The sequence below is a fragment of the Pezoporus wallicus genome, unplaced genomic scaffold (genome assembly GCF_028554395.1).
Source record: "Pezoporus wallicus isolate ANWC-B61680 ecotype Strahan unplaced genomic scaffold, APGP_CSIRO_Pwel_v1 contig_227, whole genome shotgun sequence".
In the NCBI taxonomy this organism is placed as follows: Eukaryota; Metazoa; Chordata; class Aves; order Psittaciformes; family Psittacidae; genus Pezoporus; species Pezoporus wallicus.
Window position 1 is genome coordinate 8,656,851 of NW_026635704.1, and position 144,179 is coordinate 8,801,029.

The 144,179-nt window shown below is 41.4% G+C and overlaps 1 protein-coding gene and 1 long non-coding RNA gene across 4 annotated transcripts; one reads left to right on the forward strand and one right to left on the reverse strand.

Moving 5' to 3' along the window:
* The first annotated feature begins 1,153 nt into the window (after positions 1 to 1,153).
* MIB1 (MIB E3 ubiquitin protein ligase 1) lies at positions 1,154 to 66,947 on the forward strand. Of its 3 annotated transcripts, none has more exons than XM_057397604.1 (21): positions 1,154 to 1,610; positions 12,817 to 12,988; positions 15,583 to 15,712; positions 17,511 to 17,615; positions 25,270 to 25,336; positions 27,633 to 27,837; positions 28,837 to 29,020; positions 29,320 to 29,464; positions 30,615 to 30,748; positions 31,746 to 31,853; positions 33,875 to 34,072; positions 36,529 to 36,680; positions 54,711 to 54,843; positions 55,215 to 55,301; positions 58,087 to 58,248; positions 61,670 to 61,851; positions 63,134 to 63,326; positions 63,696 to 63,774; positions 64,481 to 64,567; positions 65,677 to 65,777; positions 66,531 to 66,947. In XM_057397604.1, the coding sequence occupies exons 1-21, from the start codon at positions 1,382 to 1,384 to the stop codon at positions 66,669 to 66,671; spliced, it is 2,994 nt and encodes a 997-aa protein (XP_057253587.1). In that variant the 5' UTR covers positions 1,154 to 1,381; the 3' UTR covers positions 66,672 to 66,947. The 3 variants fall into 3 exon arrangements, with proteins under 3 accessions (XP_057253587.1, XP_057253586.1, XP_057253588.1); XM_057397603.1 differs by having other exon boundaries at positions 1,155 to 1,610; positions 64,481 to 64,594; XM_057397605.1 differs by having other exon boundaries at positions 1,155 to 1,610; positions 58,087 to 58,215; positions 64,481 to 64,594.
* LOC130592903 (uncharacterized) lies at positions 44,523 to 46,301 on the reverse strand. The gene is made up of 3 exons (XR_008970691.1): positions 46,259 to 46,301; positions 45,953 to 46,147; positions 44,523 to 44,649 (listed from the first exon to the last, which is right to left on the reverse strand). It is a non-coding gene; the product is annotated as an uncharacterized LOC130592903 (long non-coding RNA).
* Positions 66,948 to 144,179: the final 77,232 nt, after the last annotated feature.

Consider the following 144,179-nt stretch of genomic DNA (forward strand, 5'->3'; position numbering starts at 1 on the left):
CCCTTTTGCTGACTGGAGCACCTGAATACCAGCTAAAAAAGCTCCTGGGCTACAGAAGTACAGCCCCACTAGGCTCACCTCAACAGCATGCAAGAGTCACGTCCACAGTTTGAAAAGAAAATAGGATTTCAGGGCACAGAAGGAACTTAGAAACAAGGGAAATGCAATACAGATTTACCTAAGCTAGATCGTGCAAGAATTATTTGATAGAATTTATAATCATAGAATGGTCTGGGTTCGAAGGGACCTTAAAGCTCATCTAGTTTCAACCCCCTGCCATGGGCACGGAAACCTTCCAGTAGACCAAGTTTCTCAAGGCCCCGTCCAGCCTGGCCTTGAACACTCACAGGGATGGGGCAGACATAGCTTCTTTGGACAACCTGTGCTAGTGCCTCAACATCCTCACAGGTAAGAACTTCTTCCTTATATCTAATCCCCCTGTCACTAACATAAAGGCGATACTAGCAGCTTCTCCTGGATGGAGAGGGCGATTCGGAAGCCTAGCCCCCACCGCCCAAATCACCTCAGCGCTGGGCGGGGCGAGGCCGCACCCCGCCGAGGGCACTCAACGTCGCTAGGAAGGACCGTCAGACTGGTGACTCGGAGGAGCTCTGGGCAGCTCAGCTCGGGGCTGGAGTAAATAAACCCCTGTTCCCTCCTCTGCTTCCTCCCATTTCCACCGGCACAGGCCTGCGATCCGCCCGGGGAAGGGGGCAGCGGGGGCAGCGGGGGCAGCGGGGGCAGCGGGGGCAGCGGGGGCAGCGGGGGCAGCGGCGGCAGCAGCAGCAGCGGCGGCGGCGGCAGATGAGCTTGGACAGCCGGGCAGTGCATACCGCGGCTCTGCAGGGGGCCCCCGACCGCTGCACCGCCTCGCCCAGGCCCCGCGGCTGCGCAGAGGCGGCGGGTCGGGCACATACGCATGCGCGCTGCGCGGAGGCGGACGCTGGTGGCGGCTGCCGGTCTCCCTGGTGCTGCCGCCGTCGCGGCCGCAGTTCCCGGATGTAGCGGTGGGCGAGCGGGGGTTTGTCGCTGTGGGGTGCGGGCGGGCCGGCCCCGTGGGGACGGTGTTGCGGCGCTGGGGATAGGTAGGTAGACAGGGAGGAAAGAAGCGAGAAGAAGAGCCAGCCGGAGCCTCCCACCGTCCCGGTCGCGTCCCACGGCCCCTTGGGCCCCTTTCCCTCCTCCCCCTGCTCACCGTCGCGTCAGGATTGCCTCCTTCCCCGCCGCCCCTCCACCTCCCTCTCCGCACCGGCATCCGCGGCCTGTGCCAGCCCTCGCCGCGACCGAAGCAGCCGTCCCCATCGGGGTCCCCCTCCGCCGCCTGCGGGCTGCGCGCCCCCTCCAGCCGCCCCGGGGCCCGGCCCCGTGGGGCGTCGCCGGGATGAGCAGCTCGCGGAACAACCGGGTAATGGTGGAGGGAGTTGGGGCCCGGGTGGTCCGGGGCCCGGACTGGAAGTGGGGGAAGCAGGATGGCGGCGAAGGCCATGTGGGCACCGTCCGCAGCTTCGAGAGCCCCGAGGAGGTGGTCGTAGTGTGGGACAACGGCACCGCCGCCAACTACCGCTGCTCCGGGGCCTACGACCTCCGCATCCTCGACAGCGCGCCCACCGGTGAGCCGGGGCCAGGGCCAGGAAGGGGTGAGGTGTGGTGGGCAGCACCCGAGGGCTGGGTTGCCTCGCTTCTTGCCTTTGTAGGGATGCGCCTGTCTGTGGGGGAGTCCGCTATCCTTCTCCCTTCGCATGCCCTGCTCGTGGGTGTCTATAGGTGTGGGTGCATGTGTGTATGTATACGGGAACTTTGAATAAATACATGGTGTGTGGCAGTAGGGAGAGGGGAAGTTGCCCTCGGTTTTAGCTGGCGAAAGCAAAGCAAAAAGTGATCTTCCATAGAGAGCAGTTTGCCGGTATGCTGTGGGGAGTGAAGGGTGGGGACCGAGAGAATCATACCTCAAGGTTTGGTTTTGTTTTTATCCCCCCTCACCCCTTCATGTATACAAATTTATATTTCATAATGTTTTGTAAAATTGTGACAGTCATTCTGTGTCGAGTGTAGGGAGGGTTGCAGAAAAAGCTTGTAACACCTTTTGCTGAAGATTACATTAAGTGGCTGAAATGCTGTTTTGTCTTGTAATCTGCGCGTTGTTTCTTATCTGTGTTGCCAGACCTGCTGTAAAATAGTGAAGGCACTGGGGGGGGGGGGGGGGGGGGGGGGGGGGGGGAACAAAAATGCATTTATTTATTCTTTTAATTATTTGGCCACTTGATACTTAATGTTTTAAATTCAGTCAGTTTGGACAATGGATTTAGATCTGCACTGACATTATGCGGCAGTGTTAGTGTTGCAGACACTGCAGGGAAATGTTCATTTTAGCATCTGTTTTCACAGTGAAAACTTATAAAGAAAATTATGTTGTTCAAGTTTCATCAGAAATACAGTGAGGTGATTTGAGGCCGGGCAGGATTGCCTCAGTAATGAAGCGATTGGGCCAGTTTATTGGGGTGCATGGATGCTGCTTTTGTAGCATATCTTTCATTTAGAATATGATGGAGAGACCATTTTTGAGCTAGTTAGGTGTAGTGTTACAGAAAGGAAGTGAAAACACTTTTGAAGAGACAGAATCATGGAATTCATTGTAATTAATTATAAACATATCGCTGATGGTTAAAGCCCAACACATTGCATGGTGAGCCTTTGAGATGGATTTAATTTTTCTGAGTCTGGGTAGCTTCCTCTTTCATGGCTTCATGGTTGGGGTGTTTTTTTGATTGCTGTTTGGAAGGTAGCTGCTGTTAAAATGAGCTGAAAATCTTTTTGAAATGGACTTTCGAAAAAGTATTGAAGTGTAGTCTTTTGATTCGTCAGTTCTTGTCTTGCAGATATTAATGCTTTAAAACTTTACCTGCATTTGATATCATGAAGAAACCAGTGGGACTGCTTCTGCTTAAAACTGAAGTGTGTGCATATATGTTGAATACGAGCCTTGAATGCTCATTATTCTAGTTCTGCTTGACATGTTTGCAAGCTGACAGTATCCTCTTAACTGCATCTGGAAGCCTAGACTTAGTGCTCAGTCTGTGGTTTTGTTGCTTTTGTTTGCTTTGCTGCTTTATTCCTTCTGATTTTCGGTTAGGTTTATATTTTTTGTATGATAATTTCTGCTTCAAGTAGTATTATATATATTGCTGTGGGAAAAACTCATAAATACTGCCTGTTTCAGGCTTTGCAAGATGGTTTTTATCATCCTGAGGTTTTTGGCCAGTGTGTGCATCATCCTGATGGAACTGTTGCGTGGAACTACCCAGGGTTGTCCTTTGCTAGACAGTTACTTTTTAGGTCATGATTCCCTGGAGACAGGGAGAGAAAGAGGAAAAAATAAAATCTGTAAAGTAGTACCAGCAAAAGGGAAAAGTTAACGGAATTGGAATTAGGATGCTGTGATTTTGGACTGAAATCCTGGTTTTACTAATGATTCACTTTATAGTCTTTGGCAAAGCACTTCCCTTCTTCAGTTTTCCACCTTTTTGTAATTGCTTCTTTTTCTCCATGGTGATTACTATCCATTGCTTAGAATAAGGCGTTTTTGTCTTTGGGTGATACTTTGACACTTTCTCTAGGAGCATTTAGAAAACTTTGCAATAAATAATTATGGGAAAAGTGGGATTAGGTGACAGGAATTTCTAATGGAAGTAGATTATGCTGTTGAGCAAAGAAGTTTTATAAAATATGGGGTGAGATTTGGTTTGATGGTACATAATACGGTGTTAAATCATGGCTTTTATAGTTTAAAATGAGAACGTATTTCTCTGGTTCATAAATTTACCGGCACAACATTATTGTAAGTCTGTAGTGAGAATAAATATAAAAACACAACAGTAGAAAGCAGAATTAAATTATTTGTTGATGGGAGTTCTTCTCATTAGGTATTCAAAACCGGACTTGGTTAGAAGTTCTTAAAAAGTGGTGATTACAGCCAGAGTTGCTGCTTTGATGAGTTCAAGGCCTGTGCAGCCAGAAATGGCAGTGATGCATCAGGAACCTGTTGTGTTTCAGAGTAATGTTTGAAGCTTGTTCTAGTAAAAATAACCAACCAACCCAAAACAAACATAAACCTGAGTTTGATACATATATGTGCATGTATATGTATATGCCTTTCCTTTGATGCCAGAACAAAGCTTCATAGTCTTAATGAGGTACTTACTGGCCTTGTATTTAATGGTTGTGTGCTATTACCAGCATAGGAAGACTGTTAACTTTTATAAAATTAGGATGGTCTTCTTTAAAGTAAAAATTTGTTGGTGATTGTTGGTATCTCTTGTAAGCCATATGATGTCATCTGGGTAATGAAGGACTTGTGTAAGAAGCTTTGTTTTGTTTTTAGGTGATGTCTACCAAGCTAACTGTGGTAGACAGCCCCTTGGTGATCATGTTTATATGGCCAACATTTCTTTAGCAAGACAGAGTGATCTAGAGAGATTAGTAAACCTAGGTTAAGTCCTGTGTAATGGGCTCCTAAATGGAATAAGTAGTTGTCCTGGGTTCAGCAGTAGCAGTCATGTTTCTCCTTCTTGGTAGCTGGTGCAGTGCAGTGTTTTGACTTTCGGCCTGGGAACAGAACTGATAGCGATGTTTTGGTTTGGCCAAGGACTTTGTGAGCCTCATGCTCTGCCAGGGGGGAGGGGAAGCCAGGAGGAAGCAGAGACAGGACACCTGACCCAAACTGACCAAAGAGGTATTCCATACCACAGCACATCATGCCCAGGATGTAACTGGGAGTTAGCCGGAAGGGCTGGGAGACTGCAGGGTTGGAGGAGGTATCGGTCGGAGCTTGGTCGGGGCTGGGGGGGCGAGTTATCGGTCAGCTGGTGCTGAGGTGTTGTATTCTCTTCCCTTGTTATTTCCTTTATCATTATTATCACTGGTGGTAGCAGTAGTGATCTGTGTTATACCTTAGTTACTAAACTGTTCTTATCTCAACCCGTGGGAGTTGCATTCTTTTTGATTCTCCTCTCCGTCCCTCCGGGAGCAGGGGGAGGGCAAGAAAGGGGGGGAAGTGAGCGAACGAGTTGCCTGACTGGGTTTAAACCACAACAGTAGTGGGACGTGATAATTAGCAGTGTGGTGTGGTGGCCCATTTACTTGCAAATAAATCCTGCTCTTTCTGTAAAGTAGCCTTTTGCCAGGATATAGAGTCTTTGACAGTCTTCTTTTTCTGGTAGTGTTGTGGAAAAAAGGCAGAAAGGGGTAGTTTTCTGAGTTGCTGAATAGAAGCTAAAAGTTTATAAACCCAAGCTTTATATTTAGAAGGGAAGGCAGTCTTTTGCCAGAGGAAAAGGCTGTACAGTAGTGTGTTTGCAGAGAGCACTTTTGACTATATTTACATAATACTTGTGATCATTACAGAAACTTGCTGGTTTTATTCTCTTTGTAGAAAGCAAAAGAAGATTTGCTTTCTACAAAGCTCAGGCAATAATGCATTTGTCATCCATTTCCTCTTCTATATGGTTGGTTCAAAGTAACAATGTTATTTTCCTTCTTAAAATATTTACCCAGTGGTGTTTGATTAAGGGTAGGTGACAGAGGGGCTGGGCTCAGGAAACAGAATCTTGACATGGAATTATCCTGCAGCTAGAGTAAGCGTCTGAGCAGCATAGAAAGTTGTATGTGCTGTGTTCTGTTACTATTGTAAATATAGGTGTTCTCTGTTGGAGATAAAGCACAGGCTTTCTGTACTTGTATTAATAGTTTTTTGTAACCTGAAGAGTTGCATAAATCACCATGAAGTCCCACATGTCAGAACATTTTAAAAGGTAGACTACATCAGGTGATTTATCCTACGTATTTTTGTTCTTGCTTTTGCTTTTGTTCTTGCTTTTTAGTGTAATTCAAGGCAAATTGTCTTAGTCATGGGTTTTTTTTTTTTTAGTGGCTATTTCTACATACTTACAGAACCCCTCGTAAGTGAAAGAAGTCCAATAGCTTCATGAGTAGTAGTATTGGGAAGCCTGCTTTTTTAATAAACGTGTCCTTTGTTCTTCCTGCCCTTCCCCCATGTCTCCTACACAATAATCCTCTCCCTCCTCATGTATCTTGTGATACTCTTTCCAGACCGGACACATGCTTTGGCAAGTCTGGCATCTCTTGTATACAATAATCTGTCAGCTGGTTGCTGCCAGGAAGTGTATTTGGTAGATAAGTTATGTTTGTGGGGACACTGATTTGAGTTTTTACACAATTTGTCAGAATCTGGTTATCTCTAAGAATTTTTTTATTTCAATTTGCCTGGAGTCTGACCATAGTGTAAAAATTACCTGGAGTGGGAGAATGGGAAGACCAAAGCATTGTTGTTGCTCTTTAAATTAGTGTGTAAACATACTGGTTTTCTAAGTACTTTGCAGTATCCCTTGCTTGATGGTATTATGTAATTATGATATGAAAGGATTTGGGCATATGAGAGTTCTGTTAGAGAATAATGAGTCCATTGGAAACCAGATTTTGTTGGTTCTGAGACATAACTGAAATCACTATTGGCTTCTGCTGTGCTTAACAGTGAGTGATATGGATCCCCCTTGTACATTTTATTTTGCTGTATTGGACAGCTGTATCTTGCCACCTAATTAGTACAAAAAATATTTGTTACAAATTCAAATAGCAATTTGAGCAACATTGCTTCTGTTTCCTTCCACAGCTTTAAGATTGAGCATGGCTTTTAAAAATTTGTAGGCAAAGGCTGTAAAATTGATGTATAAATTAATGTTGATGGAGGAATGGTGGCCCAGGTAATCTAGGAAAGATTTGAGAATATATGACAAAACTGAAAATAATTGTGGCAGGGACATAATGGTAGAAAACTAATAGGAAATGCAACTAGTAAAAACATTAATGACAAGTAGAGATCAGGAATACTGGATTTTATGATGTATTAAGGTTGGAGGGACATTAGGAAATGCCAGCTATTTAAAATTAATTAGGCATGTTGAAAGTACCCTTCTTGTTACCTGGTTTCTTTTGTGGTTTTTTTTTTCAGTGCAGTATGGAGTATGACACAAAACCCAGCTCATTTTGAAATAGTCTGCTCACAGCAAATTTTCAAGGCTATATAGAGGTTTAGTTCTTGCATTATCTCGTTTTGGAGCTAAAGTGCTCTTCTGATTCACAGCTGGCCAGCTGCAGGGCTGATGTTTGACTTTTGAAGTTTTTATGGCACTTTAGTATATTCCAGTAGTTTAATTAAGTTGTTCTTTCCTAATATAAATTTTGTACAGGTTGTGTTTCTTGACCTTTCTTAAACAGCCTTCCTTTTGAAGACCGAAAGTGGTTTGTGACAGATACACGTTGTATTTTGGTGAGGATTTCAGTTTATCTTCAGAGCCTACACTTGAGCCAGTGTCATAGAATCATAGAATAGTTAGGGTTGGAAAGGACCTTAAGATCATCTGGTTCCAACCCCCCTGCCATGGGCAGGGAAACCTCACACTAAACCATGTCACCCAAGGCTTTGTCCAGCCTGGCCTTGAACACTGCCAGGGATGGAGCATTCACAGCCTCCCTGGGCAACCCATTCCAGTGCCTCACCACCCTAACAGGAAAGAATTTCTTCCGTATATCCAATCTAAACTTCCCCTGTTTAAGTTTGAACCCATTACCCCTTGTCCTGTCACTACAGTCCCTAATGAAGAGTCCCTCCCCAGCATCCCTATAGGACCCCTTCAGGTACTGAAAGGCTGCTATAAGGTCTCCATGCTGCCTTCTCTTCTCCAGGTTGAACAGCCCCAACTTTCTCAGCCTGTCTTCATACGGGAGGTGCTCCAGTCCCCTGATCATCCTCGTGGCTCTTCTCTGGACTTGTTCCAACAGTTCCATGTCCTTTTTATGCTGAGGACACCAGAACTGCACACAATGCTCCAGGTGAGGTCTCATGAGAGCAGAGTAGAGGGGCAAGATGACGTCCTTTGACCTGCTGGTCACGCTCCTTTTGATGCAGCCCAGGATACGGTTGGCTTTCTGGGCTGCGAGCGCAGCAGCCCAGCTGAAGCTGGCTCATGTTCATTTTCTCATTGACCAGCACCCCCAAGTCCTCCTCTGCAGTCCTGCTCTGAATCTCTTCTTTGCCCAACCTGTAGCTGTGCCTGGGATTGCTCTGACCCAGGTGTGGGACCTTGCACTTGTCATGGTTAAACTTCATGAGGTTGGCATTATTCCACCTCACAAGTGTGTTGAGGTCCCTCTGGATGACATTCCTTCCCTCCAGCGTATCAACCGAACCACACAGCTTGGTGTCATCGGCAAACTTGCTGAGGGCGCGCTCAATCCCACTGTCCATGTCAGCGATGAAGATGTTGAGCAAGACCGGTCCCAACACCGATCCCTGAGGGACACCACTCATTACTGGTCTCCAGCCGGATATTGAGCCATTGAGTGTCCTAGTTGTTCCTGTTCAATGTACAGCATGGAATGGGTTTGGAGGACACAAACTCGTTTCCTTTTCTGGTAAATTGAAAGATACAATCTCAGTGTTACTGAGCATTCAGTTCACTGGACTAGAGCAGAGCGACTCTGAAACATTAGAAATAATGTCTTCTTCCCTCCCTAAACGTAAGTAGTGCCAACATCAGGTCCTCAGTACTGAATTTTGGTGAGTAGATGGAGATTATGCTGAAGCAGGTTGTCCCCTTTTAGCCCATGGAGGGCCACAGCGGAGCAGGTATCCACACTGCAGCCTGTGGGGGGCTGTAGCAGGTAGACATGCCCTGAAGGAAGCTGCAGCCCGTGGAGTGCCTGTGCTTGGGCAGTGTTTACCTAAAGGATCGTAGCCCATGAAGAGGACCTATGGTGGGGCAAGGAAGAAGTGTGAGATGCTATTATGGACTGACCATAACCTGCCATTCCCCATCTTCACCAGAAGTTCATCACCAGCAGAGTTGCCAGGCACTGGAACAGGCTGCTCTGAAAAGTAGCTGAGTCATCATCCCTGCAGCTGTTTCAAAGACATGTAGACACATGGTACTTAGGGAGATGGTTTAGGGGTGGGCTTGGAAGTGTCAGGTTAATGGTTAGACTCAATGATCTTAATGTACCTTTCCACGCCAAATTATTCTATGATGCTGTCTCCGCTTGGGGAGAAGCAGGGAGGTGGAGGAGTTCGGAATAAAGGAGTGAAGTTGTGTGTGGGAAGAAAGGGGAGCATAGGGAGAAGGTGGTTTGGTTCTTGTCTTTCTCACCTTTTTTTCTTCTTTTTTTTATGTTTTCCTTTAAATTGGCTGTAAGTTTAATTTCCCCAGCTCAAGTCTGTTTTACTTGTAGTGGCAGTTGGTCATCTCGCTTCTGTCTTGACCTACGAGCTCTTTCATTTTACTTTCACTCTCCATCCTATTGAAAAATGAGAATGAGAGAGTGGCTAGGTGGGTGGGTGTCTGGCAGCTAGCCAGCCAAGGCCAGCCCACCATACTGTGTGCCTAAAATACGTATTTCAACTTAAAGAAGGTTGAAAGAATTTTTATTATTTTTTTAAACATCAAGTAGTTAATTTTTTTTTTATATTAGGAACATGGGTAAGAATTTAGCTATCGCATTTTGTGAGCCAGTAGTAGCGCCTTGTTTAGCAGATGAAATTAAAACGCTTTTAGTCCACTCTCACTAGAGGCATACAAATCTGCTTCTCCCTTCAGATCTCTAATGTGGTGGCTGAGTGTTCTGTAACAGGATTATTTGCCTGCTAGTGCCTTGCAATGCTTTGTCACGCCAGCAGTGTTGAGCAGTACCATGAAGAGCAGGACTGGGAAACTGATCCAGATGAGTATTCTTCCTCCTGGTTGTTTTCCAGCTGAGTATCTTTCTTGATCCAGTTTACATCTCAACTCTGCAAAAACCTTTTGCTGGCATAATGGAAAGGATGGAGCAGCATGGGCAGGTGAGGCATGGACTGAAGTGGGTGTTGCTGCTGGAATTGGGTCAGGGAATGGATGAAGAAAGGCTCTATGTTTAGATGGTGTTTAGAGGTCTGTGAGGTAGAGATGTGACTCTTCCAATCAGAGACTCCAAATAGAGACATATACTTGTTCTCTTTTTAAATTCCAGATGCTATGGGCTGTGAAATGACTTTTGAGTCAAATACTTCCCCCCCCCCCCCTTGATCTTTCCTAATGATTTTTTTTAATGAGTTTTTCTACAGCAACTTTTGCTTCCCTGAATAGAAATGTTTAGTTTTTATTTAAATTTACATAACAGGAAAGATAGCTTTCTCCTTGATATTAACCCTCCACGTTGAGAAGGTGGTCATTGATGGAGTTGTGTGTGGGAGAAGATGTATGGCTGATTTCCAAGTTCTTGTTTTGTAGAAAAAAACGTTTTTAGTTGTTACCAGGCAACAAATACTCTTTAAATGTAGGAGATCAGTTAGAAAGAACAGTTATGCTGCAAGAGGTGTGTTGCCTGGCACTCGAAGTTGCAAATAACAGTACAAGTTATAGGACTTGCTTGTGCCAGACCTTCAGAATTTCAGCGCAGACTTTGTGGTCAAGGTATGGATGCCACCTTATTCATGAACTGCTCCAGGAATTAGAGTGTCATCTAGTACAATGTCAGCAGTTTCAGGCTTTTTGTTGCCACTAAAGGCTATATTTGATGCCTTGAAGGGCTGCTCAGGTCCCTGCAGTACTATGTGCAGTCTTTGCTCCAAACATGTTGCTTTTTCCAGCCATACCTAAGTATTTATTTCAGTGCTCATGCATCAGGATTTTTTTTTTTAATCATGTGGCCAGAAATCTTCCTAAATACATTTATAATCAAGGCTGGAAGAGGGTGTGTAATGGGAAGCCTTCTTGGTTAGGAGAGATGAACACAAAGTTATTTTGTTGGCATTCAGAGAGACCTTGACAAGCTGGAGAAATGGGCCAACAGTAATCTCCTGTAATTCAACAGAGAGAAAGGCAGAGTCCTGCACAAGTGCAAGCTGGGGACAGCTGCCTGGAAAGCAGCTTTGCCAGAAAGGACCTGGGGGTTCCAATGGACAGCCAAGTAACCATGAGCCAGCAATGTGCCCTTGTGGCAGCGAAGGCCAGTGGTATCTTGGGCTGCGCTGGAAGTGTTGGCAGTTGGTTGAGGGAAATAATCCTTCTATTTAGCACTGGTGAGACCACACCTAGAATACTGGATCCAGTTCTGCGCTCTTCAGTGAGAGAGAGACATGGACATACTAAGTATGTCAAGTGAAGGGCTGCAAATGTATTTTAATATATCTTAAGGCATCTGGTATGAAGAGAGGCTGAGGGATCTGGTGATGTTTAGCCTGGAGAAAAGAAGGCTTGGGGCAAGGGAATCTTAAGGGTGCATATGAATACCGGATGGAGGTGATAAAGAGGACAGAGCCAGGTGCTTTTCAGTGGTGTCAGGTGATAGGACAAGAGGCAATAGGTGCAAATAGAAAAATACAGTAACTTCCACTTAAGCATAAGAAGAAAGATTTTTTGCTATAGGGATGATTGAACACTGGAACTGTGTTGTGGAATCTGTGTTCTTGGAGGTGCTCAGAACCTGTCTGGTTATGGTCCTGAGCAGCTGACTCTGCTGACTCAGTTTACCCAGCTCTGAGCAGTGGTGGTTGGAGTAGATAATTTTCAGAGGTTACTTCCAACCTCAGCTATCATGTGATTCTGTGAAATGATCAGACAAGAAGGCTTTTCCTTCAGTTTTACCTCTCCAGCTGTTGATTATTCTTCACTGCAGGTGACTCAGCTGTTGGACACAAGTGACTAATAGGTTTATAGTGAATTTAGCAGTCATTTCCAAAAGCATCCCTTCTGGAGAGGGCAAAACCTGTTCTTTTTCCTCAGTAATTTCAGTGTGATCTGGGTTTTTTGGGCTGTATTTCTGTTGTGGGTTTTGTTTGTTTTTTTTTTGTAAGGGTGAGTGACTGGGAAAAATCTGTTGTTATTCTAACCTTCCAGTGCTCATTTTTGTCTTGTGCTGCAGACTCATTGCCAGTGCTTCTCTCTTTTATTGCTCTTTTTTTTATCTTTTTCCCCAAACAGCAGCAGATTTTGATATTTTAGTTTATTTTTTAATAAACTTGTGGCTATTCACTATGTTCAGAATGCATGGTTGGAAACAGTGACTGATCACTTTCACTGCTGTAGCTTGGCAAAGCTGCAGGAGTAAGTATTGAGAACTCGGTTTTTGTGGAAGACTGTGTAGAGCACATGGTGGTGGGTTACATCTGTCTGTGGCACGTTCTTTTTGGAAAAGTCAATATATGAAGCAGTATAATAATCAAAAATGGTAACATTTTCAGGAAGCTGATGGCATCTATCCTGGAGAGCTAAATTCTTTCCTATATAAAAAAGAACAGAGATAAGTGCTTATCTTTTGCATTGTACAAAGTGTGTAAGTCAAACCGGTGATTTTCAAACTGCACACAGTTAAGCACAACAGACTTTGTGGTAAAAGGTGTGTTGACAGTCTTAATCCAGAGTGAAAATTTCAGATCGCCTGTGTATTTTGGTATGTGTTTCTGACTCTTTAGCTTGTTAAAAGATTTCTCATTTTCTTTCTCTGATTTGTATAGATGGAAGAAAACAAACACAGTCTCCTTGGCTTTTGTTGCTGAGAAAAGAGAACATTTCAGGAACAGACTGAACCAGAGATAGGATGCAGAGTTCATTGTCATTTCCCCTCTGTTGTGTAGGCTGATGGGGTATCGCTAGCAGCCTTTCTCTCTTAACTTTTTAGTATATGATTACAAATTACAAAGGTGCACAAGAGAAATCTGTGTATTGCTATAGCAGAGTTGTTAATCTCTTGTTTCTCTTTTCCTCCCCACAGGAATCAAGCATGATGGGACTATGTGTGATACTTGTCGACAACAACCCATCATTGGCATCCGATGGAAATGTGCTGAATGCACAAATTATGATTTGTGTACGGTTTGCTATCACGGGGACAAACATCACTTGAGGCATCGTTTTTACAGAATTACCACACCAGGAAGTGAAAGGTAAAAGATAATTTTTCCCCCCATGAAATTAAATAAGAACACTTAATTGTGGTTAGTATTAAACTGCAGATTTTGTTACTGAAATTTGGTTTAGGTAAGATAGTGGCTTGAGGTGTAGATTCTGTTACTGGCTCTGCCTCTTTGTGAGGGAGGGTAGCTAGGACAGATCTTCGTAGCTTGGAAAACACGGAAATTTTCAGAAGAATGGAGTAAAGAAAAAAGGATATGATTATTCAGTTTCTTTGATCTCATTGCAGTCATCCTAGTTCTTGTGTTATCGCATAGCAGCTTTAAAACAAAGGTAGTTATCTGTACACAATGTATAATCACAAAATGATTTGTCAATGAATTCCTGAATGTGAAAGCTTAATTAGGCTCAAAAAATGATGTAGACAGATTGAGGGAAAATAACCTGTGGGCTATGAAAAACAGAATGATCTGGAGGCAAAACCTTTGACTTGAATTGCTTAAACTGCACACTGCAGAAAGCAGAGAAAAGATGCTATGCAGGTTGTTCTACCCTTGCCTGGGTTTTCATGTTCTTTGTAAGCATCTGTGCTTGTCTCCCAGCAAAGAACTGAACAGAATGGTCTTTTAGTTTGCCCTTGCGTAGCTGTTCTTGTGTTCTTGGCTTTAAATAACTTGTCTAAATCCGTAGCCCTTTTCTGTCAAGGTTTATCAACCAATTAAGTGAGAACAGTAATACTTGCCTGTTGCTGAATGCTTGGAGAACTGCGATAAAACGTTGTGTAAAGGTATATGCTGTGCTGTCACCTCTGTGATGACTCTCCAGAAAGTTCTTTCATAAAATTATTGGAAGCTTTTTTATTAGATATGATAGTCAGTTAAATGTGTGTAGGACATTTATTTCCTCTTCTTGGAGAAGTAAGGTTTACAAATATGTTGTAATTCAGTGATGTGCTTTATCAGTGCTTTTACAGTAAAGGGAAGTGGTTGGAACACACAGACTGTTCTCATATGGTGTTTTGTAGGGGCTGTGTTTATTTTCTCAAATGTTTATCTTGAAGTTTAACTATGGCTCAAATGCCCAGGTCAGTGGCTTTATCAAAATTTAGCTTCTGTTTTTTTTTTGAGATTGATACCAGCAGATCTAGGTACCAAATAGATGTAATAAGCTTAGAGACTCAATTATAATGTTTAGTGCAGGACAAGACTTAGAAGTTGGATCCAAGAGTAGAAAGTGCTGGCTTAGTGTAATTAAGTTGTCTGTTACGGTATAGAAAGATAAGCTTTATTTTTGGAGATAGACTGTACAGAAGGTATAGAATTGCAGGAAATCTTTTGTGTCTTGTCACTTTCTCCCATGAGCTCCGTTTTGCAACTCTTTATTGGGATGGCAGCTTCATCTGCCAAGGAACTGTTTCTACTGGAGCGAGCTTAGCTGAGAAAAGTTGGTTGAAGTTAACTGAGGTAGGAGAAAAGGGCAAAGCAATGCTATCGAAGTTGAGGAATATTTCAAAATAGGAAAAATGGCAAGAGGCATCTAAGGACATTTCGATGAAGGAAAGTGTAAGCTCTGTGTACTTTATTCTTGAGCCTGGGATATCATACAGGTAGCATGTGAAAGTAATGCATGCTGGTTTTTTTCTCAGTTTTGTAGGTGTTGAGGACTTTCTAAAATACTTATATAAACAGAGTATCTTTCTGTTTCCTATCACGCTTTCATATTACTTGGATAAAAACGGCAAATATTTTCATGTGCTCTTTGCATTGATTGTAGTAGTTAATTTTTTTCCTTGTCTGCCATCTGCTGGATGCTAAAAGCTTAGCAGGAGGGCGATACACTTCTGGAAGAGGTCGGGAATCTTTCAGAATTTCAGATGGAAAAATACTTTTGTCAGGCAGCATTTTCCTGGCATGAAGTAGGAAATCTAGTTGCATGCAAACTGGTAGCTTTTGAGATGGCTGAAAAGGCAGGAAAATGTCTCTTTGTTGCTATTTGTAAGTTAAATACTCATGAATTATTTCGTTTGGGATTATCTGCTTAAATTCTGTGGAAATCAGAGGGAAAGAGGTTTGCTTTAGAAAAATGACATATTATGACTGAAAAAAGAGGCTCCAAGATACTGAATAAAATTTGCCAAGATATGCTATGAGTATATAGAAAATAGATTGAGACATGGAGGGGAAACGGGTGTAAAAGTGTCAGTGCAATTGCAGGAGGGTAATACTGGCCTAGGGTGCATGTAAGAGAAACAGAAGTGTGTTGCTTATATGACTCTCTAGGTTTCTTTAATGATTTTAATAATGAGTATAGATCTATATGTAAGTGGTTACAAGACTATTACTGGTAGTAAGAAGTTTGGAGAAAAAAAATCATTAGAATTAAAAACTAATTATAAACATACAGTAAATGAGATTTAGGAAGATTGTGACTTTATCTTGTGGGCTGCTGTTCAAGTTGAGAATCGAATGAATGTGATTCACTGATTGAAGTCTGTGTTTGTGGGTTTGTTTGTTGTTTTTTTTTTGTTTCAAGATGCTCTCCTTTCTTCCTGTCCCCAAAGATTCGTTTTGGACATTTTTTTTTTTGTTATCTTGACACTTGTGGGTTCTTCTTTTAATAACTTCAGGGTATTGTTGGAGTCTCGCCGTAAATCAAAGAAAATTACAGCAAGAGGAATCTTTGCAGGTGCCAGAGTGGTGCGAGGAGTTGACTGGCAATGGGAAGATCAAGATGGTGGCAACGGGCGTAGAGGAAAGGTAAAATTAAAACTGGTTTAAATAAGAAGATGCATTTCTGCATGCTCATGTAATGGTCTCAGTGGCCTTTCTAATTGTAGAGTAAAAATATGAGCATTAAAGTTAATATTTTAATTTGCTGGGCATTTTTTAATCATCTTCTGTAATGCTCAAGTCTTTAGAAAGAAGAGGGGAAGTATACTGTGACTGGGTCTTTTAAATTTCAATGTACCTTTTTTACAATGCCAGCACAAAATTTTTCAGACTACTAAATTTTCATCTTGGTGGTTTTGCTAAGGGTGGTTTGTAATAACATTAAGATCTTTGGCATATTTCAGCATTAATAGAGAGCTAGTATAGAAATATAACTGTCAAGAATATCCCTTTCTGGTCATCACTGCATTCTGTAGTCTTGTTGCTCGTGGGTCAAGACATTTGTATAACTCTTGCTCTTGGTTTTCAATGCTTGCACCATAGATTTTGGAGGTTTTTTTTAATATAATAATCATATGGACTTTTCCAGTTTAAATCAAAAGTTCTGCGCGTGTTGGATATGGGTATTAGATTACTGGCTTATGACATTATATGACTGGTTTTAATGTAGTTGTATAATAAAGTGTTTGGATTTATTGAATATTGCATGGAATGATAGGTTGCTAATCATGATCTTTGCAAATTTTCCATTTACAACTTACACGGAGAACTAATGAAGGTTTATTACAAGTATGAACATACAGCAGGAAGTGTAAAATATACTATGACTTTTATTACCAAATATGAGATGTTCTAGGTGAATTGGATGCACTTGTATCTTGGTGAACTAGTGGGTTTTGTTGCATTTTGTTTTAGAACACTTAAGCAGCATTTAAAAGGTCAGAAGTTCCTGGATAAGATACTTAGCCTATTTTATAGCCTAGATATTTACAGAAGCTTTAGGACTTTTGGGGATTTCATTTTGGATTTTATTAAGAGGAAATACTAAATTTAGATTTCTTAGAGCAAAGGCCCTTTACAGGCAGCTTTTGTTCCATCTTAATTATTTACCCCTTGCTTGTGCCCTTGAATTGGGCAAGATATTTTGAGATCTGTGAAACTTTGCAGAATGAGTCTTATACTTCATTGTCTGATTTTTGTACTGAACTTGAATTGGTGGGATTGTTTGCAAGCTGAAAATATATATAAAGGTATATAAATGTTTGCAAAGAGGAGAAGCAGATAGTAAATAACTGGAAAAGATTTAAAATAAATACGGATAAGAATGAAGGCAAATTCTGGAAATGCATTTTCTTTTTAATAATGGAAATTTTTTTGTGATTTGGTGCATGGCTTTAGGATATCAGAAATGTCAGGGAAAGTCCTTTTCACTCTGCTTTTGTACTGTTGAACAGGTTGGCTCTGGAAATAAAACATTGTCTTCTAATATAGCGCACCACCATCAGGCTAATGCAGGTTAAACTAGGTAAATTGAAGCAATTAAAATAGTTTTTGTCCTGGTTTTTGTAGTTAAATGCTGCTTCTAATAAGAAGCATCATAAAATAAATTTTTACAGTTCATATTTTGTTTTCTATTTATGGAGTTAGATGGCCTACCAAATATACAAGAGAGAAATAGGCCTATAAAGTACCTATACAGGCTGCCATCTTCTTAAGATGGGAACGCTTGTATCAAACAGAAACCGGCTTCAGAATAAATTGTATTAAACTCACTGGAACTGCTGTATCCTGAAGTATTCTGGAGAGATGAATGAGGTTTTAAGTCCAAATTGTGTTTCTAAGTCTTTGTTCTACAAGCAATTTTCTTATTTTTAAAACTGAATAGGTAACTGAAATCCAAGATTGGAGTGCGTCAAGCCCGCATAGCGCAGCATATGTTCTTTGGGACAATGGAGCTAAAAACCTTTACAGAGTTGGCTTTGAGGGCATGGTAAGTATAAAAGAACACAAAGGGTAAAATGCATGGTGGGGGAAGGGAAGTAAGGATAACTCATTGTGCTTTATTATCCTGCTTTTGTAATATCCTTTGTCAGTTTGCGTGCTATTAGTCAGGTCATTGTGAATACAGCTGTATGGATCATGCATATGTATTAGTAAGAAAGTCTGATCTGGGAATTTATAAGACCTGTGAGTAACTTCAAGTTAAGGGCTGCTTTTTGCCAGTGTGGTAAATGTTTATGTTGCATGCATGATTATCTCACTGTGCTACTGTTGCGCTTAAAACTCAGAAAAGAAGGTTAGTTATGAAGTCCTTAAAGACCCTATTTGTTTAACTCCTGAACTCTTCATTTCAGGTCAAAATTTGGTGTGATTACTGCAGTATTTTAAATTACTTGCAACACTCAGAACCCCCTTGAGAGCATTTTTGTTTCGTCAGTGGAAGGGTGTTGAATTAAGTTACAATCTTGATTTGTTTTAGCACTATATTTTTCACTTCCTAGCTTCTACAGCTTCTTCTGCAGCTTTAGAGAGAAAATGGGTGAGACTGCAGCTTAAGTGCCTTCTGTTGCTGGGTTTTCTTATCCTAATGTGGGTCAGGGAAGGGTTACTTTGATTATCAACTGCTTTACAACATCTTAATTAGCATTTCTTTGCATGATTTTTGTTTGATTTTGCAGAGGAAAATCATGTTAACATTGAAGTGTCATCTTGTCTGATGTGTATAGTAAAAAAAAGTTAAACAATGGCTAGTCAGCTTACTGTGCCTTGTAGCCTTACTTGAAATAGAGTTTATTTTTATAGTAAAAATAAATACTAAATATCACTTTTGCAGTAAATACATATTTTAGCATCAGGTTTAAAAAAAACAGACATCTTTAGTGCAGGTCAGCTTTTCTGATGAGTGAAGATGCTAATGATAAGATATAAGTCAATATTGAATTACGTGCTTCATGGCCTCCTTCTCCCCTCTGAGTTCTGAAGAAAATTCTCTAAATACTGGCAAAAGGGAAAGAAAGTTACATATAGTATTTTGTAGTGTAATATTATTAAACCAGTTGTTGGTATCTTCTGCCTTGTATTTGACTGTGAGGCATGGTAAAGGAACACGATTACAAAATGTAGATAGAATAAGATACAGATTGTCTTTTTGTTGCTGTAATTTCAGTTACTGTGTTAAAATCTGTGGGCTGCATAAGTAGGAGTGCTGTGGAATCATTAAAGGTTCCTTCTGGCCTCAGGAAAAAATATGTTTAAGATAAGTTAAATTCTGTTCAGATTATATATTCCCATAGTAAGAAAAAATATATTTATTATTTGTAAATCCAACAATATTCTGTTGCCAAACTTGCCACACAAGGAAGTGTTAAACATTTCTAGACTGCTTGATTTATTTCTGAAGCTGTAAATTTCAATAGATAAGTGTGGTTCTTCCCACAAGACTCGGACGAATAGAAATATTAGGTCAATCATTTAGTTAACAACAAAAAAATCTCTAAAATGTGTGTGAAACTACATATATGTTATATATATGGTAATATATAAATAATATGCATACATATATATAAAAGAGTAACTTGAGGCTTTATATGTAGTGTTTACCTAATTGTAATCCATTCCTACAATAATTTTATCTTTGTCAGAGACTTCTCTCAAACGCAGTTTTCACTCCAGACAAAATGGGTTGTTGGATATCTGTGACAATCATTTAAATGTAATACTGAATTTTGTAACTGATTAATTGCTGGCTATGTGTACAACTCATTATGGTTATTTACTACTATTTATGTGCTGTTATGTAAAACTGAGTAATAGTCACAAAATTCACATGAAGTTGGGGCAAACTTCTTTTGAGACTTACAAATTGGTTAAGAATGTCAGGAGAATGTGGAATCAACAATACTGAGAGTGTGTACCCATGTAAATACAGCTGGGAAGAGACCCCTTACTTGCAAATGAATAACACTTGACTCATGCAAATAGAGTTGATTAAAGAAACACAACTCATTATTGTAAGTTGCGGTTGCTTGTTTGATAGCTGACAGGCTGCATCTGGTCCTCAAAATTAATCTATCTGGCCTGCCAGCTTTTCTTTTGGAGTGATGAGAATTGGCTGGTGGGCAGCAGGTGCTGGCTGAAAACTTGCATCTATTTGTGGTCTGATGTTTAGAGTTTTTATCTGAGTTTGTTCTTGCTGTGTTTACGTATAAAGTGGTTGACAGAGGTGCATCTTGTCTTTCTTTGTGAAGCCTGGCGTTTAAATCTGGGACTTTCTTCTGCCACAAGGCCACAATTTCCCAAATTAAAATCTGTGTTTATGATGCTCATAGGTTGAATAGCATGTTTGCTACATCTGTAGTGGGAATAAATTGTTGACTAATATGGTTACTGATGCTGTTTGCCTTTCATCTCTATATGTATTCAGATTCTAGAGCCAGACTGAGCTGTTAGCCACCTTGGCTGCTTTAGAAGCATGTGAACATGGCCTTTTGCAATGAAAAGATAACACTATGTTGGAATTGGGGGGTCCATGAGAAGGCTATGATTTAGCTTTTTGGACTTGTTTCTAGTTTTTATTTTTTTGTATCGCACAATAGAGGATGTACAGCTGGTAACTTCCGTTGGTTTTCAATAAATGTTATAGTCTGCTACGTAGGATGATTTTGCTATGAAAACTTCAAGTAACAGTTCCATCAGCAGATGTGCTCTAAATCAGTTTAATTATTTAGGAATTGTCTTTTTGCTACCAATTTTTTTTTGCCCTGTACTACTTGCCTTTTTTTTTTTTTCTGTGATTAACCTCCTCATCTTGTTTTTCATTATGAAGGACCTTGCTTTCTCTGTGAAGTCTCTGAAAGAAGTAGCTGTACTTATAATCCATCATTGTCTCAGTAATCTGTAAGCCATCTGTGTTTGTGTACTTCTTTTCCACGAATTTTGAATGGTTGAGTGCATAAGGGAAATCAAGAAGATTCCTTCCCCTTGTGTTTTTGATGTTGCTTTAAACTGTCTTTTCCTGTTTGACACCTAATGTCTGTTCATCAGTATTTATTTGGGTTACCCTAACAGATAATCCTTGAAATTGCTCAAGAGGATTTTAAGAATGATTTACTCAAACTCTTTTTTAAATAAAACCGAGGTAAATGTCTTGGCATACCAGGCGTTGCAGGTGTTATGAAACATATAGAAAGATGCTTTCTGCTGCAGTTACAACTGTCAGATCTGAAATGTAAGTTAAACCTTCAGCACTCTAGTCTTTTAGTTTGTCCCCTGTATACTCAAAATGAGGGGTTTAGGAAAGAGCAACAGGAATTTTCATTATCTTGTTAGTTTAGTGTCCTGTTGCTTCTAGGAGCTAATCAAAACTGGTTTAAAACACAGATGTGAATTTTGGCCGCTTTTTAGACATGCAGCGGGTGTTTTTTATTACATTACTTGCAGTGTGGCCAGATTTAGGTGGTTAGTTGTTTGGAAATCCAGTGCAGAATTAGTTATTTATGTGTACTATATGCATTTATTTGCACTTGTCAGCAGACCTTGCTTTTTTTGTCTTGTTTGCATAGTCTTATTTTTTTACGTTTCTCCTATAGTTGCAACCAAGCCAAGTTTTTCATCTCTCTATAACCGAGTTGCTTAGAAGCATATTTCTGTTAACCAGAAACATACTTAGTGATCCTTTCCAATGTTGTTATTTACAGTATTAACCCACAAGGAAGACTTCACAATGGTCCTCCTTAAAAAAAAGTTACACATGGAAAAGCTTTATAAGTAACTATCATCAGTAGACCATAAGATTATAAGTAGTTCACTCAGGATTTGCCTGAGGTCTGATTTCTTCCGTGGGAGGCTGTTGCTTAGTTTTTATACCTCACACCTCTCTGTCATTTCAGTCACTTTCTACACCATCTTCTACTTTCTCCTTTTATTGCTTTCACTTTTCTCAATTTCTTGAAATTGAAAGTGGTTTGAGTTCACTAAATTTGAAATACAGCATTTCTTATAAACTTTTTAGCTAAGCTTACAAATTTATCCAGTTCTTGTTGTCTTAGCCAGGTGAGAAAGCAGCATGCACTAGGCTTATTTCCTTGCCAAAAGCTGTTGAGAGTTTGAAAGACTTAAAATGACCTTTAAAGTGTGTATTTGTTGCTACCTCAAACACCTGCAGCTGTGGCACAGTTCCTGCCGGTATATCTAAGATCTGTATTAATTTCTGTCCTGGTATTTGCTGCTAGTGTCAGATGCTGTTTCAGTGTGTCTGGATCAAACATTCTTCTTTTCTCAGCAGAACACCTAGTTTTCTTACCAAGCATGTAGGCTCCCTGGTTTTAATGAATGGCATTCCATATTGATTTGAATAACATAGTAGGCAGCTGCTCCTTCAGCACTGTTTTCCTCTTCGAGGTCAGGGATGATAGCACTTGTACATCATCTGCCAACACTGCTGACATTGCTGTAATATACTTTGTTTTCTTCTCTGAAGTTTTTATGGTAATGAAATTTTTGCTGATTTGTAATGGTGTAGTTGGATGGCAAGTCAGAGCAAACTGTTACATTTCTCATTTGACTGAGCAGATTATGATCTTTATGTAATCCAGTCACATACAGCTGGAATGCAGAGTTTTCCAAGCAAGTCAGAAGGTAGATGCTAGAAGAACAAAGTTCTCCACGTGGGCAGAATGCATTATTACCCACTGCTCATGTGCATCAGCTGTTAGTACTGGTCTGAAGGTCCTGCTGTGTGATGTTTTATGCTCATGCTGTTCCTTGAGTTTTCATTATAGTGATTCCCTCCTTAACTGGGGGCTTCAATCTCTTCTCTAACTATGCACAGATTCCTCAAAATCCACAACTTGTTTTTCTGTTTCTTGAAAGAATCCTGTTCAGGATTCATTGAATGATTTTTCCATCAACTTACTGTATGTTTTGCTTTCACTTTGCACGTTTGTTTCCACCGTGTATTTACACCCAGCCTAACAGTTCTTTTTCCACACAGTGTCACCTTGAGTTTAAAACTCGCACTTTTAACGTCTTTTGTGCTTCTTTACATTCCCTTTTGCACTTGTATGTCTCGTCTCCAAACAGTCTGCTGTTTCAATCCATTTAGAAGACTCATGGAAACAAATATACCTTGTAAAAATCCTGGTGGGTTTCTCTAAAGCATGGTACAGCAGAGGCTGCCGAGTGAGCAGGAAAGCTGGCAGCAATAGGTATGTTTGTGTTGCATCTCACTCCTGCCGCACAGTCCTCAGGGGAGGATGACCAGTAGCTTACCACCACCCAATATTTAGCTTAAACTGCTTGGGCAAAAAGAAAACTTGTTTTCTGATTAAACAGAGTAGCGGAGTGCCAGAAGTAGAATTACAGTTGCTTACCCAGCTTTCCTGGTACTGAAGAACAGCTAAATACAGTTTCCTATCTTAAACCCCCAGTGTTTGGTTATGTTTCTTTAAGACATCTGCAGACCTTTGTCATGTTGATGTTACTTAGTAGCGCTGTTTGCAGGGTTGCTGAAAGAACTCTGCTGTATATACAGGTTTATACTGCTTTATCTGTGTCAGTGCTTCGTCCTTCTGTGTGTTTTCTGTCCTCAGTAAGCATGTTGCACTGCTTTTCTGTGGCACTCCAGATCAGACTCTTGTTTTACTCCTTAGCAATCTAACATTCACTGCATTATGTAAGTGAAGGAAAGGCAGATGTGAACCTGAGGTTGAACATCAAGCTACCACTTAGTTCTACAATGACGTATATCATCATGCTCCAGAAATAAACTCTGCAGGGCACAGTACAGGCAGGGTAAGAAGGGAGTGCAGGTTTGTTGGTTTCTGTTTGTTGGTTGTTTGGGGTTTTCTTGGTTGTTTTTTGGTGTTTTGGTTTTGTGTTTTTTTGGGGGGGTTCTTTTTGGTATTGTTTGTGGGGTTCCCCCCCTGTACAATTTAAGGCATTTTAACATGTTTCCTAATAATATCTGCTGCAAGATAGTAATTAGCCTTTTTAGTTAGTATTTTATTTCTTCTGCTAGCTTTTAGCCAACAGCCTGCTTTGTACATTAGCACTTGCTGTAGTGCAGGTGTTTGGTTTTTTTTACCCCCGTTTTGCTGGGCTGGGAGACTCATTTAGGACCCTCCCATGCTCTAGCTTAATGCTTTGAAGAATGTGAAAATGGTTCTTGCCTGTATACCCGTTTTTGACTCCTGCACAGACAGCTGGTTGTTGCATGACACGAAGAGTTTGTATTCAGCGGGTAAGACCAAGTGCTCCCGGCCACATTAAATCTCTGTTGGTTTGGAGGAATGAATGAGGTTGCCATCTGGGACGATCAGCGCAGCCCCTTTGTGTTGGCCGAGTTAAAGCCGGCACCTGCCCACCGGGTGGCAGCATTTTGTTGCAGGCCTGCTGCTGCTGCTGAACTGAGCAGACTTTCTCTCATGGCTCAGGGTTTGAAGGGCAGCTAAATCTCGTTATTGTCGTCTGACTGTTTTCATCACTTTTTCAGACGGTGGGGGTACATTCTGTGTAGATGAGGGTGTAGATCAGGATGAACACCGAGTTTTGTATTGTTTCTGGCTGCTTGGCAGTTAGAGGTCACTGAGGTCATAATTGTGTTCAGCAGTGCCTTGATGATTTGTAGCACTCGAGAGTTTTAATTTTAATCCTTTTGCAGGAACACAGTCTGATGATAAGTCTTGGGTGTGGGGAAAAATGATTGTTAAAGTATTTGTTTGGTTCTGGTTGATCATATCATAACCACCACCTGTCCTCCGTTTCCTCCCCCATCCCATAGACTACTCTGACACATTTTGCAAACGGTTTCCCATCTCCTTCCCAAGTCATTGTACACATGAAATGCCCTTAGTTTAGTGAGAATTGTTCCATAAGGAGCAATAGCAGATGGCAGCCATTTGGCTTTAAGGATTACACAGGAAAAAAAAAGAGGAAAAGAGAATTATAGTAACTCTGCTGACTTTTTGAGTAGTTGGTTATCACACTTGAAATGTCTGTTTCTCTGATAAAGTGAAAGGGTGAGCTTTAGAACCCTTGTCTTTAAAGAGATCATGTTTAGCTCAGCATATTGTTTGAGCTTTTTTTAAATGTAATATCCTTATGGTTTGTGTATTCTTATTTGGAAATTCTTCCTTTTGTAGAATCTGGGTGCCAGGTTTTCTTCTCCAAGTTAAATATGTATCTGTCAAAAAGGGTTGGGAAGAAGGGGCAGCACTGGCAGGCATTAAATAAGTACAGGAAAGGCTGTGGCCTCGGGTGCTGACTGCAGATAGTTGTTTGTGGGGATTTTTTTGTTATTGCTTTTTTGATTCCTTGCTTGAGTTCTCAGACATTTTAGAACTTCATAGCACAATACGAAGGAGCGTTGTGTTGTTTTAATACCTGCCTTTGAGTTAAAAATGTCTCATCCTTTCTAGCCTTTTATATTGGTAAAGGTTATTAAAATCTTGAGAGTATTAAAGCTGATAGATTGGAAAGTATTTGAGATTATATGCATCACTAATGAATTCACGGGACATAGTTTTTTGTACACATAATTTTAAGCTTTTCTTAATTGAGTACGTTTAAATTCTAATTTCATTGACTTATGTTAATCTGGAGACTGATTCAGTGAGGACTAAAGTTGTCTCAATCTCTCTCCGTAGTCTGACCTGAAATGTGTCCAAGATGCAAAAGGAGGCTCTTTCTACAGGGACCATTGTCCTGTGTTAGGTGAGTGGAAGATAAAGCCAACTTATCTTGCTGTGTGTTAATTATATTTAGTCTGGATTTCTTTCTTTTTTAAATGTCACCTGAAAGTGACATGTGAATGTCACTTACTAGTGAAACGTAAATGATAGCATTTCTCTGCATTAATGATAAATAGTAATGCTTTTCTAAAAGTATTTGGTATCGGTGCCAAGTGGATGGCAAGGGAGTAATATATTTTGTTACGTTTTCACCATATTTCTGGAGAGGCACAGCTGTGCATTCTTAGAAGACTCTCAGGTATTCAGAGGTACTTTATTTGTTTTGGTTCTTGCTTTAAAAATACAGGTCTGTGTTTTCTGCACGTAGCTTACTTTTAGGGTGGTACCATATTTGAATGCATGAATATTAATCAGTAAAGGTAGCAGGAGACTATTCTTTGTTAAATTCTTCCCCTTCCACTAGTTAAGTTGCTCTTAATGGATGATGATGAGCTCAGTTCATCATTCTTGCCACGTTACTCACCATCTTCTCAGTCTTACTCTTTGTTTGAACATCTGTCCCTTTTATTAGCCTTCTGAACGTAGTTCAGAGATATGTTCATGCTGTGAATTTAAATGTATGCTTGCATTAATAACCTAGAAGGTTATTTTTGAAGCTTTGTGATATTTGAAGTAGAGTGCAAATAATAGTCCAACAGGAGCCTTACTAATACAGAATAGGATGTAGTGGGATCTTCTGTAGTTCTCTGCCGGTTTATATCTCTTACTTTCTTAGACTTCCATGTCTCATCAAAGCTGTGTCTGGGATGTTTGCTGTCTAAGTTTTATATCTAGTTAGTTCCATATCAACAGCTTTTCTGAATAATTAATCTCTGACATTGTCCTCTGCAGAAGTGGCTGTTTGCATGTTCTGTCTGTGTTACTGTGAAGGTCAAGGGTGCAAACTGAAAACACCGTTCCGTCTACAGGTCCTCTAAACAAAGACCAGAACAGGAAGAAGTCATTGGGTGGTCATAGAAGTCAAAGTCTAATGAACATGAGTATTTATGTATTCATGGCCATGTTTTATTTCTCAGCAGTTTCTTTTTTCAGTAGTATCAGATTCTCTTTTTTTGCCATTCTGCAACCTGGAGATTTTTAGCACTGCAACTAGTGCTGCCAACATCTGGTATAACTTTCAGGCTCTGGAATTAGTTGCCTTCCGAATAATGTTGTTGGGGTTTTTTTCCTCTGTGTCAGGCTATTTGTACTTCCTCATTATTACGTTGCAAGGGCTCTTTTTCATTATTATGTTTTGCTTGGAATAGGAAAACAAATTCTTTACTGGGAGGTTGGTGAGGTGCTGGCATAGATTGCCCAGAGAAGCTGTGGCTGTGCCATCCCTGGCAGTGTTCAAGGCTGGGTTAGATGTGGCTTGGAGCAACCTGTTCTAGTGGAAGGTGTCCCTGACCATGGTAAGGGGTTGGAACTGGAAGACCTTTAAGGTGCCTTCCAACCCAAACCATTTTATGAAACACCCCACCCCTCTCCTACTTAGAGACGGCAGTATTACTGACAGAACTCTGCTCTCCCTGTCATTTGCCACCAATGCTGCCATTGAACTGAAGCTATGTGATTTCAGAAGTTGTCATACTCTTCACTGTTCTGTGGATGGCATCAGATACCATCCTGTGTTTATGGCAGTGAGGAAGTCCACAGGTGTGTTCTCTCATCAGTTAACACAGTTTAGTATGTCAGTGTATGCAGTTTCTCTCCAACTAATGACTTTTTGCTATGGCACATCTTTTGAATGCAGGCATTGTCCAAGAGTATTTTAATTGCAAATTGGGTGGGGGGGGGTAGGGATTGTTCTTAGTCATTGTTGGTAATTTTGGAGGTGTTCTTTTGCCAGTGCTTTTTCCAAATTCAAGGATTGGACCAATTCAAAACCACTTTCTGTGGGCCTTCTGCTTATCTTTCAGCCTCTGAGTGGCCGATAGATGGCACTTTGTATGTGATGCTCTCAAAGTTATCAGAGCTTTTGTGTATCTAGATGTCTAATGCTATGTGATTACTACCATACAAGTAAGAGCCCAAAGCGGAGCCTGTCACGAGCATTTAGCATCTGCCAGTGTCACTGCTGTTTGCCTTGAAAATTTGACAAGAAAGGCATATTTCCACAGCCAGAGGTTCAGAGTTATTTTTTTACCTGTTCGCTTCCTTTTACGTGTTGGCTGCTACAGTTGCAGACATTGAGTCTCAGAAATTAACTTCTGTTCTTTTAATTGCATGAAAAGTTCATGTGGTCTTGTAAACGTTTTCTACTTACTCTGTTTCAGGTGAGCAAAATGGTAACAGAAACCCTGGTGGGTTGCAAATAGGTGACCTTGTAAACATTGACCTGGACTTGGAAATTGTACAGTCCTTGCAGCATGGCCATGGAGGATGGACTGATGGCATGTTTGAAACTTTAACGACAACTGGAACAGTTTGTGGCATTGATGAGGATCATGACATTGTAGTACAATATCCAAGTGGCAACAGGTTTGTTATATAGCCTTCATCACTGATTCTCGCAAACTTTCTTTGCCTCCAGCACTTATGAGTGATCACTTGAGGCCAGAAACATTCTGTTCTCCTTTTGTGTCTGTTAAGACTTCCTTGAGAATTTTTATATTCCTGTGTAAGGAGGACTTACCTTTAGTAGGAAAAAGAAGCTTGTTGCCTCTCTCACGTAGTGAAAATTTTGCAAAGTAATGCAAACTAAAGCCGTTTTCTCAGCTAACACAAGCTGAAAGTGGCTTTGCTTCTGAATGTCATAACTGCAGAGCCAGTGAGAGGAGCTGCTCTGCCTTGTGGCTTCCTCCCTGACTTTGTCCTTCATGGAGGTTATCTGGTGCTTCTCAACTAGATCAGATAACTGAATGAAAGTCAACCCCAAACCAAATGGCACATAAAGGAGACATCACTGTATGCTATATATTAGAATATGACTTGGCATAAAACCAGCTAAATTCCTCTAAACCAGTAAAATTTATAGTACAAATTAGGGTAGCTTGGTTAAAAATTGAAGTGTATCTAGACCATTTAATTAAAGAGTATTTTTATAACTAAATGTTGCAGCTTCTGACCTAGGTGGGAGAAGGCAAAATGCCGTGTTGTTTCCTGACAGTCCAATTCTTTGTGAGGCAACTTGGATCTTTACCCTTTCAATCAGAGTTATCTCCTTCTCTCCCTGGAAAAAATAAACAAATTGTGTAGCTGCTTTCAGGACTATTACATTGCTGTTTGTTTGCTTCCCCTTCGGCAGGATGTTTCTGTGTTGCTTTTACAACTGTAGATCTCTGAAGATTACCCTGGAAATATTCAATTAATGAGCCACAAACAATTTTCTGGACAAAAATAGTTAATGACAACTGTGCCATAGTATCCAGTTCTAGAAAGTTTGAAAGCATAAAAGCAGAATCTTGTCCAACAGATGGTTTTTAAACACATATTTAACTTTGTTTGTTTCAAATGTATTTTAAATGATTCATCGTCTAGGTGGACGTTTAATCCAGCTGTTCTCACCAAAGCCAATGTTGTCCGAAGTGGAGATGCTGCTCAGGGCGCAGAAGGAGGCACCTCTCAGTTTCAAGTGGGTGATCTTGTTCAAGTATGCTATGATTTAGAGCGAATCAAGCTTCTTCAAAGAGGTCATGGGGAGTGGGCTGAAGCAATGCTTCCGGTAAGTAGTTGTATGTTTTGACTCGTGAAATGGTAGAACTTGTATAATATTTCTAATTATGATTTTTAATAATACCTGAAAGTTATAAAAGTCAAGTTGATTTTTCTCTAAGTTAGAGAAGGTGTATTTTATCAAACATGGTGGTTACTACATGCTTGGTCAGATGCAGTAATCTGCTTTGCTTGATGAAACTTAGCTAAAGGTATTAGTGACTTCATAAAACTTGTCACTTATTATAAAACATTCAGATTTCTAAATATTTTTAATATTATTTGCATTTGATGTTTTCTGTCATGCAGACTTTAGGTAAAGTTGGTCGTGTTCAGCAGATTTATTCAGACAGTGACTTAAAGGTAGAGGTCTGTGGGACATCTTGGACTTACAATCCAGCAGCTGTCTCAAAGGTGGCATCAGCAGGATCTGCTATAAGTAATGCATCTGGTGGTAAGTTTGAAGAATAATCAAGTATTTTTGTTAAAAAATAGTTAAGTGTCAGCATATAGTTTGTATGCAAGGTTAATAATACTCGAACTTGGAGTTCGGCTAATTGATGTTATGGCTTTGAGAAAGATAAAAGAAAAAGCTTGCAGTTGCTATGGAGATGGTGGTTGTTACTGTGCTAAGATGCAAACATTCCAAACTGAAGCTGGGTTTCTGTTTAGCCACAGTGCAGATATGTCTTTGGAGGTCTCCAAGAGCTTTAAAATTGAAGTGATTGGCTTCATGAGACCAGAATAGAGACTAAGGCATGAGGAGAGTGTTGCTGGCTGTAGCAAGCAGACCCTTTGTTTAATAGGTAGCGTGGGATAGCAAGCATAAGCAAGGGATCTGTTGCAAGCAGTTACTCAGGATAATAATATTTCCTTTAAATTTTTGTCTTAAAATTTAGTCAGACATCCTTTGACTAATTGCAGTGGGACTTTTTTGTTTGTGTTTATGTAACCACACTTTAATTCTGTTTAACCTGCTCTCATTCATCTAATAGCAAGGCAGAAAGACTATGTAATGTGCTTTATATTTTGTTGGCTGTTTCACAGGTCAATTAAATTAGAATGCTTTTCCTCTTTTAAATTTTAGAATGCTTTTCCTCAACATACCTAGTTGTTTTTTTCCTTTTCACATATTTGCTTTAATGCCAAGAAACCTTTCTACATAGTTTTCTAGACTTTTTCTTAGGGAGGCATATATATGGAGTTTTCTGCAATAAAGACAAAGTCATAGTGACCATAAAACTAGCCAGAAGAGTAATATGACGTAGTGCTTCAAATTAGAGGGCAGGATATACCGTAGAAGACTAAAAAGCCTCATATCAATATGTAAATACAAGTTTTTTTACCTGGTCCCCACCCTTATCTATTTTGTGGTAGACAAGCTATTTGTGCTTCAGTCAACTTCAAAGTGTCTAGCGTGACAGTTTTTGCTGTCTAAAGGGTATTGGAATGCAGCACTTAGAGCTGAATAATAACTTACAGCTGCCATTTTGTGGTGGTTTATGTATTAGTATGTACATGCCTTTAGACACATGACAGGTTTAGCCATTATTTTTCTGTTACTTTGTGATTAGAATTGTTATTTTTTTGTTTAATAATTACAGAGAGATTGTCCCAGTTATTGAAGAAATTATTTGAAACCCAAGAATCTGGTGATCTCAATGAAGAATTGGTTAAAGCTGCTGCCAATGGAGATGTTGCTAAAGTGGAAGACTTGCTGAAGAGACCAGATGTAGACGTGAGTGTTGTGTTTTGGGAGGACCTGTTCTGGGGACCTGTAATACTACAGGAAGTGAAGCTGTCAGCCAGTAGTGTATCTGTATAGAAGTACTACAGCTGTTTCCAGTGCCTCTTCTCCCAATTATTGTCCTGTGAAGTGTCTTGGGAGTGCGTGAAAGTAGTGTTTTACACCCTTTTTCGACAGATTTTGTGTTCTATTGTCTGCTATTAATTAAAATACCTTCCAACCTCTGCCTGCCAGAGTTGGAGCGGGCAACCAAACACTCGCAATTAGTGAAGGGTCTTCAACTTCTTTTGTTTCCAGGGGTTTGGAAGGGGAAAAGGGTAGCTTTGGGGGGATTTTTTGGCTGTTGTGGTGGGATTTGTTTTGTTTTTAACTCACAAGGTATATCAACTAATCTGTTCTGTCAGATTTCTTTTACCAACTTGTCTAGTCACCTAGTACTGACAAGTCAAAAAGAAAATGCTTAAGAATTACAGGTTCAGGGAGAATCACAATCAGATGTTTTCTCACTAGAGCAGCAGTAATTCTTGCAGATAAGAGACTAAACTCCCTTCAGTTCTGAGGATTGATTTGTAGCTCAAGATTATGCAAAACTCAGGCTGACTCCTGTTGTTGCCATAAATTAGAAAATTAAAGTGACTACTGTTGACCAGAGGACTAGTATCATCCTGAGACTTGTTCTCAAAATCTTGCCTTTACAGTAGCCCAAAGACAAAGTTTCTAATCCAACTTTTGTTAAGGTCTTAATGTTTGAAATAAATCAATTTCTTTGTCCGTTCCTTCAATGTAGCTAATGCTATAGAAATAGAGAAGATGTAGGAGATCATGTATATGTGCTAGAAAGGCAGCTGTCTAAAAATTGTTTATTTGATACTTTCATATGTATGCAGTTGCCCTTTAAGTTTTCTAATACACTTGCATGTATACTTCCAAAGTGTCTCATAGGTGTGTGTATCTTGCAACTTACCTCAAGATATTGATATGCTTCCAGGTGAATGGCCAATGTGCTGGACACACAGCTATGCAAGCTGCTAGTCAAAATGGCCATGTTGACATTTTGAAGTTGCTTCTGAAACAGAATGTGGATGTAGAAGCAGAGGTAACCTAAATTTTTCAAAATACAGTTTGTGTGGTGTTAAGTTTTAAACTTTGCTACATACAGAAATAACAATTCTATTGCAGTTCCCTTAAGTCAGAGTGAATGAAAAACTACTTTTCGTACTGTGGTTATGTTCTCAAATGAGCCTTCTGTTAACAGTATTACACAGGGTCAATATTTAATTCTTTAGCACCTCTAAGTGAAATATATATAATGCTAATATAAAAGAGCTATGTAAGCTAGTATGTGACTGTAGTAGGTGAGCACCCTTCTTGCCTTTTTTTCAACAGTGAAATGCAATAGGCTAGCACACTGCCTGTGCATTCAGAGAGAAAGATGTCAGATGCTGTATCTCCAACTTCAGTTACTTGCCATTCTTGGTTTGTACACTTTTCAATTAAGAGAAAGTTTTCCATTCTTAACTAAAGCAAGTTTGAGTAAAAAGTAACAACAGTATCTTTGGGTAGGAATTGCCAAGTCTGCTTCCATTTTTTCAGGTTGTGTTCTGTTTTGGGTTGTTTTTTTTTAACTTTTCTGAAAATGAAAGGATTTTTTTTTGTTGAGGTGTTTTAGAGCTATTGTTTGTGAGACAATCAGTATACTGTGCTATTTGCATTTTTGATTTTGTCTTCACTTACACAGAATGCACTGATATTGCAGCCTGTGCTTGTTCTGTGAAGCACAAGAAAGATCTGTCAAATTTCTTGTATTAAGAATGTAAGTTAAAGCCTAACAGGATGCTTAGAAGTTAACAGTGAACCCAGTCATTGTTTGCAGAATAGAAAAATAACTGCATACTTGGGCATTTAGTGTTCTATTGTATTTGATATACTTAAGTTATAGTATGTTTAAACATTAATGAAACAATTCAGTTTCAAATTCTTGGAAATAAAATTATTTTCATATTGACAGATGTGCCATTACTTTGTAAAGGTTTTCTGCAAAATTGCATCAAACATAAGCCATCTTTACAGTGTGTGTTTGCTGTGGTCTTATATCTGTAATGTAGCTTTGTTTTAGAAGTAATGATTTTGCTGCAGTACATAGCATATACTGTTATAAACAAGACTAAGATGCTTTTTGTCTGTACTATGGGATCAAAGATGCCATGTTAATAAAGTGGTGGACTGATGCTTTCTCCTCTGGCATAAAGAAGGGTTAGAAGCATTAAGAGAAGGAATTAGAAGCGCTGCTTAAATAGCTTCAATATAAAACATCTAATAATCTGCTAGCAGTAGAATTGTTAACGATTTTTCATGTTTGTTCATGTATGCTCAGGCTTCAGAAGTATAACGTTAGTATTAAAAAAAATTCAGGGATCTTATTTGAGTTTTCAAGCCTTTTCGTGTAACTTTGAGTTAAGAAAAGGTGGTATTCCTACTTAATTATGTAACTGTGTTAATCGCTATCCTATTAATCATATATAATATTAGATTAATGATTATGTGTTTCATACTTTAAAAAATGTCAGCTGTTTATAAATCAGTGATACTAAGACCCAGCAGAGTCATTCCATTAGCAGAGAGCAGAACTTTAGTTTACTTCACTGTTGTGGTCTGTGGTGTGGAAGCAGTGGATAAAAATCCTTACTTTTCCTGCTTTATAGCTAAGTTCCATATATTTACACTTACAGTCCGTGCTGCAGAGTATATACATTCATGATGCCATTTCCTGGGGATGCCTGTATATTATTCTCTGTGCTTATGTGTCTGACAGTTTAATGTAGTGTACAAGTGGCCTCTGTTTAGTCAGGAAAGAGTGTTACTGACAGAGCTCAAAAAGCCTGGTGTAGATACTGCATAGTAAAAATATTAAGCCTTCTAGTCTGCAGACGTTAATGGGTATCAGTTATTATGTTGACAGTACTGCCAATATTATTTTATTGGCATGTATAGAAATACAGTGCTTTTAATATTTAGATTTATATCTAAATGTAAGTCTTAAGACACATAATTAGTCTTCTTGTTTAAACGCAAAGGAGATGTGGAATATACTGAGTAAAATTAATGTTTCTGCTTTAGGACAAAGATGGAGACAGGGCTGTCCATCATGCAGCCTTTGGTGATGAGGGTGCTGTGATAGAGGTTTTGCACCGAGGCAGTGCAGATTTGAATGCTCGCAACAAACGCAGGCAGACCCCGCTTCATATTGCAGTCAACAAAGGTCATCTGCAAGTTGTGAAGACTTTACTGGACTTTGGCTGCCATCCTAGTCTCCAGGTAAAGCAAATATTAATGTAGATTAACTTTTTAGCTGTAGAATTTTATGATTTGCTGTGCGTAGGTGACAGGGAGAATTCTGGAAAATGGGATTGAAAGGAATGGACCTTGCGAAGTTAATCTGTCCAAAACTCCATCCCAACATGTGATCAGCTGTAATAAAAATGCTGTTAAATCTGTTTTTTTTTTTTTTCTTGACAGCTACATAGGCACCTGATATATTCTAGCCAGTTGATGGTAATTGGTATTTTTACAGACTGTAGTTAGCTATAACTGTTAACTTTCTCTCCAGATTAATTCTTCCTCTATTGAATTCACAGCTATTTGCTCCTTCTGCAAGCTACAGCTTTAAATTTTTTGGCTGTTCATACTTGATATGAATAAAAGAAATCTTTTTTTTCTTTTTTTTTCTCCCACAATTGACCTATCATTAATATTAACTATTTAGCTAGATTCTCTTTTACATGTTCAGCCTTTTATCTAAAAAGCCCTCATGCATAGGGCCTCAAGCACAGTAATTCACAGGGAATTTCATCTGTAATGAATGTGGCAGAAGCTGTAACATCTGAGTGCAATGTCCTGTTGAGAAGGTGGAGTAGAAGCCTGCCATCACATAAGCAGGCATCCACATTCTGCATGAGCAGAGTGCAGCCACATGCAGTGCATTACTAAAATCAGAATGATTAAGTTTGAAGAGGTTTGCAACAGAAGGAAAAATCTGTATCGTCTGGGTAAATCAAGATACACAGTAATAACATATTTACCTCCTTGCTTTGCCATGTCAATAATCAATCAGTGATTTTTTTTTTTTTTTTTTAAGCTGTATATCCAAATAAAAAACATGAGCAAATTTACTTGACATTAGTAAATATAGCAGTTGGATTTTTTATCTGCTTCCACCTGGCTTTCTAGGTACTGTCTTGGTCTTGCTGAGGTTGAGTTGTTAGTCAGCTAGTGTCCATTCAAACCCTATTTAGTATTTGTTGGACAGTAGATACAACGAGTCTCATGTGTTGGGCCCAGTGAAGGGTGACTATGTATCATGTGACGATGTACGAGTAGCCAAAGTGGATGTGCCTGACTTGAAATTACAGAAGTCATTTTTAATTGAAAAATTCAGTAGACTGTTACTGTGGAATTCCATCTGGAAAATACAATTGTCATTGAAAATTAAGTTCCAGATCCAGTGTGTGTACTGAGGAACTTTGTGCAGATGTGAGTAGGTGATTGATTTGGTGGATGAGAGTACAAGGGAGTTGGACTGAGGCATGACTGGAATTTTGCTGGCCAGCAGTCTACTACTCAAGCCAATTCACTGTGTAAACAGGAACATACGTTAGCCTGTAAACAGTAAATTCAGGAAATAGGATCAGTTAAACCAAATAAAAGTTATGTAATTTAGTTTTGGCAAACTGGTTCACACAGGTTTGAGTGCTTCCATATTCTGGCAGTTTTTCATTCTCCCTGTAAAAGCTGTTTTCATATTAGCATATTGCTAAAATGTTCAGTTTCTGTGCTATTCAGTTTGCAGTTGAGTCAGTGTCGGTGACAAAAGACTTCCTGACTTATATGGTGTTAACATTTTACTGGAAGCATAAATCTAGAGAGTTTGCCTATATAGCAGCAAATAAGCTTAAATGGATGTGTTTTCTCACTGTTAGTCTAGAGCATTCCTTTTCAGTCCAACCATTTGGGTCCTTGAATAAGTAATGTACAAAATCCTTTTAGGAGTAAGAAGCATTTTTCCTTTATTTGAAAAATAAAATGTCAAGTTAAAAATACAGATTCATTGCCTATTCAATTATGCACTGAAATATTTTCATGTACCTTGTGTAATATGGTATTAGCCATAACAAGTAAGATTGCTTATGACACTAGCCTTTGCTTCATAGAAAATTATTTGCTTCAGATAAAACAACAGATGTGCCTAAGTTTGTTACTTGGACTGCATTTTTATTTTGATTTGCTTATGCTTTTATTTCGCACTGTATTTTTTGGTGTTGTCTTTTATACAGTTAATTGCTGGCTCGGTGTTCATTACTCAAAATTCCCAGCCTCTTTCTACCAGACTAGTTTCTTCTCTGGTGTGTTAGCTTTTGTTACTGTCCTGTAACTCATAAATGGTACCGTGGGCATCAACTCCATCTAGATATGAAGCACAGAGAAGTTGATATTTGCACCAGTGTCTTCAGTACTATAAGATGCAAGGCATACTTGAGCTCTGAGTGAGTTCTGGTAGTAGTATAATCATAGAATGCTGGAACCGTGAGTAGGATTACACACTGAAACACTAGCAGAATTAGACTAAGTTTGCTCTGAACCCTGCAATAGCTACACTTTTAGGTCTGAAGAGCTGTTTTGTGTTTGTGTAGACAGTTTTCCTAGTGACATTTAAGTATCTTTTTTCTTCAGTGTGGATGCATGCAAAAACTGATGTAAACTGTTTCTGGTTTTAGGATTCTGAAGGCGACACTCCACTTCATGACGCTATAAGTAAGAAGCGTGATGACATCCTTGCGGTATTGTTGGAAGCTGGAGCAGATGTTACTATCACCAACAACAATGGGTTTAATGCTCTTCACCACGCTGCACTAAGAGGAAACCCTAGGTAAAGATATGTTTTTAAAGATCATTTTATCATTTGTAAGGGAAAACAAGTGCATGGGAGGGTAGAATTGGGGTATTCTTTCAAAAGATCCTTAAACTTGCATGTAATTATATTTGTTAAATTTTGAAGCTGTTTAGATATGTATTTTTTCTGATACTTGGGAAGCCATTATTAGAATTAAGTGACTAGTTCAGTTTAATTCTGTATTTAGGTAACTCCAAATTGGGAATTTCTTGTGGTAGCTGTAAATGTTAACATTCTGATAAGTAGGTTATTAAGTAAGATCTGAAGATGAGATCTTAACACATGATTTGTAAAAAATGTTTCCCTTCTTGAATGCTAGAATTGGAAAAGGGGTTTGAGTTTTTAAGGAATACTTACTTTGAATAATTATTCAAGATAACATGTAGTTATAAAGTGATCTTAGGATTGTTAAGTTATATTTTTTAGTATAAGAAACATTTAATTTTGTTTTCTTAGAAGTGTGAATAGAAGGCATTTCTTATTTCAGCTTTTATACAGCAGCTCATATGAAAAAAGTTAGTTTTAAGGCATAATTCGGTTTATGCTAGCTGCACACTAATATACCTGCATTGAATCTGCAGTTAGGATAGCTTTTTAAGCTATGTGGCATGGATAGAACTTAATGGAAAATTTAATGTATTGCTAGTTGCTTATTGTGGATAAATGGTGTTCTTCAGAGCTGTCATTCTATCGAGAGTTCAATAATAGTTTATCATATGGTGGTGGAGAATTCAGTATAGCTTACACAAAATAAGAAATGTATGTGTTTACTTGCATAACTTTACAAAATTCTACTTTTCAGTTGAGTGAAGTTGGGCACAGAAGGCTATACACTAATACATGGGAATAAAATCTGGGCTAGTCTGTTAGAATATAGCTGTCAAGACTGATAGTTAAACAGTAAACTTAAGTATATATGGATATGGAATGGAATCATACTTCACAAAGTCAAAGTAGTAGTTGAAAGTGTTGATAGAAGCAATAAATGTGTTTACCGTTTTCTACAGTGTTCATAAAAGGTCTGTAGGAGAACATGTCAAGGACCTAGTGAAGGGAACTTATTTTTGGCATTCAGAATACGATTCTTTCAAGTGTGACTTTATAACTTCATATGAACTCTCCGTATTTGTATATTAGCATTACCCATGAGTACCATTTTCCTATGCATTTCTGTGGGCTGGTGTTTTAGGAGCGGCAGACTTTTTTTTTGGAGAGATCCAAATTGTCATTCAGACTGGATCAGTTTGACTGTACAATTTTGTAAACCAGTCAACTGGTTGGTAGAACGTGAAGCATAGTGGAGTTTTTCCCAGAATCCTCTCTCCTTTACAAAAGTTTTTATTGGAAGCAAAGGAAAATATTTCCAATATTGGTAATTGGAACCCTGTGTAGGTTCCCTCCGTATATGGGGTTTCACTTTTCTCTAAAGCAGTTAGATATCTAAAGTTTAGATATATACTTTTTTGGATGCAGTTATATCAGAGCACTTCTGAAGCATGTAAAAAGAGAGAATGTTGTCTCCATTACAGAAGTAGTAGTAGTTTCATTTGTTTACAACATCAGATATTTTTCACACTTGCCTGGGAGGAAAGTAATGAAAATGAAACCAAAAGAAATCTATTTTGAAAAACTTTTATTCCCTCCCCACCCAGATCATTACTATAATTTATTTCATTGTTAATTCTGTAGTTCTACTACTGCCATATTTCTGAATGAAACCAAAGGTACAATGTTTGCCACTTTGCTTTTTATAATCTTGTATAGAACAATGGATATTACTTAATCTGTTAAATGCACTAAGCACAAGCTATTTAAAACACTGTTAAAAATAACCCCGAACTTTAGCTTGTAGCTGGTATGGGTCACGAGCAGTACATAATATGTTCTGCTTGAAACCTTACTTAATCCTAATCTAAGACTTCCTCTTCCACCTAAGCTGGAGTTTTTGTGGCTTCAGGTTGTGATGCCTTGTGTGGAATACAGTGCACTGAATTCCCCTTAAGGTCAAATGTATAAATATATTATTTCATAGATGTTATTTTATAATGCATTTTATAAAAGTTAAAAACTTATGTTAACATATATAAGTGTATATGCATGTCTTTATAACTACTTAAAAAATTAAAATATTTACTATTCTGCAAGTATTGATGAAGTCCGCATCCATCTTCCTTGTTAATGATAATAAAATAAATGCATGTGTTAAATGTTTAGATACTGCAAAGTGCACTAGATTTCTATCGATTTTCAGTTAATACCAAATAGGTATTTGGAACTCACTTCATTTTTGGTGCAAAACCTGTTCTGCTGCTTGCTTGAGTTCTGACCTTTACTACAGTAGAAAGGTAGATCTCCAAGAAAAAAACTCTCACAAACTGTGCTGAGAAAAACATTTGAAAGTTTTTCATTTTTCATATTAAAATAAATATTCTATTTTAAACATGTGAATACTAGATAAATATTATAAGAAAGTTAGCAATTTATGTCAAATAGCTTAGATTTTTTTCTGCACTTAATCTTCCATGACATTTTAGCAGTGTTTTCCAGAAGTCAAGGTATAGTGTGTTTTGGAAAGCATCCTATAGTAGTGGAATATTTCTCCTTTTAATAATTTGCTTTTCTTCATGCCTTGTCGGTTGGCACAGAAACAGAACTTCTGTTTTTCATGTTAAGGTATGATGTTGAAATGTAGGATGGATGTTTTTCAGTTTATGCTATAGATAGGTTTAAACTTATGCATGGAAAGTAGAACAAAAAATAAATTTTGAATGAAGTGTGGGGAAGTTAAAATTTTATTTAATACGTGGCTTTTTGTTCATGATTTTTTGAGTCAGCCATACTAACAGTGCATTTATTTTGGACTTCTTTCAAAGTACTGTGAACCTCAAAGCTTGGCAGACTTTGCCTCTTCAGTATTAATGAGATTTTTCAGACAGAAAAAAATGAGAGTAAAATTTGAAAGTACTGTACAGATTGGTTATTTTTGCCATGGCATCAACACTTGGTTATGTTTGATCTCTTTGCATACCTGTGACTTCAGAGTTTTGAGCTGAAGACATGACTGTGAAGTGTAGGCGTATTTTATATCCGTTGCCCCAGTTAGTTTTAGATTTGCATTGTATCTCGTGAAGAGAGCTTTATTCACACTGCAGCTAGCATCTTAAATAGAGGCTGCTTTTAGAGCTGACCTGACATCGCACATGTGTACGATTAATTCTTCAGAGCAGTAAGTTCTGCTGTACTTTAAATCAAAAAAATAAAATCTCAGGATAAGGTGCAGTTTTCATGTATTGCTGTCCAATACCAAGAAATGCGTCATCTTTACGTTCATAAACTAGGAAGTAGGAGATTGTGGTTTAAAATAGAATTGTAATTTTTCCTCATGGTTGTCTTATTTAGTAGATGTCTCCTTGCTTTTGAATTAGCAGATGGTTTGAAGTGGTTGGCAGTGGAATTTTTAACTAAGGATTTGAGAGGTGGGGTTTCTCACCTCTAAGTGTTAATGAGTGTCTCAGGGGTTTATGTGCTGTGTTGTCATGGAGGTCCACAAAGAGACAAGTTGTGAGGTAATTGAAGAGTTTTACAATTTTGTAAACCAGTAAAAGTGATTTTTGCTTTCGTATTTGCAGTTCTGACAGTAAGTGTAGGTTGAAGTTTAGTTCAAGCTAAGTGCAAAAAAAGCATGTTCCTAAAACCTCTTATTAAAGTATTAAGTCAGAAAATGCTTTAAAAGAATACTTTTGTTCAGATTGGTTTAGAGAAAGACTATAATCTCCATGAGCAGACCTATAACTAGATCTCAGATTAGCCTGTAGCTGTTGAGGTCAGTGACACATATATTATCTTTAAATGGTAAATTATATGCCCACCGTGTACAAGGTGGCAAATACAGTTCCTTCCCTGTGGAGTTTCCTCCCTTGTACAATTAAAAGAGGGAGGAGGAGGTGGGGAAGAGGGATAGACCGGCCTTACATTATCAGTACTGTTCTTTTGATCAGTGGTTTTTGTTAGGTTTGCTACAAAAGGCAACAGATGTGAGGAAAAATGCAAGAGACAATAACTCATTGGAAAATGTGTTTATTTCACTGTTGACCTATCTTCTTTATGGATGTTGTAAGAATCAGTTTTCACTGAATATGGACAGAATATTAAACCACCAGTAGCTGTTTATATACAAACACAACCTTGAAATTTTGGAATACAGAATGTGCTGCACTCCCTGTTACCTCCCATCTTCAAGCTGCCTAGAATAACTGAACTCGGCTGCAGAGAGGACTGCATAATCACTGAGCAGACTTAAGTGTCTGTTTTTAAAATACGAGAAATCTTGTAGTGATCAATGCATAGCTACAGCTGGTTGAAGGGGACCAAATCCATTGAAGAGGTGATTTGGTTCCATTTTACCAGCTTTAGCAAAGCATTGGAGTGCAGGAAGGTTATAATGCAGTAACATATTTTTAAGTACATGAACAATTCACAATGAATGTGTGGCTTGCTTCTGTGTTACACACCTTGTTTCTAGTCAACACAAATTCTGTCACTAATTTGGAGGCAACAGAATGGAAAGCTGTATACTAGAATGGCCTGTACAGTATCCAGGTTTGTTCCTTCCTCAATTATTTCCTTGAGGATCTGTGGATGAATCTCAAATCAAATTATAGTTATAACTGGTTTTTTTTTGTCTGCAAAAATGAAATTCTAGAGTAGCAACCAGACACAGTAGTATTAGAATTTCTACTCACATAGAGCTCCTTTCCCTCTTTATGTTAAACTTTACTGGGGAAGAAGGTTTTGGATCCCCCCCCCGTCCTCCCTCCACATTCATTTGCTGCCAGGTTCCCTTTTGCAGCTGCTTTCATGTTGTAGTTGGTTAGCACAAGTATAAATGTTAAGTGTTTTCAATTCTGTATCTCTGCTTAGTATTAACACTGTAGGAATGATTGTATAAAATAGCAGGATAGATTTTTTTTTAACCCTGATTTTATATGTAAACGTGTTTAATGCCAGAAAAATAAGTCTTTTAATGAATTATCTGGGGTTGCATCTGATTTCTTCTAAGTTAAGGTCCTTAATACATTTGTGCATGCTCACATAGCTTTTTTTGTTGTATGCTGAATTCTTTTTGAGCTTTAACTGCAGTGGGAAGTAGGGGGCAACCTTAGTTCAAGCCATTCACTAGTATGTCAAGTATAGTCTGCATCTGTTTGTTGCATAGTCTGATGCTGGTGAGATTTATGTAAATATATTCCCAACACCATGTATCCTAATAGAAACATAGCAGGTGTGTCACTTGGACTTAAGCATTAAGATGGCTTTAAAATTGGTTTCTATTTTTACCAGTTATACAGGAACTGTTTTACAGATACAGCTGCTCAAGTGCGCTTTTGGATGGCAATACAGTTTCATGTACTGGCCATATCGGGACAAAAAACAGCCATGGAAAAAAAAGCCGTGTAGCATTTGATAATGTCAGCATCTGTTATCCCTGTCAGTCACACAGTTGAAATGTTTGAGTTACAACTGTGTCAGCAGATGCCCAAAGTTCAACGTGTGCTCGGTTAAAATTGAACAGCTGATCTAAGTGATGGATGTGACATTTTAGAGTGACTGGATATGTATTCTTAGAGATATGCTAACGTGAACTAGCAGGAAGCAATGTCAACATATAATTTTAACTTTTGTATCACACTGAACTGTCATTTTGTTTCGGAATAGCATTGCAATCTTATACAAAGAAGACAAGAAAGAACACAACATAATGAATTGTTACCAAAACCCTTTCAAAATAATTTTAAACTGTTAAAAGTTGGCCTTATTATATAGGGGAAGCCAGATCAGTTAGTCATGAGGACAGCAGCCCTTCAGGAAAAGGAATAAGCATGTAACAATCAACCCCTCTGTAAAGCTGTTGCTAATGCAAAATTGCTTCTGTGAGCGTGATCAAGCTCAGTAGCATTGTTCCATTTAGAAAAGCTACTACCTACAATTTGATTTGTTTTCCACTGTCAACCAGGTTTTAATTTGCATGTTAAGACACTGTACTCCTCATGCCAAAATATCTGCTCATAAGAGAAATAGCCTTAAAACAAATACTATTTTACTTAAAATGGTTCTGATAAGATAATGTTTATTCTTGTATATATGTTATTCTGTAGTTTCAGGTAATAAAAATAGCAGGCTATGTATAGTATCAGTTTTCTGAGAGTATTTAAAAATAAGACTCTGCATCTGAAAGTCATGCCTTGCCTTTTCTTATTTTTCCTGTTGTGTGTTTTTTTTTCTCTCACATATTTTAGTAAGCACAGGGGTACAGTTAGAATCTTTTAATCTGGGCCAAATGTGCCCACTTATCCTGGACATATCCTATTTAATAACTGCTTTTAGAAGGCTGCTGTCATGAATAGGAATAGTTGGATTGACGAGCCAGGGGGTCTTTCCTCTTATTTTTCCTTGTTCCTGAATTTGATATTGAGTGTCTTTATTTAGGGATGATACATGCTGGTATATTTTAATTACTACCACTTCTAGAACTTGAAACTGTTGCAGGACTATTTCTCATTTAGTTCTTACAATATTCTGGATGCTACAAAGTCATATTTTCATGGCCAAGTTTCTTAAATTTGGATTGAAAATAAATTTAGCTTATTTGGAAATAGTTTTTAACATAACTTACCTTTTAGGTAGTAGTTGTCATTTGTGTTTTCATTTAGGAATCTGTCAATAGCTTTAATCTGCTGACTAGCAACTGGGGCCTAGAAATCTCTGTATTGTCACTTTCTGTGCATAAACCTGACGCTGCACTTTGTAGTGAAGAGCTCAGTGAGCATAGTAAGTGCTGATTTGGAGAAAATTCTAAGTTAAGTCTCATATTAAATTGCAGAAGTTACCCTACTCAATTATTTTGGCTATCCTTTTCTTTAAATCACAGTCTTAATTTCTTAGCTGTTTCTACTTGCGTTAGCTGCCACCTGTAAATTATTCTATAGTATATGTAAATTTAACTACTACCATCTTAAGTATGCAAAACTGGCTATGATTAATAGAACAATGGCTTGTGTTTTAATGAGATATATTTTGATAATCAGGCTTTTAAGATTAGTTTAGGATCTATTAAATGAGGGGTACTAGTAATAATAAATTTTGCAGCTATGCTGCAGTCTTAATCAGTGTATTTCAAGGGTTCATTTCCAGCCTTGTTTTTGAATTCTTTATTTACAAGTAATGTTCTGCTTATCAGCTGTTAACAATTCTTCCTACCCACTTTTATAGTCACTTAATTTGATGTTTTGTGATTTGTTACTAACAAGTATGAGTTATTTTGGCAATAGCAGCTGACCCTTAGCAAGCTAATTTGTCACATGAATGTCATTCAAACAAGAGGGAAACCTGTTTCTTCCAACAGCTGTTTAGTTTCCTCTTACTGGTCGTTCCGTGCCTGCCAAAAATACATACTTCTTTACATTCCATAGCATTGTATGTTCATATGGGTACATAAAGAAGTATGTACTCTGAGCAGGTACACACAGAGTTGCTCGACTACCTGTCAGATGAACCTGAGAAGTATTTTGCTGCTTTCTGTTGGGTGTCATTAGGTAAAACCCAGCCTGGTAATTCTTTGGTAGAACAATATTATGACTAGCTTTTGTTAAAAAATAAACTTAGTATTCTGACTGAACTTTACAATGCAATTTACCTGCACAGTGGCTTAAAGCCAGTTTGAGTTCATTGTTCAGGGATGGCATGGACATGAGAAGTGCTTTTCCAGATTTTTGCAGCCTCTTGCTGTTCATTCTGAGTGACCAAGTCTGAGTGGAGAGTTGAATTGCTGGTAGCTCTGCAACATGTTTTCTTGGGATTCATAGTTGTATTCCACTGTGAAAACTTGAGCTTCCTCCCAGGTCTTCTAGCAGATTTCCATGCTGGTGTATGGTTTGCTTCTAGTGTCCTGAAGGGAAGTACAGACTTGTCTAATCTGTCAGTTATAAACTTTATTTTCCTACCCTCTCCAGTCCCATTTCCAAGCTTTTTGCATCCTATCCAGTATTCTGCAAACTCTTCTCAGGTTTATACTTATTTCTGCTGTAGCTCAGAGTGATTTAAAATAGAAAACAGCACATGCCACCAGTGATCCTGCTTATCATAAAGATGATGACATTGAATTAAGAAAACAACCTCTAACTGCTGTGACAGGATTTTGGTTTTTAGGCTGAAGGTTACATAGAAAGCTAATAATTATTCAATACTTCTGCAAACAGCTTTTCTCACTTTTTAAAATTGGCACTCACCTGCTTCAGTCAAAATTTTGTCCACACTTGAAATAGTTACGATAACTAAAAAAAAAAACAAAAAACAAAAACCCACCACAAACCCTCAAAGAAACAAACCCCTAGCTTAACCCTGTTTCATAAGATTCTGTGTGTCTTAGTTTGGAATGGTAGTTAAATTATTTGATGTGCAGTATGGGTTTGACTTCTAAGGGCTGTTAGATGCAGCTTGTGGTTCCTTAATTTGTATTTCAGAAGTTGATTTGGGTTACAGTAAAAAGTAAGCTTTGTGTTTACAGTGTTAGAAGGTAAATTTGAAATAAGCTTAACAATTAGTATATGTAATTGTCGTAAGGCAAGCTGAGAGCAGAGGAAGTAAGAATTTCTGCAGCTCATGACAAAACCCTAGTGCAGCTGATAAAGAGCAAATCAGAGTGTAGCAGTAGCTAGCACAGTACTACAAGGAGAAACAGCAATGCAGCATTAGAATCACAGCAGTCACATTCTAGTTTTTAAGTAGGCTGTTTTCATGTACATCTGAGATAAAGCACCTTGAAAATTTTGCTTAGACCTACTTGAGAACTCAGCACTGCAGTACCACATTGTGTATTAGATTTTCTAAGTTGGTCTTTTTTTTTTTTTTTTTTTTAGTTTTGCTTAGGAAGATAAGACTGAATTTCCCTGAAATGAGCAACCACTTCATGGCAATGCAATTTTTGAGTTTATCTTCCTTTAAAAGAATTCTGCCTACCAAGCAAGTTGGGTTTTTTGCTATGAAATTTGGACTAATGTTGTTTTCTTTCAACCTGCTCTTTACACTACAAATGCTTGATACTTTAACACACTCAAAATTAAGCTGTTCCCAGAGTAGAGGGATTAATATAACAATAAAAAATACATTCTAGTAAATAAGATATACATGCAGAAAGTCATAGGCATCCCTTAAACGTGCAGAATAATGCAGGTCTCCTGATGTTCTATTACCTGTAAGCTTAGTATCATGCAGCATTTGCAGTTGGAAGAGAGGTAATGACCTAGAGACACATCAGCAGCAGCCATCTCATCCTGAGTGCTCTCTCATTCTATTCGCTGTATCAGCTCTTCATTACATGGGAGGGGGAAGCAAGGGGGGGGTGAATGTCGGTGCATACAATACCTCACCACCTTGAATAGATAAAACTTAAAAGAAAAAAAAAACCAACAACAGAGGCATGAAGGCGGGTGCCTAATTGGCACCTGCTGCCTTTCTTGGAATGCTGAAATATGGATGGTGTTGTATAGAAATTATACCTTATGTCTGCTGGACTGAGAGTTAAGACTCCAAAGGAAGGTGAACTTAGCCCACTGCCAGATGAAAATAATCACAGGCAAAAAGAAAAATGAAAACCCAACAAAAAAAAAACAAAACAACAAAACCAAGCCCCCAAAAGTTGGAGTTGCTTCCAAAAAAAAAAAAGGCACACGGAAAAAAAGCGATCGTCTCCCCCCTCCCCCGGCAAATATTGGTTTCTTCTAGTTCCTTAGATATTGCACTGCATCGTTTCTTGCTTGAGGTTATGTTTCCAGGCTTAACTGTAGGCAGGTCTGTGTTGAAGCTACTTTCCATCTTCAGAGGTCAAGTCTGCTAGCGAGGTCAGGGCTCCTGCATGCACACTACAGAAGGCACTAACCGTATTTCCCACTTAGAGGGCACGAGCAAAACTGTTACGGCTTTATAGGCAGCTAAGCATTTGAAACATGCACTCCCAGGCAAACAGGCTCTCTTGTGCCTCTCTCTTCCCTGACCATATTTAGTCAACCATTGCAAAAAATAGTCTCTCAGCTGTCGATTGTCGATCCAGCAGCAAAGGGAGCCTCTATCCAGCTCTCTGCCTATTGATTGTGCAGCCTGCACTTCCACCGCCGCTTAGCCATTTGTCCCCAGGTTTTTTTAGCACTGCCAAATAAAGCGCTCTCTCGTGTTTCCAGTTAGATTTCCCAGGTTTTCACTGAGCTTGCGCTGCTACTAGTAAACCCTGGTGAGGTTGTCACTATACTTAGAAATGTTGAGGGGGGAGAGGAGAGAGAGAGAGAAAGAGAGAGGAGGAGAAAAAAAAAAAGGAAGGCAGCCCTGCTAGTAGCAAGGCGAGGACTTCATGCAGATAGAGAACAATAAATATCCTGCTCTGCCACGGCAGGTTGTGTAACCTGGTTTCTTGATCAGTGAAGAATGCCATGAGAAACAACGTACCGATCAGCCTGAGGTCTAAGTGACCTTGTTCTACATCTAGTTTTAAGTTTTCAACTTAAAAATACTCTTATTTTATAAATAAGAAGTCAGTGCTGATTTGTCGTTTTATAAAGAAGAAATTGGTGCTGATCTGTGGCCCCACATTTACATATTCAAATTAAGTTAGAAATCATTTGGAAAACCTTTAATTAGTAAATCCATGTATTTGCATAATATTATGTTTAATACTTGCAGTGTTTTGTTTATAATGCTTAGCCATGAAGTTACTTGTTAAAAATGGAATACACCTGTTAAATAGGTGCTACTGTTCCTTGAAAGAAGTCAGATGTTTTAGAAGAAAAGAGTAAAAATCAAATCAACAGCTCGGTCCATTCATCTTTCATGTGTACAGAATTGGCCTATAACACATTTGAAATATGAAAAGAAGGATGTTCATATTCAGTGTTTCCTTCAGAAAAGAATACTGAAATTGAGCCACAGAAATACAATAGCCAGGAACCCAAATACTTCAAGACTTTCCTTGTATTTTTCCAGACAAAATTCTTTATATTGGTCAGGAGCAAGAGGAATGAAAAAGATTAAAGTATCTCAGTCTAATCATGTCATCCCAATAAATATTGATGTAGTTAGTAGTTACTAATACACTAAATATACTACTCTGCTTCAGTATTGTAGGGTAGAGAGGGTGTACCACTGTCTTGGATTTATACTTTCCTTCCTTCCTCTTTTTGTGTTGACTTTGTCTTGTGTGTAGTTGATTACCCCAACTTCTGTTGCAGTATAGCTTTCTGGTAGAAGTCATGATTTTTTTACTTTCTTCATAATCATGCATAGAAGGCAAAATTGTTGTGTAAGATCTAGGCTAATACAGAATATATTTCTGTGGATTCCATGTAAATGTATATGCCTCATTATTTCTTTAGCTTCATGTATATTGAAATTGACTTTTCAAATGCCAAGAGATACTTGAAAATCTGAGAGTCAAAAAGAAATAAATGGCCTGCCTACTTAAACTTGTTCTGAGCCATCCGTCACATATATTAAAGTCTAATTTCAAGATACAGTGTGCTCTGCAACGCTAGCCTACAGTATTAATCTGTTCTTTGTTACTTGTTCTTGAGGGATATACTTCCTTCTTCATTCTTAGAGTGTTAACTCCCTGTACTGCACAGCAAGTGTGGAGTGATCCAGATCAGGGAACTGATTTGGCTTGAAGTTGTGTGCTGACGTGCACTTCAGATCGTATCGTTGCCAAAAATAGCACTGTCCTGCTCCTGTGTTACTTCTTGCACTATGTTGGTACAAATATTTCTCTGGCTTCACTGTGAGCAGGCTCAGAGTACTGTTCTCTGGGGCTGCTGTGAAAATAATCCAACACTAAGGGGTGACACTTTAGATGCTGTGTCGGGATCACTTTTCTTTTGGGGAAGAGGGGAGAGGATAGGAGAGGGATTGGTTGAGCATTGGTGATAGTAGTCTTGATTCTATGGTGCTGTAAAATACATGTCAGGCTATGTAGCCTTAACAGAAAACTTTGCAATGGAAGCTGTTGCTAAATCTAATCTGTTCCTTCAACTGCTTGAGGATGTAACAGGAAACAGGTGAACAGATTTAGCTGAGCCAGGGGTGGGAATAAGCATGTGGTGGTGGGGTTATTGCAGAATGGGGAATACTTCAAGCCAGGACTGCTGTTAAATATCTTATATTTAGAAACCATGTCCCGCTGAGACAGTGGAAAGCTGACCTGAGGGAGGAGAAGGAGTAGGGAGTCAGGGAAGTAGAGAAACTTGTAGTAGGAAGTGTACTGAATCATTACAATCCCTGGAGATACGATTCCTGGTACGTTTGTGCTGATCTAAGACTTTGTGTCTGGAAAGGGCAGTCTGCCCTCCCTGCAACTCTAGCTCCGTCATTTCTTTATAACTATCACTTCTAGTGATCATAAAGTCTCAGGGTAAATTGGATTATCTCAGTGATCTGGCTGAAAGCAAACTTGCCAAATCAAGAATCTGGCAGGTTGCTTCACTCAGTAGACAATGATGTGTCTGTAGAGGCAACATAATGCAGGAACTGGAGTGCAGGGACAATGTAATGCAGGAATTGGAGTGCAGGGAAAAGTGGGATTGTGTCTTTTGGGAGCAATTGAAGTTAAATGTGCTCATGCCGATCATGAAGTAGATCCTCTATGTTATTTTTTTTTTATGCTTAAGTAGCTGTTCTTAAAAACAAAAAAAACACCAAACACCACAAAACCAAGTAAACACCACCCCCCCACCTCCCCCCCCCCAAAATAACCAAACCAACCACACAAAAGTCCAAACAAAAATCAGCAAAACCCCAAAAACCAACCAAAAGTCCATAGAAACAAAACCACCCCACCATCATCCCACAAACCCTCAGCTTTCCATGTTTAAGTAACTCTGTAGTCAAATTGCAGTTAGTAGCAGAGAAGGATGGAGCAGGTAATGCTCAGTGTTGAATCTTTTTTATACAACGAGGTGCTAGTTTCATCTTACTTGCAAGTACTTTTATCTTTAAGATTTTTCTAGTAACTACATTATTGTATGTGGCGTTCTCAGATAATGCTGATGAGAGTCTGTAAAAATCCTGTGAGTAAAATACAGCATGAGTAAAGAGACTGTATGTAGGTTGATAATGAATAATATACCATATTAAAACTTTTGGTCATAACATTTGGTATGTCTGATGTTAACTGGTGTTGAAACAACTGCTCTGTGTGGCTAAAAATGGATTAGTCATTGTTCAGATCTGTGATGCGTTTTATTTCATGTTGCAAACATAAAATTCATGCTATTGAATTCTCATTCTCCTATGATTTATATTTAAAATATATTATTTATATATGTTAAGGTGTGGTTCCAGACACTCTGAAAATGTGGTTTTTTTTATTATTTTTTAAAGAAAAATATTTATGTGGCAAGGTCAAATTAAAGGTGCATGCAGCAGCAGCAGCATTTGTTGTCATTCTACATCTCAAATTAAATGTAACATAGTATAAGTGGGTATTCCTTCTACCAAATCATTTATAACTACTAGAGCCTGGACTGTCATTTTATGGGAATGAATTATATAAGTTCTGGTGGACTTCATAAGTTAGTGGTACCACCAGCAGCTGGGTCTGGGAATGCAATGGATATCTTGATCTCAGCACCCTATACCCACAGGGCTTTCACTAAGCAAGTATTTAGCTCCTGTGAAAGAAGAACTAGCTTCCTCACCTGCTTCAAAACCTTACAGGCAATTTCCTCAGAAAATTGCACTGGAGTTTTTCTTGTTGTAACATCTAGAAAATGTCAGAACTTGCAAAAGATCATCCAACTCAAAAACCAGCTTCCTGCTAACTTGAAAATACTGCAGGCCAACAAACGCCAAAGCTTGCTGGTTACAATTTTTATTTTTTTTTCATTAGTAGTGCTTTAGTAATAACCTTTAAATTAGCATAATGGTGATGTTAATTTATCAATAATCTTTGCATCCTCTCAGCCATGTAATCTGTAACACTTGATACATGAGAGATGATAGTCTGAAGAGTGTTCTTCAGCTGATTGCATGGTCAGGGCTACCGTCAGACCTCCTGATTTCTTGATCTTTTTCAGTACAGTTTACAATGAAAGTCTGTGGTCTGGTTTAATGTATACAAGATGAAACCAAGTTTTTATGACCACATCTGTGTTGCGGTCCTGAAAATGGAGTGGTACAACATGGCGGCTTCTTTAATACATTGTGTGGAAAAGTGAATCAGGAATTACCATGTAATTGGCATGCAACATTAATTCACTAATATCACTTCTTATGATACAGTGTATTCCTGTTCCAGTGAGCACTGTTCTGAATGGTAGCCACTTAGCTGTCAAAATTTTGGCAGCAGCTCTAGAAAATCCTTCAAAATAGAATAGCTACGAAGGAAGGCTGCAGTGTGAGGGATCAGGATTTTGTGCATTGAAAGAAACTACTTCTCAGCTGATGAGGAGGAAGATGCAGCATGGAGCATCATAGAAGTATTTGTTGTTTGTAGCATATTAATATCTTGCAGAATTTTAAGGTGTTATGTCTGTGGAACCATCCTTCATCCTGCTCTCCAGTAAATTAGTGCAGTGTGGAAGAGAGAGATATGTAGTCTCTACTTGGATAGGCAGAAGGAACTGAGGGGTAGCTACTGGCCGTCTGGTGCTTCACTGTGACAAGGTAAAAATCTATTACACATAGCAGCTGTTTGTTTCTTTTCTTTGTCCTTCCGTTGTTTTGTTTTTTTTCAATATGGCCAATGCGTTCTAAAAGCATCCAAAAATGTAGCAGGCATCTCATTTATGTGAAAGCAAGATGTACCCAAATATTTGACAGTTGAACTTCAGATGAAAACTTTCCTGGTATTTAACATCAAACTAAGTAAGCAAATATTTGAAAGAGGATCTAGTAAGGCTAGAGCTCTTGCAAATATTAGGATTAGCGATTTTTTTTCATAGCATACAAAATACTAAGTCAATTGATTTCCTACTCTTTCAAAGATGAGAGGTGTTGAAGAAATGGCAGCAATTATGTTTCTGAAGTATATTCGCTTCTCGATGCATCTGTTAAAGTGTGTGAATGTACTTTAAATTTTACTTTATTTATCTGTGATGTTGGCGGTTTCCTTATTTCCTTACTGAAGAAAAGAACATAAAATATCATCTGAGTTGGTTAGGACTGTTCCTTGTTTAGTGACTAGAACTACTTTGGAAACAAGCTGGCTATAATTAGAGATTTGAGTGTTGGTACCTTCCCATCGTGTTCCTCAAGTTATACTTGAAGTTGTAAAAAATATTTCTTGTGCCTGGCTTTTTTTTGTAGTTTATTGTAGTTCCACATTTTACTGGATGCTCACAGTGGTCGTATTGCTTATGCCAGTCATGAATTTTCAGGTGATTTTTGTTGTGCTTTTTTAGATGATCAACGGGAGATATTGTAGAGCTTCATGGAGTCTTTAGAAGCACTGAGCTTGCAGGTGAAGAGCTTTCATTACATGATACCCTGTGGGAAGCCACTGTAGCAAGTAGACTGGTTTGTGCTGCTGGTAGTGTATGCTCCTCTTTATCAGCCAGTTTTCTGAAGAGCTGATGGTGGTTTGCCCAGGTACAGTCCAGATACGTTGTGAACCAGTGTTCCAGACTTGCTCCCTCTCTAAGACAGCTAGAATCAGGTCTGATGTAAACCTGATATGTACCTATATCCAGAGTTTGAGAATACATCATTTGATTACAAAATATTATATTTAACAGTGGAACTATTTATTTTGCTACATTTCATAAAGCTTTGGTAACTTTGGGTTTTACTAAATTATATCCTTAATTTTGGAAACGCCTGCATAAATGAATCTTTCGAAAAATTAATGTTGTGGTCATCCCCAGCTCCCCCCCACCAAGTATTTTAATCTTTTTTCCTAGCATGTGACAGAGCTGTAGAAGGTGTTATGAATAGAAGCTGAGCAATGTCACACAATGAGCAATGTACAATCTGTTAAGTGTTGTTTTATTTTGCTGTGTTACAAGTGATTTGGACTGTGAGAAGTCAGAGGCTTAGTCCTGCCAGGAAAACAAAATCCTGAGAGGCTGAGAATTGTTTCTTATTTGCTTACCTTGGGAAAACTGATTAGATGGAGTCTGAAGGACTGAGAGAAGCCACAGAGAGCAAAATGCATTCAGTTCCTGGCCAAGTGCTTATGTCCACTCTGTGAGAGATAAACCTTCAGAGCAGCCTGGCTGTGAATGCTCCATGTAACAGTTGGTCATGGGTCTCCTGTGGGTCTATGTGATCCTGTGGCCTGAAGATGCAGTTGCTTAGTTGTGGTTCCTTCAGACACTCTGAATCTGGGAAGAAAAGCAACAGTTATACCGCAGTTGTCAGGATGGTGTATTGAGTGTAAAACTGAGGGTTTACATTGCATTCTGAGTGCAGTAGCAGGAGAACAAAGAGGTCAGGGTCTGTTAGGATAGCATCCAAGCAGTGTGTGGGAAGGAGTGCATTTTCTTACTGGTGCTTCATGGGCTGATCTCCCTCATGGACTCTAGCTTCTCTTTTTCAGGAAGGCTGACTGGAGTGAGTTATCCCCAAAACCACAAGTTTTTTTTTTTGTTTTATAGGAAACTTGTTGGCTTACTCTAAAAGATCATTTAGAAGTGAATAGCACTTATGCAGTGTGGATGTTAAAGGTAACAAATTATTGGAATGAATTAGGAGCTCCGTTATTACTTGATAGTGCAGTCACCTTACTGCAATCTTTTGAGAATAGTTTTAAGAAAGAGCTGAGAGGCTTGTTTAAGGATGGCATTTCTGAGGCTTATTGAGATCCCATGTTTTCAATATCGGGTCGCTAATGAAGAACTGCTTAATTCAGTAATAGTATCTGCCTTGCAGTGCATTCTATGACTGAGTGGTTCCACTTGCATTAGCTAGGATTAGATGGATTTTTGAATTTTGTGAAGAAGCTCTGTTTCTCCTCTAAATAACATGTTGCTTCAACAATAGCGAAAGATAAATGGCAGAAGAGGCTTCCCGGCACAAGACTGTAGCAGTTTCTGGTTTTCTGTTTGTCTTTGAGGAACTGTCATAAGAGGACTGCATGTGCTGTTTATAAAGATAAGACAATAAGGGAATTAAGTTTGGTTACTTACCTATTCCAAAATACATATGTACTTAAGAAAAGTGTGTTTCTAAGAGAACACAAGATTGAGCCATTTGTTTATCTCATACTGTGTTGTTAATACCCTTAACACTGCAGTCTTTCGACTTCATGGATTTTAGTATGTTTTTATTCTCTAGTAAATAAGTTTCTTTTTCCAACCTTGAATTTGAGGTTTAAGATAATAGATCCCCTTCCTTTGGTATTCATCTTGGTAAGTATGTACAGAAGTGTGTTGAAGCACTAAACACTGCCATGGTATATTACAGTTAGCCACTATCTGTTATGAAAATATTCCACTAATACTTGCTTTACAGATTCAGCATTTATTTTGTTTGTGTCTAAGAGGTCTTAGTTCACTTTTATCTCAGAAATTGAAAATCTTAACTGTTAAAGCCTATGGCAGCAGTTTATAAAGTGATGATTTTAAAGAAATCTAATGTAGTGGAACTTGTCCATTAAATAGAGGATGCTATGAGGATTTTGAGGGAGAGCAATTCTATCATCTATGTTGCAGAATTTTTGTGAATTTTTTTTTAAGGTAATCTTTACTGTTAGACAGCATTCTTCTGGGGGAAAAAAAATCTGATTCATACACTCTGTGTGTTGTATGGTTTGTTTGTATGCTGTAAGTAGAAGGAACTGAACATGAAATTACTATGCTTTGGAACTGTCAGTATAGCTTTTCACCCATGTTCCCTTTTTGAAAAAATACTAACGTTTTAGCTACTACTACTTTGTAGTTCTGAGAATTAATATGGATTTATTGTTGTCTTGTTCTCATTCAGCAAATAAATTATGGATGCGTTAGTCCATCTCTGCATGTTTTATTTCAGTGCAATGCGTGTATTGTTGTCCAAGTTACCACGACCATGGATTGTTGATGAGAAAAAAGATGATGGTTACACTGCATTGCATCTGGCAGCTCTCAATAATCATGTAGAAGTGGCTGAACTTTTGGTGCATCAGGTAGGACTCTTTTTCTCAGGATCACACTTCAGTTAACTATCTGATGTGAAAATAGTTTGCTGCAGTCGCAGTGCAGAAGCAATGGGGCAGGGAAGGACACATGGTCAGCTCTAAAGGTCAAGCTTGCCTTTGAGACCATTACAGTGGCCTAATGGTGCAGAGGACCTGAACAATTTGATACCAGATCAATAGTTTGATTCAACAGATCAACATCTGTACATTGCATAATTAAAAGCATTTAATCACTTCTGCTCTCAAAATCTCCAGATTAGGAATCATATTCAGGGTTGTATTCAGTGCTCTAATGGACTGCCTTGCCTGTAGATGAATTGCTGGGATGATAATGCTCTAATGCTTTGAATATCTTTCAGGGCAATGCTAACCTGGATATCCAGAATGTTAACCAGCAAACTGCTCTGCACCTTGCTGTTGAACGACAGCATACGCAAATTGTTAGGGTAAGTATCTTACTTGCAATAAGCCATATGTTAATGGTACTTGACTTGAACTCATAGTAGCTGTTAAGACATGGGTAGCTCATGAACATTTAAAAAATGATTTAACAACATGTAGCCATTGAATGCTTGTATGATTAATTTTCATCAGTTCAGAAACCTGCCAGCTTGCACAGAAGGTCAGCCAGCAATGTGAAGGACGTTTCAGGAATTCTGAATTTTTGTACGTGTTCATTATGGTTTCCTTTACACGGTTGCCAATTCCAGCATCCCCCTTTGTTGAGTAAGGGAGAATCCTCTGTTACTTATCTGAGTCTTGTGGTCCTGTAATGAGACCTTCAGATAGCATTTTTGATGCCTCTTGCTGTCTGAGTAATTATTCTTACTTACAGCTTTTTCAAATTGCAGGTAAGTGAAACATCTTTTCACAAGTTTAACTACTTTTCAGTCTTCTGAGAGTGTAACTCCCTGTTCTTAGCTTGGTAGAGCAATAAGCAGTAACAGAAGTACCTTACAAGTGAAAGTAATGCTATTTATTTTTTCGCTTGCGCAGTTGCAAAAGTTAATACTCCCAGCTCAGCAAAACTGTGTTACTGGCACAGGAGGCTGGAGTCTGGCACAGCTTACCTGTTCTGGCTTGTGTGCTCTGTCCATAAGGGACCTATGTGACTCAGTGTTTGGGTTGCTAACAGCTCAGTGGGCTGTTAAGGCTCAGAGAGAGTGCTCACTGCTGTAGATGATGTTTCCTATTGAGTGAATCCATCAATCTGGCCTTGGCCCTCTGTATAATTGTTTTGAATTTGTCATTGTGGAGTGATAGTCGTATTAAAAGCTGTCTCTTACGCAGGCCTGCAGAGAACTGTCTTCCCTATGCAAACCTATATCTGCAGTTCTGTTTAGTGATATTTTGCCATAAGGTTTCTCCATCTCTAAGAGCTGATGGGTATGATTCCATTACAGTGAAATATGTGATATGGCCCTCTACCTGGAACTGCTTGCTACCAAAAGAAAGGTTTCCTAGAGTTAGTGTCGCTTGCATCCTGCAAGCTATTTGGCAGCTATATTTGGTGAGCTCTTGTGCCATTCTGAAACCAACATGGTACCTAGGAATATAGTACTAAGGTAGCAAATGAACAGGAAGGTAGGCATGTAGGAAGACTAGTATATGTATTAGACCAACATGCCTATATCAGAGAATGTTTAAGTGAATGACCCTGTAGAGTATCCATATTTCAGTGTTGGATTAACTTTGAGAAGTCCTAAAATAACTCATGCAGCCATGCAAAGATCATGTTGGCTCTGTATTTCAAAATTAATTCCTATTGGATACCTTCCAGGGCTGGGTTGTACCCTCAGGCATCTGTGGAATAGTGGTCAAAGGTAGCAGGGTTCTTTTAAAAGCCCTGCTGCCATGACAAGGGCTGGTGGTTGGCTTTTTTTTCATTTATTTTTTAGTTTATTTTATTTTACTTTTTTTAATGTCTACAGAGGCATTGAATTTCCAAGTAGCCAAGGATTTCCAGGTTCCTCTGAAAGGAGTTCTGTCACAGATTTTCTTCCAGGAGAAACTTTTAAGCAGTAAATAGCTGGTTGCAGACACAAAATAGGAATATAGGGAAGAAAATTTGAACCAGAGTAAGTCCATCTAGAAAGTGTAAGAAGTTGGGGGAAGACTGTTGCAACTATTAGCTGGCTTCCTTGGTTTCACTTGTAGAAGAAAAGGTTAGGAAAAATGGTAAACTGCAGTCAGCTGCAGGCAAGTATTTCCTTGAAAAATAAGTTCTGAATTCCTTTTAAGCTTTTTTTCCTTTTAGCCTTTTGTAAAGTCCAAGATTCTTTGGTTCGGAGGGGCTGAAATCCTTGCGAGCACATGGGTTCTGAAGAGGGAGATTCTCCTCCATGTATTCCTGTTTCTAGGCTATGCCTTTTGTCTCTACTGCTAACCTGAATTTTGCATAGTAGCAGAAGCTCAAAACTAAAGTTAAAACCTCAGCTGCTATCTACATGTTTCTGAATAGCAACAGTGAGGGAGTTAGAGTTTTAGGGGCAATTGTTACTTGTCAGCATGTGTGATTTGTTGTGTTTAACAGTGTGTTTAAGAAAGTTCTGGCGCATTGAATTAATGGGAGGGCTGGATGCAGAGAGAATATGAGGCCCGTGCAGCCTTACACTTGCTTTCATGTCGTGTGACCTGGAACACGTGTCTAAAATTAGACTTAAATATGAGTCTTGCAGTTCATTACCTTCCAAAGTGTTCTGAGATAGTATTTAATAATGATGTTAGGTTTTATGTCTTGTGCTGAATAAGGGTAAACCTAAGTACATGCTTAACTGCTTTGCTAATGGGAGGATACTGTAAATTATGTTTAGCGTGGTATAAACATACCTAAAGTGTTGTCCTCTTGTTCTGTTTCTGATATATTGCTGTTCCGTTTCTGATATATTGCTGTAATATATTACATTGTTTGTAGGCTATCTTGTCAGAATTGGAGGTTTTGGACTCTAGGAAGACTCCTCTAAAATAGCAACTCTTGTAGCATTCAGAGCATAGGCAAGCATTTTCTGCTGAAATAAGCTTGATATTTGAAAGAGATGAATGCATCATTTGAGGCTAAGTTCAAAGTATGGAAAATGAATTTAAAAAAACTCAACTGTGAATTGTAGCAAGATGAAAGAATAACCCTTTAGGACCTCCTGGAGCATCCTAAACCCTAGTTTCCTGAAAACAGTTTTAAAAGGAATAAATAGCCTTTTTTTGAATTTTAAACTGTTTTCTCTCTCTTTTCAGCTCTTAGTCCGTGCAGGTGCTAAGCTGGATATTCAGGATAAAGATGGGGATACTCCCCTGCATGAAGCCCTGAGACACCACACCCTGTCACAGCTCCGCCAGCTCCAAGACATGCAAGATGTGGGCAAGGTAGATACTGCTTGGGAGCCATCAAAGAACACAGTAAATAAAATGCATTTATTTATTCCTTCTTTTTTTCTGTAAATTTGTCTCTTTTGTTTGTCTAGTTAGTCTAGTTCTGTACTGTTGAACTGTTTTTTGCCAGCATAAGTTTACGTTGACATTCTGAATTAAACTGCATTGTAGGCAGAAATCATATTGTTATACGTGGCTTTTCACATGTAGTCATTATCTTTGTTAAAGAAAAATAAGGTTATTTAATTCAAAATGTATCTACAAATCTCTCTTCCATAGTGAACAGCCTGCCAAAAAATTAAAAGCAGCTTTTTGGGAAAGAGAAATAAACAGTATTACAGTACAGAATAAAACTAAAATTATTTTCTGGTATTTGATGTCTTGCATGATGTCTTTGTAGCTTTAATTATTCAGCTACTTCTGTAACCTTCTAATCTTTATATGTTCATTGTTACGTATCTTTCTGACAGAGTTCATTTCAGGAATTGTGCCGTAATAAGGAAACAGTCAAAGAAACTCCAAGTAATAAAGGTCAAAATGTTTTCTTGAAAGAAATGCTCACGTTCATATGTGTAAACCCCATATGGAAAGATGAAATTTATAGTTTTGCTGAAAGGCAAAGGAGAAATAAAATTCTGAAGTGATTTGGATTGAGAAAACCAAGCAACATCCGTGTCTTTTGTTTCTTTTTCTTTAAATATTATAGGATCAGATCTGCTGAATCATTAATTATCAGTATTTTAATAAAAAATTAATTTTAATAAAAAATAATTATCATTATTTTTTCTAATTTTAACTGTGGGTGATTTTTTGCATTTTATTTAAAAAAAAATAAACCCAACACCTATTAAAAAGCCTTTGTTCAAAACAATAATTCCACTGTACAGTAAATGTTTTCAGACAGGTTACTTCATCTCACTGAAATACACTGGAATAAGCTTTGACAAGAGGTTTAAAATATGGCTGGCATACATAAGAACACACTTGTGTCCTTTTAAGTGAGAGGAGGAAAGTGATTACAACTCAGTTATTTTCATGATCTGAAATGGACTCTGGGAGGTGGTCGAAACACTTTATGTGCATGTATTTAATTGTGAAATGAGTGAACAGAGAATTTATTTTTTTCTGATTCTACATTTCATAAATAGGTTTTTCTGTTGCCCATCTTATTAGTAAAACCTGCTGACTTACATTGGTGCCTGTGAAGGCTAGCACCCTCCAGGGGGAGGGTTGCAGCCATACTAGGCACTAAGACATAATGGTTTGTTTTGTGCATTGCTTGTTGGGTGTTTTCATTCTGTGCACCTGAAATATTGTAGACTACCAGGGAAATGTCATGGGATGCAATGTTGCCCTTGTGTTCTTAAAGCGTTCAGCATTCAGAGGCATTTTAGGACTCAAGATTTTCTTGAATAATGTTGATGGCTGTTAGAGGTGGAGGAGCCATTCTTGGCATCATGTATATCCACTCCAAATGAAGGAAATGATTTGAGTTCAATTTTCCTCTTGAAGACACAGTAATGGTTTCATTCAGGGACAGCTTGGAGCCCATAAGGTGCAAGTATGGAGGGCAAGAGAACTCTTGTCCCAGCAAATGAGAAGGGACTATAGCAAATTGTTTGGTATACCCATGCCTTAAAAAAAAAAATGGCCACTCTGCCAGCCTTAGGGCAAATAGGCTTTCGCCGAGCCTTGCTCTGACCAGGATTACTGACATGGTTCAAGGTACCTGAACTGAAGCTGGATAAAATTTCTGCTTCATTTCAGCCAGTGCTGTAAATTGAGGTGCAGAAAAATGGTCTGAATTTATAAACAAAAATGTTCTGTGATCTGCAGACAAAAAAAAAAAAAAACAACAATTTCTCTCCATAACTTAGTGGTTTTCCTCATATGAAGTCTTACAAGCTTTACTGTTCTTACCTGATCATAAGAGTACATCAAAAGGACTATGAGTATATGAATTCATGAAGTGATCTTCAAGAGTCTCGGAGCACCTCAGTAATAATACTTATAAGAACTTTTAACTGAAAAAAAGCATGTAGACTGAGGTTTTAAAAAAAAGTTGTTTCACTGGGAAACTGTGTGGCCGTATGTTGAGAAGAATAATCTTGCAGTTATCAAGGCAGGGTAAAGACTTTTAATACATTCTTCAGTGCTGCAAGACATGGACCCAAACCAAGCCTTTTTCTTCACAAGTCACCTCTGAGGGATGGGGGAAATAACTAGAGAGGTTTTGGAAACTGTTTTCTTCATAGTTCAGACTTCAAAATATGCAGCCTTTCAGGCTGCAGTGACAGGTGCTACCTGGTATTTAAATTTATTCCTTTATGTTGCTCTGCCTAACGTATGTAGTTATTTAAATACTAAATGGTTGTTAATCAAGCCCGTATTACTGCATTTTTAGGATTAATATTTGATAGCCAGCTTTTAGAAGACCAGCTGCAGAGATAAATTGTACAACCTGAAAGTGGCATAGAAAGATGTACATCAGTCAAGTTGAGCACTGTTGCCAATTAGTGGGAAAGAGGTGCATGCAAAATCCTGCCTCTGTCCTAGTGTTGAAGCCTTTACAATTCTGGAATTCAGCACTTAAAACCCTCTGAATTGGAGCTGTCCCAGCTGTGCCAAAGCTGTTCCTTTGAATATAGTTTCATGTAGTTTGCTGAGAGATTTGTAGTGGTTGCCCAAAGTTTCATATTCTGTATAGTCTCCATTACACTTACGCTTTTTATCTGCTTAAGCTGTAACATAAAAGACGTTATGAGCAGGCCTGTTATGCTCCAGAGTAGGTGAATCCTTGCCTTGCTTGGCTATGCTAGTGAGCCTTTTCATTTTTCTGCCTGTCCCTGTGAATGGTGTGTAATAGATACACTGATAAAGAAATGCAGTAGTACTTACAAAAGGGCAAAGGAGCATTACATTATTAGGATGGGAGGACAGGTACATGAATTTAAACCCCTCCAGGCTGAGAATGCAACTCAAACCAAGTCTTTTCTGGGCAGGTGCTTTACTCACTAGATTAAAATTAAGTGCACATTTGTTTCTCTGCCCAACTATGTTTTCAGTCCAAGTGTGGTGATTGTAGCTGAACTCGGCAGTTTCAGTGTACTTAAAAGCGTATTCTTGATATACCCAGTGGGACTTTACAGTGCTCATGTAGAAGAACAACAACTTCACAAGTGAGTATAGGTGTGCAGGAGATTGAATGCTTCAGTAGCTGAACTATTCCTTGCTGAATTTTAGTTCCTTAAAGGCAACTTTAGTATAGCGGACTCAGTACTAAGCAACCACATGATTGCTTTGATTTTAGTGCTAGAGACTCCTCCTTGGGCTTACAGATTTATGCATGTATGTGTATATGTGCATGTTAAGTAGTTTTCGTTTAGCCAGACTATTCCTAACTGTTAAGAGTGTCTCTCAAATTGCTTGCATATTTGGTTTCTTACAGTTAATAATGGGACTTGGCACTCAGGGAGCAGAGAAGAAGAGTGCAGCATCTATTGCCTGCTTCCTGGCAGCCAACGGAGCTGACCTCAGCATTCGTAACAAGAAGGGTCAGTCTCCTCTTGATCTCTGCCCTGATCCTAGTCTCTGCAAAGCATTGGCTAAATGTCACAAAGAAAAAGTCAGGTTTGTATATTTGTATATGTAAAATATGCAGTTTCCAATTCTCTGCTTTCCACAGATTAACCGTGATGTATTTAAAATGTTGTGTCTTTTTAGCAATAGTGTTAAAACATACAAGCTTTCTCTTGCCTTTCAGTGAATTCTTTCTTTTCTGTGGTACGTTGAATGCTGTTTGCAAGTACATTAATAGAAACTTACACAAGTCTTTCAGGACTTTCATACATGTTAAGATGGGAGGGAAGAAAATGGGGACAATGTGCAGGTGGAGGCTGGTAGAACTTCAGGCTATCCCAGAAAAGGGCAGGGGGTGGGGTTGGTGATGGAAATCACTGAAAGAATAAGCACTGCAACAGGGTTGCCGAGGTAGGTTGTGAAACCTCTGTCCATGCAGGTTTTGGAGACTCAAACAGGCAAAGCCCAGTATAACTTTGTGTGAATTAACTGTTGACTCTGCTTTGAGCTGGTGACCTGAGTACCTGTCAATCTGCACAACTGCAATTCTGTAAAAAGAGGAGGGGGATAAGTCTGATGTCTCGGAAGCACTTTTCATTGAAATCATAATTCCTAGAGATGTTATGTTACCAAGTGCATATAGCATGAGAAGTTTCAGCTTGCTGATAGTCCTAGTTGTGTTCCTGGTTGTGAATCTTGTGTGGCTTATGTGATTCTCCTCCTTAATTCCTCTGTGGAAATAAAGACTGACACGCATACCATTTTTGTTGATGCTGCCCTGGTGTTTAAGGTGCTTATTTTCTTCAGGGTCTTTCTGTCTGTCTGTCTTTGCCTTGTCCCTGTGTGGCTGTTATTTCTTGCCACCTTTTATGGGCTTATGAGGGCTGTAGGAATGAGCTGGTTAGGTTCAACAGGCGCTCCCTCTGCTGGATGAGCAGTGGCATAGGACAAAGATTCGAGGTGAGTACACCATGTGAGTTTGCAGGTTCTACAAGCCTGTCCTTTGCTAAGTTTTGGACGTGTATTCAAGATTAAGGTTTTACACCGTGCAGTTCTGAATCTACAGGGTACGTATCTCAATAGCGTAAATCCTTAGGATGGGAGGGAAGGGTTCTCTACATTCACGAGATGTTATTTTAACTTGTGTGGCCTGTTTTCTGTTCAATGTCTTTATCTGAGTGTGTGACCTTGCACTCTGGCGCCAACTATACATTTGGGAAAATGCAGTTCACGTTGGTTTATGGTGATACTGTGATGCTTGAATGCATAGGAATATATAGATACAGCCAATTGATATTTCTTAAAATGAGTTTGACTGCAGGTTTCTTTGTAGTGGCCAGGTTGGTTCCCGAAGTCCATCTATGATCAACAATGATTCTGAAACCTTAGAAGAATGTATGGTGTGTTCAGACATGAAGAGAGATACTCTGTTTGGCCCATGTGGACACATTGCCACATGCTCTCTGTGCTCACCACGGGTGAAAAAATGCCTCATCTGTAAAGAACAAGTTCAGTCTAGGACAAAGGTAAAAAAATTCCAAAGTCTATTGGTTCTCTCCCTGTTTTTAATGGAAAAGTAAAACAAAGGTCAAGGAAAAGTTTAGTATGTTTTAAACGGTATTTCACCTTAACAGGTATCTCACTGGTTGGAGTTAATTTTGCATTATAATCCTGTCATGTTCCAACATTATAGGTTACTCTCTTCTGTTTGCCTGTACTCATGTCCTCCCTGCACAGGTACTCAGAATTGCATTTTGAGGTGCTGAATTAGTTAAAATAACACTGGATGGAGCTTCTTACAGTCCACATGCCTTGCCAAAAAGAATGTAAACGCAAATTACTGTAGGGAGCAGGAGGTAAACTTCTCTCATATGTATGTTCATTGTTCTTTACAGATTGAAGAATGTGTAGTGTGTTCAGACAAAAAGGCAGCGGTGCTTTTCCAGCCTTGTGGTCATATGTGTGCCTGTGAGAGTAAGTAAACTTGATGGAAGTTCTTTTTGAAGTAATCTTGAAACAACTTTTTTAATTCCATTGCTAAAAGTTCATTAGTAATCTGATTTCAGGTCAGATTATTTTCTGGACATCTTCAAGTAGGATGGGAGAGAGTCTCTGAATTTGTGTAGTTTATAGGACCCACTCTACTGATTCACAGTAACTGTCATCATGTTGATCATTGTCATCATCAGATGATCATTTGCCATTTGTAGAAGAATTACAGCCTCCTTTCTAGGTTTATATCAGAAGATACAGGTTTGCTCTTTAAGAAGCCATACCTCTTTGCCCCTGGAGCATTAGGACAGTAAATGAGATCCTTTGTTCTAAAGCAAGAAGCAGGTAGTGATGACATGCTTGGAAATTCTGGTTTCAAATGTGTGTGATTTTACTTAATTTCTGTAATTCTTGTGGAATAGATATCCATTTGGAGCAACAGGAGCCTGCTTGCTTAAAATAGAATAAGATAAACAGAATAGATTTACTTTGATTCCCAAACAAGACATTGTTTATAGGTGTGATTTTTACATAAGATTATGTGAAGATGAACAGAAGTAGTTATTTGTATTATAAGCATTTATTATGGCATTGCTGTATAGTTATTATGAATAAATAAGCTCATGATAGGAAGGGATAAAAATAAAATAGTGGGATTCAGAGTTGATTTATTTCTCTGTCCTCTCAGACTGTGCAAGCTTGATGAAGAAATGCGTACAGTGTCGGGCAGTGGTTGAGCGAAGAGTGCCTTTCATAATGTGCTGCGGAGGGAAAGGTACAGAAGATACCACTGATGATATTTGTGAGTGACTCCAAAACCCATTCTCTTTCACATTCCCCCACCAGCTTCATACTCTTTTAAATGACCTAAATTTTTTCTCTCCTTTTTAAAGAAAAGTTTAATAAAAACAGTATTAAGCCGGTGTGCTGTTTGTTCTGCTTTCTACATTGGTAGCAGCAGATGCAATGGTAACACTAGTCACTACACTAAAAGGATTCCTTGCAGCTGAAACGTATGACACTTGGATGCTTATTAATGAAGGAAAAACTGAAAATAGTCAGTAGTTTTCCAAGTGAGCAAATAAATGTATCTTTTTTACTTCTGGAACTCTCTTAATCGATAAAGGAATAGTAAATATTTTGCATCTAGGTACAAGCAAGTTTCCTGACAGATTGTTCAGTTTTACATCTCCTGCTTTGACTAGGTTTTTAAATTTCCTGTGACATCTCTCAATTTCTATTTATTCTGTATGTGTGGTATGCAGTGTTTGAATTGAGTTTATGTGAATTGGAATATTAGATCATTCTTGTCATACTGTTCCTAGATAAAGATAAGAATAACCTTTTAAATCAGGTTTTTAATACACAGAAATTTAAAATTTGTCATTTGAAATACTTATTTCTCTTGTCTTAGAGTAGCATTGCTTTCCAGATCAGTCAAATATAGGGATATTGACTTGAGCTTGTTTGAATTTTGAACAAACTACTTCTGAGACACTTGTGCAATTCCCCAAAAAGAATTAGCTATGTAGATAAGAAGTCTTTTCAGTGTGAAAGGTTTGGCTTTATTTTTGACATGCAAAGAAATTTATTCCAAGAACTTCCCTGGCAGATAAGAACCCTGAGAATATTAAGGGGCTACAGGCATGTTAAGCATCATTATTGAGGCAATACTTGTCAAAAAATTGTGGCTGTTAAATGCAAAGAAGTTCTCTATGAATTGAGCTGCAGTGATGTCACAGGGAATTTAATTAGATTATCAGATATGTTTGAGTAACATTACTTCAGATAATGGACAAACTGTAGTCAGTACACTGGAAATAGTTATTCCTGTTTCACTGGATTGATGCATAATCACGTATCTTTATTTTGTCTAAATTACAGCAAGTGGAAACATTCCAGTTTTGCAGAAAGACAAAGACAACACCAATGTCAATGCAGATGTACAGAAGCTGCAACAACAGTTACAGGACATCAAGGAACAGGTAAAGGTCCTGGATACAAATTTTATTGACCCCTGAAATAACTGAAAAGGCCAATGCATTTTCTGTTATTTAAACCAGAATAACGTGTTGAAATGCTTCAGTTTTAACTAAATAACCAATAACTTTTGTGTGTGATGTGGCTTGTATGTCTGCTATATACAGGTTAAAAAAAAATAATCGAGAGGCCATGTTTGATAATCCCTCTATTAGAGCATTTGTGTTGGTGTGACTAAAGAAGGATGCCTTGCCTGTTTAGGTGACATGAACAGTAATGAAAGCAGAAGTTTTTCAGTATCAGTCTCTATCTGGATTCAGTGTAGTAGTCCACTTTATTCTGTGTGCTAGTACATTGCACACATAAAGCTGTTTGTATTATTTGTTCCCTGGAAGATTATGTGACATAAAGGGAAATGTTTCTGAAGCACATCTTAATGTTGCAATCTTGGGTAGTGATACTGAAAATGTGATGTCAGCTTAGTACTGGATTGTCTTACTTAGATCATTTTTTGAAAAAAAGCTACTTGTTTTTTGTGTCATGGTGGGGTAGGAAGGTCTACACACATTAAATCAATATGAAGTAAAAATATTATTTAAAAAATATTAAGCTTTCAGGTTAGTCTCTGGGTTATGCTATAGCAGTGATCTGCTATGCTTAAGATTTATTTATTGTTAAATTTCCTAATATATATGTTGCATATTTCATATTGCATCGCTACTGCCATTGACTGTGTAACCTGTCAAAATCTTTCACAGACTATGTGTCCTGTTTGTCTGGACCGTCTGAAGAATATGATCTTTCTCTGTGGCCATGGAACATGTCAGCTTTGTGGAGACCGAATGAGTGAATGCCCCATATGCCGCAAGGCAATTGAACGAAGAATCCTTTTGTATTGAGTTGCGGAACCAGTGTATTTTATTGGCTTATGAAATTGTAAGGACATTTTGATGGTTTAAATCTGTAAGTTTGAAAGGTAGTAAAGGGTTCTAATGAAAACATTTCTAATACTGTAGCACAGATTCATTACATGGTAATTGTTTAAAGACTGTGAACACACCAAACAAGAGAACAGTATTTGAACTTTACTCTTAAAAACCATCTAAGCCTGAAACTAATTTACAGCAATCTTTTGGGGGTTTTGTTTTGTTTCTTTCTTTCTGTTGCCGCCTTCTTAAATCTTAAAGGAACAATCTTATTTTGGTTTCATTCAGGATTTGTTTTTTTTTTATGTATGCATCAGGTGCAAGTGATGTAAAGGTTTTTGGGGTTGGTGCTTTTTTTGTTGTTTTTTTGTTTGTTTTTATTGTCAGTTAATATCAAATATAAATATTTAGGGTTTTTTTGTTTAATGCTTTTCTGGAGAACTTTGACATTTTTTGTGACGTTTATGATTCACAATAATTTCTGTCTTGAAATATACAATATTGCAAAATCAATACTAAGTGTATACACAAGAGTAATAAATATAATAGTCCCATAAGATCAGGTCTCAAAATACAATGCTAAGGTAATTCTTACTTTATCTTGCCCTTCATTGCTGAGGATGTGTTGGGAAGGAAACAGTAAAAAGAAAAAAACTAGTTTAGAAACATTATGTTCCCAAAAGTGCACTTTAGTCTGTCAGGTTCAAGCTAATTTAAATAGTCAACTTCTTAATTCTGCTAGCCACATAATTTTGTATGGAATTACTTTTTACTTAACTGAAAAGGAAAATATTTGAGCAACTGGTTAGTTATCTGTTTCAGATGAGTGAATTTGATCAGTTGTAAAGGAACACGTGTACGTATGCAGGGCCATTTAAAAATTGTGGGTTTAAGAATTAGGAAAAGTTAGAGATTTTTGCAAGATTTCCTTGCTTAAATTAGTTTTATTATCTCCAGGCAGACAGTGTCAACAGCAAAAGAGAAGATTTAACTTTGCTTATTCATCTGAGCAGGGTGTTAATACCAGAACGTACCTGTGAACATTACTGGGTCATACTGCAAATGAAGATGTTGACAGAGCAGTGGATTTTGTGAGCCATGCTTAGGTGAGTTGAAGTTGGCTTAAGGAGTTAGCTGTCACTGATGTGAGAAACAGATGTTCTTGACCCCAAAAATGATACTGTCAGGAGCTGCATACTGTTAACAATTTGATAACAAGTACATCCTTCTGTCTTTTTTGAATGGAAGAATGTATGCTGATTTAATGATCGTGTAGCTAAAAGGAATGTGTTCTTACTCCTAAGTGATTTGGCAGATTTTTGAGTACATAGTTTATGTAGCCCTTTGCTATTGTGCGTTTAGATGTGCTCTTGCAGAACAAGAAGGAAATCCAATACTGGAGTCACTTAGGTGCCTTACTTGCAACTAAGATTAATTTCTTATTTAATTCTAATTGTATATGTCAAAAATGTGGAAAAAGGAATAGTTCGGGAAAAGGTCCAAGTAAGGATGAAGGCATAAAACTGTGATCTCTACAGATAAATCAACCTCAGTCTTTTGAAGCTTATGTTGATATGCCTGAATTGTGCAAACATTGGCAAAAGTCTCAGAAGAATGCTGCTAGTAAACTGTAGAGACAGGTGAACTCCTAACCAGTAAGGTTTAAATACTGAATAGAGTTTTCCAGGACACAGCTACAGTGATACATTTTTCCAATGTATGTAGAGTGACTTTTAACATAGCAAAGTGATGGGATATGTAGCCTTTCTATAGCCTTCTTTAAACCCGATCTGGAATTGCAAATGTTCATCATTCACTGGACACAATCTGAACCTGGATTCAATATCGTAGTCTGCTTTATTCTGTATACTAGTAGTCATCTGTTCTCAGATAATCTGTCTATCTGTCATCTTGGCCAAATGAAATAGCCCTCCCTTTTCTTGCTTTTTGGTTCCCTATTCTAAAATACCAAAATTTTGAGGAGCTTTGGAAAGTTTTTTGATATAAGGCTGGTTTTTAGTTCAGCATTTCACTGTCTCCACTTAAGTTCTGAGTGCACCTGAGTCTTCACTGCCATTTTCATTTGGCCAATATGCATGTCACAAAGTCTGACCTTTTTTGTGGCATGTTTGGCAGCTGAGCTTTCTGTAATAGGCTTTGGTTTCCTGTCAGTCTTCTCCTAAAAATAATTCTTTAATAGGCTGTGCCATTTGACAGTCCATTCCGAGTTTTAGTTTGTAAGCATGAGATCTTTACCTGGGTTTCCTCTGGTTCTGGTAGACATGTTTGGAATATTGTGTCCTATTTATTCTTCAAGGGGACCTCTATAAACTGTTGTCAGCCCAAAGACAGGGTGGATTTCTTCTTGATAACACAGCTCAAAACTGAAACCTCAATCTAGCAGTTGCGATCTTCCTAATTCTTTTTCACTGGAACAAGCCAAAACTACTTGAAAGTATTCCAGTTTAGCATCAATTGAATAATTCAGCTGAGTAAGAATTGATGATGTCCAGCATCCTGGATGGGAGACTGGAGTTGAATGTTGAATACTCCTTGTCTGCAGGAGGCATATATTGTAGCATAGATAGGTAAGTGCTCTGTTTGGCTTGTATTTTTCAACAGAGAAGCTGCAAGTTACTTATAACACTCCTAATACGTGGGTACCATTACAGTCCTGTGGGAGTAGAGACAATAACCAAGGGTATTGCTATAGGAGGAGCTTTAGTCTTCTGTACTGTGGTGACACTAAATGTATGTGACTGCATGCAAGTTTGTGATTGGACTCATTCAACAATGTTGTGTGCCAGTTGAAATTCAAGTATGTCAACTTAATGGTACCAAGAGAAACAGCTGAATTAGAAAAACTAGGTGAGCTAACCAAGATGCTTGAATTACTAATACAGCCATCGTATTAGCAGGTGGAAGAGCTGTGTCTTATATTGGGAAGGCTATACAGTGCTTGCCTTTCAGAACACTTACTGAGGAAAAATATTTGTAAATCTATATAGTTTATGGAAATAGATATTTAGATTCACACACTGTGTTTGGATTCTGATGTAGAAGGTGAACTAGTGTGTTGAGGAAACTATTAAGCTCATTCAATTTAGCCTGGCATCTTCTGTGCAACTTGCACAGAGTGCAGTTTAGTTGTATAACAAGCAGTCACAGGATGAAAAACAGAAGCAGCTCAGCTGCAAGCCAGAGGGGTAATAACAAGTAGGGGAGTTAAGCTTTGTCACTGAGCCACTGTATTCAGCAAAAGCTGAAAGTGTAAATCTCACTATTATGTAAAGTCTGCAAGCTTTGTTTATTACTGTTATCTCCCAGTACTTACTAGCAGTTTGTTTCTTGAAACCATCAAGAAGGTATATAATAATACATATTTTTCAGGTGTGAGGTATGCTCAGATGTTTGGTTTGGGATTTTTTTCATTTAGTAAACTACATAAACAGTCACATCACTACACAGTGATTTAAAGTATGAAGGCTACCTTAGAGGCTATCAGTATATGCTAAATAGCTGTAGCTTGTTCACTTCTGTATGACTATATTTGACATTTTTTCCCAAAACCAACTGGCTATCACTTACTATACCCCAAGCTCATATGGCACTTCTCAAAATTTGGGCTATTATTACCTACTTCCCATTTGTTGAAATACTGTGCACTTGCATGTTGGAGTTTGGACAAATCCCAATTTGCTGGAGTAGATACTAAAAATTACTCTGTCAAGAGAATAAACAAGTTTATTTGTAAATATCAAAGTTTGAGGAGGTGTTGTTCTTAACTTGGACTGAGTGAGGATATGGCAGATTTGCACAAGTACTTGTGCCTTGTTAGCATAGTCTTACAATTGGTATTTTAGCCTCTTACAAAGACATGAAATGGTCTTTTAAAAATAATCTAAGTACTTATTGTATAGATATTTTCTAGAGATGGGAGTTTTCTGTATGCCTAATTATTTTTAGCAGTATTAATTGCAGTTTGTGTAAACACTAAATTGTTTGAAGAAGCTGCTTTGAGCTAGTGATCTAAGCTTCCTCTGCAAATTAAATGTCAGAAACTTCATTTTACTCTTTTGGTAGCAGCTGGTGAAGAGCCTGTCCTGTTCTTTGTGCTGCATGGGTCAAGTTTTCACTTAAAAAAAAACCAACAACACTACAGCCTAACTTTTAGCAGTGCTACCTCCTTTCTGTCGAAGTACTGAATTCTTCTCTAATCGGTCTGTGTCTTTGGGAAGGGATGGCGAAACACATCAGTTTTGGTTTGCTTCATCAGTTTCAATGTCTGAATACAGTGAAGGTTTGTTGTTTTGTTGTTTTTTTTTAGTGACTATAAACTTCGCACGATGGAAGTGTGATTTGCCACAATGTACATTGTATTTCATTCTTGTGTAAGTTTCTGGAATTTGTATTATTGTATTTTTACATATTTCGTAATTTGTGTTGACAAAGAAAAACTGTTAACTGCAGAAGTGTTAGCGTGTGCCATTTTTATAGCTAAGCCTGTGGTAAATATGAAAGTTCTGACTCAGGGCTTTTTAACAGCTTAAAAGTTCAGAATATCCTTCAGCCCATCTTGGAGAACGTCAGAGATTTAATGACTGTACAGTGCCTTGAATAGAACTATTGAATGGGCAGCAGCCATAGAGTCCTTACAGAATGCAAGTATCTTTCGAATGCAGTTAGTTGATAATATAATTGTAATAACTCTGCCATGGATTTATAAACTTGTATATACTTTCTCTAAAGGAAAACTGGCAAGCTTGGGTATTGTTAAGCTTTCTGAAAGTTGTTTGTTGCACCAGTCATGGGAGCCTGAAGGGCATAGTCAGTTTTACAGAAGCAGTATTTGTGGCAGACAGCTGATAAAATATTCTGTATGTGACATTTTTAGTGTGAGGGGGGAGGTCATTGTATACGCAAACATGTAAAAACACCTGCTTTACTCTGGCCCAGTAAGTCTTTGTAAGGGGGAGAGAAATAATTGCAACAAATCTGTATATTTGCATGCCATTTCATAGTTACAAAAGTTTTAAGTCTCATCTCTGAGCTTCTAAGAAATACTTTTTGTCCCAAGCTTTAGTGTCCTTACGAATGCAGACTGTTCATATTAGGGAAGAGGTTTGATTGAACCACAGGAACATTTTTGCTTGTGTTAAAAACAACTTTGTATTTTCAGTAAATTGTAGATTTTGACTTTACTGTTTATTGGAAAAAATTAAGGTTGTCTGTGTGACTGTAGTGGATTTCTGTATGCAGATAGCATTATATAATTGCTTTCATGAAAACTGCTTAGCAAGGTCTAAGCTTTTCAAAGAAAATGCTAATGTACTGTATGGTTAATAAAACATTATATGTGATGTATACTGACTTTTTCAAAAGCTTTGATTTAAAAGTGTAATTGGACTGAATTGATACTGGTTTTTGTGTACGCATCATTGGGAAGGGAGCTGTGGCTTGTTTGACTTCTTCCTCCTTAGCTGTAATGATGTCTGATGTCACCACAGAATTAGAAGATCATGTACCTGAAGCAAATGTTTGGTAAGCGTGTTAGTTCCTGACATACAGTGTTCAAAAGCACACCAGAATTTGTTTATTGAGAAAGTTTGCATTCCAAACTTCAAAAAAACCTCTGGTTCTTTATAATGTGTCCCTGAAAAGTGAGTTTGTAGCAACATCAGAAATTCTACGTGCCTTTGAATCTCCCAGGTACTCAAGTATTGTCTAAGCAGCCGTGTAGAAGTATGGGAAGTGGATTATGTTGTAACAACAAAAAGATGGATTTAAAATTTTCATCTGTAGTGTAGATTGCATTTTTTATGCAATTATGCAGTTCATAATAGTGATTGGAGCTGCTGTTAAGTTTTTATTAGACTCCTGGTTTACTTATAATTGAATGGCCTTTACAGATCTGGCTATGAGAATGTGATCATCTAAAAATCTCCTGCCGGATACAGTAACTTCTATATTCTGAGACAACAGTTGCTGCATCATTGTTTATGCTTTTAGAATTAATTTTAATGGATGCATTAAAAATATGTATCTATGTAATGAAAGGAAACAAAACAAACCAGACTTTAATGGCTTAGTGTTTTAATTTATCATAGTGTACAGGTGAAAAATGAATTGACAGAATAAAAAGTTTGTTGCTCTCCTTCTCTGTTTCTTTTCATTTTTCAAGATTTCTTCAGCTTTGGTTTATATGATACTTCGATATGAAAACATATTTTCAGATACCCTTTTATGTTCTATTTAAAAAGAATTGATGCAAATTGGCAAATACATTATAAGTAGCTACATGATCTTTGCTTTGAGACTTACAAGCTGTTACACACCTCTCCATACCTGTTCATTGAAATTGATGGGGAGCAGCATTGGCATAAGTTTAAGACTTGGTCTCTGTGAGCTATGGGGTTTCAGCCCCTACTGGTGGTTACAGTGAAAACTGCTGGTTTTGCTAGTATTTGATATTGAAGTTTTCAGATTTTGAGAAAGCTGCTTCATACTGTACAATGAAATTAATATAATATTTTATTTTGTAATTAATTTCTGTATAATGCACTTTCCTGTTCTAGCTAATCCCAGCTGTATCCACTATGCAGCCCTCCATTTGGACAATGATGATGAAATTCCCTGAAGATTTATTTTGGGTGTGACATTTAATTAAGGGCAGAGGGTGGTTCTTCATGGGTATACTCTTGTATTTTAGGGAAGAAAAATTAGTAGCAGTATTTCAATAAAAAGCTATAGCCTTCCTTTTCCTAATATGGAAAGGGGGGTTCAGTTAGTCAGAAACAGTATCATTGAAGATCTTGTTCTTGGGCTTTGTGCAGCCCTATTAAAGTCAACAAAGTAGCATAAATTGGAAAGCTTTGACTTGAAAAGAATGAAGCCTAGCAACTGTTCTTAATACCTGAGAAGGTTTTGGCTGAAAAATATTTTAGGAATTTAAATATTTTGTTCCCTTTGCAGTAATGAGAGTAGGATGTCCAGGCTCTCTAGTGGTTAATAAGGTTGTGTTTTTAAAAGCAGTCTTTACAGAGTGATGCTATGATGAATTGCTAGTTGGTAATATATAAACGTTATTCTGCAGCAATGCACATTTTCAACTTACAGGAAACTTAGTACAAAATCTATTTCTTACAGTTAGGATTTGTTGATGCTTAACTGCCCTAAAGAAGATAGTAAAAACCTCAATTTCTGCAAAATTTACTAAAATTAGGAAAATATACTTGTGAGACTATACTGACCCCTTGCAACATTATATAACAGCATTTCATTGAGTTTTCCTTAAAAATAAATCTGCAGGAGGTACGTAGGCAAACTTAAGTCTGAGCCCATTTCCCCAGTGACACTTGCGCGTCCTGTGATGCATGAGTATTTCTTCCACACGGGGTCAGTAGCACCCTCCGTTTGTGACAAGGGTTTTTGTACTATAAGCACAAAGCAAACAAGGGATAAGAATAATGATGATTGCATTAATATGTGGGTGGACCAGACCTCACTTGTCCCCTTCTTCAAGCAGGCTAAGTATAATTAGCTTATTTGCTGACTTCAGTAAGTACCATATTCTATCCTCTGACTCTCATGTGACATGAACATTGCTACTATTGATTAGGGCAAAGTTCCAGTGGAGTGTTTACCTTTAGGCTCTAGTTGAAAGTATTCATTTAGTCTAGCTCTTTTTCAAAAGCATGCAGTTGGAGCAGATAAACTATATGAGACAGCTTGTCCAGCAGGCAGGGGGAAAGAATTCTTGTAAGTGTCCCACATATTCTTAGTGATAACCACAGTCTCCCTAGATGGCTAGAGCTGATTAATATTTTTCACCCTATAGTAACACAGCTTCTAGTTAAATATACTTTGAAGCCTATCGGCCTGCTCAGTGGAAGGAATGTCCAGCTTCTCAAGGCTTCCTGGAGTATGCAAGTTTCTTGGAGACAGAAGTTTGAAGTAACTCATTATCTTTCTACCAAGAGGCTGAACAGACCAGACAGCTATTCCCTAGAAAGAAATTTCCAGCCCTTGTACGAAAACCATGTCTTACAAATGGGAATCTAAGATGTCACTGTCATTCAGGTTGGCACAGGTTCTTCCTTAAAACTTCTGAATTAACAAGGGACCTTCCTTACCTTCATGTTTGCAACTCTTGTTATTCTCTGTTTCGCATCTGTTATGTTTCTGTGTTTCATGTCTTCAGTGCTTTTATCCCCCAGTACTCAAGGCCTTCATTTCAATTCTTTGTGTCTCTTCTTTGGTATCAGAACTGTGTCCCTTCCTTCTTGATCTGCCCCTTCACGATGTAGTTTCTCCATTACACTGAGTCATTGTCACAGAGCTTTGGCATAAGCACAGTCGGACCGTGTCCTTGTGTTTGCCTCCACTCTTAATAGCATTTACTGACGTGAGGGATTCCTGAATTCAGTCATAGGAAAATTTCGTATGAAGTTGTAGACCTCTCTTATTTCTGTGCATTGGCAGCGTAAGAAAGAAGCTTTGGCTACCACCTGAGGAAAGAGGAAGGGTGCTTCTTTTTGGTCTTTTGGCAAGTGTTCTCAATCATATGGGCAAAATCAGGAACAAAATATTTCATGGTTGGTTGGTTTTGGTTTTGTGGGTATTTTTGGTTGGTTGGTTGGCTGTTTTTCTCCCTGTCATGGTCACTCCACACCAAATCTCCTTGGAGTAACAGGTCCTGTAACATGTCCTGTAACTACTCCATGGGTGGAGAGGGAAGGTGGGTGAGTTACAAGCCAGTCCCTGATGCAGAAGTTACAGATCTGTGGTTCTACCTAATACAGTTCTCTTCCCATGATGCACACGGAGGATCTGAAGGGCTAAGTGATTGTGACTTGGATTTACTGTGAACTGTATCTGACTGCAAACAGGCAGTGGTGTAAAAAAGCTACTGCAGATCAACTGCTCAATACTGAGCAGTGTGAGGCGCTTGTCTTGCAGCAGGCAGTAGTTGGAGGCCACTTACACTTCTAAAGTGTTGCAGCCAATTAGGGTTGAGTGGGCCAAGCCTTTTGGGAATCAACTTGTCCTGAGCTGACATTGCTTTGTTGGTAAGTAACATGGAAATGAATCCAATATGAAAAGCATATCTTCATTAACAAGGCTGGGATACCAGACATTTAATTTTAGGCTTTATTTGCTATGATGAATCAAATGGTGACACCAAGATTTGGCAAGCCCTTGTTGAGCACTCCAGGAAGAGTAAGTCATTGGCTGACTTCATAGTTTTGCTTTTGCAGGAGTTTCTCAACTTTGAGGAGGTAGTCAAATAGTCTTCAGAGAAGAAAAAAGTCTGGACAGGAGGATTTAACGGGAGAAGTGTTTTTATTTCTTTTTTCCCCCATCACCCTGTTTTGGATGGGAGCTGTGTCTAGCTTTCACTTCCTGTGCCAATTTCCATTTGGCAAAAAAATGCTGCCATAATTACTACTTGCTGGCTGGATTAGCTGGAAGCAAACATATCCCATGTGTGTCTGTCCCATCTGTTTGCCACCGCCACCCTACTTCTCCCCAGAATGTCCTTTCACAGGGCATGAGGGTGCACTTGTGGGCCTGTAAGTGTTATCCTCTTAGCTTTGCCGGACAAGGAAAGACTTTTATTCTCTAATGTTGATTTGGTCTGGCCTTTTTCTTTCTGTCCGTCTTCAATTATCAGATGCAGGACTGACCTTTTTCAGATGGCGTGTCATTTTGAGATGAAATCAAAGGGAGCATCACTGGAATTTTTGGGTTTGGCTTGTCCTTTCCTACAAAATTAAGCCTGATTTATCAGGTCCAGATGTTTAACCATTAAGCTAGCCAGCTTGCAGGAGTATTAATACAGGAGTATTAATAGAGATGGCTGGGGTCTGGCAGGTTTTTCTAGGGAAGATAGATAAAGTCTTGGCATATCCTAGGTTACGCTCTTCCCTGTCATGGCCAAATGCTAAGTTGGGCAATGCTGTGTGAGCTGCAGTGTTACACCTTTGCTTGAAGGGTAGGTATGGCTTAAGAGGTCTTCATGGCACAATGCCATGCAAGTACTGTCTAGCAGTGAAAGCAGAGGTGCAGTCATCCATGATAACACAATATTCTTCATTAGTACATCTGGGCTTTCATGAAGGGTAGCCTGAGAAGAGGTCAGTAGTACTGCAGGGAACCTGGATGTGGACCACTGCATGGTGCAAGTAACCCGAACTAGAGAGAGGTTGCTAAGCAGCTGTGTGTTTCCTTGCACTGGTCATCAGTGGATTAGAAACAAAGAGTATCTAAAAGGCACCAACTTTCAGTGTTTGAGTGAAAGTGACCCACCCCACCACCCTTCAATAATTTTGATATGGAAAGAACATCTGAGGTAAGAAGGGAAGCTAACAAGCCTGCCTTATTTTGCTATGAACTGTGTATATGCAGCACTGAAGGTAGCTGTGAGTCTGGGCAGGCAAAGAAAAATAAGGGGGGTGGGAGGTGAGAGAAGTCTTTAATGACAGGTTATTGATGGAATTTCTAACCCGGAGAAGAATGCCTGCCTTGGAGCTGAGGTGGGTAGTGTTAACCACAGCAACTGCTTGCTTATGCACGGTTCATTTTCATTTCATTGTTCAGGTCAAAGATAAGCTGGTGGCTCTGTTAAGTGTGGTGACTAGCTGGGAAGAGCAGCACGGTTCTGCTGAGCAGGACTCTTGCTGAGCACGGCTGCCAAAACTGGAGCAAGCTGAGGGAGAGCAGTTTGTCAGGACAACTGTGGTCTGACACAGCTTTCTTATCGAAGGTTTTTTCACTTCGGGAGGAAGTTTAGCTGGGAGTGTTGGATAACTCTTTTTTTCAGCTCTGGGGGAAGTCCTGTATAAATGCCTTTTCCATTAATGTAATAGTCCTGCTTCTGACCCTCCTCTGGAGAGAACGTCAGTGGCCATAGATGCGGGAAGTAAAGTTGACTAAAACGTTTTTAATTGGACTAGGTCAGCAAACATACCTTGCATGCTCACAGCCAGGAGCTACTTGGTCTTGGCTCGTGCCACAGGGCAGGCAAAAAGTAGTTCTCTTTTCTTTCTTTCTTTTTTTTTTTTTAATTCCAATATTTCTAACATTCCCCTTTATCCTTTCCAAGCCACTGGGTTGTAGTTGACTTAAAACGTAGCCTTTTCTTCTGGTGAACACTGTAACAGGAGCTATTTGTGTTCCAGCTTAAACTTGGATAATTTTGTTTAAACAATAAAACATATAGTGTTATAGAGAAATTGCTCTAATAAAGAAACAAGTCATCTTCCAATTGAGGCTGTTAGACTGGGGTTTGTTAGATTTAGTTTCTGATGCATTTACTCAAGTCACTTAGTTCTGTTTCCCCTCTTTCCTATACGTAAAATGAGAAAAAACCTGCTTGAGGGTACTAAAAGAAATCTGCTGGTGTATATACAGAAGCCTACAAAAACATAAATTAGTTCCTGAGTAGTTAGAAAGTTAAAATGTCTCTCCTAGCAGCTAGGCATGCAGTGGTGTACCAGCTCCCTTCAGTGTTTCCTTATGAAAAACTAAAACTTAATACTAGTGCTACTTCATGGTCTTGAAGAACAAATAAGCATAAAATGAACTACTATGTTCCATTCCCAAGCAGTGGGAATCATTAATTCTATATAAATGTGTATTTTATTATACTTAAGTACATAATGACCCATGGTTACTTATTAAAGCTTTAATGGAAGAAAGCTGTATGGGATATAGGTATTGGGTTACAATATTAAGCGAGCTGGCAAAACAGCAGCTTTTTGCTGGCAGTGTTTTTCGGAGTTTCTCAGTGATCTTGTCACTAAATTGGAGCGTTTTAGTGATGACTGAAACGAGACTTGCCACAGCCAGTGGGTGTCACTGCAAGCATTGGAGTGAGGGAAGAACAGTTTGGGGGAGAAAGAATAAAAGTTCAAGTGTAAATTGTATTTTTTTTTTCTTTAAGCTAGAAATAAATATGGAAAAATAGATAAACTAAATCCTTGCTTACTGAGTGTGCAGTTGCCAAGATGTTTCTTGGAGATGCTTACAAAGGTTTTGAATTATTTTAAGAAGTATCCCAAATGGGCAAGGCTAGATTGTCTGATAGAAGTCGTGTCACTGCCAACTTCCGTAGTCATGCTGTCCTCAGATGCCCACTTACTGCCTACAGCTGAATGTTATTCACCTCATGGATGATGATGGTTATCCACAAAAAAAAAAAAAAAGAAAAAAAAAGGCAAAAGAAAAAAAAGAAATCAGAGCAGGCTTTCCTTAAATCCTTTAAAACCACTTATATGGAATTCTTACTGTTCACGGATCTAAGTGCTAAAGGTCACTGACTCAGAGCGCCTACCTTCCCCAGACTGCTCACCATCCCCAAAACCAGACAAGCTCTGAAGCAAATGCCCTTTCAAGCTGGTGCTGGGAGAAGATGTGCATATACCCTCTGGGCCAGCCCTCCACCTCCCACCATTGCACAAACAAACCAGCCGTGCAAGCTTTGAACTGTTTACATGATATACATTACCTAACGGTGCCTGCACTTTTGGAAGGCCTTCTCTTAACACAGGTCGTTGCTAAGGCCCGCGTTGTCTCTGCCTGTGTTATCATGAGGATGACAGTTTAAACAGGCCTTATCGCTGTGTATTCAATCAAGGTTTATGAGGGCTGATAAAGATGTCACCTAGTTGCTTTGTGTGTTCATTAAAACCCTATTCCCCAGTAGGACTTTGCTGTATTATGTTCTTTTTCTGTCTTTCTTTCTTCACTGATTTTTAGCTATCTTCTGAAGAGGGAAGTACATATTGAAATGGAAGGCATCATGCTTACTTAAGTATGTCTAGTGTTCCTGCAGGGAAGAATTTAACCCAAACCCAGTTAATAGCATGGTTGACACAACCCTATCTGTATTTAATATCTTACGCTATCAGAATTGCTTATTTAATAATTCAGTAAACTTTCCTAAGTTTAGCTTACGTGTGGCAGTAAAGGGACTTACGTGCACTCTATCTGCTGTGTCGTGTTGCTGCTGAAGGGAGCTCAGGAGGGGCTTGGTGGCATTTGGCTATTATACAGGATGTTCCAGATAGAGCTCATGTTTTCGATTTTCCTGATGGATGGAGCCTGCATATTTACAACACAGAAATGTAAGCCTCATTGACTTGTTTTGTTTGTGTCAGCCATGAAGAAATTGCGATAAATAAATCGGTAGCTTATAAAATGCATCAATAATTTTCAGGTTATCTGGTTGTGATGAACAGTAATAGAAAATAGGCAAGGATTAAGTCTTCTTTTTTGTCTTGTCCTCTAAGCTCCTTCATTCCAGAGTGGTTTTTTTTCTCTCAACCTATGTCCTTTTCTTAGCTATATTTAAAATACATTGTCCTGATTGTATCTGACACCATGTCCAATTCTTCCAGTCTTCAGAAAAATCTCAGTTCTTCATTGAACAGAAGTTGCTCAAATGCATTTTTGTCATTTAAGTAAAATTTATTGTGGAAAAAAAAAGCCATACAAAACCATAATGAAAAATGATTAGTTGCAGCTGTTTGCTGTATTATGAAAAAGGGAAATGTTGAAGGAATCTACTGGCTAAAAAGAATTGAAAATATTTAGCAGACTCAAGACCCTAGTTCGGGCACAAATCAATTGAGATTAAGCATGTATGTTTAGGATCTTTTGAAAAAACGGCAAGAAACTGAACATCCTATTGATTCCTTAGATCCCCAGGTCATAGTAAATACCTGTTATTTATGCTGCAGCATATTAGCTCTCTCTCCATCCTATAGACATTGTGAATACTAACAGCTGTCGGCATTTCGGATATGATTCTTTCACTTCATTTACAAATTTGCTGCTGCTGGCAAGCATTGCGCTATCAAAGGCTTTAATGGTGTGCATGTGCATTTCATAATAAAATGTTATTCTATGAGGGTAATAACACTTACTAGAGATAAGTAATAAAATGAAAACCAGAGCCTCTCCACCATCACTTGTTAACACTTTGAATGATTGTTTGCTTATTAACACTAATTTGCTATATGCTTCCATTGTAGTGCTATGCTGGCTGGCCTAAGCATGAGGCACGTGTGTATATGTAATACCTATGAATAGCTGTGCTGGCTTACTGATTCCCTGCAATAAAAGTTACTGTAGCATGATCTGGTCTGCCTTTTGTGAAATGTTTTACATCAGAACCAATTGTTGAGTCCTGCCTTAGCAATTCACTCTATCTGTTTGCCTTTAAATAGTAGTCACAATGCTCTCTAGAGTATTTGCCTGAGATGAAGTTATTTTGCCTGGTGCACTGGTGTCCATTTAGCCTTGACCATGAAATACTCTCTGGTCATTCAGTAGTACAGTATTTTTGGAAGCAGAACTGATATTTTGTGCTGATAAGATCCCTGGAATAAGGCAGATTGGAGTCCAGTGTGGCCTTTAGGTCTTGCACCTTAGTGCTTCATGAAGACAACACTCTGCTTTCTATGTTCCTTATTATCACTGCAGAACATCTGTGGGCTCCAGAAGAAGATTGAGTGTCCACTTTACTAGCATACTGTGCAGACATACCACAAGAAAATAGGTTTTGCTGAAGACTGTATACAGCAATGTCATCTACCTACCCTCTTTTCTGAAGGAAACTTATTTGGGCAACTCCATCTTCTGATTTGGGTATCTCTAAGAAACATTCCTATTTAAGATTTTATATCATCCTTTTCTGTGGTGGTTTTTTTTGTTTTTGGTTTTGTTCTAGCAATATCTCTTCCGTCTGCTTGCTTCAAAAGTTAAAAAAAAAAAGTGGTTCTCAACCTCTTGTTTCTAGCTGGCTGAATGGGAAGATATTCTCAGTGCTAAGTAATTGACTTTTTCCTTCTATTCTTCTTTGGATCAGGCAGCTTATTCAGTCATGTTTACACAGCTCTCATTTCAGCCATGCCTTGTAGTCATTCCACATACAGTATTAAACCATGTATGTCAAGCTTAATAGAAACTAGACTTCACTACAGTTCTTAGCATAAGCAGTTGTCTTCACAGAGGGAACTTGGGCTGCTATCACCATCCTTTGAAGGAGTGTCAAGAGGTATCGGAGGGTTGCAATCACTTCTCCTGTTCCATATTGAGAGGGAAACCTTGGCAAATCAAAAGAAAGAGGTACTACGTTAGGGGAAGAGCTGTGACTAATTGTGTGCACCAACACCACTGCCTTCCCAGAGCATGCTGCTGCCTTGTGAAGGGAAGTGCGTACAACATGCTAAAAGCACAGTCATGGTACCATCGCTTTGCTGTGGTGTGTTGCGTTGTAGCCATGGCACCTGGTGATAGGTGAATGTGTGTGGGCTGTTGCTATGTTGAGGTATGATTAGATATTTGCTGGTAACAGCCGTGCAAGTCCAGTCTAAAAGATGGCTGAGGCCTCTGGAGATCTGGTACGTAAGACTTGCTTGCAAGTTTGCGGCATCCATATGTTGGCTGGTGTTTAGAGGCACTCGAGGGCTCACCAATGGCCAGCCTGGTTAGTGCAGCTCCTATAGAGAGGTTAGTAGCCCCACGCTCTGGGAGATTGCCAGCCCTAGTCCATGAGGCTGTGGTAATCAATTTTCTCAGTTGAGAAAGAAGAGGAAGAAATCTTTTCCCCATCTGTCATTTTAGAGCAATTGCTTGCAATAGTGCATGATTTATTCTTTCCTGCCCACCAGAAATATTCAGGGATATACAGTGAATGTAAGTTTAGGGAATAGGCTTGTTTCATCTTAAGATACCTTTCACATATCTTTAAAGCAGATCTCGAAGGCTGTTGATTGAAAGCCGTTACTCTAGAGAGCAGAACAGCTAAATCCAATCAAAGAGTTTATCCCGCAGGTATTTGTGTACCTCCCTCAAATTTATGGAAATGTCAATAGCACTGATTTATTAACTAGAAACATTTCATTTTTCTTAATTAGTGAAGTTACAACGCAGGCCAGCCACAAGGTTTTGTTGTTGTAACCCTTATCCGCCTTCCCTGCAATGTTACTGCTACTTGTGCTAATCTAAATGTAAATTGTGAGCTCTGTGGGACAGGGTCTGCCCCTTGCATTTGAAACAGCACTCTCCCTTCCTTTTATGTATGTGCGGGGATGGGGGGGGTGGGGGGTAATTTTATTTTATTAAATGTTTGCACACGATCTCCAGAGCTAAGCACCTATCGCTTGCCTTATGTGCTCCTTGGTGATTCCTAAATTCACGTCCTTAATCGAGACCACTCGTGTCCTCCCTTTTCAACCATGAATCAGAGTATCTACAATAAGCCAGCAGCACAGAACATATTTTAAGCTCTTTACAGCATGTCCCACCAGAGCCCCCTCATTTCCCCCATGACCAGGAAAAATGAATTGCCTGTGTGAGATGCCTGATGATCAACAAGCTAGAATTGTTTGGGAAAGAGAAAAAGAAATGGGTGGGTGGAGGGACTTACAAAAAGCCAGAGAACACCCTGCAGTTGTTTCTCCCCCTCTCCTGAATGGAGGTTCTGCTCCAACACAGCTGTGGTGGTAGAGCTTGGGCTGGGAGAAGGCTTTTGGACATGTAGGCCCCCAGCCGTAAAGGGATTTTATGGGTCAAACCCAATACCTGTACGCTACTCCATGTAAATAAATCATATGCCTGTAAAATGCATGCTATAGTTTGCTGCTGGGTCCTGGGGGAGTACGAAAGTAATTTAGCACAGCTGGATGCTTGTTCGCCTCTAAACTGCTTTCTACAGTTTAAAAGAACAGCTTCTTAGAGCTCTGTTGTATGAAAGCACGGGATGCAGGGCTGTGCTGGCGTCATTTTAATTAAAGCTCTGCCCTCACTCACCTTCCACAACATCCCCGTTCCCTCCACCGAAGGAATTTTTACCTAATCCAAGCGAGCAGCTGCTGTCTGCCAAATGGCCAGCCCGTGCCCCTGGCGGAGGAGCGCACTAGGGCAAGCAGCGCTTCCCTTGCTCCCATGCTGCGAACAGCTCTGTGTGAAACCTCTTCCCTCAACTTGAACTCCAGCGAGAGTCCCTGCGGCGTGCAGACTCTGAACTGGTCCTAGCAGCAGTATATGCTCATTTACAAGGTGCCCAAAGACCTGGTAAGTGCCCAATACAACCCAAGCTGAGGACCCGCTGGAGATACTGGGATTCCGAGATCTGCTGCGCTGGTGCTAACCTCTGTGCTTAATGGGCCGAGTAATTTCTTCACCATCATGCTTGTCAGTGAAAAAACAGGCTTTTGTGAGCCGAGTGAAAGCTGTGTGAATTATCTGAAGGGCTTTGAAAACTGGAAGTATGGAATCGGTGCTAGTTACGAAGGTGCTTCATCCTAAGGCTCTGTTGTTTCGGTGCCCGTGATCCATGTAAGGGAGCAACCTGCGACAGAGTGGATGCTGCACCCCATGTGCTTATAACCTGCAGTAAATGCTGTGTAAGTGGCTGTGTATTCAGCTCAGCTACCTGAGGAAAAGTGGGGAACCAGCCCTGGTGTTTGAACTATATGCCCAGCAGTTGCTTTTGGCAGAAGACTCACAGCTGCTGGCCTGCCCTGCAAAATGTGGTTGTGCGAGCAGTAGCAGTGCCAAGAAGTTGGTTTCTCCTTGGTTTCTGGTCTGTAAAATGCCCTGATAGGTTTTGGCAAGGGCAAATTGGAAGAAAACCGCGTGGCCCAGGGTACATGGAGAACGTGGGCCTTTGTCAGATATATGCCCCCTTTTAAAAATGCAAATTGATAAATAAACACTGAAACAATAGGGCTCTGCTAATCCTTTTACAAAGGGTAAATTGCTAATCTAACTCCCCAGTCAGGATGGCTGCCTCACCTTAACAATAGCTGCATTTATACCTTATGTTTTACTTGTAAACTGACATGTAGCAAACTGGAAAGGGTTTGGGCTCACCTGCTTGGTGGAGGAAGGCGGCTAATCCTTTCATGCCCTGCACACTCAGTAAGCAATGCTGCCGTTTGATCACGCTGAAGCAAAAAGGCCAGCGTGGAGCTGCCAAATTTCCAGCCATGTTAGACTTGGTTGTGCTTGTGCTTTAACAATGTGCCAGTGTCTCCCGTAAGGACAGACAGAAAGCTCTATTCATGTCTTCATGCGGCAAGTACCCGAGAGTCTGATCTTCAGAGGCACTGAGCACCCCCAAGAAAGGATGCTGAGCTCAGTGAGCCTGCTTTTTCTTGCTTTGCAAGTGTGCTGAGTCCTTGCTAATGATTATTGACAGCCGAGCATGTGTGTGCCCGCCTTTAACATCCTGCTCCTGGCTGACGAGGCCATTGTGGCAGACCAGCGGGAATGGAGAAGGGTCCAAGTGCCCTTGTCCACCACGCTGCTCTGACAGCGGACTGGGAGCTTGAAGAAAGTTGTATGGTGGGTTACCAGAGAGGTGGACTGGTGCCAACGAGTTGACTGATGAGTTGTGCGAGTCCTTTGCCTTGCCTAGCATTCATGCAGATTTTATTAGTTTAACAGAATTGCTTGTGGTGATATTGGATAATCCTGGCTTGGAGTTTTGTCCTCAGCTGCTGCAGCTTCTCTTTCTTTCCTACCTGCTTTTTTAGTTCCCAGCATTAGATCTGATCCAAAGAGATGGAAATAAGATTTTTGTTACTGTATTTAGTCAGTAAGATGTCTCCAAACCCATGAGCCTGTTTGGGAATGGAGGAAACATGCACAATCCATAGCTGTAGAGTCACAAACGCGGGGCAGCTTGATGCAGAAGGAGGATTGAACAAACATATGTCAGAAGGCAACAGACCTATGGTGTGCTCTCTTCCATGTAGCCGGCTTTATATGAGGATTGAAGAGGAAAATCAGGATGTTTTCTGTTGGTTAATTTTTTCATCCCCAGAAGGATTAGGTTTGTAATCTGCCCATGTCGTGGGAGATTAATATCACCTTGTGTGTTTCCCAGGAGAAACTGCAACTAGCATCTGGCAAAGCAATTCATGAAACTTGTATTTAAGGGATTATTTGGAGAGGGGGGTAGGAGCAGTCATGGCCCAAATGTGCCAGACAGACTGTGCAAAAGACTTGAAGGGTCTCAGTTAGATATTGCTGGTCTGAGGTCATCTCCTCGCTACAGGAGCATGCAGCATCAGCTCAAAGTAAAGTCTAGCCAAGTAAAGGATACTGGGTTTGTGTATCTTAGCAGATTTAATTAAGGACTGTTGGAAACGAGTTATTAGAACTTAAAACCCATTCTCATGAATATCTTTCTGATTTATAATATTGATTATTTCTTTAAACACAGGTTTTTACCTCAGCTGTTCCTTTTGCTTTGGTTAATGAAGTCAGAGCTGTCACATGTAACACCAATAGAAGAGTTATAGAAGGAAGCTGTTTCATCTCTGTTTCTGTCTCACAAAACTAAGAAAAACCCACACATTAAATTCTTGGTCATGATTTTTATTAGAACTTTGATTCAAGCTATTGAATTTGGGAGTTCAATGTGTGGTTAATGAAAAGCAAATGTAAGCACCTGTATCTAAGAAGGCAGTGTTTGGGGATTTTAATACCTACCCCCTTGTCAATCCAGCCTCAAATACTAAAAAATATTCAGTACAGATTTTGAGGGAAAGAATTATTAAATAGACGCAGGCCAAGACCAACAGAAAAAAACTCAACCCAAACCAGCAACAACGACTTGTGACAGACAAGCAGCATTGTTCCTTTTTGTCATATAACTGTATTTATAGATAGAAAGTACATGGGTTTTTAATATTTCCCAACTTTATTGGGCATTTGTATTTTTTATTTTTAATCATATTTTAATTCTGCTACAGTTTAACATGGGAAATGAGCTAGCTAATAAGGCAACAGCAACGAGTTATGTGGGAAAAAGAAATAGTATATTTGAGGCAGTTTTCTTGGCAGAGTTTCATAAAAACAAATCTGACAACCAAGTTGCATTTATTTTTCACCAAGTATCAGTGCAGGAGTATGTTGATGACCTGGAGTTGGGAAACATCACATATAAAGAGTGGGATTTGGGTCTCCACAAGGAGAATGAAATAATCACAGTAGCAGAAATGACATGAATATGAAAATATGATACTGCAGAAGATAAGATCCTGCAGCATTTAGGGAGAAATAATAAACATGTTGGCAATGAACTGAAGACAAAGTGTTCAGAGGAGGTGAAAGCTGGGGTGCTGTAGTGAGTCACAGGAAGTTTGAGTTGGAAGTGCTATCAATGCAACCCTTTCCAGGGAAGAGGGGAGCATTGGAGCCATGCTGCCCAGACAGGTGCTTGAGAAATACTTCATGGGATATGTTGGGTATCGCTCTGGGCAGCTGCCTTCATAAGAAGAATGACATAAAAACCCCAGTCTGGGCTGAAAGTAAGGGCAGTGTAGGGCTGGGAATAACCAGGAGGCTGGAAAACCTGTCTGGTGGAAGGCTAAACCAGCTTCACTGACACGTTGTAACTACGGAAGAGTGCAAAGAGGAGTAACTGGAGCTAAAGGACAGAGAGTAGAAGAAAAACTTAGTATGGGACGAGTATAAATTAGTATAGAGAGTGATGAGCTGTAGATTTAAGGAATATAGGCTGTAGATTTAAGAGGAAATTCCTACCGTTTGAGCAGTGAGGTTCTGGATAAGCCTTCCCAGATGAGTAGCTTAGACAACCAGAATATTTAAAGTGTTTAATACATGCCTTATCAGATTGGCAAAGACAGCAGGCAATTAAGCTGGCAGCAGGAAGGGCAATATTCATTGTAAGGGTGGCTTATGTTCGAGGGTCCTTAGGACAGAAGCAGTCATGAGCCAAACAAATTGTGCTGGAAGGATGGAAAAGGTGTGGAGACTTTAGGTCAGATAATACTTGTCTGAGGTTTTACCTTCCCTGCCAGGAGAGTGGTATTACGCAGTTCAGAATAAATGTGGTCAAGTTTGCTAGATGGTAACTACTTACCTGGTGGTGGAGAAGAGCGACTTGTGGGAAGAGATGGAGAAAGACAGCAGATTTTATTTCTATATTATTTTACACATGCATACACACAAATATATATAGGTTTCATGAAAAGCCTTGATATGTCTGGGCAAGGAAGGTATTCCTGCCTCAATATGAGACTTCAGTTCCCTGAAATCCTGTCTGAAAATTTGCAAAATAAAGGAAGAACAAATTGCCTTTCATGTAGCAATCCTTACTTGTGATAGGCAGGGGCAAGAATGAACTCCTGAGTTGCTGAGAGCAACAGCTCTTGTGCAGTCTGCTGGGAGGTGTAAACCTGCGTGTGGAGTAAGGTGAGAACCAAGCACTGGTTGAAGCCATGATGGGAGCTCTGAGACTTGCAATCTGTCCAGCTAAGTCCCTGTTTGGACTGGGAGCACAAGCATGTTGAAACCTCCTGTGAGACCCACAAGACTCTTGCTAAAAGAGCAACTGCACAAAGGTCAGACTCAGAAAGGGAGGAAAAAAGTCCTGACATGAAACTCTCAAATGTGTGGGAACAATCATGGAAGGAGAGGAAGGAAGAGTGTTTTCCTGGAACATAAAGAACCTCATTGAACTTAAATCTAGCCCAGACACCCAGAGTTGGCCCTGTTGTGTTAGAAAAGCTTAATCCAGCAAAACTGGGGGGAAAAAAAAGAAAAGAAGTTAAAATGCTGGAGGAGAGAATGGTAACAATTTGCCCTTGTTTCATATCCTTCGCATCCCAACCGTGCTGCGTGCCACAAAGGGATGATGTGTGCAGCAATCCCTGTGACCAGGCTTTGTTTCTAGGTAGAGAGGAGAGGGAAAATGTGTACATGGAGCTGAAGTGTCTTGCTCTGGACCATCCAGAGGAGGAGGAATGCAACGCTGGACACACAGCTGTAGCTGGCCTACAAAACGCAGTCATTTGGCTGCACAGAACCCCCTAAGCACACACTGCACTGAAGTTGAAAGCAATCATAATGCCATATTAAATGTTGATTCACGTATGGCTGGAGCCGCTGTGACCCGGAGGGTTGGTGTTTGATCCAGCTCCGAAAGTGATAAATTGATCTGTAACTTATGCTGGTTTCTATGAAAGGCAAAAGTCATCTGATAGGGACCAGCGGTGAAGGGTGTGACTTGGAGCCGGAGCCATGTCCTCCTGGGGTGGGTATACGAGTGGCAGCGTGAGTCACTAATTGCCTTTGGGAATAGCCATCAGCACAGGAATGTTATCAACACACCCTCCCCTGCTGAAGCAGACCCCAGCAGCATCTCTGGTCAGTAACTACACCCGTGTTCAGTTTCTCCTGCTTGAGAAAGGAGCAGCTGAAGAGCTTTAGCAAAGAATTGCTCCCAATCTGGTCCACGCCAATGGTAAACAGCTTTTGCCTCTGATCACAAATGGCATCGAAAAAGACTATCCTGTTACCTTTTTTACTGTTGTGGTTTGGTTTTGATCACTCAAAAAGTAAGGAATATTTTTAATATTTTTTTTAGGAAATGAATGGAATTTTAAATATATATCAGATGTGTAGGCCAGATGCTTATTGAGTCAATGAATCATTTGCGATTGAGAAATATTTGCTTTCTCCACATGTTACTGACATCAAGAGTGCTTTGTTATGGAGCATATGGAGGAACAAGTTGCTCTCTGAGCAATGGAGTGAAATGAGTCAGATTTTCATCAGCTTTCACCAGAGTGGATTCCCTGTGCTTCGGCTGCTCCATCAGTGAACCATGCTGGTCTCACATTCACTCCCTTGTTCTTCCCTTTTTTGGAGCTCTATATTTTTCTCAGGCTTTGTTGAACCTGGTAGCTTTGAGTTTGTTACATTTGGTTTGCCCAAGTTTCAGTTCCATGGCATGCTGAGCTAAATACAAAATGGTGTAAATCTGACAGCTGTTTTGTGGTCTTTAACATAAATAAGGGGGATTTTCTTGAAGTCTTTGACCGCTAACGAGATTTGGGAGATCTGTGTTATCTTCTAACCAGCAAAAGTTCTCGTGGGTAACCAGTAATTACTGTCTGCCTTGTTTTCCCACACCTTTGTATCAAGGACAATATCTACAGAACCCCAGAGGTGCTGAAGTTATTGTCCATACATATTTATAAGATATTTACAGGTAGATAGTTGTACATCTTGAATATATTATTAATATCCTAGCTAGAGTGGCAGAGAAGAAGAACAGTTTTTAAAAGATTCAAATAGCAGTCTTTATCTCAAATTAATGTTGGATAGCGAGAAGGTAAAAAGATCTTGAAATAAACTGCGTGGAGTTTAATGGGCCACTGCTCTTTTGTGACACCTAAATTGAAACTAGCTGTAAAGTTTTGGCTGAAGCTTGTGTTTGGGTTATCAAGAACCCAACAGCCTTGAGGAGTCTGGCAATGAGGAGCATAAGGAGTGTTACATTGATTTAGCTTGCTGCTTTAGTCTTGTAGTTAGTTCCTTGATGCTATTTGGGCAGTAGGTCATATAAGCGTTTCCCCAAAACTATCTGCCCACAAAAGCATTAGATATGTGCCAGCTGAAAATCCCCTGCTGAAATGCTGTTGGGTTTTGTTCTTTCTGCAGTAGATGCTTTTCTCTGAGCTCATGCATGAAGAAACCTCCCAGACTGGAGCTGGACCAGAAAAGAGAAGCTAGACAATGTGGCAAAGTTGACGTTTTGAAACTATTTCCAGTTATTTAAACAAATCCATTACCTGTTTGAATACCTGGAAGTACTCCAGAACTTCAACAGTTTATAATTTTCTCTTGTCTAATTCCCCCGGTTTACTTTCCCAGGCCTAGTAGCTGCTGTCTTGAAACATTCTCACTAAGAAGGCAGAGAGGTCCCTGTTTTCTCACTGTGTTCATCCCCACAGTAGCAGGACTGGTGTTACGGTGTCACTGCATTATGCATCCATCCTAAAAGTCTAATACTGGTCAAGATTCAGGTCTACAGGATGGGAGCAAAGGCTCTAGGTCAGCGGTGAGCAGCAGCCAGAGTCCTTGCCTTGAGGAAAGGCTCTAAAATCTGACTACAATGGATGGCTATCAGCACAGGGCACTGCAGAGCTGCATTGCCTTCCTGGGACAGGGGAGTAAGGAGCTGTTTGAGGGGTCTTGCTCCTGACTTTTAGAAAAGATAACCCCAATGTTTTCTTAAGCAGTGTCTGGGCACATCATTGCTTTGGTCACAAGGGGAAATCACTGAGGTGTGCGCTGTTTAGAAGGATTTAAAAGCAGCTTGATATATACACACAAGCGCTCTGTGGCATAAGCAGCTGCATTCATCTAACACGTTAAGAAAAAAACCCAACAATAGTGTGAGAGCTGACAACTCCCTTTCCTTTGGGCTATAAACCAATTTCTTGTTGTACCTTTAATTCCCCTTCTCTCTCAATAAAAAAATGATCCTGTTGGCCAGGTGCAATGGTAGAAAGTAGTCCCTGTCAAGCAAAGGCATTGGCCAGTGTCCCCGGGACTTCATTAAATAATAGAGTACCACAACAATATATGACAGAAGTCTAATGTTACTGACCGCAAATAAATAAAACACCAGTCTTTGACCACAGGGAAAAACTGAAGCTATTTTGCACACAAATCTCTGGCCCTGGAAGAGGCTGGGGGAAGGGAAATTTAGCTCCTTTCATAATGTTAACCAGACCTTCTTCCTAGCCAGTGCTGAGCTTGCCATTTTGTCTTTCTGGAGTGGTTTTTCCTGAAAGTAGGAAGTAGGAATCCAGCTGCAGGGGTCCAGTCTGCAACTGAGCATGGTGGGAAACTCTTTCAGCCCTCAATATTGAGGGTTTCTTCTGTTTTCTTTTTCGCTCAGTTGCAGCATATACTTCCCATATCTTTAGGGGAAAGCATAGCATCAGAATTCTGCACCCTGTCTTCTCCTATCTGGCTGGATTAATAAAATCAGTTTTGACATGCCTTCCTCCTCAAGTCACTTCACCAGCAATGTCTCTCCATCTTCTACCAGGTGGGAATGGCTTTGCCAGTTTTTGGTTCCCTGGGGTTTTGGCTGTTTTGTTTGTGAAGTAGGAATAAATTGTGGGTGGAGACAAATGTTCCCAAAGAAAGCAGTGGTGTGGAGTAGCTCCTTGCTGACATACCGGGGCAGCATTTTGCTACAGATTATGCAGCTCTTTAGGCAGTGAGGACAGAGGTCCTCCAATGGACACTGGTGCAGTTAAGAACCGAAATCACCACCTGAATTTGAACATTTGAACCAACACCATGGGAAAATGACTGGATTATGAGGTTGGAAGTCCTAATTCCCTCTCCGCCTTCTACCTCCATATCAGACCGATTTCCAGTGGGTTTTACACCTCCAAATATTCCATAATTTGTGTTCTTGAGTTTACACTTTGAAGTGGCAGAGGAAGTCTCATATGTGCCTTTGGTTCACTTTCTTATTGCTTTTTAGTCTGATATTTCTCATCTCAGCATGTTCATTTATATAGTTTCTGTGAATAAGGAAATGCTTTCCTGCAGAGGAGCATCTTCCCCTGCAGCTTGAGCCGTGCCAGTCACTCAGTTTGAACACCGCTCCATCTGGGTGATACTGAAAGACCAACATAACTATTTTCATTCCATTTCTGTTGATCATAGTTGGGTCCCACAATACAGTGATATAAACCTGATCTTGCTCGTGTTTCTGATGTGCTTGCCTGCCCCACTTTCCTTGTTCCTGCTTTCACAGTCCTAGAAAAATGACAGTCACCATTTGTCAGTATAAATGCAGCCTTCGTGGATCTATGTTCCTTGATGTCCATTTGTATGCTTGCTTTTTATTTAGGATGGAATGTTCATAGCACTGCAAAAAGTTGAACACTTCTGGAAAATACAGTCTTTAACACATGCCTTTGCCCACATCAGAGGCCAAGGGAAGTTGCCTAATGAATGAGATGTGTGGAAGGAGTTAACTGCTTGCAAAATAGATGGAGACCTTACAGCACAAGCAGAAAACAGTTCCTGGCAATATTAGAGTTTGCTTTTCCTTTCTAAGTCAGTTGGCTATGGCTCTTGATCTTCTCTTCCTGACCAGTCACTATAGAACTCATAAAGGTTTGCAGAGGCCACATTGGAGAAGAAATCCTGTTCTGTTCAAAGCCCACTTGTATTCACATTTTCTTTTAAATGGTACGTAGAAAATTAGTCAGTCATGTGTGAGGAGAAAAGCTAACATCCCTTGTAACCAAGCAGTTGAATGCTCTATATACCTGGGCAAACAGGTTGTAGAAGGTGCTATTAACCACCTTTGACTGTATAGTAACTTCAAGTTTTCAACTCTCATGGCTGCTGGCTGGTGTTTGCAGAGCATTCCTACAGCATATGGTAACTTTCAGCCCAGCACAGGCCTTCAGGAATAAGTGCAAAATCTCTGTCAATCCCATATGGGGCACTAGTTAATATTGCACTGTGTCATAGCTCTTTTTTGTTTGTTTGTTCATTTTTGCTCTAAGTACTTCTGAGTCCATCAGCTCCCATTCAATATCATCTGTAGGGCTGCCACCACTGTGCCACCACTAAAATACAAAGCTTCTCATTTGCAAGACAGTTGCACAGAGGGTTCTCATTATTTTGGGCACTGTGCTAGCATTATAAAAGGAACAGCTCCTGTCCTGAGACGTGCTCACCATCTAATGAAATGCAGCAGAAAAATGGGCAGGAGGCGGAGGCACAAAGTAATCCTGCAGTGACTTGGGTGAGATGACACAACTGATGGGGCCAGGACTAGGACCCAGAAGTCCTTGTCCATGTTGCTCCTCTTACTCATTATGTTCGCAGGGTGGATTGTTATTTTAAATGTTTGTGAAACATCTGCATGTATAAAAGAACAAATCATAAACAAATTGAAGTTTTCTGCCTTTCTGTTTTGTCAGAAACATTGTTTTAGAACCAAGAAAGAGGGACAGAAAGACTTGTTAAGCAATATCCCACGAGCAGTTTAAATCTCTTGAGAAAATAATGAAGCTTCTTCATCCTATCTGGTTTCTGAAAGGCTTTCATCTCCTATAGGATGGTGTATCCATCCTACCTGTTCCTGAGCAGAAATGCTGTGCTGGGCAGATGGTGGAGCCCAACTGGGATCCTGGCAGGGCACAAGAGGAGGGATGAAAGACAGTGGGTGTCCTAGCTGGCTTGCTGGTGTTTGAACACTGTCACTTCTTTTCCTGAAGCTTAGAGGAGACAGGGCAGCTCTATAGGAAGTTAAGCGTCTCTCATTTCCTTAGCCTTGAAATGGGAGTGTTGCCATACCTGTGCCTCCTTATTTAAATTGTTGACTTCACATGATGTTTCACCTTAGTGTCTGACAACTGTTTAATTTGCTCTTCTGTGCCCCTTGATGGCACAGTTCATGTCCTCCTTCTGCTGCCCCAGTGCAGGAGCCCAGCAACTGGAAAGGTGGCAGCAGCAGATGATCGTGCTTTCAATTGCCATTCTGTCTGCTCAAACTCTTCAGCTGGGCTTTCTGCCTGTGGGTCTTTTGGCTCCCTGTGAGCACGAGTGACCTAGTCCCTACGGCATTCCCACCAACCTCGTAGGTTTTGTCCCTGCCTGACATGATTGGGAGCCCTGGGTTCCTCAAGAAGTCCAGCCACAGGCTTTTAAAATTATGCACTCAAGCAGGGAATGACCCAAATTTCAAAGACTCTTTTGAAAATCTGAGTTCTAACAACTTTCCCCAGAGCTACAGTGAACTGGTGGGAAAGTCACGGTGCTCCGTAATGCTCAGAGGCAGGCGGTTACATGCACAGAGAAAAATCAATGCCCCCCACAGGTAATTTTAGCATTGAACAATTGATGGGGTTTGAAAATACAAGTCCAAAAATATTGCCTGCGTCACGGAGGGGTGTCAGCTCTTCAAACACAGATTGAAGCGCTGTTGGGAGAGATACTGTAGAAATCAGGCTGGCTTCTTTCCCTCTCCTCCCCTCAAGCAGCCATTCAGTCAGGATAAAAGCTGAGTCAAAGTTACCTTTCCTGGGACTTTTTACTGTGAAGACTTTGATACAAAAGGCGGGTAAATGATTGAAAAGTATGTAATCTGAGAGATTGCTGAAGGGGCTGAGGTGTGGGGAAGTGAAGGAAGACATATTGTCAGTGACTGATGATTTCTTCTTAATTTCCAAGTCATGGGAAACACAAAGGTCTGCCTGATTGTGACTGCGCACTAATCTAAAACATTAAGATGAGCAGCTAAGAAATGGGTGCCTAAATTTAACCCCCTTAAATCTATAATTAAGCATTTCAGTAGTGAGGCTGCTAAAGTCTGTGGCAGGAGACCCCTTTGCTGCAGTGGGTTTGCTGGACTTTTTCTCTGCCCTGAGCATCCAGCAGCTCCCACCAAAGACCCAGTTAAAATGTTTTTCCACTTCCCTCAAGTACTGAATTATACATTTAAGAACCCAACTCTAGACACCGTTTTTGTCTGTGCAAAACATCTTGTTACAAGTATAATATAATAAATTGTACCAAAAAGGATTTATGGCTTTTTTTGCCTTTTTTTGCCAGTGAATAGATGGAAAAAAATTGATTTTTTATTTTTTTTTTTGTTTCTCAGTCAGTAGGGATTGCTCTGGGAATCATGCTAGGAACTCTTGCCTCCCAAGCTATTCTTCAAACAAAGCTGTTTTCCCTGAGCTGGGCTCACTCAAGCGTGGGCACTTCTGGCTCCCAGCACACACCAAGTATGCGCAGGAGCCCATTGCTGATGCTCTGTGCCAGTAGGAAGTGGTGATGAGCTGTCCCAGCCCTCCAAGATGAAGGAAGGACATGTTTGAAATCTCCCTCCTCATGTCCTCTTCTTTTCAACTTCCAATCTTTCCCATCCAAGCTGTGCCCGGAGCTCTGCCCACAGTGAATACCACTTGAGCAAAAGAAGACAAAATGCAGAAAAAAGCCCACGGACATGGCAGATCTGTGAAATTTTAAGGCAGCTTTGCTGACAGCAAGACTTCTGCAGCTTCAGCAAGCGGTTCTGGTCCCTCTGGCTGGAGAGCCATGTTTCGTTATTCCTAATTAATAGCAACTGAATGGACGGGCCAGTGGCACCATTGGTACTGTACCGGAGCTCTGCTTCTCTTGACACCCCCTTCCCCTGCTTTCTCCTGCCTGCCACTTTGTCCCACCTTTTGTCACCATCTGTACATGGTTAGCTGGAGGATGTTTATTATATAATTTAGTTAACTTTGGAGCTGCGAGCCTGCTCGTTTGATGTGCCCTCCTGTTAATGCAAAGCACACCATTACTAGTTAATGATCATGAACTGTCATCACAGCCACTTTGAAAAGGTGACAGTGATGAATGGAGCCAGTGGCTCCCAGGGAGGTTGATCACTGAATGGACAGTAAAGTTTATTTAAGCCCCGGCCTGATAATGGCTCTGCATATTTCAGATGGGTTGTTTCCACTCACTTCTGGGATAGCAGACATTCCCGAAATGATGCGTCCTGCTGCCCCCCCCCCACTCCCTGCATCCTGCTCTCTTAGGTAAGAGAAAGTTTTCCACCATTTCTGCATCTGCTGCCCTAACTGCTTCCCTGTCCCTGTGTCCCTGCTGCAGATCTCCAGCCAAAAGAGGGGAAACCCTAGGGGAAAATTTCCTGTGTGCTTTGAAGAAAGGAAAAGCCCTCCTCAGAGCCATTTCCCAAATGGATGCCCACAGCTGCTCCACAGGCTGGGGAAGGGGCTCAGGCTCTGATTTAGCTCACTGAAGCTTTTGTGGCAGGATGGCGGCTGTGTGCCTAGTGTGAGGTCCTGGGGACTGGGCTAAAAACAAAGCCTGCTTCTCCCTAACAGGGGCTGGCAGCCAGCACCAGGAGGCCTTGGAGCTGGGAGACAAGCCGGTGCTTTCGGGCTGTGAGGCTCTCGGTCCCAAGATAAACAAATCTGCTGGTGAGAGTGACCAGCGTTAGGTCAGGCTAAGGGTCGCTCGAAGGTCAAGCCGCCCTGAGCTTGGATATTTGGGTTGTGTATTTACCTTCCCAAAATGCATGGTGCGTTGGAGGGCTCCCTGCTCCAGGTCGTGGAGCTGGGATCAATCTGCCAGCCAGTCCAGGGGGGTGACATCCCTAGGGAAAGACCCCAGGCAGAGCAGGGTCTCGGTGGTGTGACTGGGGAGAAGGAGGGAGAGGGCCCCTGAAGGATGATAGTTCTTGGAGTAGGCATGGTCTCTGTGCATCTGTGAGCAGGCAGAAGGTGCACAGGGTGATTTGTGCTGACACAGCCTACGAGCTTTCATTTTAATGTATGCTGTGTGGGAAATGCTGGTGGTAAAACACAGACATGGTTTCCTCAAGCTATGTAAAACCTGGAGCTTCATCACCTGACAGGAGCCCAGGCTGCCACATTGTGCTGCCAGAGCCTCACAGATGAAGCAATCAGGTCTGGCTTAAAGAGCTGGAGACTCTTGCAAATTTGAAGAAACAGAGGAAAGTCCAAGATGCTCCTCTGAGCATCTGTCTGAGAGTTTAGTCTTTGGAAGATCTGTCTGTCAAGCTTTGCTGTGCATCCAGGAAGGCCAGAAATGCCTCTTTCTCCAAGACACAAAAGTAGAGATATTTGATGAAAATGCTCCAATAAAATCCTTAAGGAATCTTGGTGTCCACGAAGAGCTGACAGCTGGCAACACTGCAGCTGCACCCAAATACTCCAGGGACAGTTCTTGGGACTGTTTGGGGCATGGTGGCTACAAGGAAGCCAGTACCTCTTCCAGTTATTACCATGATTTTGGTGGACAGTACAGCAAAGATGTATGAGGTGGATGCCCCATGACATATGTGGTGAATATGCCATGAATGCCACATTGTTCTTTTGCCTCACACACTTATTGGGGACAGCTCTTCTCTACTCCATGGGGCTTCCTGGTCAGACTGAGAGTAAGGCTGACAAAGGGAGATGAAAAAGAAATGACCCATACATCCATCTAGACAAAATAAGTAGTCCTCATAGCTTTACTACGGGTGCTCAGATGAGAGTAGGGAGGGAACTGAGGGACACAAAAAACTGTGTTGGGGGTAAGAATGACTGTTCGTTACAGCTTGGTTAGAGTCACAGCCCGGAGGGAAAGGGTTGGGGAATTTCTAGAGGCACACACACATAAATGTCTGAAGCAGTCATACTGAAAGCATTTATTGCTACATAATATTTGATCTGTTCTCTGTCATGGTCATAGAATGCCTGACAGTACTCCAAGACCTTATCCTTGTTAGAAAGATGAGAAGGAGCCAGTCATTCAACAGTAGCTTCTGAATAATCTGCTGATATATAGTACTTGCATGACATGGTCAAAACAAGGAGGTGTTAGGTCTCAGCTCCACAAGAAAATCATTATCAATTTGAGTAAGTAATGAATTGTCTAAAGTTTAAACAACGCGGAGCTTTACTGTCAAAGCAAAATAAGGACAGTGACACAAGGGAGCTACATTAGCCATCCCATTTATAAACTGACACGGCTTTTTCTGTCCAGAAGGCTACAAACACTTGCTGGTATCTCAAAAGGCAAGTTATCATATGCTAACAATGGGCTTTTAGGGAAAATAAATCAATGGGTGGAATTATGATCTCTTTCATTGTCAAAATAAATGCTTTAAGTGAGCCGCAGAGAGGGAGGCCAAGTTATTCTCATGGAGTTATGAGGTCTGGGGGCGATGCCAGGGAGCAGCCAGCAGCAGAAGCCTGGGCAGCGCAGGTGTTTGCAGCACTGTTTCAAAGCAGAGCTGTGTCCTTCTGAGAGAGCTCCCCATCGGCAGTGCAGGGGAAGAAGGAAGGCCACGCTTCACCAGGAGGCGCCTTCCTGCGACCTTCGCAGCACAGGGACGGGGATGAAGGAAAGTCACCCTCATCTCGCTGCTGCCTCTGCAGCCCGGTGCACCGAGGGGAGGTGACTGTCCTTTTAAATGTGGGTTGAGACATTTCACCCCAGCGTCTGCAAGCATTCAGACACAAGACTGCTGCTGTTAACTGCCAGCCCATTGTCTGCAGTGACAGCTTTCTCTGAAAGTCAGTTACCAGGGGGTGAATGTGGATTGAGCAAATGAACACAAAGCAGCCGAAGCCGCTGGCTGTGAATTGTGCTGCTGTTAGTTTAAGCAACTTGAATAGAAATGGCATTATCCAGTGTGACCTGGGGGAGCCGGGAGGAATATTCACAGAGAGCAAAATTTGCCTGCAGTGACTAACACAGCGAGTTGGATGGAGTCTTTGGCCTTGATTAAGATGTCACCCTGAGTATTGCCTATTGTACCCAGGCTCCCTCCCTTCCAACGTGATTTAATCCGAGACTTCTCCCTCCCAGTCTTTCCTTGCTCTACAGCATTGAACCTGTGCCCCCTCTTACCAGCACAGCCAACCTAACCACACACAGCCGATGGATCTGCTCCAGTCTCAGCCCATACATTTCCAGCTGTCCGTGTTCTGCCTCTCCTTTCTATGGGTTGTTTTATACCTTTAGTGGTTCGTCTGCTGGCCAGCTGGTCAGAGGAGCTCACTGGGCTTCAACAAACCTGGGGCAAAAACTCTAGCTCAAATGTGGCTGGAGGGTGTCCCCTCACTGGTGCGATAACACTGACAAAACTGCCTTCAAGTGGGGATTGCAGATTCTTTGATACATGCAAAATGCTCACATCAGCTCCCATGGCTGATGGAGAAGGTCCATGATGGGAAGGAATGGTGAAGAGAAACCTCTGCCCAGGCAATGGCTTGGCCACTGCCATGCTATGGGGAATGGCTGCACGAGTGAGAGGAGTCTCCAGGACCTGATTTAGAATGCCATTAGTGTTACAGACTTCACACAAGAGCAGCTTTGCCTTAGCTGTGTTTGCCACATCCTTTTCCTAAGGCCTTTTCCATCCTCTACCACCAGGCTCTCCACCATGTGTAAAGCAGCACCCTGGGGCAGATGGGTCTGTCCCCATGAGGGGTAAAGAAGCATTTTGGAGAAGATGGCAGTGCCTGGATAGGATGAACTTTCTGGCCGATGAAGTGGAAGGAGAAGAATGAGAGCCCTGAGCACTTAAGGGGGTGGGGAGAGACTGAAGCAAATGGAATACATGAATGTTTCCTGATCAAACAGCAGTGAAATGAACTTTTAAGAGAGATGAAACATCTGATAAATTAACTTCATGTTAAAGGGGATCTGGTCTGATTCCCACGGCTAGGTAATCTTGTGAGTGTGAGGCACTGAGGCTGCAGATAGAGGCAATCAGGATGCTTTACTCAGGTTATTTCCTTATTTGAATTTGCTCAGAAGATGGGGGATCTTCCTGCTTTGCAGTCCCATGGCAGTAGCAGCATTGGTGCTCAGTGTCTGAGTTTCATGGGGAGCAGGATATTTGATTATGGGAGACAGACACCAGTAGCTGATAGCATTAGGGCTGTTTTCCCAAGCTGGTGCGAATGCAGTAAAGCAAATACTGCATAAAAGTGAAAGTCTTCAGTGCTTTATCTGGAGGCCACACCAGCTTGGCTTGCTGAGGGATGAATGTAGCATCCTACAGCTTGTAGCTCCATACTGGAAGGAACAGGAGGTGCCAATAACAGTAAGTGTTTCATATCTCACACATAGTAAGGTCTAGCCACCAAACCCTCAAGATCTTGTTTGAATGAATTGCCCCTACCACACTTTCAGCCCTGTCATGCTCAGGCCCACACTGAAGCCATCACATGGCCAGACTTTAGTGAGCTGCCAGAGTGGTGGGGCAAAGGACAGGGAGCCAGCAGTATCACTGCCTTCCTCTCTGAAGGTGCCACTGGGCAGCCTCATCCTCCTTGCGAAGTCGATCTGTTTACTGGGTAGGCTGTGGAGGAGGAGCTCTCCATGCTGGGAGAAGGGACAGCACCAGGGACACCTTGTAAGCCCCCCAGGGTGCTTGGGGAGACTGCCATTTGCTTCAACAGTATGGTCGGTGTAGCCATAGGGCTTCATGTGAGTCCAGGTGAAATACAGCTTCTTCTTAACACTTCCCTGCCAAGTATCAGCACCCATGCTGAAAGCAGGGGGTTGTCAGTTTTCAAGGTGTGTGCCTCTGCTTGCCTTGAGACTGGTGCTCCCCGCAGCACGGTCCCAGTGCCCTGCTGGTGGGAGGGACTGTGCCCCCTGCCTTGAACCAAAGCAATTAACCAGACCCAACTGATCTCTTTAGCATCAGCCTTGGCTTTCATGAAACTGGCAGGAGTGGTCAGGGCAGTGTGATAGTGGGAGTGATAGACTTTGTACTTTGATTGGTGGGTCTGCACATAGAAAGAATCAGGGCAGCTTGGAGAGCATCCAGTCTGGGCTGTCACCCACGCATGAATGATCAAAAAAAGAGGATTTTTTTTCCATGCTGTCAGGTAAAGCTTCCATGTCATCAGCAATATCTAGACCAATAAATTAAATGAGGCCAGGATGTAGGTGTTCTGTATCATGGAATTGCTAGCACTGTACCTGCATGGTTTTGGCACATGCCAGTTACCACCCTCTCTGAGATGAGAGGTTTCATGTGTTTGCAATAGCTGTGCCCACTGAATGCATGGGTTGTGGCAAGTCTGTTTTGAGAGGTCCGAGGGCTGGCTGTGAATTGCACTGGTCTAGTAGGCTTCAGAGCTAGGGGACAGCCCTGGAGCATTTTGTTTACTGACAGAGATGCAACCGTCCTTTATTTCTCTGCTGCAGCGCGCACTCAGCTCTAGGCAGAGCCCAGTCCCTGGGGTAATCTCAGGCAGCGTGGCTTGGAAGAGAGCCCTGGCTTCAGGGAAACTCTTTCAGGGCTTCATTCCCTTCAGTTTTACACTGAGCTGGGTATTACCCTTTGCTGTTTCATAGTCTTCCCAGAGCACTCCTTCTCCATCCACACTGCTTCCTGCTGCAACTTTGTGCTGCCTATGTCCCAGGAGCTGGATCTTAAACCTTCCCATGCCTGTGCTACCCTCTCCCTCATCCCCACACTTCATCCTTCTCCTGACCGACTGTCCACACCTACTCTTGTATCACCTCTTTATGAAAACACATCCCCTCCACTGCTTTTCTGCTCACGAGAGCCACACACAGAGCCACGTCATCACACGCATTGGCTGGCACGATCGCACTGACCACTCAGGCAGGGGGACGGGCAGGGAACACACGCTAACACAGAGGTGTCACCCTGCTGCCCACCATCCACACTGACAGTGAGACAGACAATGCAAGGTCAGCTTAATGCAGTTTTCATGGCAAGGCCTTCATTTACACGTCAGTTGGTAAAAATTACGCCAGGTTTTAGCAGTCAATTTAATCCTTTTACTTCTGGTGTGAAGGAATGTGTGCTCGACGGCTGGGGCTGCCTCAGACAGACCCTTCTTAGCCTTCACTTTGCTGCTGGAGGTAAAAAGTTCACCGTGACTCTGCTTGCTGAAGGGTTTTCAGCATCCTCAACTTGCTGGGGTAATGGTCAGTGTGCGGTGAAGCATCCTCAGTCACAGGGATGAGAGTGCACCCGCCTTGGGCTGGGCGGGCATGGGCTATACATAGCTCAGGTCCTGGACCGGCGGACAAAGGGAGCCTGTGAGGTTGCTGGGATTTGCTGTTATCAGCGGCCAGGGCAGGAAACGTCCCACACCACAATAACCTCAACTCCACCTTATGTCAGCAAGCCCTACAAACAGAAGGACCCAGCCACGGGCTTTTGCTCAGCCTGGTACTGTACACCAGAGCCTGCTCACATGGTGAACGGACGGAAAAGCAACATGACTGGCCTGTTCTGATGGCAAGCAGATAAACCCTAGCTCCACTCAGACGGGTATTGTTTCCTTCCCACAGGCTTTCTTGCTGCCACCACCAAGTACACGATAAAGCTTTGGCTTTTTATAGGGCTTCTGTTTGAGTTTGTGCTGATTTCAATGCAGTCATTCAAAAGGAATATGCTCGGTGAATTGTTAATTCAAGTGCCTGGAACACGGCAGTTTGGAAAACTGTAAAGATTATTATTAACTGGTTAATTCTGGGTGTGAATTCCCACCACTGCTTGCACAAGAGTTGGAGTTCCTTCAGGTTTCCACAGCAGCCAGCTTTAGACCCAGGGCTGGCAAGGAAAGGAGGGAATGTAAGCAGATGCAAAGACCTTTTAAAAGAGTACTTTTGGTTCTAAAGGTCATCATTTTGGTCAAGCTGTGCCGATATTGCTGTTTCCCTGTCCACCACCCAAGATGACAGGAGTGGTTGCTGCAGCCTGGATTCTAGCAGAAATTAAACCAGACATTCACATAGGCTCTGTCGGGTACTACATCCTGGAACATCCAGTATGGCTAGAGACAGGAAAGACCTATGGGACTTTTTAGACCTGAATCCTTGTGTTGCTCATTCCTTAAAGTGTTGATGATGAGGTCAGATATTTTGCCAAATTCTTGGTGCATTACATCAGCACCCTGGGATCACCATCCTCGGCTGCCTGCTCATATCCTCTTCGCATGCTGTGGCATCCGGATGGCAGCCACGCACCCGGGCACGCTCAGGCAAGAAAGGAAGGTGGGAAAATGCCTGGCACATTGGGGCAGGAGTCTGAGTTTTTAGCTGGATGGTTTAACACAACAGCCTCTGGGAGAAAGCATAGCACAGGTACTCTAACTACTGACAGCCTGTTTCCTTGCTTTGCAGGAGTACGGGTGTTTGCTTTAATTGGTGCTTCCTACTCTATTTTAAGGCTGAATGCTCTTTCAGGATAAATAAATGGGAAACAAGATCTTTGCAACACAAGCAAGTATTATTAAATGCTCTTCTCCCATGTGCAGCTCAACCATAGGCCTTTCCCTCAGTATGGCCTTCATGCCCTTGCCCCTCACTCTCTGGAAAACACCAAACTCCTTTAAATATTTCCTGAGAGGCTGAAGTGACTTCTGTCACTAGCATGGTCACATCTGGCTGTACGTTCCTACGAGGAGGATGCGACTTCCTAATCCTTCCAACTGGTTGGGATTCCCATCTGTCATGTACTGCCCAGGCAGTTGAGTCTTTTTTCCAGCTGAGGTAGCTCTCTGCAGCTGGTCCATATTTTTTTGTACTGTATTATCTGCAGCAGCTTTTTATGCTTCCTCTGTCTGTGAAGAAATTTGTTTCCACTCTGTTCCTCCTCGCCGCATCCACCACGCTCACCATAGTTCTGCCCACACTAAATCTTTGCCTCCTGTGAAGAGGTTAGTTTTGCTTGACTGAAATATGCAGTAGGAACATGGGAGAATCTCCCTTGTCCTTGTAAGTCATGTGTTTCTCCTCTTTTCCCAAGCCAAACAATACAATACAATTGGAAAAGACACAACAGCCTGGGTTCCGATGCACTACAAAGTCTCCTCTCCGTCAACACAGTCACCAGCGGTACTTGTCAACATTGATTGTGCCCAAAGGTTTGGTTTGCTGCTGCTGCTACTCGTGCTGCCACTGCTCAGTTGGGGAAACTTGGCTGCAGCTTCACTGCACTGGGAATATGTAAAACTCCAGTGAGAAACAGTCCCTGGCCTGAGGAACTTGCAGCCCTGTTTGACAAGACAGAGGCAGGGAGAGGAGGCATGGGGGGCCAGAGTGAGGAGTAATTAAATCCAGGCTCCTGCTCATGAAGGGCTCTGCAGTTGCCCACTGAACCAGACACCAACTCTAAAGAGATTTTTGTAGCCCCTTTTACTTGATCAGTGGACATTTGAAGCCATGTTTTGACACTGGCTTTTATTTTATTGTATTTTATGTGTATTTCTAGGAAGTCTGGGTTTGTATTTTTTTCCTTTGCTGCAGCACTACCTCAACAAGCAGAGGATTTCAAGCTGATCTGATGTGTCCTGGTTGTCAGGTCTTTCTATGGACACGCCGTGATCCACCTGTGCAGTGGCATTTCTCTGGTATCACCTGAAACTCTCAGGCTGGCACACACAGCTTGTGAAAGGTGCCGAGAGGCTTTTGCATAGGAGCCTAATAAAACTAAACACTGTGGCAGTTGCTGTGGTCAGAGCAACATCTGCTTTCCCTGAAATATGATGAGCATGGAACATAGCATGCCAGAAGGGACAGAACAGGGAAAAAAAATCATAATTCTAGAATTATAAAGAAAATACCCTTCACAGAGACAGCGTGTCAGTGGTATGTCCTGGCACCCAGGCTGGCCCAGCATGAGTGTGTACATGCCTACACACCATGAATGTCATGCTGGCTGGCACTCAGCCTCCCGGGAGCCACACATCATCCTTGTGGGCCCATCTGCTGCCTCGTGTCCTTTCCCTCATGCTGGAAAGGCAGGAGGACCCTGGCGAAGGAGCAGCTCCTTGTGCCTCAGGTCCTTGTCCTATCTACCTCATGGGTACATGTGTAAGGACCTGGAGCACAGGGACTGGTTTTGGAGACACAGAAACCTGGGATTATATTTTTTAAGGACATAGCAGGGCCTGCTGTGATAGTACGAGGGGAAAAGAGGAGAGGTTCAGGCTGGATGTGAGGAAAAAATTCTTTACAATGAGGGTGGTAAAATACTGTAACAGGCTGCCCAGAGAGGTGGTGGAGGCACCATCCCTGGAGACATTCAAGGCCAGGCTGGATGTGGTTCTGGGCAGCCTGATCTAGCTGAAGATATCCCTGCTCATTGCAGGGGTACAGACTAAATGACCCTTAAAGGTCCCTTCCAACCCAAACTGATCTATGATTCTATGATTCTCCATGGTGTACAAATGCAGGCTGGAGTAGCTCTGTACAATAAGGTTGGGTCCTCTGGCTATTTCTGTATCTCTCGCACTTTTGTTGTCCTCCACAGGAGGCACACAGGGACCCCCCCCTGCACGTCCAATTCTTCCCCCTTGCTGCAGGAAAGAAGCGTTTGGAAATGTTTTCAGCCTGATCCTCCTTGTTAAATTTAGCACAAGCTTGTGAAGCACCATCAGGAGCAGGAACAGCAATTAGAGTGCTGCATGTTTTGGTTCATGGTTATCTGCAAGGTCAGAGAGAAGTACAGCCTGTGCGTGTGCTGAACTAGTGGGTGGGTTTGTCAGTTCTCCTGCAGTTTAAACACAAAGGCATATATTCAAAATAAGAAGAAAAGCAGAATGCGTTAGTTGGTTCTGACTCTCACAAACCTAAACACTTTCCCAAACACACACCCACTGAAATTGCTCCTTCATTTGCAGTATTGCTAAAACATAATCAGTTTAATGGAGGTTAGTTTTGATGAAGGCTGTGAAAACCAGTGAATACCCTGCCACCATGCAGGGCTCCCAAAACATACCTCCATCTAAACGGGGATCTCCCTGGGGATCTTCAAGCTAATGGCATGACATCTGACAGAGAATGAGGACAGAAGATTTTCATGTTTAGAGTGTTTTACCATCCTTTGCTTTTTTCCTCTTCTTTTACCTTTCTTTCTCCCTTTCTCTTACTGTCTGCTCATCATCACCCTCCCTTTGCTTTCAGTCCTCTCCCGTGCTCTGTCCCCACTGTCTTGTGTGTTCTCCCAACATTTTTCTTTGAGCCTCCTCCATTTCCATATCAGATCACCTTTGTTGTGATTCTTTCCTGACTCCCTTTGGTCTCTTGGGCTTTCTCCTGCCTTCATCTTAGTCCCCCTCTCCTTCAGGCCAGCTCCCTGCCTCCCCGCAGCACTGATGGGGGACAGCCCATTGGCTGCTTCCTTTTCCACTGTCATGTCAGTAGCACCACATGCAGCAAGCATGGCAAGAACAAGCGTGTTCTACAGCATGAGAAGGGATTTACATCCATTCATACAGCTGGGCCAGCACCTCCCTCAGGCTCAGCCTCACTTTCATTTGCTATGGGCAGCTCTCCAGCCTTCATCTCATCTCATTCCCTCTGCCTCCCTCTCCCTTTCTTCCCTTGCCTTATCCACGTCATTTCCATTGCAACCAGAATATGCTCTTTCTTTTCTTTAATAAACCCAGGGTGAAATGTGCCTGCAGGGTATTTTTAGCAGGAGGCTTGGCAATCTGGCAGCCCCGGGCATTTTGCCACCTTGAACAAAAAATGTGCATCAACCAGATAAGAGTTACAATGGGGTGCTTGGGGGCCGCCAGTGGGGAGCACCCTTCTTGCTGCCTACCTGCCCTATAGGGCAAGGGAGGGTGGCCATGGAGCTGCCTCTGCATCTACACTCACCACTATCCCACACCCTGCCATGCAGGATGGCTCAATGCACCCGCCTTAGCTTCTTGTATTGTTTAAATGTATAGCAGGAGGGGTTCTTGGGGAAGCTATGGGAGTTCAGTGGAAGAAAGCTGTCACTGGGCTGGAGTAGGGGTATCTGCTGGGCACAGCATTGCTGCAGGCAGCATGTGTGTACCACCTAGTCCCCAAAAGTTACCTTGGTATGTATAGGAGCCAGGTAAAGGCTCAGGTAAAGCACCGCTCCCAGTATCATAGCCTAAGGTTGCACCTTTCCCTCTGCTTCATCCCTTTGGCAGCGCCAGGGCTGGGGGAGGTGGTGGTCCCCTCACAGGCACAGGGTGAGTTCTGGGAGCCAGCACCATTTGCCCCAGTGTTGTGGCTGGCACAACTTGCTTGGAGCTGTTGTCCACTGACATGTCAGGCAGAACATTTGCAAGTGAGGATGGACTGCCATGGTGATTTCCAGCTGCAATCAATAGGGAGCTGCTGGGATTGTAATTTGAAAGGTAAATATGACATCCTGCTAATGCTTTAAATATCTAATCTCAAGTTCAAGGGTCAACATCTTACTAGAGAAATGGAATTATTTACTAGAGCAATTAAATGTCCCAAGGAATGTATGCAAAAATTATGCTTTTTCCAAGCAGGGCATTTTGGGGGAGGGCGATATTATAAGGCAATGCACTTATTTTATTTATGTAGCCCCTTGATCACCTTAGCTACCTGTATAGTTAAGGGAGGGAGAGAAACTCCCTCTGGAAGTATTTTCAGGGGTAACACAGATGCTCTAAATACTCTTCAAATAGGCCTATCTTTCCCATCAATGCCCCGGGTGAGTATCTGGCTGGCCACCTCAGGGACCGGCAGCTGTGACAACCTTTTCCAATCCACACTGCTCCTACCAGACCTGCAAGGACTGGGCCAGGCAAGCATCATCTCTGTTTCCTGACAAATGGCACCTTTTGTGCCAAGTGGAATAATGTCAAAAGGAGCCATTCCTGAAGGTGGGTGTTGAGGATGTTTGTTTGGCGCTGGGTACATGAGGGTGGCTGCCTGCTTGTGTGTATGCAATGGGGGATCCTCTGCCTGGAGCACACTGATGGACAGAGGGAGTGGAAGAGGTCTCCAAAAGCATCTCTCTGCTCAAGAAGTGACCAACCGCACACGTGCTGTGTTGTGAAAGATGTTCTTACATTATTCTTAAGGACCTTTGACTCCACTAGAAAGGTTTTTCACCCATCCAATAGGAAGAGGGGAGCAGACTTGTTCCCCTCGTCATCTATGAGCTGTTTCATGAGTTTTGTTACTACATCCCCACCAGTATGTTTTTACACCTAAGCCACCCAGTTCTTTCAGCCCTCCCATGCAGGTCACGTTTCTCAGACCTCTGCTGTCCTTGGACTCTCTCCAAAGGGTCCACTTCTTTCCTGAGGTACATTGCCTAAAACTGGCTGCACTGTAACAGCAGCAGCATACCAGGACTGCGTTGAACAAAAGGGTAATTTCTTCAAAAGAGCAATGCTTCTTATTATTCCTCCCAACATGATATTTGCTTTATTAGTTTTGGGTTTGGTAAAAGTGTGATTTAGAATCTTTTCTGCAGAACTGCTGCTTAACTAGCCGTTTCCACCTGCTATTCGTTCGGCTGATTATTCCCACCTAACTGTAGATCCTTGAACTCTTCCCCACTGAGTCTTGTCACACCATCTCTCTGAATTGCCAAAACAATGTGTCTTTTTTCCCTTTTTTGCCTTTTTAAAAATTTTGAATTCTGGTCCTCTATCCTGAATACCTGCCAGGTTGGGGACTGCAATCCACGTTCCTTCATGCTTTGACAAATGATGCCAAGTAGAGCCAGGCACCAAGCCTGTGCCCCTTTCTGTGTTTCTACACTTGCCAACCATGAACCATGAACAGCTGCTCCTTGGACTGGGTGGTCCAGCCACTTTTGCATTGAAACTGTATTTCTCCGTTGTGCTTGAAGATACGTGATTCAGATTTGAAAGCACGTGAGACAGCACCAACACTACCTCAAGACTGTGCTGGGCAAAGAAGATGCTGCTGGCAAGCCAACAAGAAGTAAATCTTGTGACAGACACATGCAGGGCTTAGGTGTTTCAAAACTCAGCTTGGCTATGCCTGAAGAAGCCAGGTACATCCCAGGTGTCTGAAGGGTGTAGTGCACTTGGGCAGAGAAGTGGAGCACCCAGCCTATGTATTTAGGTGCCTCTGGAACTGTTAAGATTTGGTTTAGGTGCCCATGCCTGTTTGCTGGCTCCAGCTCTCACAGTGCAGATCTCCCTGATAGGCCAAAGACACTATTAGGCACAAAAGTACATTGTAATATTTCAGCCAATAATGCTCACGTTTTGGAGATGCTCTTCTGCGTGAGAAAGGCTTTCAGTGTCAACTTATATTTTTATTTTGGAAAACTTCTCTGTCCAGGAAAATAACTAAATACTGACAACTTTTATCTTAATTCACCATAAGAACCAATAACCAGGTACCAGAAATGTCTGCAGCCTGTAAGGTCATGATTCTTGAGCAGCTGCTGGATTTTGGTTACCATTAGTGGCTTGCATTAAGAGCCGGTGAGTTGCTTCACAAGATGGGATTTTGAGTTACTGTGAAACCTGCATTTTGCCTTCCTCTCGCCCTTTCCCAGTATTAAAACCTTGAAGAGCTGCAGCACACAGGACAAAGGAGAAAGCAACAGGAGAGCGGCAAGGTCACACATCTGCTACTTTCCACACTTTCTTATCTCTGACATCACAGGCCTCAAGGTCTTTTTTCTCATTAAAACAGCTGTATAATTTCAAACCATGCACAAACTGTCTAAAACTGTGACCTTTTGTCGTAGTCATAATATGTGATGTCTGGCCATGAAGATGTCTCTTGGCAAAGCTGGGTGAAGGGGCTGAGGAGATAAGCAGCTCTGCGCAAACACATCAGGAAGCTTTGCCTCTGCCACCATCCCTTGGGCTGAGAAGCTGCAGCACATCCAGCCAGGGAGCGTGGTGCCATCGATGGTGCTACTGAAAGCACTGGGATGTGGCCACATCCCACCCTCAGGAAGTGCAGGGCCAGCTCTGAACTGACTTTGTGGAGCACTGATTTGTAATGACCCCATCAGTGCAGCCTCTGCTTGAGGTGCACTTAATTAGCAGTGGAGAAATCATAGGCCAAAGGTGAGAAGAGGAAATACTGGGAAGAGGACTGGGAGAACTGTGGAAAAACAAATAATAAGGCGTGTTATAGGTGAAAACACATCAAAAAAAGAAAGTAGAAAAGGAGGAAAAAAGTACTCTTAATCAACAAATGTCTCAAGCAGCTTGGATTTTCTCAAGCAGTGGCAGCCTAAGCTGAATTCAGAACACACTGCCTCTTGCATGTCTTCACGCCTGTCTTTTGGATGCTTCTCAGGTCAGATCATTGCACACACCCCTGCTGGAGTCTCTGTGGCTGCTGTGCTCAAATAGCTGCTGCTGGGATCTCAAAACCACACCTGTGACCACCACCCTGCTAGTCCTGGTGAAATTCATTAACGGCAAATCATTTGTCATGACACAATGTAGGATGTAAAAGATCTATTTCTGGTGGTTTTGCACACCTCCCTGCTTGGCGATTAGTGTTTAGCATCTGGGAATGCAACAATCTGGGAAAGCTAAGTGGTTAGCAAGTGGACGTGGACGGGGGTGGTCTGCGCTGTGAAAAATTATACGTGCGCTGAAGTAAGTGGATAAAGATGTTCGTGAGGTTCCAAAGCTTTTCCTTCAGGAATAGAAATGATTGTGAAAGATGGAAATCAGGAAAAATTGTGTAACAGGTGGCTACTGACAGCAGCAGCTAAACACAAGTGTTAGTAGTTTTAGTCCTTCCTATGGTATTTGTGAAAGCTTGGCCTCACAGCTTCTCCCTGTGTTTCATCCCCACTGTGAGCCCAGCAGCTTGCCTTTGGCTGAAGCACATCTCCCAGCAAGGCTCCCACCCTTTGCTGGCATTCTGTTCATCCTCACCAGTAAGGATGAGCTCTTAGTTCTCACAGCTCTTACTACTTACATAGCTCTTTTTCTTTTTAATACCTGGCTTCAACTTCCAGCTGTTTATGTTGCGTCTTTTTCCACCAAAGAGAGGTGGGCTTTGCCACGTGACACCATTTCCTTATGAATGAAATGGTACCATCAGCAAGTCAACTCAGCTTTCTTTTAAAAAGCTGAACACTGGCAGATGCTGCCTTTCATCTGCATTTTTCTGAATATTCCCTACGTTTTTTGGTGGGTTTGAAAGTGTAGACACCACAACCAGGAGCCAGTTACCCACTAGCGTTCTCTCCACTTCCATGTCTCTACTTGGTGGAAACCCATTACACCCGTAGCAACCTACTAGAAGTGGTAGGGACAGACGTAGAGCTTTGTCCTCTAGAACAAGAATGCACTGTTCGCCAGGTGCATTGTGGTTTTATTTTATCAACCTTTTTATTTCAAACACTGGGTCCTGACTGCTGCTGGAAGGAGGTTGACAAAGTTTCAATCTGATCAGATTTTCTATGGAAATAAGCCATCTAGCAAATGATCTCTTTCTGACAGATCTGTCCAGATCAACATGGTGCTTCTCTGATAAAACATTTATCAGAGACAACCTGAGGCACATTGCCCCAGTCCCAGTGGTGCAGTTCCTGTATCTTTACTCAATTGCTTGAAGACAACAGAAGACGACACTGCAAAAGTCAAACAGCAAATGTTACCAATGTGCAGGTATTGTCTGGGTATTATTCCACAGCTGGAACAAACTCCTGATCAAATGTGTACTGAAAAACAAGGAAAAGTTGGCATAACCAAATGGTCCTCTGGAATAATGAGTGGAATAACGAGTGAGAGTACAGTGGAGCATCCTGTCAGTCAGAGCTGGACCACTGTGGCAAAAATTCCAGCTCCTCCTAGACATACATGGTTTATTCATGGATTACTAAGTCTTTTAAATTACCTTACTCTGGGCCTTGCTTCTTGAATATTAGTACCTGTGTATTAATGCCCTGGGCAAAGGGAAAAGAGAAGAATAGGAAATACACAAACTAGCAACAGTGCTACTTGCTATAACAGTAGGATAGAATAAAGCCCGGGTGGAACAATTATTCCTTTTGAAATTTCTAAACATTTAATGCAAAATAAATCCAGTTCTGCTGTCACTGAATATATTGAAACAAATCACTAAACCTTCTGCATTTTGTGTGGATGATGAAATTGAAATCTGTTGCTTCAGCATTTTTCTCTAAGTAGCTGCAGATTCCATTCAACTACTGAATCATCTTTGGTGAAGTTTCCTGGAATTATCCCAACAAAGCCCTCCGGGATATCCATTCTGTAATTTAAAATAAGAAAGCAATTCAGGTTTTTACTTCTGTGTCAGAATGGTGTGAAATTTTGCAATGGCAAAATAATCTGGTGAAGACAAATTATCATTTCTAACTGCTACTAATGAGAAAGAACAATAATTAACATCTGTCAAACGCATATCTGCTGATATGGATACAGACACATCTCTTTTATATATGTATAGCTTCAAACCCATGGAGCCAAAGCCACCCTGATCCTCAGGACCCTTAGTCTCCCTCTCTTCTCTCCTCTTCACATTCTTCCAAATTCAAAAGCTGAAAAATACAGCCAGAGCAAGCACGAGAGTGTCAGGGATAAATAACCCTATGAGTACAAACTCACTGGTAGGTCTTTCCTGATGAGCAAGGTGGGACTCACAAGATTTGAAAGGTGTCCCCTGTGCTCAGACCATCCAGGTTTGTCAGCATTTCCTCAGCATCTGGCTTGAAGAGCTCAGCATGAAAACGTTGCCCTCCCACCCCCAAACACTTCTCCCTCACTAACAAATAATGATAGCATTTATTACAATGTCATCTGTAATGGATTTCAGCTGCCTGGGACCTGAGCAGGACTTCACAGCCTCTCACTCCTCCTCTTGTGAGGATCATTCATGTCACTGCCACACCTTGAGAGCTGGGCATCTGTTGGTCTCACTGTCACATATACACACACACAAAGGCAACAACACCACCTCTTGGATCTTTGTTATCTGAGTAGATACCATAGGAGAGAGGCAAGTGAGCCGGTGAAGTCCTCAAGGCAGGTCAGATGTAGAGATGAGCAACAGGGCCAGAGTTCCCACACTCCCATGCCAGTGCCTGCATCATTGGCCCCAGCTTTCCCATCCTTAGTGCCTTCCCAAATCCCATCTTCAATGTGTACCTGTATGGTCTAGAACACCTTGTCTTTTGGTTGCTTCCAGAAATTAATGACTTCTTTATTTTCTTCAGGCGTTACTGAGGGCAGGGATACCATCATAGTTAGTAGGGATTTCTGCTATCTGATGACGCTGTGTCCTATGTTTGTAGCTCCTTGTGCCTGTCCTTCCTCTCTGCCTATGCCAGTGCCTTTCAGATAGGGAAGTCCAGAGCACTCTTTCTGAGGTAATAGCTATGAGGTATGGTTTTCATTTTCACAAGGAAGATGGAAGAGGCGAGAAGAGAGACATCCTGATTGGAAACAGAGAACACTGGGGGTCCTGATGGAGCAGGCTCAGCAGTGGGTACTCCAGCAGGAAGGTCAGGAGGATGTTGGGCAGGAAACTGAATACCTGCTAAGTCACCCTTGTGTTGAGTGAGACCATAGCAGAGCAAAATGGAGTGGGATGGATGGAGAGGTGACGAGGAATGCCTAAACAGGTCGTGTGGGACCTGCCTGCCTGCGTGTGCTAGGATTAACCTCCTGACAGCAGGCAGCTGGAGAAGCAGTGTGGGACCCTGGGGACCAGGTAGAATCCCACAGGGACCTGTTAGCACAGCTGTGTGGAGACAGGTCTTGCAAAAGAGAAGCAGCTGTGGGAATCAGAGAGGAAAGTTTCTATGTGGATGAGGAGGGGAAGAAGACTGGCTGCAGCTGAGTAACAGGTCAGGGAAACAATTTCAAACCAGGAGGACAAAGCTTGTGTGTAAAGTTACATATCTCAGAAGACATTTAAGAGAGGTATTGTATAGAGATGTATAGGGAAGAGCATTGCTTTCTTAACAAAACGTGGGGACTGAAATCCCTCAAAGATTATCCTACTCTTCTTCAACTGGAACAGACTCCATTTTGTTGTCAGAAGTCACTAAGGCCAGGCAATCCAGGTAGTTACTGGGTTCAGTGAGGATGCTTTGTTGCTAAAGATAAAAGCCACTTTTGAAAAGTATCTGCAGAAGTTAAGCAGGGACCTAGGGAGCAAGACTCACTTGGGTGAAAGAGTACAAGTGTTCCTTTTGGAAGTAAAGGCTGCGAGTTAGGCATTGGCTGCATAGCTTAGCGGTGGGTCAGAGGAAACTGGTTGTAAGCTTCTGACTCATTATTTCAACAGTGTCATGTTAAATGGGTTGCAAATTGACTCCAAGAGTCTGAATTTCAGGGTGATTACCTGTCTGTGTTACCAAAAAGAGCATCATGGATTCTGAACCTCTGCTCTATGGAAAATTAGTTCAGGTATTCTTTCCATATGTAGCTTTGGGTGCCCATCTTTTGAGCTGTCACCCAATTACATGTCCCCTTGGCTGGAGCAGGAGCTCTGTGGTTTGTTTCAGCAGGCATAGGATAAAACATGAGATGTGACTGCTGGTTACATCAACTGTAGGGCCAAATTCTGTGAGAGATTTCTGGAGTGGAAAATGTGGAAAACCTGCTTCTTGCAGAAACTGGTGAGGAGTGAGAAAACAGGAATTAAGAACTGGTGAAAGATCCTTCCCTGAAAAATAAGAGGCCAAGCAAGACTGAAACATGATTTATGGCCCAAAAATGAACCAGAAGAAAAAATCTGCACCAAAGTGAGATTCATGTATGCTTCTCTGAAGCTATGTTGTCTTGCCACTGCGATGCCAATATGCTGCTTCACACTTTAGGCTTGCTATTCTCTAATCCTTTCTTGCGACTCCTTGCCTCTGCATAGGCCCTTGCTCAGCACATTTAGTGGTTCTGCAGGTTTAGGAGTGTGAGCAGTTGCATTTCTAGGGTGTTTCTTGAGAAAACTGCATTTTCAGACAGTGCCTCTGTCTTGGTTCCTGTAAACAGTTAAGGCTCAGAATGGTTTTACAGAAATAAAACTGGTTTGATTACAGTTAAAAGCAAAGGTGGGGCTCCGTTTCTTTTTTCTAAAGTCCTTGCAGCATTCTTTTGAGCCATAAATGTTGATTCTCTATGGAATAGCTGTGAACAGCGCAGAAGGACACATATGGTCCTGATCCCAGGGTTCATCTACGGGCTGTGAGGACATCAAATGGTGCAGTATTTACATACTTCCAAGGCGAACTGGACCCTAAACTGTAATTATAAATAGCTGTGATTTGGTTCTAGTTTAACTGATGCAATTTCTACTAACCATATGCTGCATTTTGTATTGATTTAAACTGAGAAAGTAACTCCAAGCACATTTGGACCATGCATATTAACCAAGTCCAGGGTTAGGTTAGGCATGTTTATAAGGTCCATGTCACCTTGAACCCACTGTGGTTTGGAGCCAAGGTGGTTCATATCAGTCAACTGTGGGATCTCTGTTCTGCAGTCTCCTGGGCTTCTGGACCTAAGTTTGGAAGCTGCTGCAACTGGGATGTAAAATCACATGTGTCACATTTAAACTTGGGTTATGTGGAGACCTTTCCACAAAGGAGAGTTTTTCCAGAGCAACATATTCCTGATGAGCTCCGCAGCTTCCAGAACACCAGATCCTTTGCCAAATTCATGTAATCTGCCTTAGAGCTGATCCTTAGGTTTTCTGCATAGAGTGGCTCTTCTGCAAGAAGAATGCACACAGAGAAGCCTTAATTAGGTGGCTCTTTAATTATTTATTTATTCAGAGCACACATTCATTCACATTGTATTCACTGAGCTTTAGTCAAATCCCAAGTCATTGTCTGCCTGCACACGAGTATTTACTTAAAGGTATGGGTTTAAACTGATTAACTCACGCTGGAGCAAGCACCTAATGTAGGCACTGATACTGGCTTAATACCTTACTCAGAAGTACTCTGAAGTTGGCTAAGGTCTTGTACGGATCCTCTTCTTTGAGAGTAAAGTGTTTGCACAGTGGCAGGACTCAGCTTTACTGGGTTGTACAGTGGCTGAGTTAAACTGATACAGCGCTGAGGTGCATAAAAGCAGCGTGTCTGGAAGCGGGCTGCTGGAGATCTGGAGGACCTCAATTGCATTCTTGGTAATGGAGACTGACTTTGTTCTTTCAAAGCTTCCATCAATATAATGATTGCTATTTTAGATCAAGGTGAGTAAAAGCTGCCGGTACCTTCCCCTGATGTGATGTGTCCTTGCCCTGTCCTGGAGCAAATTCATTTGCTTTGCAAAGCACTCACAGATGCCTGGAAGTGGAAAGGGCTACAGACCCACCCCTTCTGACCCAACTCCATTGCTAATGAAGCACACACACGTTTTCTGCCACTGGGGTTGTTTTCCTGCTTGGGTGGATTCAGGCTGACTCCTGAGTATTTTAATCCTCCTCACCCACGATAGAGACCAGAAGAGCAGAAGCAGCACTCTGTTTTATCAGCTGCATTTCTTCCTTCACCTTATCAACAAACGAACTCCCAGTTGGCTCTGTTTGACTTCTAGGGTTTATGGGATTTTGATGCTTCCTTTCTTCATTTTCATATTAAAGACTAAGGCTGGGCTGTGATCCTGCTACTGTAGCCTCCAGCTCCTGAGCTGATACGACTGGCGCTAATTGCTCAGCTGCCTGATGTAATCACCAGGAGGTATATTGTCTGTGTGGCTACAGGCACTTCATATTTCCCCCAGCCAGATAAAAAAAATAAAGTAGAAGGAAAAAAAAAAGGAGTCAATTGGCTCCAGGTCTGTCAATAGTGACTAATCAGGTGCTGTACAATTAATTATGAAGGGGTGTCATTTTAAAACAATTCTGAGGTGGGAAAGAACAGGCCTGGGCCCTTTACCTGCTGGCACTGTTTGTGTTGCTAAGCCAATCCAGGCTGCGTCCTCTATTTCATTTACCTTTTAAACTATTGCCCCCGCATAAGTAAACACTTTCTATAAAGTGTGTGTGCATGCATGTGTGTAAGTGGGTGGAGGGTGATCTGGGAAGCTCTCCACCCTAGAAAAGAAATTACTGATGGAAAGGGGGGGGGGGGTGAATAAGAGCAGCATAATTTGGCAGTAATTTCGGAAAAACAGTAGAAGATAATAGCAGGTGGATGAAACAGAAATAGCATGAAACAGTATGGGGCTGAGTCCCAGAAACCAGAATTGCTATTAGATACGGGAATGGAGGTGAGAGATGTCCTTGCAATGCAAACGTGAGACTGCTGCCCTCAGCAGCATGTCGAGGGGGCAAACACCTTTAACTAAGCTGGATCACCCATGCTCTGTTCCCCAGTGGTGGCCGGCATCCCCCACCTGTTCCCCAGGGGATGCGGCTGCTCAGAACAGCATGGCGCTGGCGCTCCTCCTCTCCATCGTGCAGGCAAAAACTGTCTCTCACAAGGCAACACTCATTCTTCAAGGAGGATGGTAAGGGAACTGCTACTGCCCAGTGCCATGCTGCGGGCACTGAGGGCACTAGCTTCACTGACTTGTGACATTAGTGAGTGTGCATGTGTAAAGAACACATTTCCGTGTGTTCATGAAAATGAAATGCCCTTTTTTAAATAGCTTAGTAGAAGCAAAGTGATGGTGTTAACTGACTGGTCCAGTCTGAGAATTGTCATGCTTTGAGACCATGATCACACCTTGAATGCTCACGTCTGGTAACTGGGGTGGCAAGAGGGCTGGTAAGGCAGAATGGAGGATGCTGAGGGAAACCACCTCCTTGAAGATTCTGACTGTAAAAGAGATCTTCTAGAATGGGACAACGAGCAAGTGTCTTAAGGTCTAGTAAGAAAAATTCGAAATACCCTAAGCGCTTAGCTTTCTGACACAAAAGCTCCAAAATGCCTTTTGGTCAAAAGTCCTCCCTGCAGCGCTTGCAGTTCTGTTCCATGGGGAAAAAAAAAAGGTGAACTCCTGTGTGAGTGTGTGTGTGTGTTGAATTGCTAACATTGCTTTTCACTGTAATAAATGTAGAATTAGATGGATTATTCCGAATGATTTATTTACTAGAAAACATATTTTGGGGAGCAAAATGCCAAGGGATAACAAGTTCTGCATTGAACTTTTCAAAATAAAGCATGTTGACTTTTTTGTTTCAAAATTAGTTTTCTTCACTTTATTGGCTATTATTTCAAAGGGGAAAAATCATTAAAGGGAGAGCAAAACGATTGAAATGCACATACATTTTACTTATAAGATTTCTAAAATCTCATTCGAAGTTATTTTCACAGCTCTGCATGTATCTCATGATCACTGCTCACAAAGTCCTCCTTTCCTCCTCACAAAAACACATTACATTGGCTTTATTAACAGCAAAACATCATTGCATTGGCTTCATTAACAGCAAAACATTTAGTACCTTTAACCTCAGTTTCTGTCAGCATTTTGATGACAGCAGCTACTTTATCCCTGCCACAGCATTTCCTCGCTGTAATGAAATGTGGTGGCTGGAGCTCTGTGTCAGAGGACTTTGAATTATGACGTGAAGGGTTTAGTGTGTTGGGGCTATACATAGGGTTACCAGCCTGATTTAGATGAAGAGTCTGTTCAATTCAGTGTCCTGGTTTCGAAGCCTCAGGAAGTCTTGCACTGAGAGCATGAGAAATATGTTGCCCAGAGAAAGGGGTTTAACCTGTATCGTCCCAGACGCAGACAGTCTCTGCAGGAAGGCACCCCTGGCACCATGCAATAGGTAGCACTGGTTATACAGCAGAGCAGACTTAACGGATCTAGAAATGGAGGTTACAACATAAACATATGCTCGGATACTGGTGTAATGAACGTAGTATAAATATTTAGATGTATTTCTACATTTAATCCTCAGCCTCATCATTCTTGTATCAAATGGTTTACAAGAGGCAAAACTGTATTTCAGTTACAGGCATGGCTTCATAATTCTTCAAGTTAATTAAGGCACCTGAATGTGCTTCACGTCTGTTGGCTTCCACTTCATAAATGGCACAAATCTGTAGATAATAAAAGGCTTTTCATATCAGTGACAATAATAGCAGTTTAGGCTGTAGATGACCATCCACAACACATCTGTAGCTGAGTGTCCAGCCTGGGAGAAAAGCAGCAGCTATGAGTGTTGTTCGTATACCTCCTATAAACAGATCCTTGCTTGTGTTGTGTGTGCATCACCACATCCCATACATCACATATGGGAATAATTACTGTGTTTTGGATCTCTTTATATTAAATACGAGTGCACTATTCTCAGAGTGTTGCTGTGTAGGTGCAGGTCACACCAACACAGTGTGTGTCCCTGTTGCCCAGACCACGACTGCTTCTCCAGTCTGGAGCTGTCCCTTGCAGCAGGGATGAGGACAATGAATTTCCTTAGCCTCAGTGTTGGCATGGTACAGCAGCGTGTCGTCCTGGTGCCAGTGCAGATGTGGAGTAGTACTCCAAAGCCAGTGTCATGCCAACGAGTGTCCAGAGGCCAGGGATGCCTCCACCAGCCATGGGGTAGGAGCAAGGGTTCAGCGGTCACCACCTTCCCAGTATAGCTGTTGTGCTGCATCGCTGGAGTCAGCCCAAGGCACTGTTTATTGCTGTTTCTATCTTCATCTTGTGCTTTTATACATGACTTACTGCACAGCAAGGGAGGAGGAAGGGTGGCCTGTGCCCAGTTGGGAAAAAGGGATGAGGTGAACAGGTGCCACGCTGCCAACCACAGCAGGGGAGCCACAGGGGATCTCCATTAAGGCCTGAGGCTGGGCTGCCTGTGGTGGTCCCAGAGCCTTGAAGGCAACTGGGATCAGCTTGGTGCCAGGCAGGGAATCCCCCTTTGCAGGGGAATGCCTACCTGGCCACTTCATAGTGTTTTTAAGGACAGCAAGGAGCCTTATCACACCTCCCCATCTGCCCCAGATGTTTCACATTCCAGCGATGCTCTGCAAATGTGCTGAACCCTACAGCATCTCATCTCCCCACCTCTTGCCATCTCTGGAGCTGATAGCCTCTGGGCAGGCACCCAAGCCCAGGTGAACAGCCCCACTCTCAAGGATGTCCCCGCAGAGGCAGCAGCAGGTGACACAGCCCTGCCCTGCATCCATGTCAGGGGGACCGCTGTGTGGCAGCGGGTGCTGTGCATGCAGGTAGGCTGGACCACACACAGCCAAAGTTCAGGTAAACATGGGGGGAGGAGGAATGGCCTCCAGCCCAGTGGCACAAAGGCCACTTTGGCCACCTCTGGGTTTCACCTTGAATTGTACATAGCCAGAGTGTGGGGTTCTGTCAGCCGCAGCGCCTCTGCAGCAACAGGCTTGCAGTGGGGTATGCCTCTGGGGGAGCACTCTGCTCCCAAAAGAGTAAATAAAGACCTCTCAGCATCTTCAAAGTGCTGATATCTGTCAGTCTGGAGCCAGACCCCAGTGCTTTGCTGTCTCATTGCTGTGCAGAATATCAGCACTCCTTATCCTCCACCCCTCTCCCTCTATCATCTCCCATGTCTGTACTGTTTCAGGGCTTCTTTCTCTTTAAGAGGAAACTCAGCAGAAGTCTACCTATTCAATATTGTTTCATATTATTTGGTTGTGAAACAATTTAATTTGTTTATGACTCTAAAGGTCAGATTTGACTGTTGTCCAAATTTCTGAAGAATAAAGAATGAATCAGGCTGAAGGGAATTTTGTGTCATGATCAACTGGAGAAAGAGAAGGGGGCTAGTGAGAATATTTAACTGGAACAGCAAGGCAAACTTACCTTCAGCTCAGGTTTAAAAGCCTAGTCAATCATTACACATTTTTTATTATTTGCCTGGTACAAAATCCCCCCTGCAGAAGAAGTAGGAAAAGTCACAGGCCACATTCTTTAGAATTGTCAGTAGCGTGCTCAGCATTTTGGGGTGGTTTTGTTTTTTCTTATACCTTGGGACAGTTGGAGTGATATGGATTGCATTGGTGCCTGGATAGATGAGAAGTGGAAGCACATTGTTGTTGCAGCTCCAAGCAGGGGACGTTTGCAACAGTGAAGAGAGGAGGGCCAGCCGGGGACTTTGAGAAGGAAGGTAATTCTCACACAGTCATCAAAAGACAAAGGTTGCATTTACACCTGGCCAGAAGGTTTAATCATCTACTATTTCCAAACATTGCAGGCTCACAATCTGTTGTGTCTGAGATCATAAAACATATCACAAACTGGAGACAAGAGACCTAGGGCTTGACTGACCAGAGCTTATCTTTTCTTTTTTCTTCCTTCTTATTTTTCACTCCATTTTCTCCTCTGCTTTGGAAAGGACTTGCTTTGATCAGAAAATTCTTACCCGGTATAGCAGGAAACGTAAGGCAAAACCTTCTGAAAACCCAGGGATTAATGAGCAATTTTCATTCCTCTTTGCCTCTCTATGTCAAGAGCACTTGGGAGACAGATTACCTGTTGCTAAAACCTCCCTCCCAGGCTTGCAGGGAAAAGAAATTGTGGGAAAGGGACCAAAAGCAGAGTAGTATTCAAAGAGGAGCAAGTAGAAACTTCTCATAGGTTAGTTTTCCAGGTCCTACCACAAAAATCACTAACATCCAACCACCTGAAACATTGGGTGTAGGTGGCTTTCATCTGGTTTTGGTGGAGGGTTAAATTATGGTAACGCTGAAAGAGTGATGGGAGTGTTTTGGGGTATCATTAGCCGCATTTTTCCAGTTTGAGTCTGTAGTTGGTTTTCTCTGTACCTGTGAGGTTGTCAAGGAGGTTTACTGAGCAAGATCAGAGACACCCATGACAAAGAGAGAGTTGGGGAGTGATATTTCTACCTCCTTCTCCCCATTGCCTCTGCAGGATCATCACCCTTCCCTCTCTGCCCATGGCCAGGCTGTGGAGAGGAGACGGGACATAATGGGGGCAATGTTTCCCACTGGTGTTCCATATATATCGGAGAAAGGGTGGAAGGACCATGCCCCAGCCCTGGCTCCAGCCTCACTCAGAGGGGTTATACCTGTGATGGGGAGGGACCCTGGAAGAGGTGATGCTGCTTTGCACCTCGTTTGGGTGTTACAGTGCAGATTCATCAAAGCACTCAGCGCTGGGAGGAGGTTCTGGCCCTATTGAGGTGAAGGGTTGCCCTTGTTGACTTCAAAGGGGGATGAAGTTAACCCTTTGACTTCAGTTGGGTTTGAGCCCCTCGTTGGAGTTAAGCATGTGCTGTTGCTGGGTTGGGACCATCCTTTCTCTGTTTGGAAGGGGAAATAAATAGATTCAGTTTATTCACTATATATCATCATCTCCCTGAAGATGCCTCAGTGTGTTTTATGACTGTCAGCTCTGTAAACTCCCCCCCCAAAAAAAAAAAAAAAAGAGCAGAAGCAATAAGAGATTCCCCAGGAGAAGCTTGTTAAGCAAGGCAGGCAGGAAGGGCCATCTCCCCTGGCACTGCCAGGTGCCCTCAAGGTGTCCCCTCACTTAGCTGGGGCTGCTGGCCACCTGATAACAAGAGTGGCATCTTTGATGTTGCCCGGGGCAGCAGGCATACACAATTGCATAATCAAGGTCACTGGAAAATTACACAAAACTTGTCCAAATCTATCAAAAAAAAAAAAAAAAAGAAAAGAATTTGCAAAAGGAAAAAAAAAACACCCACACTTATATCACCAACGTGCCACTCTGTGCAGATGGCCACGCCAAGCTCTCCCTTTGCTATACCCTGGAAGCACTGATGAAAAAATAATACTACCCACATAAAGGCAATTTGAAAGTTTCTCTGGTAGCCACCTGTATTCAGCTTTGTGGTTTTTCCTCTCTTTCCTTCAGCTACAGTTTCAGTTAGGTAATGATGATGTGCAAATACAAGGAGTAATAGTCTCATGCTTTGCATTGCTGAATACTGCCTTGAGGATTGAAGTCTCAGGATGGTGAGTGAGTCTAGTTTCACATGCCCTTAGAAGCTATTAAGTCTCTCCAAGCCTACTTTACAGATACAGGAAACAACAAGGTTGGAAATTTGTAAATGAAAATAAAGAGAAAAAGATATTTCAGAATTTATCTTCAGAATAAAAGAAGCTTTTTTGAGAAATTTCTGTTATTCCCCCAGCATTTTTCTGTGTTAATAAATATGACATGGGAAATTAGAGGTTTTTTTTTCCCTCTTGGTTTATTACCTTTCCCTGCTCCCTTTTATTATTTTTTTTTCCTTTTATCTTTTCCACTTCTCTTTGTGTGAAAAAGGAAGTCATGGAAAGGACGCATAGGGGAAGAACTTGCATCATGAAAGAAACCAGGGATAGAAAGTGAAGCAAGGAGAAGGTAAAAATAAAATAAATACCAGAAACAAACAATGAACCTGAAAATGTGCAAAATTTTATTTTTTTCCTAAGAAAAAGCTGAAAACCCCACTCCTAACCCTGAAACGCTTTGCTGGGCAGGTGGTGGGAAGGGTGTGGGTCGAACCCTGTTTGCCCAACTGGACTGGTGAGGGCCATGTTTCCTGGATTCCCCTAAGCATTATTGTCCCTTCCATTCAGCAGGGATGTCCTGTCATCAGGACAGGGCTTCCTGCAGCACCCACCTCTCTGTATTGCTTCATTGAAGAGGATGCCCCATGCACTGCTGTTTTTACACCATTCAAGTCTACAAGCCACAGAGGTCCATGTGGTGTTGTGTAAGGCATCATGAAGCCACTTTGAAAATCTTATGCCTGTAGCTCTGAATTTAGATTTCTGACTAGCCTTTCTTGCAGCCAAGTTATTTCTGCATAATTTGAGTGTGTCTCCTTCCAATTTCTGTCCTGTCCTTTGAAAGGTTTACTTCTTAAAGCCTCTCACAGCTCCCTGAGGATGGTTTAGTAACCCTTTTTTTTTTCCTGGTCATGAGGATATATATTGTGGTAGAACTTTTTAGTTTCTCTTTCCAAAGTGATCTTTCTCCCCATGTTAGAAGGGCTCTCTCTTTCCACTCTATGTCATTTCGTGGAATAGCTGCTTGCATTTGTCTTCTTTAAAAGATTAAATGTTTAATGAACCCTTATTCCTATTTTTATTTGTAAGGAAGCTGTTAGTCAACTTTCACGTTTCTTTCCAAGCTAATATGTCACATCATCTAAAAGACAAATTATCCCTCTTAATCACATCCGTAAGTCAGCTAACTTCATTGCAGTATAGCAGTGGAAGTGAGGGCACAATCCATCCTATTGAGTTTGCATCATGCTTTGGTTTTGCTTTTTAAACTGACACAGTTTCATTGACATGAGGCTTTTTGACATGACTTTTTTTTTTTTTTTTAATTGAGATATTAGGAAAAAATTCTTCACTGTGAGGGTGGTGAGACACTGGCACAGGTTGCCCAGAGAAGCTGTGGCTGCCCCATCCCTGGCAGTGTTCAAGGCCAGGTTGGACAGGGCTTTGAGCAACCTGGTCTAGTGGAAGGTGTCCCTTAAAGATGATATTTAAGATCCCTTCCAACCCAAACCGTTCTGTGATTCTATGATTCTATGATGGGTAGAAATTCTTATGCTCAGGACACTGGTATTAATAGGGTTGTACTGCTTATATAATCTCTGATGATCACTTTGTTTTGTCTTAAGCTAGTTTCAATTTCCATTGTCTAATTGCATGCTGCAGTGAAAAAATTAAAAGATCCATCCTGGAGAGCTCCTAAATGCCTGCAGTCATCTTCCCAAGGCTGGCAGGCATGCAGCCATGTACTCCACTTGATGTCAGCTACCAGAGCCTCTGTCATCAAAAAAGAGTCACTTTCCAGTTTATTAAAGAGATATAAACTCCATTGCTAAGACAAAGTATGTACGTCAATCTCTCCAAGGACTGCTAGTTCCTTGCTCAAGAATTTGATGTCTGTTAAACTTTGAGGGTGGAAAGCAGATAGGAGTAAGCACGTGGATATCTTGTTCTCCCTTTATTATCAATGTAACAAAAACCTCAGCGGGCCCATGGAAGCAGCTTGTTTAGTATTTGTCTCCTCAAAAGGCTGTTACTATGCATGGTTTATCTCTTGAAGGCTTTCCTCTGCCCTCTGCATCTTGGCAGAGGTGAGGGACCCATTGCAAGGTCTGCATCACTATCAGCCAGTGCCCCAGGTCATTGTGAGCAGTAACAAGCAAAGCTGCAGGGGAAAAAGAGCCACTTTAAAATTGGATGCTCTGACCCTATGGTCTATGGCCAGGCTGGGCAGTGAGTGCAGCCCCAGTACCCAAACTGTCTGGGGAATCACCTTGCCCCATTGGAAGTGCTATGCAGAGGCAGCCAAGCCTCTGGGTGCCTGTTTCAGCCAAAGGTGCCTTTTTTGGTGGGAATGCACAGGAATCTGGCTCAACCTGCTCCTGGCCTGTCGGGGTAGTGGGGAAGGACAGGGGTATGGAAAGCCAATAAATTCAGGAACTTGGCTTGCTTGGCTGTTTTGTGCAGATGTTTAAAAGTGCTGGCTGGGATATACCCTATACCCTTCTCGCACATACCTCGAGTGTTTGCTGTCACCCTCACAACATTTCCTGCATCAGCAGAACTGCTCTTCAGCTATAATTTTTGTTGAAATATCTTGCTTTAAAGCCAGAGAGCACCAATGGAGGCCTCAAATCTGTAAATCAGCTGCAGTTTGGAAAACAAATCATCGTGGTGGAGTTTTGCCAAGCTAATTTTATGTGCCCATTCATTATTTGGTTTTCACTTTCTGACCTGATTTGAGCAGCCCATGCTCTAACTGTACCAGTTGCACCCAAGTTATGAGCCTAATATACACTTTGAAAATGTGAACTGCTCTATGGCTTCATTTCTAGGAAGAAGTGCTACAGAGAGGGGTTGTCCCACAGCAACCGTGGACCCTACAGACAAGAGCTTGCAGGTTGCCTCTGCTTACCTGCTTGAACTGATAAGACAGTATTACTGAAAGGAAAGCCATGATCTTTCCATGTGCTACAGCAAAAGTGGTGTCTTCTAGGGAGGAAATGATGAGACAATTCCAGCTGTGATTTCCCAGTGGTAAATTAGAAAATTTGAAGGTACAGTAGAACAAGCATCTACAAAGGTAAAGCAATACCTGAAAAAGGGGGTAACAGAGGAAAGCAGATGGAGTTGTGGCGTTAACATCTACAGTCTGGGAGACGGAAAAAGAGAGGCAGCATCCATGGCCTGGGACAAGAAAGGGAAGAAACCAATGGAAAATTTGATAGTTGTTTAAGTCCATGTAAAACCCAGCTCAACAGAACTTGGCTGTCACCCAGGACTTCTGCAAGGGGCAGTGTGAGATGGTTGTGGTTTCACCAGCACTGAAACAGCATCAGGGTGGGCAGTAATGGTTTTTAGGTTTTGTTCTTGGGTTGGGGGTTTCCTATGGTAGTTACCTAAAGTAACTTTGTTCCAGTTACAAGAAAGGCAATATGGAAGTGGAATGGCTGTCATGCAGTGCATTTTCCACCTTGTTTTTGCTATTCATGTAAGTCTGTGTAATTAGACAAACCTTAACGTGATCCCCACAGCCTCCTCCTTTGCTCATGTGAAAGCCCTTTCAGGTTTGCTAAAGTTTATTACAGTAATGCTATATTGACATGTTAAAAATTACATATAATTTCTAAGAACACACAGTTGTTTACCTCTATCATAAAGCTTTAAAAACCCAAACCAACAAAGAGCTTTTCTTCAAAGGGAAAATGGCTTCCTTGTTGTTACTACTATTGCAGTGTCCTTGTTTTCCTGTCTTGGCGTACGAACAATATCACTATGCACAGAATAGTCTTGTGTACAGAAATACGAAATCCAGGACTGATAGATGTACATGGCTGAAAAAAAGAGCTGGGTATGTAAAATTCTCCAATTTCACATTTGTCCTGGCATAGGATTAAGGAGATTTGAAATAGATGAACAGGTTCACATAAGAACAATTGTTATAACTTCCATCAGAACGGTATTACTGATACCCTCTTTAAAAACGTTTATGTTGCCAGAAGCAGAATGAAGAAGCCTTTGTGTAAAATGAGTCACCTGTGTTAAAATTGCATAGACCTGCACAAGTGCTTGAAAGAGCAGATGTTGGAATTGATGGGACCCAGTTTATTCCAACTTCTGTGAAACTCCAGGTACATTTCTCCAACCACGAACAGCAAGAATAGATCAAGAACGAAGAGCTCTTTTATGTGAGTAGTAATTAGTAATGGTAATCACTCCCCTTGGCAATCTGAATAACAATCACGTTGGCTCAGCTCTGCTGTTCCTATTGATACTGCAATTCACTTCAATGCAGTCAGAAGCATGTGTCCCATCATCGTTTTTCTCTGGACATGATCATAATCCCTCATTTTGGGTATGTCCCTCCTCAGCTGGATCCCTAGAGAGATTATTATCTGCATTTCAATGCCTACTTTCATCTTGCATCTGTAAGCATTTTAAGCGACATCTTCCCAGCATCTTTCTGTTTCCAAGAAGTCATGCTGGTGAGATATCCAGGAACCAAATGCGGTGCCAGGGGCATTGTGAGTTCCCTAATAAGACAACCGGTTGTGTTTTACAAGAGTATGGTTGTGCAAGGATGGGCAGGACAGATGGCTGAACCTGCAGAACGAGTTTCAGCCGTAAATGCTGTGAGCACCATAAATGTTTGGTGCCTTCTATATATATACTTTTTTTTTTTTGAAAGCTGAAATATATTTGGGAAGTACTTGTTCAAACTGCAGACTCAGTCAAATATTAACACATGGAAACTGAGGGGAAAAAAAAGATACTTTGAAGGGCTCAAGCATGTGTGGGTTCTTGGTGTATTTGCCTAACTGTAATCACTGGGGCCACACTTGCGGCAGGCTAAAACATTGCTGTGAATAGAAAGTATACCACAAGGGTTCTCAAATATGAAAGTAGGGCTGGAACAAAGAGCAGGCACCAGACAGACTTCCCCTGTTAACGATTACTGGCCTGTCACCCTGGTGCCAGCAGTCTCAGAGATCCCGTCAGGAGCAGGAGACAGTATCTCGTCCAATGTGACCAGGCTGCTTTGAAACCCTGCCCACAACCACGCAATATTCCTCGCTACCACCTCGTCACAAGGGAAAGAACTTTATCTCTCCGCTTTTAAGAGTGTTTGCTTTAAAGATGATTTACCACACTTGACGATTACCGAATTTCCTAAATTCAGCCTGAGGTATTGTTCTTGTTATGTATTTTGTGCCGTGCAAAGCAGTACCTTGGCCGCAGCATGCAGAAGGTCGCTCTTGGTGCACACTGAAGGTCCTCCAATGCTGCTTCCCTCTGCAGTCCTACGGCTCAGGATGACAGCAGAGACATGAAAACCTTCTGACTGAAGGGAGTCACCCGGCCTTGGAAGAACATCAGCCCTCCATTGAGTTAGGGCTTTGTCTACTGTCCTTGTCTGAAGGACATGCGCTGCAGAGCTGGTGTAGCACAGACAAACACACAGCTGAAAATGCTCCAGAAAAAGTTTTTAGGCTTTTTTTTTAATTATTATTTCTCTTTTTTAATATATATTTTGATCCTGTTCCTCAATGGGGTAGCATCTCTAAAACAATACATACACATCAGTAATAAATGTGATCCATTTGGTGCTAATGTGATTTTCTTTGATTACTCGTTGCTGACTCAAGTGCTACAGGAATGCTCCTCCACTCAAATGTGAGGCAATACAAAGAGTTATTGTTTCATTTATATTTTGTTGGGAAAACTACCAAAACCTTTACATTATAATATTTGACAACAGTGTCAACAACATTTCCCTGGACTGCTGCTTAATATACTTTTATTATTTGTTTTCCACATGTTGGTCCTTTTAATCTGTTCTTATTAAAGTCTTCCATGTTTCTGTAATATTGTCATTGTGTTTCTTTTGAAGAAGGCAAGTGTGTGTACTGAAAGATTAGATTATCCTGTTAAAAAAAAAAAGAGAGAGAGAGAAAAGGGAGAAATGTCTTCAAAATGAAGTACATCAAAAGTAAAAGTAGGTGACAAATGTTAATATTTGCAAAGTGCTTCTGCTTTGATCCTGCATTTCTATTTTTTTAAGAGCTTGACAAATGTGTCCTGTGGTTTGGCTTCAAAACTCTTTGCTTAGTGCTTTACTTGACCCACAATCCATTTGATCTTCCACTTGTTTTTCCTTCTGTCCAGGAGGCCTCTGGACTCAATAAAAGACTAGTTCTTATCTTCCACTTGCTGCTGTTCAGAGGCATCATTTTTTATTTTTGGTTGGATTAGGTTATTGTATCTGTTTGCTTTAGCAATTTCTAAAGAGATATTCATGTTGCTGATATTGTTTGGGATGGTTCCCTTCTCATGTCCATGTTAGTAGCAGCTATATCAGATGAGGATCTGGATCGGCCGATTGCTTCCAGCACTAGATGTGAGGAAGAGGTGGATGCTCGTGTGGCTGGCTTGGGTGGCAGGCTGCCACTTCATTTCTATCATCGCCCCGTTTCCAGGCCTGCTGCATCTAGTACCTGAGCTTACTATTATTTAATATGCCAGACACAGGGGCACTGGGAAGGACTCCCCCAGGTATAACGATCCTATCGATCATCTCTGGTTTTCCCAAAGCTATTGAGCACTGCTCTGCATTCCCTCACCTGGAACCAGTAGTTATAACTGGAAATGGCAGCTGGTCACAGCTGGCTAAAATGCACATACTTCTTCAGCCCCCAACACCCACCTTGCTCTGCTCCCTCTGATCCCAACACTAGTATTGTCTGTCATATGTCTCATGTCCTACTTTCCCTACACTGCTTGCACAACCCCAGTATTGCCTGGCTCAGTAAGAGCTGTCCCACTGCCCAACAGCTCGGACAACCTGGAATCTACTTCTGTGAATACTCACGCTGGCCATAAAAGCCAACATTTGACTTACAGCCTTGCTGTTTTGTAGCATCAGCTCCCCCATTTCCCTTAGAGATCTCCTCCTCCCAAAAAAACCATAAACCACAACTGAGGGAAGCACAGAAGTGTGAGCTGCCGTTTCAGTCAAGTAGTCCAGGCGGTGCAGAATCCTCCACAAACCACTTACCTTACAAGCCACTCCTCCAGCTCCAGGCACAGGGGCACCTCCCATGTCTCATCCTTGGAGCTTCCTGCTGTCTTCAAAGGAATGGAGAATAAACCATAAAATGAAGGCAGCGATGCCAGCTTATGTGTAAAGCATCCCCCCAAATGTGTGCCCAACAATAGTGTTGCCCCAGGACAATGGGTGATAACAGTGAGGTTGATGCTACTCATGCTGCTACCAGGTTTCAGGACAGTACATCTGCCAGAGCTCCCATGTGCTATGTGTCTGTTTTCTGGTGAAATGTTTAGGATATCATTTGCATTGCAGATGTGTGGCTTCTCTGCATTGCACTCAACTTCTGTGCCTGGAAAAAGGAACTGACACAGTGAGATTAATTCTACTGCCATTGCAAGAGGCATGCCTGTTTTGAATGCGTGTGAATGTGAGGAAAGAAGGGGGGCTCACTTTTAGGAGCAACACTACAGTGCCTTGCTTAACTGGAGTGGCTAGGCAGAACGTTATAAAAGTAAAAAGAGCTTTGTGGCTGCATTTCTTGTCTTTAATGGGAGTATGATACCTGCCAGTACTCCTTCTGTTTCTCTCTCTTGCAGAATACATGCCATCCTGTGAGCAAAGAAGAGAAGTTACGTAGCAAAGCAGACGAGGGTTCAGATTTTCATGGGTACAATTGCCAGACAATTAAAAAAAAAAAACCAAAAAAAAAAACACATAAAAAATTCTAAGAATGAGGAAAACCATGATGATGGCACTCAGAGATTCAGAAAGAGCCTAGCTAGGTAAACACTTCATCACCATAGCTGCCTCCTCTGTGTTTGACTATCCCTTGCCATTCACTCATTTTTCATGCAGAGCTATTTCCTTTTGCTCTTACAAGTATAAGAATCCTTCTTCTGGCAGCTTTGTATCTTCTAATACTTCACCCTTAATAAGGCACTCTGCCTTTTGTGGGGTGGCAGAATGCTTTTCTCCTGGTGAGAAATACTTTGTTTTCTTAGAAAAAGTAATGGCAGCCGGATTTTGCACCTTTCTTATTTCATGGGCTATCTGCAGCTAGATCAGCTATTACTTTCCAAAACTGTTTTCACAGGCATTTCCTGAAGACAGACTATCAGATAAAGTGCTGACTTGAGCCTTTTCTTTATCCTCTGCACAGGGTATTATTTTATTGCTCTTGTTTGTTTTTGCAGTTTCTTTTTCTGGGTCTTACTGAAAGCACTTTTCCAGTGGATCAGGAGATTCAGAGCCACTGGTGTGTCAAAGAAGCTGTGCATGTCTCTGCTGGATAAATCCCTGAACTTGCTTTATGATTTATTTCCAAACTAAGTTAAACAATTAATCACAATTAAGGAATGAATTAGATTTAAAACAACAACAAAATAAAAGAAGGCAGTCTTTGCAAGGATTACTCTGCTTCGCGGATGCCTTTGATGGGCAAAGGCTGCTGTAATGTTTCTTATTCCACCTCTCTGTCTATAGGAGTCCAAGTGGAAAGTAGAAATAACTAATGCTTGCTGCTGTGCTGTGGATCAGGATGCCAGAAATACTGTCTATCCCTCTCTGAACAGGTCTAGTCAATCTTGAACTATTTGGGTGTTCCTGAGGCTGGAAGTCTGCAGCTTTTCCACAACAGTTATCAGGAACTGAATGAAAGAAGATGTAGTTAGTTACTCCTTAAGTACAGTGCTTCTTTTGGGGGGGTGGGAAACACCCAACAGAACAATCAAACCCATGCAAAACAGAGGATGCAGACTGTTACATAATAATATTAATTGTTTTAACAATAATAAAGCTTATCCCCTTCCCTGTAGCCTTCTTTTATGCCCTTTCCCCGCACTGTTATTGGGCTATACAAATTTCCTTTCATTTCCTGAAGAAATGACCAGGCATAATCTTCATGCCTGGACACCAGTGCACATGGGGGTAATAGCTTTTTTTGCATGAAGATGGAAGATGTCACTGCTAAAAGGGAAGGGTGTACATGAGGTGGAGAACACAGTGTCCTGAAAAGCAGCTGCTTCAAGAAGCTCCTCTTTTCCTTGGCTGAAAAACCATTCTCTGTTTTTTCTCTGAACTTCAAGCTAATGGTAAATGCATCTTGTAGAAGACAAGAAATTCTGAATGGCACCTAAGCAGCTGGGACACAAGGGAGGGGATTCATCCCACTTAGCTAAAAGTTAGATGTTTAATTTCAGATAATTGTCCAGATTAACTGATAGCCAGAGAGATTTCATGGCAAGGAGTGATTTAACCTAGTTTAGTCTGGGCGCTTATGCTGGGATGAAACAGATCACCTTGAATGGATGCCTATTTCCCGACATAAAAGACAGCAACTTTGCCTAGCTGCGTAATGTCTGCATGGCTAAGAATCCATCCTACAAATATTTCAGGTTTCTCACACATTGCATGGCTTTAATTGATCATTTGTTCCTTAAACAGTTCTCACTTTCTCGGTGTTACAAGAGGGGGAGTGCAGAAAGCTTATTTGCGTACTGTGGGTATGATGGTGCATATATTGCACTCTGCCAGAGGAGGCAGAAAAGGAGAGTGAGGTATGCAGAATAAAAAGAGGAACCTTCGCCTCTCCGAAGAGCATTCCAGAGTGATTATGCTGTGTGTGCCCGCACTTCTGCTCAGAACTGGTGTTTTAATAAGTCTTCTATCTTTTTTTCCTTCTGAAACCAAATTGGCATCCCAAGAGTTTAATTTCTGTGTTACCTGCCCAGTGTCTATTACAGTCAGGCCCAATCTTTGTCCTGTTTTCCTAGGTCTGGTTATAACGTTGCTTGTGTAGGTAAGCTATGCAAGTACATGCATGAGTTGACTCCCTCCATGGACAAGAACTAACTATTTGGTGACTGAGATGGATTTCTGTGCCTCTGTGCGGTTATTTTGCTCCTCTGGGTCTCCTATTTCAGCCCAAGCATGGCCTTACTTGGTGGGAGGTTTCCCAGCACCATGCCTGACCCGGGAGGAGCAATGCCAACCAAGGCCACCACAGAAGACCCCTGAGGCTGCTCCCATGTGCCTTGACTCTTCTCAACACCATTCAATACAGGGAAAACCTGTCTCTTTGCTTTTGCAGTCATGGAAGCTTGAGTGGCTTTTTACCTTGGCAAGAGCAGAACCAAGAATCCTCCAGGGAGGATGGAATAGCAGGAAGAAAAGTGTGTGCAGCAGTTTGCAGAATGGAAACTTTCATAAGCTGGGGTGGTTCACCGTTGTTTTAACACCTGCTAAGGGTAGGAAATAATACCTTGACCCTTCCCTAGTGCTGCTCAGACAGGTGCTGATACAGTGATGGATGTTACTTACACAGGGATAAGGGGGAGGCAGGAGGAGGGGCTTGTTCTTTTCAGAGAAATAAGTCAGGTAAAAGGTGCAGATTTAGCAGGTCTGCAAATGCTGGGCTAGAGCAAGGAAGCATAAGCATGACAGAAAGTGTGTTAGGCAAAGGTAAATCAATGCAGCTTAAAAATAAGTAAGTAAGCAGAGTTAAATCTAAAAGCCAAGACTTGAACGAACCTGACATCGAAACTGGAAGTTTGAACGTGGATAGGTATTTTACATTAACTATTTTCCATTGTAAGGAAGGGGGGGAGGTGTCATTGCTGGGTCTGACCAGAATTGGCTTGCAAGGTGTGTAGCATTGTGAAGTGTTCAGGCAAGATTTGTAGCCTGCCTTGAAACGGAAAACACTGGAAATCATATGAGAACTTGCAGTGGATTTAGAGTTCCATTTTGGAGACACAAAACTTTTGGTCTTGATCCAGCAAGACAAGTAGCTGTGTCAGATTTTAAAGCGTGTGAGTGGCTCTTGGATTTTTGTGGGACTAATGCAGAGGCCCAGTGTTACGCCAAGTGTTACAGAGACAGAGATACCCCATGAAAACCTTCCTTTGTGTAATCTTATTAGACACCCACGTGTGTGTGAAGCATCTGGAATGAGGTGAATTCCACCATCTTGTGAAATCTATTATCACTGCGAGCTGCCTAAATTCACCCTTTAGCCCAATATGATACCATTGATGTGAGTTATGCAAGTAAAACTAGCGAATTGAGTTTAATGTCATTCTGTCATGAATAGTTTGTTACTACTTTTAAACAATTAATTGGTAACCAGCAGGCCTATCTGAACCTTGTGCATTATTTGAGGTACCTGCACATTAGCATTAACCATCAACTGACCAAGGCAAATCTTAAAAGGGATGGTGAAAGAGATAATTTTCTGCCTGTCCCTTCTACTAAGTTTCTCTTTCTGTTTGATGCCAGAAATAGTATCTTCCCCCCCCCCCCCAGATGAATGATGAAGGCAGTGCCCATCACCTGCAGGGCCACCTTTTATGATCTTGCTTTTCCTAAAATCCGCCAAAGGGGTGGCATTTAGGACAGAAAATCTGCCCTTGTGCCCATGGACCGGGGCCATAGGATGCTGGGTTCCTCTGTGGCCTGGCCTTCCTTCAGGATTCCTCACCTTCCCTTTGCTACCTCCTCTTGTATTTGGAGCTGAGCAGTTCAAACCACCTTTGTTTACCTAATTGGAGTTATATCACATTTCTCTTCCAGTTGTCTTTACCTCTTCAGAAATGGGCAACCCAGTCCAGCTAAAGAGCAAGTAGTGGAGGTGGTAAGTGAGGATCCTGGGCAATCTGAAGCTTTTATTCAAGACTCCTGTAACTCCCTCTAGAAAATGGTCATCATGGCCCTTATTTTGGTCTTTAGTGCAGCAATAGCCAAAACTCAATTTGCCACACTCTCTCTGCTTTGAGCATGAGAGCACTGGGAGTCTGGTATTCTGCCTTGCTTGGGTCTCCCATGGTCTTAAATGACAAAATAATATTTCAAGAGAAAAATAGAGCTTTTTTTCTTTTTTTTCCCCAGAATAAATGTTTCTAAAAAATTCCAGGAGGCCCTCTCTTTTTTAACTCATCCCATCCTACTGACCAAGTGATTTCTACTGAGAGCAACTGAGGAGATTTTCTTTCTGCTCTGCTTCTCCCCTGCCTTCCCCCTCATCCCCCATTTTCCCTCTTCTATTATTACCTTATTAATGCCTTTTTGAAAAGCACACTCTTTCTAGAGGTGCTTTGTTAAAAAGCAAAACAGAAACACAAAACCAACACTGAATAACAAACTTCCCCCAAATTCCCACAGAAACAAATAAAAAGACTTTGAAATGAGAAAGCATACAGTGCGGCTGAGCCCAGATGTTACAGCCCAGGTAAACTGCAGTTGTCCTCCAGTTGCTCTGCTGACTTATTTTTCACCTTCCATTTGATGCTCTTCCATTGAGCCCTAAGGTTTCCAGGCTCAAGTACTAACATCCAGAAACTAGCTAATTGGCAATGAGAGATCAGCGTGTGTATAGAAATTGCATTCTCTCTGCTTCCTCCCTCCGTATCTTGGGATCTAAAACGGCTCTTAAGGAAGATGACACTAATAAGAAAGGTGTATAACAGACTACATATGCTCTGAAGTGTGTAGACAAAGGGAAGCTGAGAAAGACCCCACTGAGCCAGAGCAACCAGCATCTACTAGAGTGAGTTTGGGGTTTTTTTCCTCAAAGACCAGGATCTGCTGTTCTCCTCCATCAGCCCTCATGAGCTTTCTGGGAAGAAGAAGGTGCCTCATCTACATAGTGCCATGTGCCCTTAGCTGACTCTGAAACCTTTGTGTAGGCAGAGGACAACTGAGCTCTCTTGTTCCAGGCAAGACCCTGAAACTCCCTCTTTCCCTGTAGCTTGACTCCAAGCTAATTATTTTGTGGAGGGCACCATCAAAGTGACCATGCTGTGAGAAGGCACCTTCTTTGCACTGATTTCATAAAGAACAGGAAGATGGGAGTCAAGGGGAAAAAAAACGTGTAGCCCTTCCTCATTTATTTTTAAAACTGTACACAGCTTTTAATGTTACAGCCTCACCAAGAATTTGGAGACTGTGTTTATAGTCTTACCTTTGGAAGGACCCTAGGCCTAGTGGATTTATTGTATCATTGCTTTTAGAGGAATTTCTGTATTTTAAACTACCCTCTGGGCCCAGAGCTATATAAAATGCTCAGACACTTTCACTGTATTCTGGTGATTATGAATATGTATTAATTTTTTTTAAATCCTGACACATCTGTGGTGTAGATATCACAGGATCGATCTCTTCTGACAGATACTCTTGGGTAAAGTAGCTCATGCGAGGATCATGCAGCACATACAGTTTGCATGGAGACAGTTGTATATGACCTTCTCTGCATTGTCCTACCAATGACCCCTTCTGTGATCAGGCAGAAATCATGCTCCTGAAGAGTGGGAGGTATTACTGCTTCCATGCTGGCCTGTTCCTGGGCCCCCGCTGCACAGACATTGCCAACAGTAACAAATTGCTCTGAGTTATGTGCAGAGGTTTAGTGATGTGGACTAGCTATTTATTAGAGAGGGAGCTGAGACACCAGCAAAGGGTGAAAAAGTGAATAAAAGAAAAGTCCCAAATCAAATGAAATGAAGCTGCTTCATCTAGCAAGCTTCTCACGAAGCTGAGCTCCCATTTCTCATTTCCGGATCACACCTTATTTATCCAGTGGGGGTTCACATGCAGAGGTTTGAAAGTAAACCCCTTACAAACAAAGAAACGTCCCCAAGGGCAGAGGATAAAAATGACAGAGTTGGATTAAACTGTGTTTTCAGAGGCGGCAAATCAGTGTTTTATTGTTTCTTTAGTCACAGTTTCCTAGGCACAAACCTGACTGTGATATTGATTGCCTCACTCGGAGGCGCCTTTCAATTTGAAGATACGTGATAAAAGTAAGGGATCTCCTCCCATGCACTTGAAAGGAGAAGGCAGCTCCAGAAGAGTGAGGGCCCTGTCTGGTAAAAGCTGGGTCAACGGAGGCCACTGGAGCAGCGTTGATTGCCAAGAACAGAAAGCCAGGTTCTGTGTTTGTTTTGACTTGACAAAGAAACTTCTAAGTTTAATACCATGGGTCTATAAAGTAGAAATTTCAAAAATGGGGGAAGAGCTGTTTACGGTGTTTAATGGCTGTACCCGTATGCAAGGCTGGAGCTGTGCATGCCTTCCAGAGGGGCAACAGCTAAAAGACCCCTCACTGGTGGGATTGTTCATTCTGGAAAAAAAAAAAAAAAAAAGAAAAGAAAGTAAAGAAAAAAGGAAAGGATTTTAAAAACTGCTTTCTCTAAAGTTTGAAATACTGGATTATCTACTGCTTTTCCTCTTTCTCTTTTCTTCCCCCCCCACCCCCATTACCTCTTTTGCTGGACAGTCCATCAAGTGAACTCTTTCAATTTCCCTCCTTTTGCCTCTCCCTGATGATTCAACGTTTCCTTCGTTTTGGAAGCACACCGACCAGTTAAAGAAAAATAGGTGGATCCTGGATATGCTTCACGCACCAGAAAAGAAGTCCAGAGAAGAGGAAAGAAAACTTTTCCAAGTATATCACAAGTACAGCTTCCAAAATCAGTTGAAAAATGAAATTTGCTGAGACCTGCAAACTGCAAATGTCAAAAGTCCAGCTTGCCCCTGAACAGGCACTTCTGTTCTTTGGACACCACGAGCAGCAGGGCATAGGATGCTTTGCACTACCTTGTGAACATACTGTGAAAATTTACGGGAGGCTGCGGAGTTTCCAGTCTAACGTAATGGATTTTAAAGCTTTTTTTATAGACAGCAGTAACAATGTGTCTAGATCCACCCAAAACCCCAAAGCCAGATCAGCTCTGGGATGGAATAGAGAAATTTCATTTTTCCTCACTTTCACTGCCGGGACAGACAGCCTTCCTCCCTTATGAGGTAATCTAATTTTCACATTATGCTTTATGGGATATCCTTTATTTACCTAATGCTTTCCTGTCGAGTCTTTTTAGACTATGAATCTTGTATATTTTATATACACAAAGGTGACTTTTCCTTCCTTTAATAACTGTGGCTTATCAGTGCAGGCAACCGATACAGGACTCATAAATATGTCACTCTCGGGTTTGTGACAGCCCCTTCTGCTTTGTAAGACTGTTCCTTGCTGCTTGCTCCTCCCCTTTGCTCACTGCATCCTTGTGGTCTGCTTGTCCCCTCAATGCTGCTGAAATCACCATTGGCTGGTATAAATAAATCACTGATTTAAGCTATAGGTGAAAATCATTGTGAAAGGAGCACGCAGAGGAATGTAATGCAAGGTCGGTGGAGCCAGCGCCTTCCGACTCCAATTAAATGTTTCCTGCAAGTCAGTGCCAATTGTGCATCTTGTAAGAACATTTGAAAGCAGGAGCTTGAACTCTAAGGGACCCTCTCGCCTCGAAACCTGTTTCCTGTTTAACAAGATTTAACAAGTACAACCAAACATGCGCCATCAGCAACAAAAGTCATTGTGAACCGCTCCAATGTGCAAAGGTGCTGGGTTTCCTCTCAGCCCCGATGCCTAACGACCCCGCCAGCATGTCACGGAGTGGCTGTGGTGAAGTGGCACAGTCCCCTGATGCCACAGGACTGGCATAAGCTCAGCTGTTTTGCTGAAAGAAGTGGAAGGAAAGAGGGAAAAGGCAACCTTTCCCGAAGGGGTAAAAGCTTGTTGCGTGAAAGCTTCAAGGCTTGGTCTCACTCTCCCATGAGTTCTCTACGGAGGATGTGATTCACATCTACTCTGTGCTGTCTGCCCCTTCAGCTTGAAACACAGCCAAGCTGCTTGCAAGATGCCTCAAAGACATGCACTGTGGTGCCTGGGACAGGCTGTAGTCCAGGTTGAGCTCCCTGCCCAGGCAGAAAAGAGGCCCAAAGCCTACAAAGAGATCAACCAGCCCTTAGATATGCAATCTATATGGGAAGACTAGTTGTGAGACTAGTTTAGGGAGTCCACAGGGTGTCTGCTTCTGGCTGCAAATACAATAGGGACACTGAAAAATTGTTCTCTGTGGGTAGGCACTGAGAATACAGTGCCGCTTCCTAAGGGCTATATAGTGGTAGAAGATATCCATATGTGTGTGTATATATATGTGTATATATACACACGCTCATGTAAAATACACATGCATAAAAAAATGTGTGTGCATATATATCTATACACATCTGACTGGCAAACATTTCTGTGCAGTATGCATATAACTCATACTAGGAGCTCTTGTAGCTCCTGTACCTCTCTCCTTAATTCAAAAGGCCGGGGACTTGGGATGAATCCTCCACGTGAGCCTGAGATAACAACAATAGCAATCACTGGAACAACAGTCCCATCAGTTTACTGCAAATCACAGTAGCATTTGTACACCAAAAAAACACGTATGACTGAAATTTCCATGTGCACAGCCCATGACTTTCCTTTCTTCTGCAATCATCTGCTACAGCAGCCAACAACCAGTGAAAAGCAGGCAAGCAAAGGGAGACACGGGTGCAAAAGAGCAAAAAAACCCAGATATAAAGTGGAGCTTAATGTGATGGAGGCAGCTCTGTCCTCAATACTGCTCATACACTGCTAAGACTTTTCAGCCACGGATGCTAAAACTAGAATAATTTTCTTTAATGAGGTCATGAACTTGATAAATAAGATGTATTAGAACTAATTTTCTCATTGTCAGGGAGGAAGAGAAGCTTGGGAATTTGGTACAGGCTCCTCAGCTACATGTTAAATGGACTGTCTTTTATTTGAAATCTATCATTATAGGATATAGTTAGAGTTCAGAGAGGACAGCACTTTTCTGAGAGCAATCTCCTGTCTTTTCCTTGACTCCCTGCACCATGCTCATCTGGAGCCGAATATGCCCTCTTCACGTGCTGTGATATACGGCATCAAAACAATGGGCTCATGCTTCAAAGAAAGGTCTCTGAAAGGTTCTTGTCACTCAAAGTGGAGGTGTCCTGGTGTCCCTACACTGTGGCTGAGGAGTGAATGACCCACCAAGGCCTCTGGGACAGTCTTCCTTCCTCTGCAAGTTGCCTTGACTCTTCCTCACCATGACTTGGGGCAGTCTGTGTCTTCCCATGTGCCATGTATTGAGCTCAGCCTCTCTGGTGCTGCCTGGGAGCCAGCAGCCTTCTTGAAAATGCATGCAATGCATGCACCAGGAGTGAGCAAGAGCGACACCCAAATAAGAGCACTCAAACAGCTGGCCAGGTCTTTGAGGGAGCAGGTGCCCGAGGACCTATTCATATCCCCTGTGCTTCGCCAGTTGTGACAAGACAGCAGCCAGGGGCTGGGCTGTGGCAGGTTATTTACGTTGCCTTGCATCTGTCACTGGCCTGGCCTGTGCCCTTATGTGTGTAGGCATCAAGAGATCAGAGAGCAGCCTCCCCGCAAGGGATGCTGGTGGTATCTGCAGCCGTGTTTACTTGGCAAGCTTTACTGACTGAGGCTTTGCTGACCGCTGTGCCTCGTGCTGCAGTTTGATCCACTACCACACAGCTATGGGAACACATCTGAGGATGCTCCTGGACCTGCCTATCAGGGATTACCAGACTGTGTTACCCTGCTCTGAGCTTTCAGGCAAGAAGCCTGTCGGGCTATGTTGGGCCAAACTTCCCCTTCCTGGAAAGCTTAGAAATGGACACAGCTGGACAGTGCTGCAGCCAGTGCAAGCCTAATTCAGTTTGGGGTAGAGCTGGGGCTTGGTTGAGGTGGGAAACACTCCCAGTTTCTTTCACCTAGATGTAGCATCACTTGTTGACACAAAAAGGGTGTGAGTCTGTTTTGATCCCTGTCCTGAAATGTCTAACTTCATAATCCTAAACTGAGTCAAAAATCATGTGTGAAACCAAGACATTGCACAATGCGCTGCTGACTTCAGCAAGTTCCTGCTGTCTCATCACAGTACAGGGCAGAAGTGCAATGTTCTGGGATCCCAGGATGTGGTGCAGCAAGAGAGAGTTTTGGGGCACTTCTCCAGGGGGGGAGTGTGCATGAGGAAGGAGAGACTCGTATTTGTGAAACCAACAGCTCAGACACACAGCTTGAAGGAGACCTGCACAAAGTGTCCATGCGTGAAGCAGTGGCACAGAGGAGCACTAAACTTTATCTCCATGCATAAAACGCCTTTGATCTACAGTAAATTTGCACCAATGGGCCATAATAGAAATGCTTCAGGCACCGTTTAATCACAACAGCATCATGTGATAGGACAAGGGGTAATGGGTTTAAACTTAAACACGGGAAGTTCAGGTTAGATATATGGGAGAAGTTCTTTACTGTGAGGGTGGTGAGGCACTGGAATGGGTGGAACAGCCCAAAGAAGTGGTAAATGCTCCATCCCTGGCAGTGTTCAAGGCCAGGTTGGTTGAAGCCTTGGGTGACATGGTTTAGTGTGAGGTGCCCCTGTCCATGGCAGGGGTTTGGAACTAGATGATCTTAAGGTCCTTTCTAACCTAAATCACTCTATGATTCTATGTAAGCTGAAACTGATGTGTCTTCCTTGGAGTTAAATGCTGGACATAGCCTCTGAAAGAAGCAGCTCCCAGCCTGAGGAGCCCAAACCTCACTAGGTAATACACACAAGAAGGAAGGAAAGCTGTAATGTATTTCCCTTGAATAGATGGGAAACTGAGGCATGATGCAACCTTGTTTTCTGAGAGTGTGACTTGGATTTATACAAGGTCTCTGGAGCACAGCTGGGCATTAAAATCAAAAACCGCGTCTCCTGTCTGTGGTCAGGAGGAGGAGGGTATGAAGTGACTGGCAAACATTTCCAGACAGACGGTGGAGCGGATTAGTACAAAGGGGGATGCAGCTCTGGGCCACTCAGCTGCCGGCAGATAGGAGAGGAGTACAGGCAGCTGGTGGAGTCAGGCAGCTGGTGCAGAAACAGGTGCAGAGAAGGTTTCCTGATAGCAGTGCTGTCATCTCTCTTTGAATCCTCAGCTCCTCAGTAAATCTTCCCTCTTGGAACGCTGTTGTCCAAGTTTTATTTCCTCACGTTCCTAAAATAGTTCTTGATAAGCAAGTTGTCCTGCTGGTAAAGCCCTTTTGGTTGCTTTCCTAGAAATCTATTTTCACGTCTTCTCACTGGACTTCAGCTGCTCGCATTCCCATTTGAAAGAAAACCACCATTGGTGAGAAAAAATACCCTGCCAAGGCTTAACACAACAAGAAGGTGAAATGTTTATGTTTAGTAGCACAGCAGGACCTTGTCTGTCAACTGAATTTCCAAGCAATGCTATGAATTTATGGTGGTAGAACTTGCACCTAACCAATGTGGGGGAGAATATGAAAATATGTTTTTTAGCATATAAAGAATCAGCAGGAAATACAGATTTTTACTTTCAGTGCCTTCTTGCAGGGCATTTTGTCTTCAAGCTACAGGCAATATAGATGCAATAAAGCAGAGGTGGTCAAGCTGAAGTTTTTAAGGCACAAGGAGCCCTTGTGCAGGGCAGGTGCTTTTCCCATGCTCAGCCCAGAGGTACATTGCGGCTGTGCTGGCATTGTGCTCCTAGTCAATCCTAGGTGGTGGTGGGACAGTATACTGGAGCTAACATGGCTGAACGATCTCATAACCCAGTCCACATCCAGATCATCCCTACCTCATAGGCAAGTAGTGCGGAATTGCTCCTGTGCCCAGATAATGACTTCAACCAGAACTCCTCCCTCAGCTTTCTGATGTTGGTGGCATTGTGCTGTCCCGCAACTCCCACCTGGAAAAGATTGTGACATGTAGCTATGAAAGTTTGCCTGGGGGAAAGTTGGCCACCTTGCTTTGTAGGGCAAGAGGTTTGAGACTCGTAACAATGCAGGAACCCAGGACTGTTACAGGAATGGGGGTGCTGGAGGGAATAGAAAGTTTGTGAGTGGGAGGCACTTGGTTGTTTGAGTTCTCTTTAGGTCAACCAACCACCTCAGGGAAAGTGCAGAGGTTTTTGAATGAAAAGCTAGAGTAAGAGAATGAGAGGTGATTTTACTGGGATGGCACCAAAACCAGATGAGAGCTTGATCTGGAATGATTTGGATGCATTATGATAGAGGATTTGGTCACTTCATGACAGCATCCAGGGAAAGAAGCTCTGTTCTTAATTTGAGTGCAAAGCTCAGACAGCAGCTTTGTAACTTCTGAGGACCAAGAAACTAGGTATCGAAACTGTCGGTTTCTCTTCTGAATGATCTTTAGCTGATTTTGGGTGTCTAACAACAGATGAAATAACTACTGCCAATTCTGATGCTGTCATTAAAAATACCTGTTTTCACATGATGTGCCAGGACTGTTTTGCAGGGTGAGAAAGACAGAATGAAAACATGACCAGCTGATGACAACCCTGCTTTTAATTCCTCAGCACTGTGAGGCAAAATTAGAAGTCTAACACGGGCAAGGGCTGCCTGGAGCCCTTGGAACAATTTATCCAGCCTGTCCCCTGGCGCTGGTAGCTTTTTCCCATGGGAACTTCTTGGCACCCCAGATGAGCTATTCTAGTGTTGCAACCTGCCCACAGTTGCAGTTCTTTTCAGGGCCTCTTTTCCTCAGAGACATAGTGGGTAGGAAGAAGTTGCTGCTTCCCCAAAGGATCAACCTTTCCAATGTTTGCTCTCTAACTATCAGTGATGCAGATGGCTGCACCATTTTTCCAGGCAACAGGCAAGGTATATGTGTGAGGTCTGGAGTACCTCAGTGTCTCAGGAAAGCACAGGACGGTCTGTACCCAGGGTGAGGACTGGCAGCTTGATGAGGAAGGGAAGGCAGGGAGGAGCCCTCTGCTCCTACTGCAAGAAAGTCCAGGACTTTTCTGAATGGAAACATGGAAAGAAGTTCACAAGCTTTAACAATATTCCTTAATAGATAGGTCACCACAGTGTAGCTACTCCATTAGTAAACAGCATACTTCTGTTTGATTTTCATGTATTTCTTCCCACTCAAGTCTGACACAAACAAAACACACTGCCCCCCGCTTAGCCCAAAGGTGACCTCTGGGCAATAGTCTCAGAAGTACCCAAATTGCACACACCCTAAACATAGACACACATTTTTCTGGAGTCAAGAAGTCTTTTGTGTGGGTTTGCAGTGATGTACAGGCATTTGGGAGGGAATCAACCAGGAACCAACACAGTAATTCCTCTAGTGTATATCAGATCTTAACAAGCAGCCCTGTACCGAGCTTCACCCTCTATGCTTAGACAGCCACCCTGCAAGCAGAAGCCTAGTTGCCCTGGCATCAGAAAGATCTACCATCACATAGCTCATCCTAGAAAATCACGTTCATTTGTCCTGACTACAAACTCTGGATCTAATCACTGTATCATTTGGGTTTCTTGTTGCTTCTCAGTTTCCCATTGAGTGTCATGGCAGCACAAGAAGGCTCCATCCCAGAAGGCACCTAGGAATCGTATTTAAATCATCTTAGAATCTAAACATTTCAATGTTGAATATTTAAGCATCAGTGTTGTATGCTTTCCCAACATACTGAAGACGGGTCCCCTTTTAAT

Coding starts and splice junctions, on each gene's coding strand:
- MIB1 (XM_057397603.1), top strand. CDS start 1,382: ATGAGCAGCTCGCGGAACAACCGGGTAATGGTGGAGGGAGTTGGGGCC. Junction 31,854..33,874: donor ATGTGGATGTAGAAGCAGAG/GTAACCTAAATT, acceptor TTTCTGCTTTAG/GACAAAGATGGAGACAGGGC. Junction 54,844..55,214: donor CTGAACTTTTGGTGCATCAG/GTAGGACTCTTT, acceptor AATATCTTTCAG/GGCAATGCTAACCTGGATAT.